This window comes from Nothobranchius furzeri, chromosome 17 (genome assembly GCF_043380555.1).
Source record: "Nothobranchius furzeri strain GRZ-AD chromosome 17, NfurGRZ-RIMD1, whole genome shotgun sequence".
NCBI lineage: Eukaryota > Metazoa > Chordata > Actinopteri > Cyprinodontiformes > Nothobranchiidae > Nothobranchius > Nothobranchius furzeri.
Genome location: NC_091757.1, coordinates 40,463,058 through 40,607,236, shown reverse-complemented (window position 1 = coordinate 40,607,236; position 144,179 = coordinate 40,463,058). Strand labels below are relative to the sequence as shown.

General features: G+C 41.6%; 4 protein-coding genes across 7 annotated transcripts; 3 read left to right on the top strand and 1 right to left on the bottom strand.

Moving 5' to 3' along the window:
• Nucleotides 1-22,854: 22,854 nt before the first annotated feature.
• On the bottom strand, nt 22,855-26,597 carry ido1 (indoleamine 2,3-dioxygenase 1). The gene is made up of 10 exons (XM_015972360.3): nt 26,407-26,597; nt 25,918-26,013; nt 25,724-25,843; nt 25,529-25,647; nt 25,398-25,412; nt 25,204-25,303; nt 24,967-25,084; nt 24,834-24,885; nt 24,248-24,396; nt 22,855-23,350 (listed from the first exon to the last, which is right to left on the bottom strand). Exons 1-10 carry the CDS (start codon nt 26,497-26,499, stop codon nt 22,953-22,955), a joined length of 1,260 nt encoding a protein of 419 aa, XP_015827846.1. The 5' UTR covers nt 26,500-26,597; the 3' UTR covers nt 22,855-22,952.
• Nucleotides 26,598-34,275: 7,678 nt separating this feature from the next.
• Nucleotides 34,276-43,546, top strand: LOC107393762 (rho-related BTB domain-containing protein 2). Of its 3 annotated transcripts, XM_015972359.3 has the most exons (11): nt 34,276-34,469; nt 35,861-36,062; nt 36,152-36,255; nt 36,326-36,511; nt 36,585-37,525; nt 37,620-37,738; nt 39,855-40,005; nt 40,086-40,174; nt 40,482-40,587; nt 42,955-43,026; nt 43,134-43,269. In XM_015972359.3, exons 1-10 carry the CDS (start codon nt 34,420-34,422, stop codon nt 42,984-42,986), a joined length of 1,980 nt encoding a protein of 659 aa, XP_015827845.1. In that variant the 5' UTR covers nt 34,276-34,419; the 3' UTR covers nt 42,987-43,026; nt 43,134-43,269. The 3 variants fall into 3 exon arrangements, with proteins under 3 accessions (XP_015827845.1, XP_015827842.1, XP_015827843.1); XM_015972356.3 differs by lacking the exon at nt 42,955-43,026 and having other exon boundaries at nt 43,134-43,546; XM_015972357.3 differs by lacking the exons at nt 34,276-34,469; nt 42,955-43,026 and adding an exon at nt 34,540-34,661 and having other exon boundaries at nt 43,134-43,546.
• A 3,310-nt stretch (nt 43,547-46,856) lies between these two features.
• Nucleotides 46,857-124,017, top strand: LOC107393761 (phosphatidylethanolamine-binding protein 4). Of its 2 annotated transcripts, XM_054731413.2 has the most exons (7): nt 46,857-46,962; nt 50,759-50,862; nt 51,048-51,174; nt 77,205-77,300; nt 112,031-112,076; nt 113,433-113,549; nt 123,810-124,017. In XM_054731413.2, exons 1-7 carry the CDS (start codon nt 46,960-46,962, stop codon nt 123,899-123,901), a joined length of 585 nt encoding a protein of 194 aa, XP_054587388.1. In that variant the 5' UTR covers nt 46,857-46,959; the 3' UTR covers nt 123,902-124,017. The 2 variants fall into 2 exon arrangements, with proteins under 2 accessions (XP_054587388.1, XP_054587389.1); XM_054731414.2 differs by lacking the exon at nt 77,205-77,300.
• A 9,247-nt stretch (nt 124,018-133,264) lies between these two features.
• Nucleotides 133,265-138,223, top strand: egr3 (early growth response 3). Its single transcript, XM_015972353.3, has 2 exons — nt 133,265-133,772; nt 136,032-138,223. The coding sequence occupies exons 1-2, from the start codon at nt 133,619-133,621 to the stop codon at nt 137,108-137,110; spliced, it is 1,233 nt and encodes a 410-aa protein (XP_015827839.1). The 5' UTR covers nt 133,265-133,618; the 3' UTR covers nt 137,111-138,223.
• Nucleotides 138,224-144,179: the final 5,956 nt, after the last annotated feature.

Below are 144,179 nucleotides of genomic sequence, written 5' to 3'. Positions count from 1 at the left end.
TTTGTCCTCTTATTTCGTCCAAAGGTCCCCCAGCTTGTCAGGCCATGAAACAGAGAAACATTTTCTCAGGTAGACAGGGCAGCAACCAAAACCCTGGTGTAGCCAGGACAAATGTGTGGCCCGAGGGTCATTTGTGGTCCTTGGAGTAATTTATTGTGGCCACTGATAGTGTTTCTATTGGGGAATCTTGTCTCTCCAGCAGGCTGTTGATCTAGTTGCAAGATTACTTATAACTAGAAGATTTTTGCCCTTCTCTTGAAAAGATTGGACACCACCAAAACCAGCTAGATTGTCCACTACCAGCCACGTCCCCCAGTGGGATCCCAAGGCTTTTAGTGTAATCCCTTCATCATGTTCTGGCTTGGCCTCGGGTTAATACACCATGTCCAGAGGGGGTTTCTAACCACATGACTGAACTACCTCAGTGGGCTTTGCTTCACGTGGAGGAGAATCAGCTCCTAATGTCCTCACTCCCCTCCCATAACATGTGAAGGAAACTCATTTCAGTCAGTTGCATTCTTACTCTTGTTCTTTTGGTCATTACCAAAGCTGAGGAGAGGTTTTGAAAGTAGATCGACCAGTAAATAATAAAAAGTTGGCCTTCTGGTTTGGCTCCTTCTTCACCACAACCGACCAGTTTAGCATCCACATCAGTGCAGATGACCCAGTCTACCTGTTGCTCTCTTGTACAGCTTCCCTTTTGAGCAAACCCGCGGTCTCAGATCAGGAGGGTGCTGATGCTCATTTCAGCTGCTTCACACTCAGCTGTATTTATATTCTGCCTTCTAGATGACCCCCCCAAGGCGCTTCAGTCACCCAAGCACACACACACACACACACACACACACACACACACACACACACACACACACACACACACACACACGCATGCACGCACGCATGCACACATTCACTTGTGGATGGTGATGAGCTACATTGTAGCTACAGCTGCCCTGGGGCCCAGTCACTCCGACCACAACCAGCAGACAAAGTGGCTTATTGCTATAACAGCATACTGTTCTGTTGTAGAATTAAAGGGTCTAGTTTCAGTTGTTGGAAAAGTTGATAAAACGAAGTTTTAGTCCACACCATAGTGTCCCATTTCATCTATAAGCTCAGCTTCTCACTCAAATTCTGAGCTATAATGGTGTTGAATTCAGAGGTGTGAACATCCCAGAGCAGATATTATCTCCATTTCCTGAGGCTACTGTTATTATCTTCGAACCCCTTTTGTGTAATCGTCCCATGAGCTTGTTTCCCTCTGTCTCATGCACTTCTCTCTGTGTATTATGGAACGCACATTAGTGTGTGTGTGTGTGTGTGTGTGTGTGTGTGTGTGTGTGTGTGTGTGTGTGTGACAGCAGAGAGATGGACATTTCTTTTCCATGTAGGAGACCCCCGGGAAACTTCCTGTATTTTCATAACTCAGATGAGAAGTTGTTGATAACACGAGTGTGTAGGCGCTTGCAGAGATGATGACATTAACGGCGACTCAGAGGAAAAGGAAGTCAATCAGCAGAGTTAGAGAGGGAGAGAAAGAGAGAGGAAAACAATAGAGTGGCACGAGAGGAGAGCCAAGTGGGAGTAAACACAAGGTATCTCTGTTTGCAGGTCAGGAAGAGAACAAGCCTGTTTCTGCACATGCCTGCAGGTGTGCACGTTCGGCGTGTGTCGACTCATTAAGTGTATTTGCATTTGTACGTATCTGCGTGCATTCACAATGTGGAAGTACGTGTGTGTGTGTGTGTGTGTGTGTGTGTGTGTGTGTGTGTGTGTGTGTGTGTGTGTGTGTGTGTGTGTGTGTGTGTGTGTGTGTGTGTGTGTGTGTGTGTGTGTGTGTGTGTGTGTGTGTGTGTGTGTGTGTGTGTGTGTGTGTGAGAGAGAGAGAGAGAGTTGTTTTACTGGCACCTGGCAGGCCCAGTAGTGAGTCAGCAGTGGTGTGTGATCAAGGTGAATTCCCCGTCACACAGCTCCAAGTTGTGTTAACCTTTAAGAGAAAAGGCTGTGACATGTTTGGGCTTCTGCTAATCTGGTGAAGACTACTTTTGAATGTCATGCATTCGTTAAGCGGACTCTGAAATCTGATTTAAATAGTGTGACTGAGCTGGCTCTGGAGACCATTCATCAAGTCTAATAAAAATAATTATTTCTGTCATTGCAGCTCTTCCTGCAAAGTGCTGCTCTCCACACTGTTGTCTAATAGCTTGTTTTACTGCCGTTTGATTAAACAACTTGCAACCAAATCTTCACTATCTTCAGATAAACACTCCTCTCTATTTTCATTTATTATTTTAGCAGGAACCTTGTTTAATAATTATTAATACTTTTGCAATGATGCTTTATTTCTTTATTTTTTATGTCAAGCTGTGTTAAGCCTCCAAACAAACATCCCCTACTAAGGAGTGATTTGTTTTCCATGATAGCTGTAAGGTTAGCCTATGTATTTATTTTGGGGTTTTAATCATGATCAATAAGATTTGATGATTCCATACAACTATAGAATATCAACCTGATTGATCCTTGAATAGTTAACCAGAAGAATCAGGAGTCTTTGTTTATTCAGGGACCGTAAGTAGACTTCGTATTACGTCAGACAAAGTCAAGTTTATTAAAAGTAAGAAATTTATTTTCTAAACAAATTATGAAACATGACAACCATGCAAGAATGATATGTGTTGGAGTGTGTGTTGTAGTATGCTGTGTGATGATGAAATGTGGTGTTTATCAGCAGGGCCGTTGCTAGCTATTTTGATGCCATAAGCACAAAGGCTTTGTGGTCTCCCCCCCCCCCCCCGCAGACAAAAACAACACAATAACGCTGTATGTGCATGCGCTTCGCCTTGAATTCTCTTTAATTCTCTTGTATGCACAAACTGCTTATTTCCTTTTCTTTCTTTTTTTTTACACCGTGTCCTGTCTGGCTGTGAAGGAAACAGAATTGATGTCTGAATGCTGGTAACAAGCCTTACAGATTTACTCTCAGGTGGAGCATCAAAGCGTCTGCTTTTAATGTCACGCCTGATACTTAAAACTTTATTGTTGTTGTTTTTGAATGCTTGTAATTCCGACAAGACACGGAGTCAGAGGTGAAAGAGAAAGGAAAAGACAAAAGGTGGGGAGATAGGGGGGAAGGGGGTGGTGGTGGGGGGGGGGTCGACAAAAATAAACAATAATTAACAAGAATCTGCTTCTAGACCTGCAGGAAGAGAAAAGACACACAACAATACATCAGGAGCAAGCTATCACTGCATTAACCTGATGATGAAATATAAAATCAACATTGTTTAACTGAGCAATCACACGATAATAAATCACAGTGCATGTAGTGGCAATGACAGCCTTAAGACATGTGTTGAACGTGCCCAAGCCCATACTTTTGAGAGCACCATGTGAGCACCTGTGTGTGTACACGTGCTTGTTTATGTAAGGTTTCTCTATAGTGGTGTCCAATAGAGAGTGTGAGGGACCACAGATCAGCCCCCCAAAGATGCGTTGGAGACGAGGGGAGCTCCAAGTCCCAGAGATCCAGGCGCTGCCCCAGAACACAGGAACCCCAAGGAGACTGCAACCAGAAAGGCCCCCGCCCCCCTCGAGAGGCACAGAGGATCGCCCCAGGGGGCCACAACCAGCAGCCGGCAGAGTCCCTGGAGATATCAGCGGCAAGCCCACAGGCCCGCCTGCAGCCTCCCACCCCCTAGCCGGCCGAGCCCGGGACCCAGCGACCCGGGACCCAGGGGTGACCACCTCCGCCAGGGACCCAGCAGAGCCCAGGGACCCAGACCCCACCAGGCAGCCACCGGGATCGACCAGGCAGGCGCCAAAGATCTTAAACCCCCTGACCCGGGAGCCACGAACACTCAGGCAGACCAAGGCACCACACCCCCACACCAGGTGTGGCAGGGGGAGGGGAGACGAAGATCTATATCATTAAAAGAAGTCCCAGGAGAAGAGAGGAGTCGAAGGCCCCACCTGACATATACAGCCATACACAAACACAGTCACACACTCCCTCCCTCATGCTCATACATGCACATACAACCAAAGACTTACAAAAGTGCACGCCGGACACCCACTCATGCTCCCCATACACACCTGGTCCCGGTACTGCTGCACATTGGGTACAACCATCACCGGTTACCAGAGTTTGACCCTTTCTGCTGGGGTGCTGATGAGCAGGCTCCCCCGCCCAACGCCGAGCACAGCAACCCACCACTTCAGACGGCCAGATCTCCCTCCTCCAGCCCCAGGAAGCCAAGCAACTACAGAGGTGTGCTAAGACCCCTAGTCTCCCTCCGCCTGCTCCAATATAGTGTTGTGTGTTGAGGTGTATTCAATGGCTGTGGTGAGCGGGCAGTGCGGGCATTGTCTGGCCTATGTCAGCTGATGCCACCGCACCACCCCACCCCACTTGCACCCACAGCCCTCGGTGTCTAAGTGCCGTTTAAAATTGGAAGTGGGCACCGGCACTCGGGAGGAGGCTGAGAAATCCCCTTGCCAAGTGCCGTTGAATGTACTCACTCTCAAAGCCCTAAGTGTGTGTTTGCGTGGAATGTCTTTGGTGGAAGTGTATGAGGTGCAAATAAAATTGGGGGGCAGGTTGCCACAGGAATGCGGAAATGGAGTCCATACCCGCACTCCCTGACTTGTCCACCCCCCAAGGTCCTACGTGCATGTTTGTGTGATGATGTGAGGGAGCAGGAGGGGGAAAATATGTGGGGATGGGGAGGAATGGCTGGTTGGGCTTAGCCCTACAGGGAGTCAGCTCCCCCACTGGCCCCAATAGGCACCCCTGTTTTCAAACTGCCACCCAGGGCATGGAGACCCCAGCCCATCCTGCCAGGGCCCAAAGCAGCAGCATCGCAGAGCCCCACGGAGCCCGAGGGCACCAACCCAGCCCCACCCCAGCAGAATATCTATGCCCATCCCTGCATTTGCACAACGTCCAGAATATATAAGACATAGGACATCCAGGTAAGGTTGGGTCCTCCCCTCCTGGGCCTCCCCCTCCCCTGTGATGAGACAGCAGAGGGGCCAAGGTCTACCGAGGCCCCCGAACCCGGGCCAGGCACTGCTGCATGTGCCTGCCTCCTTCCCGGCAGCATACATGTTCTGACCCGACCCCCAAGGCCCCGCCCAGATCCCCACACGGGGCTGGCCACCCCCACACCCCGAGAACTGCTTATTTCCAAAAAGTAGGATTGATATTTACATAATATAACTCAACACAGGAACTCCATATTGTTATTATTTAGAACTATGTAACAGATACACACACCACAAGCACCAGTTGTTGCACATGTGTTTCTCCAAAGTAATTTTCAGATGCTTTTTCAGATCCAGGACTCACTCTGTCTTCTGAAGTGCTGGCTGTGGGCTGTGCTTGGTCTGTATCCTGGTCAAGGCTGGGTGATGTTGTAGAAGGTTCAGACGTGATGGATGACAACTGATCTTGAGCTCTTGAACTGCTGGTGGATGGCTGATCTGAACTTTTGGCTTGAGCTCCTCCTTGAATGTACTTGTTCATTGAGCCTGCATTCAAACACAAAAAGATAATTTGTCATATTCATTCTATAATAAGATAAAAGTTTTAAACCATGGTAAAAAAATACTGCAATAGATTATTTATAAGTTTATATTGGCTCATAAATCACTGGCATGTGACATGACTAAATTCAAAACCATTTAACCTTTATTCAGGACTAGAGAGGCACAATATACACATTTTATACACAACTAGAAAATTCTGAATATGAAGGGAAGAGGTGCGACACGGTCCATCTCCTTTCCTTTTTGTATTGTTTTCTCTCTGTAAACATGCTGTTAACTTGCTTTGCACATCTTCTAATTGAAATCTGTCTTTATCATATATATATTATTTTTTCATAAGCTTGCATTTGGTGCGTTTTACCATTCATTTCTGGAAACATCCATCAAAATGTTGTTGAAAATTAAAGACATGAAATCCCAGTTGTTGAAAAATATTGGCAGCTTCATAAACAACGATAAAAATCAGGTCTAAAATACATGGGGTCTAAGAGTGTTTCTCAATGTCAAGGCGCCTGGCCTTGCAAGGCGATGTCTTGCAAGGCCGGGCGCCTTGCTTACGAGGACACTGTCCGTCATTGGTCAAAGAAAATGGTTAAATGGAACAGACTTGCATCACATGACCGTGGCTTCCACAGAGGTTACATAACGTCACGTGGCACGGGAGATGACATTTTATAAGTATTAGTGTAAATATAAATATATAACTGTCATGACTCGAGGTAAGTGCCTAACCCAAGACATGCAGAATCATCACACGTAGTCCAAAGCAGTAAAGTAAAACGTCTTTATTATAAAAACGGGAACTGAAACCGCACAGGGAAGTCCTGTGGGATGAGCAATACGGCTCGAGTCTCTGAAGTGCTCAGGTTGATGAGATTAGGAAGCCAGGAAGCACGCTGGGCAGAGGGTGAGAGGTCCAGGAGAGGCGAGGTAGCAGAGGGAAGCCAAATAGGAGCAGCGGAGGAGGATGGGACGTGATGTGTGTTATCCAGGGAACGAAGACAGCGAAGGTGAGTAGATGAGGAGAGGATCCTGAGTGGAACAAAAATCAGGAGTGAGGGATAATCCAAATCGTAATCCATAAACACAATCCGAGGTCATAAATCCAATGGTCAAACACGAGTCAAAACACGAACAAACTAGATCAAGGTCAAAGGCTGGTGCTGCCTAAACTGGTGCAATCATCCGGCAAAGTGATGTGTCTCCATCCTCCTTTTGAACCCGCGTCCCTGATTGGAAAATCTCCTGCAGCTGCCGCTCCTCCTGCTCCTCACCTGTGGAGAATTAGCTTAGAGTCTGGTGAGAGGAGATGGTGTGACTCACCTCTGCCCAGGAACATGACAATAACAAGCCTTTTACTATTAAAATTGTGTATACAGGTCCTTCTAAAAAAATTATCATATTGTGATAAAGTTCATTATTCTCTGTAATGTACTGATAAACATTAGACTTTCATATATATTAGATCCATTACACACAACTGAAGTAGTTCAAGCATTTTATTGTTTCTAATAGTGATGATTTTGGCATACAGCTCATGAAAACCCAAAATTCCTATCTCAAAAATTAGCATATTTCATCCAACCAATAAAAGAAAAGTGTTTTTAATACAAAATAAATCAACCTTCAAATAATTATGTTCAGTTATGCACTCAATACTTGGTCAGGAATCCTTTTGAAGAAATGACTGCTTCAGTGTGGTGTGGCATGGAGGCAATCAGCCTGTGGCCCTGCTGAGGTGTTATGGAAGCCCAGGATGCTTCAATAGCTGCCTTAAGCTCATCCAGAGTGTTGGGTCTTGCGTCTCTGAACTTTCTCTTCACAATATCCCACAGATTCTACGGGGTTCAGGTCAGAAGAGTTGGCAGGCCAATTGAGCACAGTAATACCATGGTCAGTAAACCATTTACCAGTGGTTTTGGCAGTGAGAGCAGGTGCCAGGTCGTGCTGATAAATGAAATTTTCATCTCCATAAAGCTTTTCAGCAGATGGAAGCATGAAGTACTCCAAAATCTTCTGATAGCTAGCTGCATTGACCCTGCCCTTGATAAAACACAGTGGACCAACACCAGCAGCTGACATGGCACCCCAGATCATCACTGACTGTGGGTACTTGACACTGGACTTCAGGCATTTTGGCATTTCCCTCTGCCCAGTCTTCTTTCAGACTCTGGCACCTTGATTTCCGAATGACATGCAACATTTGCTTCCATCCAAAAAAAGTACTTTGGACTACTGAGCAACAGTCCAGTGCTGCTTCTCTGTAGCCCAGGTCAGGCACTTCTACCGCTGATTCTGGTTCAAAAGTGGCTTGACCTGGGGAATGCGGCACCTGTAGCCCATTTCCTGCACACACCTGTACACGGTGGCTCTGGATGTTTCTACTCCAGACTCAGTCCGCTGCTTCCCCAGGTCCCCCAAGGTCTGGAATCGGTCCTTCTCCACAATCCTCCTCAGGGTACGGTCACCTCTTCTCTTTGTGCAGCGTTTTCTGCCACACTTTTTCCTTCCCACAGACTTCCCACTGAGGTGCTTTGATACAGCTCTCTGGGAACAGCATATTTGTTCAGAAATGTCTTCCTGTGTCTTACCCTCTTGCTTGAGGGTGTCAATGATGGCCTTCTGGACAGCAGTCAGGTCGGTAGTCTTACCCATGATTGCGGTTTTGAGTAATGAACCAGGCTGGGAGTTTTTAAAAGCCTCAGGAATCTTTTGCAGGTGTTTAAGAGTTAATTAGTTGATTCAGGTGATTAGGTTAATAGCTTATTTTAGAGAACCTTTTCATGATATGCAAATTTTTTTAGATGGGAATTTTGGATTTTCATTAGCTGTATGCCAAAATCATCAATATTAGAAACAATAAAAGGCTTGAACTACTTCAGTTGTGTGTAATGGATCTAATATATATGAAAGTTTAATGTTTATCAGTACATTACAGACAATAATGAACTTTATCACAAAATGTATATTTGTTAAATTAAATATGTAAGCGAGTTACTACCCGCTAGCCACCGAAGCTGCAACTACTAAACAACTAACCAACCATAGAAACTTCATTTGCTCTAAAAAAAACATTTTACATTAGTTGACTTACATTTAAACTTGAAATTTGCCCCCGAAGTAGCTGCCCTTGCTTCTCCACCTTGCCACATACTCTGGGAAATTTTTGACAGAGGCTAGGGTACAAGACACCTTTCGTGTATCCTTGCTCAACTAGCTAAATGGCTAACAAATGGAGAACACACACCTCGGTAGAACATGAAATTGGAACACGCTTTGGTGGTTCCTGATGATATCTCTCCTAGGCAACCAGGGCGGGACCAAGACATCAAGGCGAGGTTCCTTGGCATTGAGAAACACCCTAAGTCTCTGGGCGACGCCATATTAGACGCAGTGTTTCCTTCTACGGGAGCCCGTGAGGAAAAAACACATTTAGAAGAAAGAAAAAGAAGAAAATATCATTTCTATAGCGCCTCTCAAGATAAAAATCACGAGGCGCTTCACAAAAACAAAAAAATGTAAAAATATAAAAAAGCATTTAGAAAATGTTTAAAAATATATTTAAAATGAGCAAAAATAGGAAATTGGGATTTAAAAGAAAAAATGTTAAGAAAGAGAGAGTGTGAATAGGAAAGAGGGAAATCAGTGGATCCTGAGGAAGGTGGAATAGGTGGGGAGAGCAGAATAAAGAGAGAGGGGTTGAAGAAGGTCATCCAAAAGCCAGCTTGAACAAGTGAGTCTTCAGCTGCTTTTTGAAGGAGACCACTGAGTCCACTGATCTCAGGCTCAGGGAGAGAGAGTTCCAGAGTCTGGGGGCCACAGCAGCAAATGATCTGTCACCTTTTGTCTTTAGCCTGGTGCGTTGCACAACCAGTAGGCTTTGGTCACTGGACCTCTGGGACCTGCTGGGGGTGTAGGGACTAAGAAGATCACCAATGTAAGATGGTGCTTGTCCATGTAAGGCCCTATAGACCAGAACCAGGATCTTGAAATGAACTCTGAAGTTGACTGGCAGCCAGTGAAGCTGGAGGAGAAGCGGGGTGATGTGGGTGTGTTTGGAGGACTTGGTCAGAAGCCGAGCACAGGCATTCTGAACCACCTGTGGACGGTTCAGGGAGGTTCTGCTCAGACACGTGAAAAGAGAGTTACAGTAGTCTAAGCGTGAGGAGATGAAGGTGTGGAGAACTGTCTCAAGTTCAGAGCGAGACAGAATGGGACTCAGCTTAGCAATGTTCCTGAGATGGAAGAAGGAAGAGCGAACAAGAGAACCGTCATGAGAATCCAGGGTGAGAGCTGGGTCAAAGGTCACGCCAAGATTCCTGACGGAAGGTTTGGTGTGAGAAGAAAGCTGACCAAGAGAGTCTCTGACTTTGGGAACCAGCTTGTCTGGGGCACAGATGAGGATCTCAGTCTTATCTTCATTCAGCTATAGAAAGCTCCCAGCCATCCAGGTTTTGATAGAGTCTAAGCAGGTGTGTAACAGCTGCAGCTTAGGCATCTCATGGGGCTTAAAGGAGATGTACAGTTGGATGCCATCTGCATAAAGATGGTAGGAGATTCCTTTGAATGAGCTCAGGATGTGCTGAAGAGGATGCAGATAGAGGAGGTAGAGCAGAGGCCCCAGCACAGAACCTTGTGGGACACCATGGGTAAGAGAGGTGGTGGAGGACCTAAACTTGGAGACTGTCACAGAAAATGAGCGCTCAGAGAGATAAGAGGAGAACCACTCCAGAGCAGATCCTGATAGGCCTACCCAGTCTCTCAGCCTCTCCAGTAGCAGGTGATGGTCAACAGTGTCAAAGGCTGCAGTCAGGTCCAGTAGGACCAGAACAGAACAGTCCCCTGCATCACTGTGCATCAGAAGGTCATTAGAGACCCTAAGAAGAGCTGTTTCAGTAGAATGAGCTCTACGAAAACCTGACTGGAAGCTATCATAGATGTTATGTTCATCAAGAGCAGCTGTGAGTTGTTTAGCCACAGCCTTTTCCAAGATCTTGGAGATGAACGGAAGTTTAGAGATGGGTCTGAAGCTGCTATGGAGAGAGGGGTCGAGACTCGGTTTTTTAAAAAGCGGGCGGATTACAGCGTTCTTAAAGTAAGCAGGGACCTGACCAGAAACCAGAGAAGCATTAATAATGGAGAGCATGCTGGGTCCGATGGACTGAAAAGCACTTTTAAACCAAGATGAGGGTAAGATGTCGAGGGGGCATGCAGAGGTCTTCATAGAGTTACTGTAACTAGTTTGGTTAACTCAGGCAAAGAAACAGGAGCAAAGCTGTCTAGGATGATGGGCCTGGTTGGAGTCGGGAGAGGCAGCGATAAGGCTGAAGGAGAGTTGCTAGATCTAACCTTATTGACTTTGACCACAAAGAAAGACAGAAAGTTCTCACAGTCTGTAACACAGCGGATGGAGGCTGTAGGAGAGGCAGGAGAGACAATGCTGCTCATGGTGTTAAACAACACCTTGGGGTTCCCTTTGCTCTGGGACACCAGGTTGGAAAAATAGGAAACCCTAGCGTCTCTGACTGCAGAGTTAAAGGATGACAGAAGATCCTTTAGGTGCAGCAGATGGACATGGAGATGGGTTTTCTTCCACAAACGCTCAATTTTTCTGCATTGGCACTTCAGGCTGCGAAGGCTGTCAGTAAACCAGGGAGTAGGGTTCACTGCAGGAACTGATCTGGTTCTGACAGGACAGATGTTGTCCAGAATGGAGAGGCAGTGCTCGTTAAACTGAGAAGTTAAGGAATCTGGGTCGTTATCAGAAGAACATGGTGGATCAAAAGCAGCAGAAAAATTGCTAGCTGTGCTCTCATTAAGAAAATGAGAACTAACCATACAGCAAGCAGGAGGTGGGGACGCAGAAACTGACAAGGTAAAGAAAATGCAATGGTGATCTGAAATATAAACGTCCTCAGGACAACCACTGTCAGCGTTTAGACCCAGGGTAAAAACAAGGTCTAGAATGTGCCCCGTGGTGTGTGTAGGGCCAGAAACATGCTGGGTAAAGCCGAAGGAGTTCATAAGGCTGGAGAAATTCATGGCAAAGAGATCGGAGGAATCATCAATGTGGGTGTTAAAATCACCAACAATCACCAGTCTGGACAGCTTCACAGTGGAGGATAGAAAGTCACTAAACTCCTGAAGGAAAGAACTGTTTGGACCAGGTGGACGATACACCACAGCACAGTAGAACGGGTCCTTACGCCCAACTTTAATCAGCTGCAGTTCAAAGGAAGCAAAGTGACCAGAGGTTGTAGAGCTACATGGAAGATGGTCTCTGAAAACAACAGCTAGGCCTCCAACACGACCAGAAACCCGGGGCTGGCTAAGAAAAGAATAACCACTCGGGCAGAGTTCAATCAGACCAGAATAATCAGATGTTTGCTGCCAAACTTCAGTCAGAAACAGAAAATCCAGGTTTTTAGAGAGAATTAAATCATTGAGCAGGAAGGACTTATTGTTAACAGAGCGGGTATTTAATAGAGCCGTGCTGAGTGAGGTGCAGGAATCAGAAACTACTGAAACAGCTGGAGTTAGTGGACGTAAATTAGCAGGGTTAGATCCAAGGTGTTTATAAAAACCACTTATGGAGGGAACAGGAGGAGAATCCACTGAGGAATGAGGATAAACCGACCTTAAAAAACTTGCACGGATGAACCGCGTCGCAACGCAGCCTGGCAGGAATGCAGAAGTGGCGCTCAGGTCACCAAACATAGGACAAGAAGCTAGAAGATTGCGTCAATGTTTACTAGATAAACCACGCTTTAAGAGAAGTCTTATTCTCACCTGGATTTCTGCTCGTTTACCTCTTTTCCTCTGACGTTTTCCCGGGACCGGACAACCATAGCCGGAGGCGGAAAGCTCGGGACCGTCGATTGGTTCCGGGCCAGTGCGCCACTCAGGTAAACAAACAGGATGGTACGTCCTCGGTGCATCTTGGGCAATCGTGAATGAAAGGAAGGACAAAAGAGTCTGGCGATCATAGGAGATGGTAGCAGGGACACTACTGAAGAGGATTGCAGATGGGAGCAAGGTGGAAAAGAGGAGGTTAGTGGAGAAAAGTTTGAAAAAGTGGCCGGTGACTGCGGCTAAGCCAAGCACAGGCGCCATCTTGTTGCCGACCGGAGATTTACTGATCTGTAAAACGGTTACAAAACCTTAATCTTTCTGAAATGTTGTTTTACACATTTACCTCATTACTTGTAGCCAGTGATGAAAGGGAGTCTTATGTGCTTGTTATTTTGCTTAAGTTTGCACTCCCCGGGGCTTTTGACCCTAATGGGCATCCGTTTGTAAGGTCTTACTCCAACACAAAAATACTGCTTGCTTGCAAAGATTTAGGTATGTACTGCTCCTTATCGCCTGGAAAAATACACACTGTCACTTTAATGTACACACAGCACCCCATATTCACAGAAAACACAGAATATTAGAAATTCCTGCAGATTAATTAAAAAAGACAAACTGAAATTTAAATACAAATATAAATGAAATGACTGAAATATAAAAAACAAGCTAAAATGCCTACTTGATTCTTAGATATATACTAAGCATCAGATTTACCAAGATCGAAAATGTTTACAGCTGAATAGAGTCGTGCACATAAATATAAAACACATTTAACATTTATCATTTGCAAAGCCAGAGTTATCTCTGAGTCAGGAATTACAGCACTAAGTATCAACGAGACAGGAAGCCAAATAACCCCTATTTTCCCTGACTGCTGTTTCACTTCATGTTAGTGACTTCATCTAGCTTGGATCAACAGAAATTCAACACCTGAAAAGCAGCCTTTCATGCTAACTGTAAATCACTTTCCATCCATGTTTTGATCTTTTCTGTCTAGTCAGGCAGAGGAAGTGATAAAGTTCTTGCCTGATGACTACATCAAAGGCCTTTAACTTGTTCTAACAGACTGCTCAAATGATGCACAAAGAGATGCTTGTGCTAAGAAAAAAGTAACAAATGCCAGTTAGGTGAGGCATTCGCCTCGTTTAACTGTGACTAGCAGGATAACTGTGTTTGGAAACCCACAACAAAGACGTGTTTGGTTGATTTCTTTGCATCTGGACCTATGTGGAAGACTTCTACTGAAACCTACATCAGTTTGGAGGTTTGGGAATGGCTAAGACATCTGGAATTGACAGTTTTCCTGGGTGACTTCCTTCACATAAATTCATATTTGGATTTTCTGCCTTTAAACTGTGTATCTAACAGGGAAACTTCTGGACCATCATAAGGATTTCAGGTTTAAGAAGTTTAGATAACATCATGAATGAATTAATTTCACTTTCAGAAATGCCTGACTGTTTGAACTGATGTCCCATTCATTGACACAGAGTGGATGGGACTTAAAGCCTGTACTGCAACTAGCCACTAGATGGCGTTTGATTGTATTTTACTTTGTGATCCTACTGCAACCCCCAAGAACACTCCGCTTTGCATCGTCTACAGTTGGTCCAAGATGCAGCAGCACGTTTGTTAACAGGAACAAGGAAGTGTGATCATATCGCCCTGGTGCTTTCTTCCCTTCACTGGCTTCCTATTCATTACAGGATCTAATTTAAATTACTGCTCCTTGTTTTTAAATCTCTACATGGCCTTGCTCCACCCTACATGATCTACTCACTGTCTACACTCCTGTCAGAAACTTGAGGTCCTGTTCAGTCACTAATAGTGGTCGCAAAAACTTGTCTCAAGTCCCTAGGGGTTGGAGCGTTTTCAGTGGCTGGCTCTAGGTTCTGGATCAGCCTGCCTTCAGAAATGAGATCCTCTCAGAGCATGGAACATTTTAAGTCAAAACATACAACTTACTTATTTGCCCTGGCTTTAATTAATGGTTGATTTGTGCATCTAATCTTTTTTTTATCTACTTACTATGGTTTTATTGTTATATCTTGTGTAATGTATTCTCAACTTGCCATTTTAGTGTTTGTTCTCATCTTTTTACCCATGGTTTTATTTATATTTTTGCTTTTGACACCATAAATTTAATATGTCTTACTTGGATGTGTTTTATTCATGGCTTTGTTCTGTTCTTTGGGTTGTGCGGGCAACAGTAAGGTGCTATATACATAAAGTTGACCTTGACCTCTATGGTCATTGTTCCATGTGTGGTCCTGCTATTTATCCTTTGTGCAAGTTTTTGTTGTTACCTCGTCACTTTCTTTTTTTAAAATATAGTTGTGCTTTATTTGCTAATTGCTCCAAGACCAGATACCTTTGTTGCACCTGCTGGACATCTGAGCTTGGAATTTCTTTCTACAATTAATAGATAATATATGAAAATTGAAATATCCAGCTTTATTGAATAATATTTAACATTTAAAACTTCTGAATAAAATTTAATTCAATTATGTCTATTTTGAATAGAATAGAATAGAATTCATTTTATTGTCATATACGCAAGTAAAACAGAGATAAAAGCAACTACTTCAGTGAAGTCAAACACGAACAGTAAAGACAATAAATAAACACATGGTGCTAAGTTGCACTATATACATATTGAATATTGTAGTTATTGTCTTTTTATTGCAGTTATTGTCAATACCATACAGATATTGGTCATTGCACAGGTTGATGAGCAGAAGGGAGACCTGAGGTCGGTTAGTGTTAGTGCTTGTCGGAGTTTAAGGTAGCTGTGGCTCTCCGGTAAAAAAAAAACTGTTTTTGAACCTATTGACCTGATTTAGATGCACTTGTAGTGCCTCCTGGAGGGCAACAGGTCAAGCAGGTCACAGCCAGGGTGGGAGTAGTCCTTGATGATGTTTTTTGCTCTGCTAAGGCAGAGGAGGGAAGGGGGCAGCTGATGATCCTTTGTGCTGCCTTTACAACCCTCTGAAGCCTCTCTCTGTCTGCCATGGCGCAGCTGCTGAGCTATACTGTGATGCAGCAGGTCAGCAGGTTCTTGATGGGTGAGAGGTAGAAGGTTATTAGCAAGTTGGAGTCCAGGTTGTGCTTCCTGAGGGAACCTCAGCAAACGTAGCTGCTGCTGAGTCTTCTTGATAACAACTGGGATGTTGTCTGTCCAGGAGATGTCGGCGGAGATGAGCACATCAAGGAACCGGAATGTATTGACCCTATCCACACATTCCTCATTGATGAAAAGAAGGGCTAACTCGGTACTATGCCTCATGAAGTCAACGGTAATGTCATTAGTTGTTTTGGTATTCAAAGCCAGATTGCTCTGTGAACACCAGGCTGACAACTTCAGTACCTCCTCTCTGTTATTTGCCTCATCACCTTTTGAGATTAATCCAACTACCATGGTGTCATCATCAAACTTAACAACAAGGTTGCTGTTGGGGCTAGACTGCAGTTATGGGTGTAGAGACAGTAGAGGAGGGGGCTCAGCAAACAGCCTTGTGGGGAGCTAGTGTTCAGTGTGTGGGTGGAGGAGAGTTGGGGTCCGAGGCTCACAGTCTGGAGGCGGTTGGTGAGAAAGTCCTTTATCTGATCACGTGTGAGAGGGGGGAGTCCAATGGTGACCAGTTTGGCAATGATTCCAAAAATGTATATACCAGGCCTAGTGCAAGAGTCATCTTAAGGCACTTTTACTAAGTAAAAATTCCAATTGAACCTATTTACCAGTGCATGGAGTTAAGTTCATTATGCCAATCAGTTGCACAGATCTACGTCACACTGAAAATTAGCATTCATGGAGTCACCCATCTTGGTTCATTGTTGGGGAAGGCTGTGTTGCTTTTTGTAGCCAGGAGAGAGCAGAGCACGCCTCGGCAAGTAGAAGCTAACCGATAGCATTAGCAACTCCACAACATGAGTTGATACAAAGTATGACAGCTACTTCAATATAAAGGTGCATGATGTAAGAATGACACCCTGTGGTCAAATTGGGACACTGCAGTCCAGGTATCAAACAAAAAAGTATCCTCTTAATGACCTCCACTTCTTTCAACTACACTGCTGCTTGTTGCAGTGCCAATGTCCATTTACAATGAAAAAAAAAATACATTTTATTTACAACACATTTTACATTTCACACCAAATGTCAAAGTGCTAGGCTAAAACACAGAAAATAAAACAGGACTTAAAAACAAAAAAACTATTAAAATTCAGTTAAAATAAAATAAAATTAAATTAAATAAAATTAAATTAAAATAAAATAAATAAATAAAACAATAGCATTTTTAGCTATGGGCCAGAGAAAAGGTAGGTCTCTAACCCTTTTTTTAAAGCATCCACTGTCATTGGGGCCTTGAGGTGGTCTGGGAGGGCATTCCACAGACAGGGAAAAGCCATTGAGAATGCCCTGTCGCCCATGATCTTGAGCCGTGTCCGGTGTGCGGTGTGAACAGTTCTGTACAGTAAGTGGGAGCCTCACCGTGAAGACAGTGATGGGTGTACAGCAGGACTTTGTATTGAATACGAAAATGAATGGGGAGCCAATACAGGAAGTGGTGAATGGTGTGATGATGATGATACCTGATCGGGACCCTAGCAGCTCTGTTTTGAACATACTTGAGCATTGGACAACTCCTGCCAGAGATCCCAATGAGAAGTGAGTTACAGTAGTCCAGCCTGGAGGAGACAAAGGCATGGACGACCTTCTCTGCCACAGGGAGGGAAAGAGAAGAGTGAAGTTTGGAAATTCCTAACCTGCTGTCCTCCCCAGTTTTCCCGTTCTTGGCTACAACCAACTCTACAGCTCTACCATAATCTTCTTGGAACCATTTCGAGTCCACGCCTGCCAGCCACCAGCCGGCCCGCTCTCCCTCTGCTTAACTGCCTGGACACCGGACCTCACCTCAGACCTCAGCTCCCCCCTCGAGCCCCTTGTGCCTTTAAGATAGACCAGTATTGCAAAACGAACGAACATTTCTTAAAAACCATACCTCGAATCTGCTGCACTTTGATATTTTGAGTGAGAGGGAAAGTAGCTGAAGAGTAATGTGCGTGGCACCGTAAATCCTCTAATATTGGCCTGTATTCCATTACAGGCCGGGTCTCATACATAAGCCGGTCTCGCTGTCAGTGAGTGTAAATGAAGGCTGGTCTCTAATAGTGGCCAGCTTTACGGCACAAACCCAGCCACAGTTTTAATAACTTTAATGTACTATTGATCTTAAAATATTTTTATAATTAGCGTACTTACCTACTGTTAATGAATTAGTCTCACAAAGCACGATGGCAAGTCTGATCACGTATAAACAATAAAGTCACTTCCCACTTTCTGTTCTCAAGACCCGCGTGATGTTGGGACTATCGCATGATTTTCCGAGAAGTGCTCAGCGTAGCAGCGCGTGCTGTGTGACCACTTCACTTCTCAAAACCACGGGCGTGTCCTCCAGTGTGACGCAGGCTTTATTTCCAAATTCCGTGCAATCGGGACAAAAACAAGTGGGTTTTTTTTTCAAGTCCCAAAAGTAGTGCGCCACAAAGGACTTAATGAAACTTACTGAACAAAGCTGAAATAGGGGATCGTAAACTCTGGCTGCGAGATGAACAGAAACGGGACGGAAAATGTTGCAATTTTCAGTGATCACTTAATCACAGGTCAGGGTTTGCTACAGGTTTTTATGGCGTTTCATTGAACAGCTTAGAAAAGCAGCTACAAAAACAGCAGGTAAACAGTTTGATACTGTTTTCATGTGTTCTCACCACAAATAGCTTGTAGTGTGCTAATGTTTATAGCAGTTAGCTCAGTGTTGTAATGTGGAACTGCGGAGGATGAGGATGAAGATTAAACAGTTGGAGGATTTTTTTTTTCTTCAAACCAAATGAGACACGAGTGATTTAACTTTGGAGCGGTAAGGGGTCTGTTGCCTTTTGTTGTGAATAAACAACCTAATTATCACCAAGTGTTTACAATGCACTATCGTCATGTTTGCTATGTTTGTTACCATACTGGGATTTAGTCTGAAACAATGGTGTTTGTTGTAAATGTTCCTATATACTATGGAATGTCACATCTTATTGATTATTTAATATATATGTAGTCAACCCTTAATGCTACAATATGCATACGGCATGCATGTACAAGACTTTTATTGTTTATTTAACCAGGAAGATCCCATTGAGATTAAAAACCTCATTTTCAATGAGTCCTGGCCAAGAGGCAGAAAAAGTTACAGTTACAAATTTTTCTGTTACACAGACATGTTCTGCAGAAAATTACATTAGGGAGTTACAACACAGGGAATCCATCTCAAGGGTTCTTAGCAGGGGCGTAGCACCAAATTCTGGGCCCTAGGTACAAGTCTTCTAGGTGGGCCCCCATGCTCAATTACTTAATATCTCTCTTACACATTTTTTGTCATGCTATAAGACAAGAAAATAAATATGATCTTAGTTTAACCTCTATATTGAGCAAATACAAATGCCAACATAATATATATGTGAAATGCCCAGACTTCACATATAATTATTTTTATTTGCCAACAATGTGTTCAAACAAAAATCCTGGAATTTATTTTCCAGTAAATGCCCACTGACGGGTCTTCATGTTAGCAAAATCACTTATGAGATCTTTAAAGTCCAATCCTTTGGCTAATTGGCTTTCAATAGAAAGAAGAGCTAGGCTGTTCAGTCTATCCTGGGACATTGTTGATCTCAAATAATTTTTCACCAGTTTCAGTTTGCTAAAAGCCCGTTCACCCCAAGCAACAGTCACAGGTAGTGTGCAAAATATCCTCAGTCCAATACAAACTTCTCCAAAAATGCTCTGTAATTGCATCCTGTAGATGGCATTAAGCAGCTCAAGAGGAGACCGAATGTGTGGAAATGTGGCACCATATATTGTTCTCAGGTGTAGCATCTCATTCTCAAATTCAGCAGTGAGATCCTTGTAATATTTTCCCATCAGTGCCTGGCATGATATCTTCATCTGCTCTTCAGTCATGTCTGTCATGGTTCATGATGTTAAGCTTTGCTAATACTGATATATATTGATATATTAAATACATATGACATGAAATAAACCAGGTTCTCTCTGTGAATGTAATGTACTCTAAATTTTATAATCCCTGCATTATCAGCCAAATTATAAGATTGTCCGTTTTCAAGATCAAATATAAATAAATTTAAAATAGGCTTAAAATATCTAACCAAGTCAATAACAATCCTCTAACACCAGTGTCATCATGCTATATGAAAAACAGTGGCAGCTTCACATTCCTGAGATTACCACGAATCCATCGATACCAAGTTTGTCCTGGTCCATGACTGGGAAGGAGCTGAAATTTCCACACAGACTGAACCTTTTTTTACTGCGAGGTCCGCGAATTAATTGGCGGCAGCCGCCCGCGATAATAATTCTGATTAATATATATATTAATTAGTGTTTTCACTGATAACACTAATTAATTTATATTTGATCTTGATGGTGAAACTAAAGGCGTTTAACACTGAACACCTAACATGAATGCAGCTTCTGAGAGCTAGCTAATATCAGCTAAAACTGTGTTCTGCTGCTGCTCACCTTCCTTCTTGAAAACCCTAGTCAATACTTGCTTCTGTTCAATTAACTTTTTCTCCTTCTTTTCTTTTCTTTTCTTTTCTTTTCTTTTCTTTTCTGGAAGCCAGATTTCCCTTTCTTGGGAAAAGACATGACTGACTCTCCTGCCTCCGGCTCTGGCTGTCGGCATCTGCGATGTCTCATAGCTGTACATGCAGCCGTGCAGCCCCTGGCCGCTGGTGTGGACTAAACCACTTTGCACATTTTTAAGGGGTGATAGATGCCTCAGAGATTATTCAGTTATTATTTTTAAGGCGAAATTCTGTTTCTTAACCTCTTTATCCAGGTAAAGGGAAGTTTATTAAGACATTACGTAAGTTGGGGGAAAAAACAACGACAATAAAACATTTTTATTCAAAGCTGTCTCAGGGCCCCTCCCTGCAGTGGGTCCTGGGTAAACGGTACCCTTCCCCCCCCCCCAGTCCGACGCCCCTGGTTCTTAGTCTGGTTTTAAATGTATTCAAGGATCTAAACTCAGTTAATTTCCAGTTTTCCTGCAGCCTTTTTCATGCAGAAGGAGCAGAGTGAACTGTACATTTTCAATAAACAAACCTAGAGTTTTATAGGTTCAAATAGACACAAAGTCTTGTTTTTATTAATTTTACTGGTAGTTTATTTTGCTCAAATTAAAACTGAAGCCTGCCTCTAATTCTGGCCTCCTTCCAATAGGCCGGAACCAGGATGTGCTTGAGTAAATAAAGACCCGGGCCTGTATTAGAGGATTTACGGTATGTTAAATTGTGTAATTAAAAGAGGTAATGTCCGATTTTACATACAATATTGACAGATATAATCGGACATCCCTAAGAATATCTAACTTGTTGATTATGTAAAGACAGGAGACTTGCCCTAATAATTCTTTAATGGACTATACTTACATTACTGCAGACTTGGATTGAGTTAATTTGTAACCCAGTTCGTCCGGGGGGTGTGGCAAAAGATGAAGATGTATCTGATGGGTGTGTGGGCATGGATGTTTGACAAAGATAGGGAAGTCAAAATAATAAATGGAAAGTGTAAGAAACACCCAGTCATCTACTGTGCTGCATGTGCAGCCTTTTAACTCCCGGCTACACCCGCCATGTGTACGCCAAAAAGATCAACCACTCCTTGTTGCTGTTGAAGCTGCTCATTTCGTAGAGTGATAAAAAAAAAAGGTCTGAGCTTTGCTTGGCTTGATGCAAATGGCAGAATCTTAAATTCAGTTCTGAAATAACAGAATCCAGGATATCCTGTGGTTAACCACCAAGGAACAGATTTCTGATTGTCTTACCCCGAGGAAAACCTTCCACTGTAACCCTGTCAGCCCTGACAGATGGAAAATGGATGTTTGAGTAGATTTAAGGAAAACAAGAGTGACACCAGAGGCCCTTTGCAGGAGGAAATTTGTATATTTACTTTGTTGGATTCCTTCTTGTTAATGTTCATTAGTTGTTGGTTACATTAGTCAGGGGAAACCCTGCGGAACATTATGCTAAAACATTGACTTTAAACACATGGTGGCTTTAACTGGTTTGAAAACATCTCTCATCTGTATAAACGGTTAATGAAACAGGTGTGTACATGTATGTGCAAGTGTCACGTCTTAAACTGAAACCACCCACGTGATACGAGGTGAAACTTCAGAGGCCGTGCAGGCCCAGCCCCAACTACACAATGAAAACATCCTTGGAGATGGCTTGTGTTTACAGCTGGGTTGTCAGGGAGTCCTCCACATACATGACAATAAGGAAAGGGATTATTTTCTTTGGCTGTGGAAGAAGGCTCTAATCAGATCACTGTGACGTGAACTCGTTGTTTTTCCTCCCCGCCACCCATCTCTCTCCTTCCCTCCGCAGTTTCTGGTCACCTTTCACCTCTTCACCTCAGGACTTCATGTTCTTGCATGAAAAGAACATGAACAAAAGAACAAAACCACAAGGATAAAGGGGCTTAAATGTCTCCGTGCACGTTCCAGAAGCTTTAATGTTTAGCTACCATGACATAAGTAATTGTTTTTCTCTCACTTTGGCTCCTTAGCTCTTTCCTGTTTATATAAAAAAAGGAGAAAGTAGACCACTCAGATTAAGAGATGTAATGACACACCAGTAATTACACAACCATCCACGACACGGTCTATACTGGGATTTCCACATTCACAGCAGGACAAATGCGGGCTGGTGGAGTAAGGCAGGAGAGCTGAGGTAACCACCTCGATGGCTGATGCATCTCTCTGCATTGTTCGTTGTGCCTGGACATGACAACCCAATTGTAGAAAAGCACTGAAGAGTACAGACTCAACAAAGGATTATTATTTTCTGCACAGGTTGTGTTTCAGCCCTGCTGATGGTTCTGTGTGGAATTCAAGACAGATTTGAACACTTAGAGATAACGATGAAAATGGGATGACATCATTTTTCTTATTGTCTCTGGTGAACAGGCCAAGAAGTAAGCATAGCTTTAGTGCTACTAGCTCACACACCCTGTAGATTCAAGTTTACTAGCAAACTTTGTGAAGTCTTTCCTTTTATGTTGCCCTTTGGTGCCCCAACGTGACTTCATGGGGTATTGCAGTATGTTACACTTGCCTTGTTATGTGTGATTTCGATTTCATTTGCCTAAAAAAATTTTTTTCTACTGTAAGATGGCAGATTTTGATGAAGAAAGTCTCATCAGTGCCAAATGTCTAGTCACATCCTGTGTACCTTGGCACACAAGTCTGGATTATGGATTGTTAAAGTTTACAGATGGCATTAAAAATGTTTCACCTATGATTTGACTGAATAATTTAGATAATCTGCTAGTTAAGCTGAGGGCTGTTTTCTCAAAACAAGTAAACAGAGGCTTCACTCTTATTCTGTCAAAAGTAATCCTTTTATTTACATAAAAATATTTAGTCCAAAGCACTGACTTAGTTTAATCTGTGGTTCCCTTTGGATGAAAACTCACATCAACTGTGGTTTTTTATCTTTTTGCTTGTCTCAGGCAGAAGAGCATCTTTTGTTTTGTCCCTCACAGTTTTTAGGAAGACCATGATGCCAGAGCCACCGGTGCCCCTCTCCTCCAGGCATGTGGGGGCTTTGACGATCATCTCCCCGTCAGAGGCCTGGCTTTGGCTACGGAGCTGTCGAGCTCGGGCAGCGGGGACAGTGATGAAACGGCTGACTACGCTGATGTGGTAGCTGCGCAAAGCCAATAGTTTTGAGACGCAGAAGTCAAAGGCCTGGTTCAGCTGCTCATCGGTCTGCTGCTGGACAAAACTCCTCAGGGACGGTTGCAAAGAAATATCCTGGATCAGCTGCCTATGACTGGGCGGCATGTAGTTCCTCATGCGTGTTAGGAAGGAACCTGAAAGACAAGTTAGCATCAGTACTTCAAATTCATCTCCAATGCATTTGTGATTAAAGGCCAAGACAACCAGGGTATGTGGATGACTCTCTGCATCTCTAAACATTGGGTGAGCCTTAACAATTTTTGTGTTTTCTCAGCTTGATAAGCCGAGGTGACTTCATGCTTTAATTATTTGTTGATGTACATAATGGTTATTTTAAGAGTTCCATCTAAAATCCACCCAAATGTCACAGAAGAGCTTGGAAACAAGAGTTAGGTGTAACGTTTTTGGATCGATGACGGGAAACCGTGGTGTCCAGCATCTGTTGTAGTGCATCGTGTGCTAGGTTACATGTTCAGTTTAAGGTTCTATATAGAGCTCACTATTCGATTCTCGCCCGTTGAGAACTTATCCACATGTGGTGGATCAGTGTGTGAGAGGTGTGAAGCACGCCGTGTGACCTGAGTCACATGTTCTATTCATGTCAAGAACTCCACGGCTTCTGGAGCCGGTTTTCAGCTGTCCTTTCTGGGGCTCTTGAGATCTGTGTTCGCATGAAGCCCTTCCTGGTCATTTTTAGGCTCCCAGTTGATACTATCTTAACAAATCCCACTTTTTCTAAAATAGTGGCCTTTGCATGGCTTTTGGCCAGGCGCTGTATCTCCGGAGCTTCCCTCCATTTTCTTTTGGTTTCTATCTGTTGAGTCATTTGTTCAGCTGGAAAAGATAGCCCTCGCAGCAACGGGTGATTCTGAGATGTGTGGTTGCACATGGGGCCCCTTTGTAAATTATTGCAGGCTGCTGAACGCTGTGCCAATTTGATATGCCCCCCTTTTTTGAGGGTAGTGTTTTTGTTTTGTTGTTGTGGGGATAAAAACAGAAAATCGTTGTTTTGGACAAATCATTTTTCTTACTGCTTTTGTCTTCATGCTTGACTCCCAGGAGTTCATCAAAGCAATGCAGAATGCTGCTTTGTGCAGCGCTTCCTCCAGAAAACTCCATGGGCTCTGACTGAACACCTTCATAAACGAGCCCCTTTGGCATGCAAGGGTTGTCCTTCCACCTAAGCAAGCACATGTTTTATAGGTGAAACTCAAATTAGAATATGGTGCCAAAGTCCAATTATGTTACTCATTCATCTTAGACCGAGAGACTATCTAAAGGGTCAGGGACCCTTTGCAGGTGTTTGGGATTCATCAGCTGATTATAGTGAAAGACTTTGAGTATGGAATATTGAACCTTTTCACAATATTGTAATGGTCTGAGACTTTAAATTTGAGATTTTTCATAAGCTGTAAGCCATAGTTATCATTATAACAAATAAAGGCTTAACATATCTGGCTTTGATGTAATGAGTCTATCTCATAGATTAGATTCACATTTTAAGTCGAATTACTAAAATAAATTAACTTTGACACCATATTCTAATGTTTCAGGTTTCACCTGTACGTGTGAACATACAAGAAATGTTACAGTAAACATAAACTTTTGTTTATTTACCCTGACAGATAGATCCTCATGATGCCATAGAAGACAGAAGGTTCCACATACTCTAAAAGACAAAACATATCAAATAAACTGGGTTTTAACAGAGTGAATTGTTGTATTTTTCATTCTAAACCCATGCCATTACCTTGCATTAATTTAAGTGCATCGGTCATTTCCTGTATGGACTGGCTGATGTCCTCTAACGCTCTGACCACAGCCTCGGTGTCACCACTCCTGACTCCGTTGATGACATGGGGAATGCTCTGCACAACAGTCATGCAACAGCTTTTTCTGAAGCTTTTGCACTTATATTTGGTTTTAGGTGATGGTGCAACTTAGTGTTTTTCACGTAATACATGATGCGTGATGTGACCTATCTCACTCGTATTGCTGGAACTGCTGCAAGCTCGACCAGCAGAGTGACCAAGAAGAAGCCCCGCCCACTTTCTCCACCTGGGAGGCGGATCAGCAACTCCAGATTTCTGTGTGATGCAAATTAACCGAAACAGTTTATGTGGATCAAATATGACCGCCAGCATTACCAGAGGATTAAACTAAGAATTTTGACATACTCACTCCATATCAAGAGGCCTGGCACATGAAGTTTAATGGACATGAAAAAGAAAACAGTGAATTGTTTTCTAAACCTTTTATTTTCTGAATAACAACAATAGTTAAAAGCATCTATAGGACATAAATGGTTTTACCCCTCTGGATCTTTCTTCCTCCAGTTAGCCAGCGCTGCATCTGCATGAGTGAGGATTGGGGGAAGTCCTAAGCGCTGTGACACCTCCCACAAAGGGACTGCTAGGTTGCTGGGCAGAATCTTTGAAAAGTGTTTTTTTTTTATTAAAAAAATAATATGTTGTTGAACCAGGAAGAGACAAAGTTTGAAGAACAACCTCAACAGTGTTATTTTCTCCCTCCTGCCAGATGTAGCCCATGGTCACCATGCTGAGGGCCAGGTGGGCGAGTCGCAGCTCTTTGTGTTTCTGCAGAAACGTTGTGCTCAGCAGCGGCATCTGGACAGGGCCAACAACTCTGAGCAATATCACGGTAAAGACAGCAAAGACAGTCTGTTTGTGTTATTATTTACCTTGTCAACATGGGAGCGCAAGTCATGACTGCGTACAAACTCAGGGATGCGCAGAGCGATCTCCATCCACGGCTGGTAGTAGGACGGGAGCTCTTCCTGCAGATGTTTCAGTACGTGTCCCAATTAATAAACGTATCCAACAAATTAACATTTACAAATAAGTAACATTGCACAGAATAATTTATCCCTTTTAAATGATAAAGCAGTTGTTTTTTCTGTTCTTACTTCCACCACAGTGGCATTAGACCTAATAATTTAACATCCTGCTTGTTAAAATAAAGGTTCATTCCCAACAAAAGCCACAAGCAACATCATAGTCCAGCGTTTTCACAAGTATGAAAGTCATTCGAGTGTGTCCATGAAAGAAACCTGTGTTATCTAATTTGAAAGTCTTATTTTGAATTACACCCCGGCAATGCTGCCTGGAAGCTTTTCACAGACTGTTTAGATAATGATTAAAATACTTATCAGAAGAGCTTTGTCACATACCAGAGGGTCAGGAAGGATGAAGCCAAATTCTTCAGAAACGTGGTAGGAGTCCAGATCAAAAGGAGTTCTGGGGTCCTTCTCCGTAGAAGCCATGAGGAAACTAAGACAGGAACAGTCTTCTGACTGACTGAATGGTACAGGACACCCCGGCCGGACTGGACTGGACTCTGATATGAGCTGTTGTCATCCTATGGTTCCTGCTTACACAACATTTATCCCTGACTTTTACTATTGCACAACTCCTGGGAAAGTACAGAACAAATCAATAACTGGCTTCACTTTGTGAATAATTTCTGAAACATTTATAAGAACATCATTGCTCTGGTTCACTTTAACTGCAAAATATCAGTTAGAATAATAATGAGAAGAAAACAGAACATTTTCATTGTTTTTGTTTATCTAAAATCTTCTAAATGTAACTTCTTCTAACATTATTAGCAACATTCTGGACATAAATGCTTGACATATTCTTTTTAATATTGACTAATATGTGAAACTGAAGAGAAATGAACATAAAACACATTTTTACGCAGTATTTTATTACATCTAAAAACAGTTTTGCTGTGTTTTTATGTAATGATTTGACATTTTAAACATTGTGCTCTGCTCAGGTCAAGAAAATGTGCTTTAAAAATAAGATTTGGCTTGACTCGCTTCTACCATGTCAGTTTGTAAGGTAAGATTTTCATGAAATTATATTTTATTGTTCTTTTCTATTATATTTAAAGCGTAATTACAACATATGAAAACCTTTAATCAACCCAGGTAAAAGGGCAGCTGATCAAAAGTGGCCTGGTGAAGAAAAACATGGATAAATGATTAAAGATAAAACAAACATGGATTCCAAGGATAGAGGGAGGGGACAGGGAAGAATTTAGCACTGGTTCAATTTTTATACACACACACACACACACACACACACACACACACACACACACACACACACACACACACACACACACACATACCTTGGGCAATAAACTTAACCCATCTGGTCTGCTGGTGGTGGTCGGAGCGACCATTGGTGCAAGCGTATGGCAGGTTTCACCTCTGTTAATGCGCCCCAGGTCAACTCTGGCTACATCGTAGCTCATCCCCACCAGCGTGTGAATGTGTGTGTGAATGGGTGGATGGCTGATTGTGTTGTAAAGCACCTTGGGGGGTTGTAGAACCATAAAAAGGTGCTATACAAACACAGGCCATTTATGTTTATTTATGTTTATGTTTATTTATTTGGCAGATGCTTTTTATCCAAAGCGAGGTACAATTTTTTTTAACTTGTAGGGCATGTTGTGATCTGTGGGGGAAACCGGAGTACCTGGAGGAAACCCACGCATGCATGGGGAGAACAAGCAACTCCACGCAGAAAGGCCACAGCCGAGTTTCGAACCTGCAACCTTCTTGCTGCGAGGCAACAGTGCTAACAACTGTGCCACCATGCAGCCCATTTATACCTAAATCATATCATATCATACATTTGATATGATACATAAATCAAATCATAATATTACCTAAATTTATCATTTAGGTAATATTATATTTGATATTTTTAAGATATTCAACATTTCTGCTGTTTGCAGCTCATGATCTTCCTCTTTAGCTGACTGAGTCCACTTGCTGACTAAAGGCAGAACTCTAAAAACTAGAATATTTCCATTTGTTATAATTGTGATGATTCTGGCTTACAGCTGATGAAAACCCCACATTCACAATGTCAGACAACTAGAATATTACATGAAATCAATGAAACAAAGATTTTAAATAGAGAAATGTTGAACATCTGAATAATTATAATCATGTGTACTCAGTACTCGGTTTGGCCGCCCCGTTAGCTTTTACTGAAATAAATGAATTTTTGCACCACGCTCTAATTTTGGGAGTTTCTCCTGTAACTAATTTCTGTGGAAATAATAAATACAGCATCAAATAGACGTGGTGGAGAAAGTAACCAGAGCTTCACTTTAAAGGCAACGATTTATGATGTCACACCCGCAGTTTCACATTTCTATTAAGCTGTTGGCCAGAAAGATGAAATCATTACGTCACTTTAAATTTGACATTGACAGATTCTTTTTAATATTGACTAATATGTGAAACTGAAGAGAAACGAACATAAAACATTTTTACGCAGTATTTTATTACATCTAAAAACAGTTTTGCTGTGTTTTTATGTACTGATTTGACATTTTAAACAGTGTACTCTGCTCAGGTCAAGAAAATGTGCTTTAAAAATAAGATTGGGCTTGACTCGCTTCTACTATGTCAGTTTCTAAGGTAAGATTTTCATGAAATTATATTTTATTGTTCTTTTCTATTATGTTTAAAGCATAATTACAACATATGAAAACCTTTAATCAACCCAGGTAAAAGGGCAGCCGATCAAAAGTGGCCTGGTGAAGAAAAACATGGATAAATGATTAAAGATAAAACAAACATGGATTCCAAGGATAGAGGGAGGGGACAGGGAAGAATTTAGCACTGGCTCAATTTTCACACACACACACACACACACACACACACACACACACACACACACACACACACACACACACACACACACACACACACACACACACACACACACACACACACAGAGCGAACCTGTATTATGTCATATAAGGTTGAACACTACCATCTAGTGGAATATATTGATTACTGCATTATTAATTGCAGAATTAATATTTTTACTAAAGTTAAACTACAACAATGAATGAATTCTTCATGGTTTTGCAAACTGACGTATAGGTAATTTGAGAATTGTTCAAATGCATTAATATAAATACATTCATGTTATAAAACTGACCATTGTTCATGCAGGCCAAACTGAGACATTACAGGTGCTGGCCAGTAAATTAGAATATCATCAAAAGGTTGAAAATATTTCAGTAATTCCATTCAAAACGTGAAACTTGTACATTATATTCATGCAATGCACACAGACCAATGTATTTCCAATGTTCATTACATTTAAATTTGATATTCATAAGTGACAACTAATGAAAACTCCAAATTTGGTATCTCAAAAAATTAGAATATTCTGAAAAGGCTGAATATAGAAGACACCTGCTGCCACTCTAATCAGCTGATTTACTCAAAACACCTGCAAAGGCCTTTAAAAGGTCCCTCAGTCTTGTTTTGAAGGCACCACAATCATGGGGAAGACTTCTGACTTAACAGCTGTCCAAAAGACAATCATTGACACCTTGCACAAGGAGGGCAAGACACAAAAGGTGATTGCTAAAGAAGCTGGCTGTTCGCAGAGCTCTGTGTCCAAGCACATTAACAGACAGGCGAAGGGATGGAAAAAATGTGGTAGAAAAAAGTGTACAAGCTCTAGGGATAACCGCACCCTGCAGAGAATTGTGACGACAAACCCATTCAAAAATGTGGGGGAGATCCACAAAGAGTGGACTGCAGCTGGAGTCAGCGCTTCAAGAACCACCACGAGGAGACTCATGAAAGACATGGGATTCAGGTGTCGCATTCCGTGTGTCAAGCCACTCTTGAACATGAAACAGCGCAAGAAGCGTCTCGCCTGGGCCAAGGACAAAAAGGACTGGACTGATGCTGAGTGGTCCAAAGTTATGTTTTCTGATGAAAGCAAGTTCTGCATTTCCTTTGGAAATCAAGGACCCAGAGTCTGGAGGAAGAGCGGAGAAGCACAGAATCCACGTTGCATGAGGTCCAGTGTAAAGTTTCCACCGTCAGTGATGGTGTGGGGTGCCATGTCATCTGCCGGTGTTGGCCCACTCTGTTTCCTGAGGTCCAGGGTCAATGCAGCCATCTACCAGGAAGTTTTAGAGCACTTCATGCTTCCTGCTGCTGACCAACTTTATGGGGATGCAGACTTCACCTTTCAACAGGACTTGGCACCTGCACACAGTGCCAAAACCACCAGCACCTGGTTCAAGGACCATGGTATCCCTGTCCTTGATTGGCCAGCAAACTCGCCTGACCTTAACCCCATAGAAAATCTATGGGGTATTGTGAAGCGGAGGATGCAATACGCTAGACCCAACAATGCAGAGGAGCTGAAGACGACTATCAGAGCAACCTGGGCTCTCATAACACCTGAGCAGTGCCACAGACTGATCGAGTCCATGCCACGCCGCATTACTGCAGTTATTGAGGCAAAAGGAGCCCCGACTAAGTATTGAGTGCTATACATGCACATTCTTTTCATGTTCATTCTTTTCAGTTGGCCAACATTAGAGAAACAAACATTTTTTCATTGGCCTTTAGAATATTCTAATTTTCTGAGATACCAGATTTGATGTTTTCATTGGTTGTCACCTATAAATATCAAAATTAAACGTAATAAACATCGGAAATACATTGGTCTGTGTGCATTGCATGAATATAATGTACAAGTTTCACGTTTTGAATGGAATTACTGAAATATTTTCAACCTTTTGATGATATTCTAATTTACTGGCCAGCACCTGTAGTTTCACAGCAACCACAAATCAACTTTCAGAGTCATGTATTATAAACCTGTAAGAATAAAGGCCAAATACAACTTGATTCTTTTTGTGCTGAAACTGAGTTAAGTTGTACAAATACCAACTTTCAATGTTGGACTGCATCATTTGAACCCAGACTTGGGAAAAGAAAAGAAATAAATACATCTCAAGATTATGCTTTATTGTGAAACTTTTGACTCTTTTCAAACTGCTGGACATGAAAGTGTAGACGGGTGCCTTGATCTGGAGTGGAAACAGATTTGTTACCTACCGGGGGAGACATTTATCCTTCAATAACCTCCTGTCAATATCTCTCACGAGCTGTGAGTGGTAAGTTTATTATTGTCATGTTCCTGGGAATGTGTTTAACCCACGACATGAAGAATCATCACAAGACGGGGGGAAAGTTCAAAACAATGATTTATTTAAGGAATCTAACAAAAGGTGTCCCTGGAATAAACCCCGAGTAGTTGGAGCCTGAGAGAGTCCAAGTTCTGCAGGTGGAGGAGGTCGAGGAGGGCAGGTGGAGTGACGGGGTGAGTCCAGGAGAGGGAGCCAGGCAGGGTGGCAGAGGATTAAGAGGAGAGGCGAACCGTGAAGTCCAGGAAGGTATGGTTCTTTCCAGGTGAGTAATCCAGTAAGGTTCTGCTTCTTGGATGGAGGATAATATCCAACAAACCCAGAGCGTCAGGGAAGATTGTCCAGTGATCCTGGAGAGAGGATACAAAACTTGAGTCCAAAAAATCCAACACAAGAGTCCAAGAATAATCCAAGAGATTTTCCAAGTCAATCATCAACTTAGAAACCAAGCAACCTAGAACGAGTGGCCAAAATACTACCATGAGTAGTTAATCATCCAGCGCTGTGTAGTGGTTCCCTCTCCTCTTAAATAGAGCTCTGCTGCAGATGACCTGAGAAGCTGCAGCTGCCGCTGATTGCTAATACCCTGCAGCTGGTGAGCTCCCTCTCCTGAAATGAAGAGCTCAAAGATGTTATAGAGATGAAGAGTACTCACCCCACCACACAACAATTATATATGAAGTTATATTTTTCCAAATTATTAAAGAATAACCAAATTATTTACCTTTATGCAACATTGTGGTTACGTGGTAATGCTATGAGAATCAAAGTCTGACATATAAAATGTCTAAACTAATATGTGATTATGTTTTAATGCATGAATTAAAACACTTTATTTAATGGTGGTGAGAACAAATTATTTATCAGTGATTTATTGTGATGTCAAAAACCAGGACTCCGACCCTAACCCAAGCAGCAACTGCAACAAAATAACCTAATATATACTAATTTATAAGACTGTGAGACTCTCTATTGAATAAAACACTTCAAACAACAAAGTAAATAACACCATCTTGATTTGTTAGTCATTGAACAGCATATGGTTCTCTCTCAGAGCACCATCACTGCTGAGGTGGGCCACAGTAAGACAGTCATTTGGTAATTACTAAGTGATCTTGAGGGTTCCATCCATCCATCAATCCATTTTCAGTCGAGGGTTATGAAACAAAAAAGTCAAGTGGAAGACCCAATACAATTTAACCAGCACTGAGCCATCGGATCAATTTGGGTGTTTGTCAAGACACTGGGCTGTCCTTGATGCAACTTGTGGCCTTTACTGGTGTTCACTGCTGCCCCATTAGACAGTACCTTACACTGAAGGGCTTCAAAAACAAAAAATATCTTCAAATGCCTTGTTTTCTTGAACGCCACTTAACTGACCGTTTGGACTTTGCAAGAAAGTGCCAATAATGGAACATGAGAGGGATGAAAGGTGGAAGAAAGTTTTATTCTATGATGAGAAGAAATTAACGTTTGACTGTGTCCAACAGTAAGTTGATATTTTGTGCAAAGAAAAGTGTAAAAACAGAAAGAGATGACATATGTGGACACAGAAATAAATGGGCAGCCATGTTGGAGCATGCACTGTTTGAGCAGGTCTGGCACATTTGGGTCGCAGCGCTGCTTCAACAGTGTGATACCCTAATGATGGATGAGTAAAATACTGTGTGATCGAGAGCTGGTAATGAGGTAGTAAGCACTTTTCATTACTTTCTGTATACTACATGATGCAAAACTGGCCCTGATCTCAGATTCTCCCAAGAGAGGAGCATTGGCCAGAAATTGGCCCAGAATGGCACAGTGTATGCCTGGCTTACCACTCCAGATGTGAAAAAACCTAATCCATCTGTTTTCAGTCAGTGTTTTGTTTCAGGAATAATGTGGCTTAAACAAGCTGTTTCAATAAGTTCCTGTTTGTGACATCACAAACAGGGAAATTAGTATAGAACACCCCTCAGCAACTGCTGTACTCTGAGCCCCTACCCTTGGAGTTTCTCAGCGCAAATAACTTCATAAAGATGTTTTGTTTAGGGAACTATTTTAAGAAAGAAAAGTTATGTCTGCTTTAAAAGAAAGAGATATTAAGCTCTGTGGCGCCCCCAAGGGGTGGCCTTGGCTACCCCTAGAAAATTGCTCAAACCATAAATTCATCTTTTTTTCAAAACGTTTATGTAAAACCCAATAAAAAAATACAATTAATGAGTGAAAAAAATGATTTTTAAAAATAAAATGTTTATGCTGCTCAGCATTTCTGAAAAAAAAACACCTTTTATATCTCCATAGCTTTTTGTGAAGACAGCAACAGCTGAATTAAACTACAAATTAAAATTCTTAAATCAAATTTGAAATACAATTTTAGACATTTCAAATTCGTTTTCCAGAAATGTCTGAGTTAAATGTTTTGGATACATATTGTTTTAGAATAAATGAGAAATGAGGCTAAAGTTACCACAAGGAACAATTTGGTGTACCACCCCAAAAATTTCTCTGGCCACCCTTATCAAAAATTTCTGGGGGTGTCCCTGATTTTGTGCTGTGAAACAATTCTTGCACTTAAGCTGCACACAAACTCAGGTTTGCATTGAAATCTGACTCCTGTCCTCGTGCAAACAGCATGTTTGTTCAAAGACTTTATGTCCAAACTTGCACAAATGGCTCTCTCTGTCCCAATGAGCCCCAAATACCAATAAATAAATTGTTATTTATTTAAAAATGAAAAAAAAGGGGGGGGGGGGTAAATTGCGCATTAGTGCATACATTTATTGTATTTTCTGCATCATTTTTATTGTGCATGAATAAAGGTTTATTTTGTATGGCCATGTTACCTGTGCACGTCGAAGAGCTGCCTATAGGCTGCAGGAAGAGCTTTGTCTGACTTTAAAGTGGATCAGTGTTTTGTAATGAATGCCGTCGTCCCCTGAGTGCGCCTGCCTATTATTAGCCACGGAGCGAGGCCCTACTGTAAGAGGAGGGTGGCTGCATGACGGTCAGGGCTGCAGCTCTGCAACGCACCGGACACATTTTTGCAAACTACCAGCCTCTTCTTGCTTTCCTGTAGCGGCGCAGTGGCAATCTTTGCGCGGATCCACAGCGGTTTTCCTCCTCCTCATCATCACATCAGAGCTTTTTGGATCACATTGCCTTAAGATGACGCTAAAAACGAGATGCTGTCAGGTGCGAGCCGCATCCGATGGTGCCCAGCTCTTTCTCATCGATAATGCAGCACTTCCTCTTGTCGCGGTAAGGACGGCTCGGTCTGCATGCATGACTACGGTTTTTATGCTATAATCCTTTAACGCTGGCTCCGACATGGAGTCACTCGGAGCCCGATAATCAGGCTCAGGAGTCAGTGACGGGGTGTTACATAACCTGTAATGCAGCAAAGCCTCATGACTTGTGTCTCAGTGTTGGAGGGACAGTTCGGTCCTTCTGGTAGGAAATTCACTGTTTTATCGCTTAATTTGTGACAGATGAGGAGAAGGGGATGCAAACCAATTCATTTACTGTGATTATTGTCTCTCTCTAGATTTTTTTAGGATTTAAATATTTTAAAAGGGGTGGATATATTCGAAGGTTGCGCAGTGATCTCAGGGCTAACAGGAAGGGCATTTTTAGAAATGTTTCATTTTTAAAACAACTCAACTCTGTGGTCAGTGTTATTTATGGAGCGTGATGTGGGTGAAGGATGCAGCTTGTAGTCAATGAGGAGCCTGTTTTTGTGAATGACAAGTAAGTGGCTTTACAAATAGTGCAATTAAAGGATTAGGTATATGCAATATTACAAATACGAGTTTACAGAGGCAAGGATTTGTGCAGTGGACCAAAAGTCATGCTTTAGAGGTTGGTTCAGCATTTTAAGGTATTGCTGGAAGATGAGGGCTCCCAGATTTCATTCACAAGAACATATCAGAATGAAAACATTCATTATGAATGCACTTCAATGTGTATTTGCAAAGATTTTAGTGTGCATAGCTTTATAGTGTTCTTTGGTTAATCGTTTAGGCTGTTGATGTTTTTAACTGGTTTTAAACTTCTTATATGAGCTGATGTGACAGCATTGAATTTAAATAAGGCCTATTTACAACACTAGTGGTGTTTTTTGACGATTGCTAAAAACATTTCTTTAAAACATGACACCAGTACAAGAAATGATTTAAAAGGGTTTCGTATTCCAGGTTAATCCAAGGATGAATGTCTGATTATTTGTTTTCCTCTGGACTGAAGCTGTGCATTATGGTAACATGAGAATGCTTATTCAGTCTGCAGATGAATGATGAAATAACAAACAGCACAGGCACTGTGTCTGCATTTTCGGAGTCATAGAAGACACATAGGAACCAGAGTCTAAATATATTATTTTTAACAAAAGCTGATTGCAATTATAACACAAGTCTGCATTGAAAAACTGTGTTTGCTGTTTTTGCTTGCTGGTTACTTTAAGGAGCAGGGTTAGGGGAATAGTGAATGAGTGCAGAGGAGTCACGAGACCACCCATTGATATATCTGCAGGCAGACTGAGCAGTGCAGATTGGAGCTACAGCCAGAGCACAGAAGCATGTTTTTGCTTTGTTCGGGACGTTAGACCTCGGCTTTTGATTTCAGGTTTCTATAACTCTTTATGACTTTTGCAGGTCCCATTTGACAGAATCTGATATGGACTATGAGAGGCCAAACGTTGAAACTATCAAATGTGTTGTGGTTGGAGACAATGCCGTTGGAAAGACCCGCCTTATCTGCGCCAGGGCTTGTAATGCCACACTCACTCAATACCAGTTACTTGCTACACATGTGCCCACGGTCTGGGCAATCGACCAGTACAGAGTTTGTCAAGAGGTGAGCATGAAAGAGTTTAAATGAAATAGATCATCTTTGTATGTCTACTGTGATTGATGCAGTCTTTCAGCTGTTTTATGTGTGCTTAGGTATTAGAGCGCTCAAGAGATGTTGTGGATGATGTCAGCGTGTCCCTTCGACTATGGGATACTTTTGGAGACCATCACAAGGACCGGCGTTTTGCATATGGAAGGTAAATGCTAATATTAAAACATGTGCCGTTTTAATGTAAGTCAACATCATTTGACCTGTCTCCCTTTCAGGTCAGATGTCGTTGTGCTGTGCTTCTCAATCGCCAATCCCAACTCTTTGTACCACGTAAAGACCATGTGGTACCCCGAGATCAAGCACTTTTGCCCCCGTGCTCCTGTCATCTTAGTGGGTTGTCAGCTGGACTTGCGCTATGCAGATCTGGAGGCAGTGAACAGGGCACGCAGGCCCTTGGCCAGGTAATTTTGATCGTTGCATTTAGGCTTTTCGGTGTATTATGTCCTACATTTTGATGTGTCTTTTTGTTTTCAGACCAATCAAATCCAATGAGATTCTTCCTCCAGAGAGAGGCCGGGAGGTGGCCAAGGAGCTAGGAGTCCCGTATTATGAAACCAGTGTTGTTGCTCAATTTGGAGTCAAGGACGTCTTTGATAATGCTATCCGAGCTGCTCTCATCTCACGCCGCCATCTGCAATTCTGGAAATCTCACCTCAGAAATGTTCAGCGGCCCCTCCTTCAGGCTCCCTTCCTGCCACCAAAACCTCCCCCACCTATAATCACTGTGCCTCCTCCCCCATCCAACACAGAAGAGCGTCCGGTCGGTCTCCTGGAGGACCCACACTGTGCTGATGTCGTCCTGGTCTTGCAGGAGCGACAGAAAATCTTTGCACACAAGATATACTTGGCAACATCCTCCTCAAAGTTCTATGACCTCTTCATTATGGACACACAGAATGAGGAGACTGAAAAGCCCCCTCGAGGTCCTCTGTCTGGCAGAGAGCTGCTCATGCGTGCTGCTAGCTTTGACGTTTGCGAGAGCAGCGACGATGGAGATAGGGCCAACTTGAGAGCGTGCACAAGCGACGGCACCTTGAAAGACTTTGAGGGGGCTCGACGGAGCAGATTGCTTTCCTCGTGGAGTCGAGCCTTCGTCAGCATCCAGGAGGAGCTGGTGGATGACCCGGTCACATACAGCCCCAGACTTATGACCGTAGTGCACATGGACCAGTCAATCCAGCTCAGCCCTTTCCGAGCAGTGCTGCGCTACCTGTACACCGGTCAGCTAGATGAGAACGAGAAAGACCTGATGCAAGTCGCACACATCGCTGAACTACTGGAGGTCTTTGATCTACGAATGATGGTGGCAAACATTCTAAATAATGAAGCCTTCATGAACCAGGAAATCACCAAAGCCTTCCATGTACGCCGCACAAACAGAGTCAAGGAGTGCTTGGCTAAAGGGACCTTTTCTGGTGCGTCACAACCATTCCTTCTGCTTGCTTCTGGGCCCTGCAGGGTGAATCCAGCTGAAAACAAAGTCTCACTCATGATTTGCTGTTATTTCAGATGTAATATTCAAACTAGACGATGGGACGATCATGGCCCACAAGCCTTTGCTCATCTCCAGCTGTGACTGGATGGCAGCTATGTTTGGTGGGCCTTTTGTTGAAAGCTGCACCAAGGAGGTAAGTCCAGTCTATTCGAGACCAAATCAAACTCCAAGCAAGAATTAAATATTTCTGAAGCTTCTAGTGAGGTGACTTAGTTACAAAAAGCGCACACATATGTATGAACTCAATACATGCGCTGAATAGTGATGTGTCGGTCGCGAATGAACCGGCTCTAAGAGCCGGCTCTTTGAAGTGAACGACGGGAGCCGGCTCGTCATTGGGAGCCGTCCCCTCCCCATTCCCCTCTTGCTTTGGTGAAAGCTACAGGTCAACATGTGTAACTGCGTGTCCAGACTGTCCACACACAGAGCAGTAGGGGCGGGGAAGAGGGAGGATCAGACCCAGACACACAGCAGAGCACATGGGGGTGGAGGGAGATGAGAGGGAATGAGGAGGAGGAAAAAGGCGAGTGAGAGCAGTGTTGCCAGATGTACGATAATTATCGTATTTGTACCATAATTTTGGGCTCTGTACGATGTACGATCAATAGTTTCAAAAATCCTCAAATGTACGATAATTTCACATTGCATCTAGTAACACCGTCTTTTGCTGTGGCTTTCCCAAGTCAATTACATAATTTTATACTGTTCTGAAGTCAGATTTCACCTCAGTGCTTACAGGTTTATGCTATTGTGTCTATTACAAAAACTGACTCTGGAACTAGGTGGGTAGGCTGCTTTGTAATTTATTGGGTCAGTTTTTCCACTGGTGTGATGTTTTGTCGTGTGGTTTTAACCTATGTAGAAATGACATAAATAGGACTGCGCAAATGTGCATATTGTGTCAATGCGTGGAGGTCGGAGTGGTGCCGACACACTCTGCACGTTTATAGGCATTATATTACTGGTTTTAAAGATGTTTATTTAAACAGGGCAATATAAAACACCTTCTTTGTTATATTATATTGGAGTGAGAAGTCGTTTATAGAACATTATTATCAAATTTATAATGTACGATAATTTGTACTGAAAAACGATAATTTAGACCTCTCTGTACGATATTGTGGGATTTTGGATCTGGCAACACTGAGTGAGAGAGAGGAGAGTGCGACGAAGACGGTGAGAAAATGAGCGCCAGCTGTCGGAAAGTGGAGATTTCTTCAAGTGTTCAGTTATTAAATCCATAGAAATGATAAATATTTGATATATAGCATTTTTGTTACATTAGTAAATCATTTTACATATAGTTTAGCATTATTTTGGTTATAAATGTACTCTACGCAACAGAAAATCTGAGGAGCCACTTGGGAGCCGAAAGAGCCGGCTCTTTTTGGTGAGCTGAGCCAAAAGAACCGGCTCTCTAAAATCAGCCGGAATTCCCATCACTAGCGCTGAACTCAGCAGAACTCCAGTGACCAATGTGAGAATAATTAAATTAAGGGATTGCAAACCTGTTTTAGGACGAGGATAACTGGCATTGTGATCTAAACATACAGTAGATGTGTGTGCTGTTTTTTTCTACACTGGCAGGAAATAAAAGTACATAATAATGATTCTTCTAACATATTAAAGGTTTTAGATCATTCAGAGATATATTTATACGGTCATTTCAAAAGCTTGCTCTACAAAGCTATTTTTAGATGTACTGGCTGATTAACAGCTAGGCCAGTTTGGGTCTGTCTGTTTCTCTTTTATTCATTGCTGTTACAGCTAAATGAGATATACTTACATAATTTAGATTTTACTTATATCTTATTCTCATTCTAACCCATTTGCACACTTGCATTTCATGTTTGTTCTTTTATTCTACTCTTATTGTGTATTTCTGCTTGACTTTTATGTAGTTTTTCAGCTCTTGTCTGAAGTCTGTCTCCTAAAAAGTCCCAGTCAGCTCTGATTGGTTGGATAATTGATCTTAAATAGTAGAATCTGCTGATGTTTTGTTTGAGATGAGTTAATCTCCCTCAGGGATTACACAAACCAGTAAAAGGGCAGTTAAGATGAGCATTAAATGAAAATCCAAGAGTTTCAGGCAGTTCAGGATTCAGTTGAATGTGGACTTTGTTATTAAATGCACAAAAACAGCCCAGTACAAAGGTATCCCCACATAGCAAACGTTCTCTTAAAAACAAACCAGAGAAAACCTTTGATCCTATAGGTCAAGATTTCACCCTGCGTCCCTGTTTTGTTAGGTGCTGCTGCCCAACACGACACGCAGCTGCATGAGGGCTGTGCTGGAATATCTCTACATGGGAAGGTTTTGTTCTCGGCCTGACTTGGATTCCATGGAGCTAATTGTACTTGCTAATCGCCTTTGCCTCCCCCACCTTGTTGCTCTGACAGGTATTACATATTTTACAGAAACATTTCTTGCATGTTTTTATGTCAGCGACAACAGTTTCTAACTTTGTGTCGCTTTGCAGAGCTCTACACAGTAACAGTATTGACACAGGCAGCGATGATGGGAACAGACATTGATGGCGATGTGCTGATATACTTGGATATGGCTCAGGTAGCATGAACTGTCACTGTCTTCCCCTAAGAATTAGCATCAGAAATTTAAATTATGGTTTGGTAAATTGAATCTTTAATATTAAAACAAGTTTTTTCCAGAAAATTCAAGACAGCTTTTTATTGGACAGTATTATTGGAAATATTTTCAATGAGAATTCAACTACATTGTCTTTTCATTGATATGAAACACGAACGAGTGTTTTCCCTCTAATTGTAGAGTCAAGATCTTAAACAAAATAGTAACAATTGTTTTAACCAACAAGTCTTGCACAAAAATTCAAGCTTGTTGTTTTTTGTTGTGTTAGTTCCATGGTGCTCAACAGCTCACCGGATGGTGTCTGCACTACATCTGTACAAACTACAACAGTGTCTGCCGCAAGTTTCCTCGTGAAATGAAGGCAAAGTCACCAGGTAACTTTGATACAATCAGCTAGCTTGCTAATACTAATGCTAATCAGTGCACTTGTTAATACTAATTAAACTTTACTGTCCATGGTATGTAGATTTACTTAACGAGCTCATTCACTGAGAAACCGTTTTCAACATATTCAAAATATGTTTGAAACATGATCAGTCACTTTGAGTTGCCAATGCATGCTGGATGTAAACTTTTTCTTCACCACCTATCGCCTGCATTAGCTGTAGAAATGAATTAAATGGGAAATGATCTGGTCAGAGAGCTGCGCAGTGGCGCAGTGGTTAGAGCTGTTGCCTTGCAGCAAGAAGGTCCTGGGATCTTTCTGCATGGAGTTTGCATGTTCTCCCTGTGCATGTGTGGGTTCTCTCCGGGTACTCCGGCTTCCTCCCACAGTCCAAAAACATGACTGTTAGGTTAATTGGTCTGTCTAAATTGTCCTTAGGTGTGTGTGTGTGTGTGTGTGTGTGTGTGTGTGTGTGTGTGTGTGTGTGTGTGTGTGTGTGTGTGTGTGTGTGTGCGTGCATGATTGTTTGTCCTGTGTGTCTCTATGTTGCCCTGCGATGAACTGGCTCTCTGTCCAGGGTGTACCCCGCCTGATTGCTCATTGACCGCTGGAGATAGGCACCAGCCCCCCCACCCCCCCACACACACACCCCTGTGACCCTACGTGGACAAAGCGGGTTCAGACAATGGATGGATGGATGATCTAGTCAGAAAAAGCTTGTCCCTTTTACGACACAGGATGAATCAGCATTCATGGCTTTGCTCACCTTGACTTGGCACCTTGGCAACTGAAAGGCTGTGTTGATTTTGTAGCCAAGAGAGAGCAAAGTGCACATTGTCCATTGACTGTGTGTATAATGGACGAACTCTTCGTGCTGTCACCCGAAGGTTTTTGAAGAGCTGAAATGAAGCACAGTGGGCGGTTCTCACCACCGCTATCTTGGCCGTGTCACACGCCTCATCACTCCCGATAGAAAAAAATGGAGCTGAGAGTGGGGCTGTGAGGGTGGGGGCAGATGAGTGACACTCATTGAACTCTTAAGCCGATGTAGCTGAGAGCTAACTGAGCTAGCAGAAGTTAATGGAGGTTGGCAGGCATTTTAGCCAGGAAACCACAGTTGAGTAACTGTGTCACCCTCTGCTTTCTAGACAGAGGGTAAGGCTGAGGTCTTCCCTGGAACAAGCAGGAGGGGAAGCTGCGAGTGTTAGCTCTGACGGCACATCCGCTACCAGTCAATCAAATGGACATGTCCTTAATTATTCATAATTCCCAGCTTTAATTACATCTAAACAGATGAGTTGCAAAAATATCACCCTCTTAAAGAAAATGTTTGTTTTTTTTAACCAGACTTTATTCCTTTTGTGAATTTGGCATTTTTAACAAGGGGTTCAATGGGAATTTCTGATGCCGCCCGTGGATGAGGGGAAAACTCATTTCCATGATGGTTTCACTTTTGGCAGGTGGAGTTTGCTCCTCGGTCCTGGATAGTAAAAGCTAACCGTTAGCATTTGCAACTCCGTACCATGGTGGAACTTGATATTTAAGAAGATAAAATATCAATGATGCATTCTACCCAAGAAAGAAGCTCAAGGATGCAGCAGAAGAGTACTGAGCTGTTACCCAATCAGAGTTGAGATGTTCATATATAGGGAACCTAAGTCACTTCCGCATCATGGGTCCCTGGAAGAACGAAAAAAAGAATGCAAGTCAACGGGGCTAAAAATGCTATTTTCTAATCCCGCTTGTTTTGTGCCATGGATCTCTCATATGATGTCAGTGAATTTTGAAGACGCATTTTAATACCAAAAACGCACTTATTTTCGAACAAGGGGAAATGCTTTTTTTAAGTTTTGTGTGAAAATAAGTACAGGACTACAAATGGGCTTCACCAAAGTGACGTCATCGAACCAGACACAAGAAAACTGAGGGAAAATGGCTGTAAGGTCAGCAAACTTCCCACAGGAGGAAAGAATCACCATAAATCTGGCCATGTGGTAAGTAGCAGCTGCGTTAGGCGAGAGGAGATTATGTGATGACGTGCCGATTTCTAGTTTGTAGTCATGCTAATTACGAACTCTTACAAGCTAATAAACTTCAAAGTACGTGGCTGGCGTGGTTGAAACACCCATCATTAATTTTCATTTAAATTGCAGTACAGCATATGTGCGATCCAGGGCGTAAAGCAAAGCCGATTAGAAAATAGCGTTTTTAGCCCCGTTGACTTGCTTTCATTTTTTTCGTTCTTCCGGGGACCCGTGATGCTGAAGTGACTTAGGCTCCCTATTATGAATAATGAGTAAGACTCAAAATTCTGCTGCCCTCCACTCCTCATACAATCTTCTACCCCCTGAAACAGGAGCTCAAGAGCTTCCCTTCCACAGAGAATGACTCATAAGGCAATTCGTTCATACTCGAGACCACAGAAAATGTAATTAAAAAACGAAAGTACTTTTTCAAGTTGACATACTTTTAAAAATAGATCATAGAAAGTGAAGTGGCCTTTTTAAATTTCTGAAACTATCTTTTCTGATACAGAGAACCAAGAATACTTTGAGAAACATCGTTGGCCTCCTGTTTGGTACTTGAAAGAAGATGACCACTATCAGCGTGCACGCAAAGAGCGTGACAAGGAGGACTACCTGTACCAGAGACGACAGTGTAAACGCAAATGGCTCTTCTGGAACATTCCCTCATCCCCAAACTCAAACTCTTCATCTGGCTCCTCTGCTGTCATTTGACCATGGGTACGGTCCAGTCTGGAGCACATCATTGTGTGTGCAAGTTGTCAAACATAGAGCAAACAATAAGCTATTGTATACTTTGAGACTATTAAAGGAGACACTCTCTTCTCAAGCCTTTACAGGCAAACGACACTCCAGGTTTCACAAGGTCAGCTCTGTATTGGACTCATGATAAAGACTTTTGTTTAGTAGGAGTTAGAGCTTAACATGTAAAAGATTTAGCTTCAGAGATATGAACATTACCATCTTATGGCACAGTATAACTGGGGCAAATCTCAGATCTTATGGATTGTCATATTTTTCCCCGTTGGAGTTTTGAATTGAAAACTGGACTTTATTGGCACAAACCTTTCCACCTGTGGTCAAAATCATCATCGGTTCACCTGAACTGATAACCAAGTGCTGCTTACCAGCTGCAACAACCAGCAATTCAACACTGGACAGAAGTCTCAGAGATATAACACTTTGCCTCTAAGTGTTTTGTAGAATCTGCCGAACTTTGTGAATAATATCCCACCTACAGGACGTAACAACAGCCTCACTGGCAATCAGTGCAAACGTCATTCAGTATCAAGTTCTATCATACTGTTGGCATAGAAAGAAAAAGCATACAAGCAATTTCTATTTATTTTATTTTTCTACATCCATTTCAGTTTCTCAAAATGTGCAAAATGCTTGTTTAAAGTGGTATGAGTCGTTACATTCTCAACATTTAAATATTGTGATCTCGTGGTCTGTGGCTTCTGGTCGCAAAAGGGCTTCATTTCACAGGAATGCATCAAATAATTATAAATCAATCAATGGTTTTTCTGTTAAATGGAAGAGAAACAAACCAGACCACTCATATATATATATATATATATATATATATATATATATACACACACACACACACACACACACACACACACACTGTGCTGCTGTTACATAGCAGCACATAATATTGCAGTTTTTGCTAAGTCAGTGAATCAAATCATTCAGACCATTCTCATTTGGGAAATCATTTCTTTTCAGAACTCTGCAAGTGTCTCTGGTAGTAATTTGGACTTTACAGATTTAATGAACAGTGATTTGGCAGTTAGCTTGGTTTCTGAATCACAAATTTGGTGGGTTTCTGCACGGAGTCTCCATAGATACTCAAAAAAGTTCTCTCCAAAAACATGCATGCTTAGGTCGACATTCACTGTATGAGTGATTGAGTCCTGTCGTCTAGTATGTAGGGTGGGTGGTGTGTGAGGTATTTTTTTAGCTCAGTGATGGAGATCTGTCAAGGATGCACTTCAATAGATAGAGGCTGATAAAGTGTGCTGGCTGTCAGGTAGGAAAGATCATGCTGGGTATGTCAGATGATCGTTTCTAGGTGAAATCCTTCCTCTTCCATGCACCTTCAGTTGTTCTGGACTTCAGACATGTGCATATTAATATGAAACACTCATTATGATAAAAAAGAGACAACATCATACCTGTAAAAGACCTTCAAAGCTGTAAAGATGGAATAACCATTCTTTATTTTTTCATCTCAGGCTGCAAATATTCACATGAATGTCATCTAACTGATTGTAGGAGAGGCTGGAGAACCATTGGACATATAGACGTGTAGAAGGAAATACAGTCAAATGTAAAAAAAAAATCAAAGATAAGTACAAACACAACAATGACATCAACATGCTGCTACAACAATAGTGTGCACTGCAGGCAGTGAGCTGAATCTTAACAGTTTTAGACTTGTCATTGAATTTCTGTTCAGCTACTTTTCTCCAACGGTATTGTGCAGACTTACAGGTACAGCTGACATATACTTTAGTATAGATAAAACAAATAAAGGTCGACTAATTGTTAAATAGGGTATCCCATGCTAAGTAAAGTAAATATGCTATTATTAAACAACTTAATAAAGGTGTATGAAATAATCATACATTATGTTATTGTTACTAAAACTCAGATTTCTAATAAGAGCATTAGTGTCATATCTTTAAAAAATACTTTAATATTTTTACACCATTTTTAATAGAACAATATTTAAAGGGATGTTAAAAGGGAAAAATATATAAACACACAGTGAAAGAGCCAGTTTATTACAAATATAAAATGACTGTACAGGGAGCATCTAAATAGATAAATAGATCACTGATCTCTTAAGTAAAAGTAAAATATAAGGCGGTGCTGATGATTTAAACAGTCGCTTTAAATTATTCTATCACATTAAATCATTTATGCTAATTTCATACATTATTATTGAGCTTTTTGGCACAGAACTTCAGTCTTTAGAAGACACAAATCAGCTTTCATGAGCACTGCAGTGCCAGTTTTGTAATAATTCAGAATATTGACATAGTTTCAGTAAAACTAACTCAAACACACTCAGAACGATCTACTTTCATATCATTTGCCTTTACATAGTCCGATAAAGTTCATAGATGTACAATGCATTCCTCAGTGATTCTTCTGTTGATGTTTTGCATCAACATCACCTCATGCCTTAATGTACAGCGTACTGCAGTTTATGGTATTGAATGTGAAGTTGCGTTAATGTGGTCTCTAGCTTGTTTGCTATATCTAAAGGTGCCATGGTGCTCTGTAGGCTTTGTGTGTATCAATAACTGTGCACAATCCATCATTTGGATGTAAAGGAATCAGCTGGTGTTGGTCAACTGAGTGTGTTTTTGTTTGAAAACCGTTTAGAGTTTATACCATTTAAAGTTAGAAACACACAAAAAAAAGTTATCTAAACTTGGCCCGACACGGCTAGGCAAAAACGTTGACAGGTCATCAAATGAATTGATTGCAGGGATTTCTGATCAATTTCACTGTTTTAAAGTTTCCTTAATGAGCTCCAGCTTTTGATCCTAGTCAGAAAAATGCTTGCACAATGCATCTACTAATAAAAGAATAAGTCAAATATGTATTTACTGTATAATGACTTCTGAGGTTCAAACTCAACATAGTAACTGATATAAGCTATTGCATAGTTCACCACCTTTTTTCTTTTACTATGCATAATGAAATGCCAACTTGCGCTGCTTTGTATCACTGGTTCTCCTAAAATTGCACCAAATGCTTTTGCAAGTTCGTTAGGAATTAAAACCATCAGGTGGGAGAAAAATCTGATCATAAATTATAAAAAGGTTTTCACTGGGACCCTTTTCACGTGTCTGGGTGCTATTATCACAGCTGCAGAGAAGCACAAACCAAAGGGAGCTTTAGCAGCACCAGGACTAAAAGGTATATGCTGCACAGTCACTACTGAAGAGTTTATGAGGCCTTGTTAAAAAAATTAAAATTTAAAAAAGACAAGAGAAAAAATAACTTGAATGTTTTCTTAGTGTTTGGAGCCTGGTGGACATTTTTGTGACCTCCGGGTGATTTAGTTGTTTTAAAGAATCTGTTTTTATGGTTTAGGAGCTGTACGTTTAAAATTCTGTAGCATGTGTTATTGAAAATGTGTAAATAATGTTTAAATAAATGAATAAACACGTACATAATGAGTGCTGCGTCTGTCTTATTTACCCCGTTTTAGTTATGACACTTGATACTGTAGGGTGCGCAGTAGAGGTGCGCAGAATCAGCAGCAGCGAGAGCGCTTCACCCAGAGAAGGAAAGACAACAGGAGCATTTCAAACATGGTAACGATACATGAACAACACCGCTACCTTTATACTAGGTTAGAAAAAAATAATAGTGTGTGTGCAGCTTTATTTATGCTCTACTAGCTGTCTTGACTTCATTTAAAGTGTCGCGTCAACGTGTAAATAGTGACACGAACAAACAAGGGAACGCAGTCTTAAGCAGCAGGGGGTTAAAGACACGTTTTTAAATAAACAAGATGTAGTATTATGAAAAGTACCTGCGCCAAATTACCACTTGTTAACGTAATCATATTCAGCGCGTGACCGACTATTTGATGCAGATCAACGCGCGCGCGACACAAGTTTTATTACTGATGACACCTTAACTAAACAGCCCCCACCAGCCAGGACCCGGATGTAGGCTTTATTAGCGTTATTGCTTTGTTTTAAAGGACTCACTTGGGAGTGGTGGTTGTTAAATAACCTCTTAGATTCAATTAGACAAACAGTTAAATATAAACTGGATTCATATAGAGATAAATGAAGAATTGAGGGCTGTGTGGAAATAATCATTTCATATCTTGTCTGCTTCAGGTAACTATTTGTATGGCCTCCGTTTGGAGAAATGTATATTGTTTCTGACGGCACAGACGAGCCACAATTACACAAAGTGAAATCTAAAAGAAAATACTGCAGTTTTTTATGATATGTAATTAAAGGTGTGGTTCACTTGTTTAATAAATACAATTGCAGTGCGGTCTCTAGTTTGGACCGCTGGCTGTAATGCACATATCACACAAACTTGCAATATAAAATATAAAGCAGGACATCACCTGACCCCTCCAGCTCGGCTGTGTGACTGCACTAACCTGTCCTGTGGGACCCTCACCATGTGACCCTCATGTCCATGCTGTCTCTGGAGCAGCAGATATGAAACAAGATCGCCTGTAACTTAAAATGAACCAAAGCTTCCTCCCAGTTTCTCTTTAAGCTGAATTTAACATCAGTTTATCATCATGAAACAAAAGACAAATGTGGAACAAGAACGTCTATCTTCTATTTCTCTCTCCTTTTAACTTATCCGTGTCCCTAAATTAAAGAGACTTAAAGAGACTGATTTCGCTGCAGCCGCCGTCACTGACCCTGCTCCCTCCCCAAGACCAAATCCCCCGACATCACAGCACTCGGTCTGACTGAGCGCTTCGAGGAGAAATGATAATGAAATTGTGAAAATAATAATGCTTGTTTGGAGGAGCGCCCTCCGATCCTCTCTCTCTCTCTCTCTCTCTCTCTCTCTCTCTGTCTCTCCCTCTCTCTCTCTCTCTCAGTCGCTGATCGAGCGAGCGGAGCGAGGGCACGACAACCCGCTAAATTAACATAATTCACGGCCCAAATCCAACAGAATCAATCGGGCTGATTGGGTTCGGGTTTGGTCTCAGGTTAAAACTCCAGCGCTCAGCCCTGGAGTACCACATAAAGGCGGACCAAAGTTTCCTACCTGGTAAATGTGGAGAACACCCACTCTGACAGATGTGGATGCTACGCTGGTGCCGCCGTTAAAACCACATCCTACTATAATTGATTACTCTTCTGTTATGCAGAAACGTTTCTGCCCACATCTTATGCATTGATTATTTTCCCCAGCTCTATCCTACACCTCCCGGTCAGGGTTGGGGGTGCGCGCAGGGTTTGGGGGCAACAAAGAGAGGGCTCGTGGGCTGGTCGTGGCCCACGGGCTGCCATTTGCAGACCACTGTCCTAGAGTTTCCCTGTCAGTGGCAGCTGGTGAATTTTGTTTTTGGCAGGATGCATTTTAACAGATGACATATGTGCTGTTAAGAGCATGTCTGCTGAGAGATTTGCGTGCCCAATTGCGGGAAGTTGTGTAAGAGTCATGAGCCAACTTTTTAATATTGGCAGCTAACATGCCATGACGATAGGCAGAGCAGAATGCTAACAGCTGCTGCCCAGCAAAGGCAAGGACACTGGTCACTTTTTTACCGAACAGCACCGCGGTTCCATCCCTTGAAGTAGAACTACGGTACAAAAATATCACCTTCAGAAAATTAAACAAGAGACTAACAACAACCGACACATCCGTAGTAATAGAACCCAAACAAAACACCCGAAAATACACCATAATAGAACAAAACACCTGAAAACCGGCTACCCACAATGCACCTCACCAATGCAATGTAACAATGCAACTGCAGTGCCTTGCTCCAAAATCTGCGGCCGCCTTGATCTCACGAGGTTATCGTTGCCTACGTATGCATGACATCAGAGCGAGTCGGCATCAAGTCGGATACAAATCTAACCGGCATGCACTGAACGCCGATCACTGTTGATCTAATCTGCGCAGAACTGGCTCGTTTCAAACACGGCCTTTGTTAGCGGCTCCGCCCTCTCGGTCTGCTGGGCTACAGCCTTTGTTGCATTTTTCTAACAGGAAGTGGGAGTTGAGTAAGAATCTGGTAGGGGGTGACTTGCTCTTTTAATACAGATTATACACAGCACTTAGTCTGTTGTATAGATCATTTAGATTAATTTTTGTGTTGTTTTTTAATATTTTGTGATTCCTATCTTCTTCTTCCTGTGAGACTGGTAGGGCGGCGCCCTAGTGCCCCCTATGGATGAGCCGCCACTGCTCATCACCTATTTTCTATCAGAAGCTAAAACAGGAGATAGGTGTAGGATACAATTTTCACGTTGAGCCTGCATGAAAAACTCTGAGTGACTAATTATAATCAAAAAATAATAATACAAAATGTTTTTTGTGAACCACACCTTTAAAGCTAAACAGAAATCGTCTGGAATTCCTTCAACTCATTTCTACTGCAAATACCAATGTAATTCTATGTTATTCTATGAAATTGACATTATAATTAACTAAGTTGGTAGAAAAAATTGTAAGAGTGCATTCACTGGACTCAGTTTGCCTTGGAGGGAATTTCAAAAGTTTTCAAAACAGTATTTGGTTAGGTTCACATTCAAAGTGCTTTTAAAGCAACACTAAATGGTTTTTAACACTTGAAGCTGTTGCGTTCAAACTGGTTTTAGTGATTTTTGAGAAATTAATTTCGACAGCACTCTGCAGCTCTCTGCCAACTAGAAACTGTATGTATAAGTTTTGTGTTACTGGTAGGTTAACTAGTGGGTGGTCTCTGCTTCAGGGCAGTAGGTGTTTACTGTGCTGGAGCAGGGAAATAACTAAAACATGCTGGATAGGGGACCAGGGTAGGATACATTTTATCTAGTTTAACCATCTTTTCATCAACAAAATCAAACAATAATAGAAACAATCAACAGTGATAAATAATCCTCTGATCCGATATCATTAAGCACCTGTACCTCCCCCAGTACATGCCTGAGCTTTTTTAATATTACTTCTAATAATAATAATCTTTTGAGTTTGCTTTCTTTTATCCTAAAGTGCACAACATTCTACATTACTACTTCTTTGTTTCTCTTATCAGTGAGCTGAGACATGTTTTCAGAATATCCAGAATTTGCTTTCTTGATCTGCACCAAAGTTTAGATGAGCTTTCACACCTGACCAAATAACACCGCAAGGCTCTGATGTTAGAGCTCCAGTCAGACTCACCCAGTGGCCCTGCTGTCCAGAGAACTAATCCCTATTTCTCTAAACTCAGGTTGTTCTAAGAGCTCCCTACAACAGGTGATAATGACACTTTAATGCACACACACACACACACACACATATATATATATATATATATATATATATATATATATATATATATATATATATATATATATATATATATATATATATATATATATATATATATATATATATACATATATATTTACTTAGATTTGTCTTCTGCAGGTTGTTCCTGTACCTCTTTTGGTTTTATCTGCCTTCCTTTTGGAGCCTTACAGGGTGGAAACGACACAAAACACCCTAAACTCGATGGATGCTTCTTTCTGCCAGTAAGTAGCTCAAAAGGTCTCATAGATGTGATTCCAGAGTCATTTCAGTGATGCATTTTTACTAAAATGCTCTATAAATGTTGCTCATAAGTTAAACATTTTTATTTCCGTATGTATCTTTGTTTTCTTTGCCTCAATATAGGAATGATTTACAAAAATACTCTCTTGTTATGGTTTTACTTAAGTGGAGGACTGGAGGTAGTCTATCCAGAGCTGGACGTTGACAAATGCCTCAAAGTTCCAACAAAGCTCAGAGAGAAAATCACCATGACTTGGCAAGTGCCACGGGTGTACTTCACTGGAGCTCAGAAGGTGAGAGCACGATGTGTGTGTGTGTGTGTGTGTGTGTGTGTGTGTGTGTGTGTGTGTGTGTGTGTGTGTGTGTGTGTGTGTGTGTGTGTGTGTGTGTGTGTGTGTGTGTGTGTGTGTGTGCAGTAGCGGTTTTAGGCACGGGCAGACAGGGCAGTTGCCCGGGGCGCCATTTTTTCATGACACAAAAGGGGCGCACAAGCGCTGAGTAAAAAAAAAAAAAAAGGAAATCTGCGCCGCACCGAGGTTTTCTATTATCTGTCATATGACAGTGTCTGGATTGGAAACAGCAAGTTGGCTATGGCGTTTAAAGCGTGCCACAACCCGTGCACGCGCATTGGGTCCACAGCGCGCGTGTGAACGGGACTCGCGAGCGCAAATATACATGGCAGCGCGCGTGTGAACGGGACTCGCGAGCGGAAATATACATGGCGAGAGGTCATTTGTGCACTGAGAGGGAGCAAACTGTGTCTGTGAGCGCACAAGGATGTGCACAAGTGACAAACATTATTGATGACGTTGCATCAAGGTTAGGTTTTAATTTTAGTTTGTGTTTTCTGTTCTAAGTGCAATGCTGTAGTGATTATCTTTAGTTTGTTACGTGTGAAATATTTTTGCTATTTAGAATATTTATTATCTATTATGTTCATATATTCTTAATATTTAGTTATTGTTTGTTTTTGTATATTTGATTCTATATATTTTGATACAGTATATAATGTATAGTGCTTTACATTCTGACAACTTCATAGTAATTAATGTAAATATGTGCAACTTAGAAAAATGAATGTTCAATAGTCGTTCTAATAAAACATGCCTGTTTGTAGAAAACATGCATGTGTTCATGCAGGTGGGGTGGTGTGGTGGTGGTGGTGGTGGTGGGGGGGGGGGGGGCGGTTGTGGGGGGGGGGCGCTCAAAGGGGGCCTCGCCCGGGGAGTAATTCGATGTAGAACCGCCACTGTGTGTGTGTGTGTGTGTGTGTGTGTGTGTGTGTGTGTGTGTGTGTGTGTGTGTGTGTGTGTGTGTGTTTGTGTGCGTCAGAAAAGAAGGCCTTTACCAGTTTTAGCAGCCGGATGACAGAGGCTTTGGATGACAAAAATGTAGAACAATTTACTGTGAAATCAAGACTTTTAGAAAATAAGATAACTTCTAAATTCTGCAAGAAATTTAAAATTAAAGTGTGAACTTTTCTCCCTTAAGAAACAGCCAGTCAGAGGGTAAATTTTAATGCTAGTGGTAATTATTTCAGTTATTTACCAACACTTCACAATTAGTAACAGCAAGTCATTAGGGACAATTTCAGACTAATTGAGTTAAATTCCCAACAGTGAACACTAGAGGGCAGTGATGTAATTCACAGGAAAAGCCACGTGTTCACAATAGGAACCAATTTTCATTCTAATTTTTTAATTATAACCACATAATAACATATAAGTAAATATTTAAACTGAAAGATCTCTCCACGTTTTGACCACCTCATTTACACGTCACCTTTTATGCCTGTTGTTCTCTTTTTTGTTGACTGAACTAACTCCTGCCACCACAAGGTGGTGCTAGCACTTTTTCTCTTGCCAAACCTTAAATCAGCTGTTGAGTTACACATATGCACTTATAGTTTTTTTAGAGTCAGGAAGGTCATTTTACATAAAATATACAGTTAGTTTTAGTCAAAAATAAGTCTTAAACAAAAAAAATAATTTATTAAAGTGTCAGCTGCCTGCTAATATGAAGGTGCAGCAGATTAAAGAAGTCCCTTACACATATCATTTAAGGGTTAAGGAAGTATATGAATAAGTAGACTTTTACACAACAGCAGGATATATCAGTGTTTAATATTAATTATTATTCATATTGTTATTTTGAGCTTAGAGCAGCATCTTGAAATTATTTTCTAGCATTTTCAGAGGATGGTACATATAGTGAGCAAGATATTCATTCAGAATTTCTCTGCTGTGAATAATCTTAGTTATAGTGTTGGAGCAGTAGAAAGGACACCCCAGTGCTCTAAAAACACACAGAAAATCAAACATTTGTAAATCAAACACTTGAATTGAAAGCCAATGCGATTTAAGGGCTGGTCTATGAATTCCAGAGCTAAGCAGTCCAGCCTGAGCATGATCTATTGCCCTTCTCTTGTCCAAACGCCGTTTGATCTATGGCGGTATTATCTATAATGCTGTCGTACAGGATTCTTTTTCATTGCTGGAATGGGTGTCAGACAGCAAAACAGATTACATGTTAGATTAAATCAATACAAACTTTATTTACTGGTTTTTGAAATGTGATGCTCCATTTTTCCTGACACTTATGTAAAAGACACTATAGCGAAGGCTCAGGCTGTTGCCTGCCTGTGGTTCTGTGGTCATTATGCCAGTTTCTGCCACCCTGCCACTCTGCTGGCGCTTCTCTCTGCCACTCCGCCCTTGTAGCCAGTAGCAGGAGTACAGAATAGAGTGGCCGTTTAAATCCACCCACTGTAACACCCACTTCATTAGCTGGGACGGGATGCGTGCCTGCTGAGTAATTGTAATGAAACACAGTGGGCAGCCGTCCCATCAACCTGCCTCTTAATGTGTACACATGACCACAAACAAAAGCAAAAGGCCACGAAAACTGCAGATTTCTGTGTGCAACTGTCAGAGCAACAGAACTTGTGTGCTACAGAAACCTGCTGTGTGTGTTAGCGGAGCGTTTTCAGATGCTTCTAAATCATTTACAATGTGATGTTGGTGGGTGTTGTGTTCATGGTAAGGCAGGAGAATGTGCCTTGGTACCATCTTTACAAATAAACAAAGTTCTGGACTTTTTTATACTTTTATGATTTTTACTTTTTTATGATGGAGAAAATGTAAACACGCTGGATCAAGCTTTCTTATATAAAACTTTAGACAATGCATGTAAATTTATGTAAGAATTGGAGTTGTTAGGAGAATCCTGCAGAACCTGCAATATTTTAGAATCAAGACTTGCAGCATTTTAATCAACTTTACACAGTATATTGTGAACTATGAACACAGTTACCTGCCCATTCACCTTAGAAGACTTTATACAGGTGCTGGTCATAACATTAGAATATCATGACAAAGTTAATCCACTCAAAAAGTGCAACATGTATATTAGATGCATTCATTACACATGGATTGATATATTTCAAATATTTATGTCTTAAATGTTGATTATTATAACTGATTAACTAATAAAAATCCTAAATTCAGTATCTCAGAATATTAGAATATTGTGAAAAGTTCTATATTGAAAACCCCTGGTGGCACACTCTAATCAGCTAATTAAGTCAAAACACCCGCAAAAGCCTTTGAATGGCCTCTGAGTGTAGTTTATGTTTATGTATTTAGCAGACGCTTTTGTCGTAGTCCAGTATTCCCTCTTAGTCGTAGTCCAGTATCCCCTCTTAGTCGTAGTCCAGTGTCCCCTCTTAGTCGTAGTCCAGTGTCCCCTCTTAGTCTTAGCCCAGAGTCCCCTCAGTGTCTTAGTCCAGTGTCCCCTCAGTGTCTTAGTCCAGAGTCCCCTCTTAGTCCTCATCCTCCAGTGTCCTCTATCCCCCGACTTCCACAGTCCCGGCTCCTGGTTCCCCGTTGCTGGCCCCCCAGACTCCCACAGTCCCGGCTCCTGGTTCCCCGTCGCCGGCCCCCCAGACCTCTACAGTCCCGGTCCCTGGTTCCCCGCCGCCGGTCCCCCAGATTCTTCTGGCCCTCCTTCATGGTCCCCCTCCTCCCACCCTGCTCTGGCCCTCCCTCCTGGTCCTCCTCCCCCCGCCCTGCTCTGGTTTCCTGTGGGCGTCTTGAATCCGCCCTTGGGGTGGGGGGTTCTGTCATGACTCCCATCCTTCACCCTCCTCTGTCTCCTCATTTAACCTGCATTCTGGTCCCTTCACCAAGCTCCTGACAAGCCCTGTTTCCCCTGGCAACCACAATCTACTCCATTCTTCTCACCTGTTCCTGTCATCAGCTTCATCCACTTCACCTGCTCCTGACTCCTCAGCTCATCTCACACACCTGCTTCCCCTACTATTTAAGAACCATCCAGCTATCCAGTCTCTGCCAGATTATTGAAAGCCTTGCAAGTAAATCTTCCAGCCATCCACCCTGCCTGACCTCAGCCTCCGGACCTAGTTTTTCGCTCCTGACCCCTGCCTTGTATTCTGCCTGCCATTTCGACCTTCGCCTGTCTCCAGCCTCTCCCACCTTGGGTAACTTCACCAAGATTAAAAGATTTTTTTATCCATTTTTACTGTTTTTACCGTCTTCACGGGTCTTCTGAGTTCTGTTCGTGACAGTCTGGCCCCAAAACAATTTCTAATCGCAATCTGGCGCCCTTGAGCCTGCATGGCTCCAACGAAAACTCCCCCCTCAGAAGATATGTGGAATGTGCCGTCGCTATGGCAACTCAACTCTGCCTCCTTTCCCAGCCTGGGCAGGACTGTGGGAAGGCCGCTGAAACGTTCCAGGGTCACTGCAACACTCCAACACTCAATGCTCCTCCCCCTATCCACACTGAGTTGACATGCGCTGCTTATCGTGGCTGCAGGAACTGAAGTGGGGATAGTCCCAACCCACCACCCCACCTAGTGGACACTTATGTTGTGTGATGTCTGAAGTCTGTTGCATAACTGTCTGAGGTGTTTTTTTGCAGAGCAAAGCTGCCCTCCCAGTGGAGGGTAACTCTGAAGAGCCATTTTTTCCCCTCCACCTGAACCAGTCCTCATGTAACCCTCTTATCACTATTTAGGTAGCACGACTCAGGGTTGCGAATGACCACAGTCACCAATTCTTGTCATGTGTCTTGCCCATGTATGTCTGATCTCTGAATTGTGTGTACTGAAACTCTCATTTCCCTCTGGGATTAAAAAAGTATCTTTGATTTGATTTGATCCAGGCCAAAGGAGTCCCAACTAAATACTGAGTGCTGTTCATGCGCATACTTTTCATCTTCATAATTTTCAGTTGGCCAACTTCTCTGGCATTTCTTTTTTGCATTGGTCTTAATTGATATTCTAATAATCTGAGAGACTGAATTTGGGATTTTCATTAGTTGTCAGTTATAATCATCAACATTTAAATAAACAAACATATGAAATACACCAGTCTGTGTGTAATGAGTATACAATATTCAATATATGAATATACAAGTTTCACTTGAATGGAATTACTGAAATAAATCAACTTTGTCATGATATTAGAATTTTATGACCAGCACCTGTATAAACTTTGACAAACATTTCTAAATTTTTAAGATTTAAACTAATAACCTATTTGCAGTCATTTAGCATTAGCACCACGACGGCCGTTTCTCTTTGGTGTGTGCACCATGCGGGCTGCGGTGCTGCCTACTTTGCCACATACTCACTCCTGAATTGGAAACAGTTTTGGACGTTTAGTCTGTTTTAGTAGGGACCTTATAGCCAGGGGGCACATCCTTAGACACGGGGGATTTCAAAGCCTTGTTTTTTGGGTAGACATTTCTTGCATCTGGTGGATGGAATGAGGGTTTAAACCATTTCTGCGATTAGAGCTGCCTCACTATGATCTCTTGAGCTTGCTTGCTGACGTTAATAGCTGTTTCCTCTCTGTTTCCTTCGATCTTTTTCTTATTTTTGCTTTCTCTCTTTCTGTCTCGCTCTCTCTTCGTGAATGATTTTTATGCTTTGCTAAAACATGTGGGGGCGTTGAGAGAGGATTTAAATGCAACGATCCCCCTCCTCTCTTATTTATTTATTTATTTATTTTTTGGTGAATCTTAGTGTTCTTTTCTGCAAGCCTCTGATGACGACAGGGCAGCTTTAAGCCTGGCAGTGCCCACGGCAGGCTGCCGTCTCAGCGCTGCCCACTCTCCTCTGTGTTGGCATGCCGGAGAAAGCGAGGGTGGGGTTCCTCTCTAGCGGACCCTGTCATTCCTAGGGAAGCCTACATGTCCACCCATGCAGGTTTCCTGACATGTCCTCGTGTCAGTTAGTTAAAGATGTGTGATTTATCGCTGGGAGAACACGCTTTCACCTTGGTGTGACACAAGGGTCAGAAAGTGAAACATTTTCAGTAATATCCATCTAATTACATATTCAGTGTCACTGAGTGGGTGTGTTTTGGTTTGGGTGGATTAAAGTGGCATGTTTGGCAGGGGTTCAGGGAGTTTATTTCATTGGCTAATGTTCCCCTTTGTCATCATGCCGCTCCGTTAAGCTGACCTGTATCCTGCTCCATTCAGTCCCTGCCTATGATTCACGTGAAGCTTGTGAAGAGGAAAGAATCACATCTGTCTGCTTCTAGGAGAGCTGGATTGATTAAACATGTTCACTAAAGCAATAAAGCTACATGTTCTCACCCAGAAGAGCCTGTATGTAGTGTTCTGACTGCTACAGGTGCCCACAAAGGTAATCTCACAGACTGTCTAAAGAAAATATGTTCAAACGTCTTTTTTGCTGAACCAGGAGTTTCAAATTTTAAATCTTTTCCTTGGTGAATACAACAAAAATGTGCTATGATGATGATGTAAAATATTAGTAGGCACTATACAAATACAGGCCATTTAAAAATCATCAAGCTGCACCTCAAACAAAACAGCAGAGCCTGGATTACAAGATCATACTTTTTAAACCTTTTTCATGTGCTCCAACTACAACTAAAGCTATTATTAAATGATGGCCGCTCTTCATGAAGAAAAGATAAATCAACTTTTTACTGTTTTGTATTTGATAGAAAGCAGGCAGGCAGTAACTATATCCATATGAACTTTATTACAGCGAGAGGGACAAGCGCACACATGCAGCATTCATCTTGTAACTGTAACGTCACGAAATGGCCTGAAATGAGACCCACAGGTCAAGATCTACAGCCAGGTCAACTCAGCCTGGCTATGACTCCAACCTACATTATTTTCCCTCACAGGAGACTGAAAGTCTGTACGTAATCCCTTTAAATCAGAGCCTGCCTTCCTCACACCAGCTGGAGTCAGAGCCTGACAGAGATAATAAAAGAAAAACAATAACATTCTCTCCTTAAAGGTCCATTACAGAGGAACTCATGAAATAAACTCCTCAATTCACAGATCAGAAGAAAAGAAGATTTTTATAATTAAAGATAATCATTACATAAACATTTCTAGGGATGGGTACCTTTGACATTTGAATCGATTCGGTACTAATTCCCGGTACCTAGGAATCGATACCGGTACTTAACAGTACCAATTTTAGACACTTTTGAGTGTTTAATATTTTAATTCTCTTTTATAATTAAATATATATTTTTCTCAATTTATAACCATATTTGATAAATATCACGATAAATAACATACAACTGTTTGTATTTTAACATGGTCCTTGTAGTTTTATAAGTTGATAATTACACTGAAGCAAACATCTTTACTGTAAACTAAATTTACTGTGTATCTTCATTCCTTTTGCCGTCCTTTTTCATTTGATTTTTCCTACTGGGAAGTTAGAATTTCTGAGGAGAAAGCGAACGCACCATTAGCTGATAACAATGGTGGCAATGGAAGCTAATTTATCAAGCAAACGTTATCTTAAACAGTTTATTTAGCAGCTGGAGCAGATTAAAACGATGATGCCTCACACTTAGATCGTTGTTGCTGGTTTCATCTTGACTCAATCACCCATCGCATTTAGTAAAGTGAAGCCAAACTTTAGAGCATGTTCATGTTCTTTTATTCGGAAAATCGGAGTTCCGAGGAGAAAGCGAATGCACCATTAGCGGAACGGAAGCTAACATATCAAGCTAACGTTATCTTAAACATTTTATTTACCTACCGGAGCAGATTAAGATGAGGATGTCTCACTTAGATCGTTGTCGCTGGTTTCATCATCACCCAGTTACCCATCACATTTTGTGAAGAGTGTCATGTTCTGAGGTATGTGCTTAACCGAAGACATGCAGAATCAGAGACCGGAGGCAAGTATGATGGTAAAAAGTAAAAATAATTTTATTTTGACAGGAGAACTAAGGGCGCACTGAAGTCCAGCGGTTTGAGAAACAGGAAACGACATCTACAGGGAAACAGAGGTGAGTATGGGAGTTGTAGTTCTGGGAGATTTGTTTGTAGTCGGATTTACTATGCGGAAGAGGAGTTGGAACTTGGAGGGGGAGAGAGCCGGGGTGATATCCAAAGTGAGGTAGCGGTCCAAGATGATGAGTGAGACAGAGGATGGTTTGAGGAGGTTGATTCGAAGAGGGAGCGTGAGCGTGGTGGGGAGCGGGTCGGCTGGCGTAGGTGAAACAGGAAACGAACCAGTGATCTTCTTCGAGAGAGAGCGAGATATCCGAGGATCCAGGAACCTGAGGTGAGTACCAAAAACACATGAGCGAGTAATCCAAAAATCCAAAACACAACAAATCTTTGAGCAAAGTTTAAGCGAAATCTCGAAGGGCAAGCGACTACCAGTTAGTGGCAATCATCCGGCATCGTAGTCTGGTCACCCTCCTCCTTATAAAGCCGGCCTGCTGATGAGGAAAAGTTGTAGCTCCCTCTCCTGCAATCAGAGCTCAAAGGTTGTGAATGAAGTGACGAGTACTCACCCCGGCTCATGACAAAGAGGACCCAAGCTTTAGCGTGCGTTCTTTCTACCATGCTGCTCTGTTTACAACTGGCTCGCAGTGACTGACGACATAACGCTCTTGCGCAGCTGTCTAGGCAAGTTCTCGTTATGAAGGACGGGTACCGAAACGAGGCACCGTTTCAAATGACGTGAATCGGTGCTCAGTCGGTACTATGGAATTCGGTCGGTACCTTAAAAAGTACCGAATTCGGTACCCATCGCTAATTGCTACTTATAATAATTATAAAACAATGAAATGTTTAATTAATCTGTGCTTAATGATATATGAGGACATAACATTTGCACTCACACAAGTACAAGTAAAGTTAAGGTAACGCATGTCACATAGTTAACCTTTTGCCCAGATTCAGAGTCTCCAGATCAAAGAGGGTGTGTCTCTGAGATGCTTGGTAACATGCTCAAACTTGTCAACTCTTGGTTGGCCATTTATCCATAACGTCAATATATATTAAAACTAGATACTCTGGTTTTCCCTTCAGTTCTAAAGTGAGCTTCAGACTGGCCATCTTTAGCAAACCTCTAACCAGCAAGGATTTTGACATGTCGTCAAAACCTTTTTCGCACCTTTTTCGCACCTGCGAAGCTGATAACAACAAAACAGTTCCTGCAGAACAAAGCTCTGTTCAGACTCCTTAAGAGTCCCAGGCGCTCGGTTCCATCCGTCTGTGCTACCCGAGACAACTCTGGACTGAAGAAGTCGGTGCTTGCGGTCAATCTACCGGACCTGGGTGCCCCGAGGTCATCCGACCTCTCTGACCTCCGGATCCATGACGAGGGTCATCAAAGGGTGAGGCAGAACACAGTGAGATTGCGTCTGAATGTGGTTTTGCTAATAATCTATTTACATAGCTTAACTCAAACCAAATTCTTTTTCATCCGGAGCTCAGCTCTCTGAGATACGGAGATTCTGATTACTTTATATTTACACTTAAGTTCCAGACACCATCCTTTAGTTCGCATCCACTCACAGTAAATAATAGTTAAACAATTTGTCAAGTCTTAATTGTTTGTAAAATCAATTCTTATTTTGATAAACCTGACTGTTTCTTGAATCAAAACGAAGTGTGTACAATTCCCTAATGAATAAAAGAATCCTAGAATCTTCTGACTAAAACAAATAAAGACCAGGCAAGGTGATATTCTAGATTTAAACAGAGTATCACAGCTTATGGGTCACAAGTGGTGTTAATAATATAAATAGCTCTTAAAGCAATTTACATAACCCAACATACTATTTATTAACATTACCTAACCCTCAGCAGAACTTCCCCTGAACTCTACGCTACACCTCTATATAAATTAACAGTGCTCTGCTGCCACTATGTCCATTTACACGGTCATCAGTAACTCAAGTACTAATATTTACACATGACACACTCACGATTAGCTTTATAATGAGACAAAAGTAATCAAATAGACCTTGTGTTATGGAAATATACTCATTAAAGTGTGAGTCTGTCATCTGTGGCTCACTTATTTAAAATAAATTGCTCGAGCGCAAATTGATTAACAAGATTAATTAAGAGTAATTATTTACAAAGCCTCTAAATATTTGGATACATTTTTTTAATTGAATACCACCCCTAATTAATTCATTCTTTTAAAAACTTAACTTAAGAAATATCTAGGCACTTCCACAAACACACACCCTCACTCTGTGATTGACTTCTGTAGGTAAGCGAATGTCAAACACTATTGACTAATTCTGAGCCGGGCTCAATTGAAATTACATGGGGTTTTATGGTCTGGAGGAGGATGGACTTAGCAAAAAAATTCATGACATATTATCTACATTATATCACCAAACAGGGTAAGACAGTTTTATGAATTTCTAAAAGAAACACACCTAATTGCTGAAAAGGTGAAAACTCCGGATTGCTGCATTAAGGAAGATGTGGTCAGGTTGAAATTCAAGGAACAGGATTGGGGGCAGAACAAACTATCAAGCTATTTGATACAAGAATTGAAAATGGAGTCAGTTCATTTAGAGGAAAATACAAGACAACACAAGGCTGAAATTCATCAGTCAGATTACCTCAGTGAATTTTAACAAAAATAAAAGATAATAAAAACAAAGTTTTAGGAAGAAACAGCACGTGGAAATCATGAAATTCATCAATTAGATTCCAAATTTACTTTAGAGACGATTTATAGAGACGAGGGATCTTTAATAAAAATATCCTCCGATTATTATTCAGCCTTCTCGCTGAAGCTCTCCCTCTTGTCACTTCATATACATTGACTGCATGATCTGTTCAAACAGAGATTCATAATCTGCATGGGAAGTGCAACTACTGCTGTGGATACTTAGACAAACACACAAGATTAAATTTCTATTTATATGAGCCACAGAATTCAAACGTTTGGCAGAGATTCGCTGTGAGATCTGGAGATGACTTGGGTTGTACTTTGGCACAGAGCGAAGCCTGTACGTTTTCTTAATGTGATCTGTTCAGCCGGGAGAAGAGGAGAGAGGGAACAGAAATGAAACTGTGAATGTTTTTTTAGCTTCTCCAGGCGTAATTTGTCTTAAATATGAAAAGTGCGAACACAAACTCCGCACAGAACTTAACGGAGTTAGTGTGGTGTTTGTGCTTGATGCTGTAACAGCCTCTTTTGTTTTAATCACAAAGTTGTGAGCGATGAAATGAAGTTTGCTTAAGACGCAGATGACTGGCTTAGTGGCATTTAGCCTAAAATGTTTTGTGCTTCTCATCCATGGTCCGGCACGGGGTTTAGTTACAGTTTTGTCCCAATCCTCTGATTCACCTTCTCTAAGAACAGCTCCGGGGCTTCTCATACTGCTTAACTCGTCATAATGCCATCCCCTTCATCTCCTCAGTGGTCTTATTGTCTCTACTCTGGATGGAGAATCAGTGTTTAAAAGAAAAAGCAGGTTAATACATATTTGGCACAGGGAAAGTTAAGTTGATTTCTAACAGTTTCTTTAGTGTTTTCCATCCAGCTCCTCTGGGTTTTCGTTTATTTTATACAATTTTATTTTTTTATGTACTTTTCCATCAAGAAGCTGCTGGGATCAGGTCTATTGATGTGTTAATTGATAAAGCTGCCTCCTCTGTCAGTTTCCTGATCCCAAAAAATGTTATGCAAATTATTTTTTAATCCTTTTACAATATTTGTTTCATTTTTCTCTTTTTCATTTTCACACTCAATTTTTAGCACAGCAGGTTGACAGGCTGACACCCTCACGTTGCTAATTCTTCACACACTAAAGAAGTCTCCTTCATCCTTTTTGAATATTTCAGTTCAGTTGGTTTGAATTTATCGAACACTCCTTGTTGAACTTTAGACATCCCAAACTTTGAGGCTGTTTTTCTTCCTCTTTTGCGTGTTTTTCTCACAAGCTTTAAACAGATTAACACTCAAGAAAAACATTGACCTGTTCAATTAAAGCTATAAAATAAGCTAAAGCAGGATAAGACAGCTGAGCCTAAGCTGAGAGGAGACGATGAAACTGTGACCAGTGATATATTTTTTCTCTCTTCCCTAGTTCTGTTGTCTTAAAGGTTGGTGTTAAAATAATGAGAAAGAGGTGGGATGGTCTTAGATTCAAGAAGCTTAAAAAGCAAAATCTCAAATAAGCCCAATTTTTTCGAGCCAATCGCGTCGCTTTCTGGTGGGTTTGTGTTGATCGCCTCAACTGACTCAGACGCCGCCCCTCCCCAAAATAAAAAAACACTAGAGATTTGCGTAGTCCCCCCCCCCCCCCCCCCACCCCCCCCCCCCAAAAAAGTATCTAGACATTTATCCAGCTTAATCTTCTTAACATATTAAAGTGATTTGCTTCACCCCGAAGTGGCTGAAGTTGAGAGCTCACCGCCCCTCACAGCACTAAGACCTCTGAGGCATTGTGGACACCTTCTGCTCTTGAATAAGAAAAAGGTGGGCTGGAGTCAACCTGCTTCTTAGCTGTGAAGCTTTAGCCATCCCCACTGTGTGTCCATTTTACTTTTTTGTTCTGTTATTAGTCCAACTGTTGCACTCAGTCAGGGTTCTTGGGCACGCTGCTCTGCCAGCGCTGCCCACACTGTGGTGTGGAGGTTTGGAGCTCTCAGCTTCTGAGCTGAACTGAAAGAGCTCTCTCACAGAGTAGGTGTTGGCATGATGCTTTGTTTCTTTCTGTGAATGTCATAAAAGGTATGGATAATGAGAAAACTGAAGCACAGTGATAGCATGATTTATCCGGATGCCAACTTTATGCCCGACTTCAGGATTTGGCATTTTCAAACAGACGATGTGCTTAACCTTTTCCACAGACGCTGCACAAATGTACGAATCGGTAGTGACAGTTACAATGTGTTTTTCTTTAGAACATCACTTTGCTAAAAGGTCCTGGTCAAACACAAGTGCCGCTGATGTCCTTATTTGGTGCTGTGCTCTATGGATGTGCCTGGGGGCATTCGATTTGCCAGATCTCATCACTGGAACTGCAGTTTTACATGTGGAGACGGTCACTGTAGCCAAACTCTTTAGCCATTTGTTACCATTATGTTATTAGATGTAGCATCTGTCAAATTTAAATCCGACGTAATGATGTCAGAGTCAGTGTTGCTGCTGCTCAGGCACAATTTGTTTTATTTCACTGAAATGTACCGTTAACACTTTGATGGTGGCACAATATCAGTATCCCAGAGGATTGAAATGGATGGTGAGGGGTGGCACCCATCAGGGAGGCACAGATATCCCAGTAGGTTTAGAAAAAATACTGCTAGTTTTCTGGGGGAAGGGGGGGCTTGAAAGTTAATTATTTTCTGTATCTATAAGATTGTAATAAATCAGACACAAACTACCATATGTAGGGAGTAATGAGACGGGCTTTCATCAACCTAAATACCCTCTAATGCTAGCTGCAAACACACTGTTTTAAAAAAAACTAACTTAAGGTGGAATGTGTGAGCTTTTTCTTGCCATTCAAGCACCCTACGTTTGGAAAAAATAAAAAGCAACAAATAAAAAAGTTCAGCCCCCTTACTTCATGGTGCACCTTACCCCTACTTCACACTGGAAGTGTAAGCATCTTGGGACAGCATTGCTTCTAATTATAATCCTTTATAGTCTATGGGGGTGATTTAAACCAGCTATGATGCAGAAATGTTCTGGCGTGTCCCAGAGGAAGTTAGAGTTAAGCGAAGAGGACGGTGGAAATCTCAATGGATTTTGTGATTTTGTGAGTCCAGCGAGGAGCACAGCAAGAAAGACGTTCCTGACTAAGACTTATGTTTATGTATTTAGCGGACGCTTTTGTCCAAAGCGACTTACAAGTGATAATCGGCATATTGCCCTTGAGGCTAACAATAACAATAACAACTTGACATCACTCATGGAGAGTAGGGAACAAGGAGTGGACAGTAGAGAGGGGATACGGGTGCAGGCAGGGTGCTAGTTAAGAAGATGCTCTCTGAAGAGCAGGGTCTTCAGGAGTTTCTTGAAAATTGAAAACTTCTACGTCTGAAAAGACTTCTACAGTGTGCCTGCTCGTATTGGACAGATTGGTTTACTAGCTGCGTTCACAGACAACAGGTCCGTGACCTAAGCATTTCCAAATGGAACAGAACCAGACTCTAACAGAACATATGAAACAACTCCTTAAACGAGATTTGCAAACAGAGCAGAACATTCCTTCTATTAAACTCTGCAGCCTGGCTCTGGCTTCACCTCCTGTTCTGCTGCTCTAAGCTGAGACTGATTTGTGCACACAGAGGGTGAGAGACGTTCAGAGAAGCAGTTTGTTGGATGGGATGAGGTTTTACCAGGGTTGTATTTGTGAGATGATTAAAATGATCCGATTTTGACAAAACATTAAATTAATTGAGTGTTTCAAGCAAACATTCTCCAGAAGAAAATCACACACTCCACCTTCAAAAAGAGCAGAAATGTGAGTTTACTGGTGATGTTGTCATCACAATATTTAACCAAAACCTAGCATTTCATGAGGAGTTCTGCTGCCTTTTAGAGCTAAAGAGTAAGACTAAAACAAAAATCTTCTTTGAGTCCAATTCAATTCAAGTTTATTTATATAGCGCTAAATCACAACAAGAGTCGTCTCAAGGCACTTCCCACAGTAAACATTCTAATACAGGTCAGTTCATTAAACCAATCAGAAAAAAGTTTCCTATATAAGGAACCCAGCATTGAGTCACTGACTGGTTTCAGTGTCTTTACAGCAATCCTCATACTAAGCAAGCATGTAGCGACAGTGGAGAGGAAAACTCCTCTTCAATTCATTCACTGCCAATTATTTTTTTTACTGTGTCGGAACGAGCCCACATCCCAGCTATAAAGCTGATCTTTATCTGCATACGTCACAAGTCACGTAATCAGGAAGCAGAAAGTCTATGTGTTAGGAGATCGTTTTGGGCCGCTGCTGTAAAAAAAAAGTGAGGCGCGAGCCGGAAAAGCTTCTGCTGCGTACAATTTGAAAACGGATTACGAAAGAACGGATAACGCTCGAAATACGCAGATTCTCCCTGATGTAAGAGGTGTGTCTACTCTTTGTTTTGGTTGTTTTGGCGTTGACATCATCACAGAGCGCAACGTTCTGTGACTCTTCAAAAAACTGTGAAAATGCTGAAAAACACTGACAGCGAAGGGCTTTTCTGGTCAGGAAATGGCTGGCAGTGAATGAGTTAACAGGAAGAAACCTCTAACATGGCTCGGTTGTGTGTGCAACATGCTATACTAGATAAAAGTTATTCTGATGATCCTATGTTGTAAGTTAGAGTGATTCCTATCAGATCTTGACATTCTGATCTCAGGCAGTCAACCTGATCAGTCAAAACGCTGCTGTAAATGGCGAAGTTTTAGATTAACATGTGTAAAACTGATCGAGTTATAACAATTGGTTTTGGTTTTGAATCAGACTCCTAAATGAATTAGTTGTAAATGTACATCTAATAAAAAATGTGTGAGCTTTATTCAAATTGATTCAATCCATCAAGTTGCATATTTTAGAGTTTCCTCAATCAGCACAATATTCCTGTTAACCCTCCCACTATCCTAATGGGTGTGACCCCGCAAGGAAAGGTGACCATTGAGCAGGGTTGATGGTTTATCCCTTGAGTCCATGTGGCAGGGGTGAGGAGTGAGCACCACCTCACCCCTGCCACATGGACCTCAAGGGATACAGTAAACCATCAGTCCTGCTCAATGGTCAACTTTCCTTGCGGGGTCACACCCATTAGGAGAGAGGGAGGGTTAATCTGAATTGTGCATTGCCCTTAGCTTATTGGTTTTATTGTTTTAATTATGTTGAAATGAAGTTTTGTGTATGATCAGTAGCTCAGATGTGTCTATTAGCAAGTTTTCTGACTTTACCCACTTTCCTTTTACTTTTCCATTTCACTAATTTACATTTTCAGTATTGCATAAAGCTATATATAAGTGCACGGACTTGACACCGACGTTATTATTGTTGACAGTTGCTTGATAAAATTACTTTGGCAAGTTATTTGTGTTTATCAAATGGTTGCTGGTTTGCTGTCAACCCAATAAAACCAGTTAAGTGATTATTGGAATAATTAGTTCTTTTTTGTTTTTTTTAACACCATAAATTTATAACATTAATGAGACTCCGTAGATGAAGAAAACACACCAAACAGGCCTATTTTGTCTGCTGAGTGGCAGCTTTCATCGTGCAGTGCCTGCAGCCTTTTGTGTAGCTCTTCTGTGTTTTTGTGGATGTCAGGTTAGCTCATGAATTGCTATGCGAGTGTTTCTCCTGTACAAACTGGCAGCTACTTGACCCCTTATGCTCGGACAGAATTTCTGACAGGTGTGATAATCGTACTCTAAGGGGGTCGGTACAAATGTTTTTGAACCCAGCACTTCTCCGCGCGGACAGGTGCTTCAAACAAACTTCGAGTGGTTGCTTCTTTTCATACGGCTCGCAACAAATTACAAATAAAAAAAAAAAAATTAATTGGAACTAGAAAGCATAGCTCTGGATTTTCTCAAACCAAATATATTTTCTATAACAACTCCTGCTTAAATTTAGATGTTTTTTTAGGGCTTTGTTTATTTTTCCTTTCTTTGTCCAAATCCCATTGAGTGGTGCTCCAGGTTTTTCCTAGAGTAAAAAGTTGATACTGTTGTGAGGTTGGAGAAAATATTTTTTTCATGTGTGCAGGAATGTAGATTTCTTCCTCCCATGAAATCCTAATTGTGCCTTGGAGGGATGGTAGGGTATCTGTGCTCAGCTCAGCTCAACAGGATTTGTGTCTGTGTATGTTAGAGTATGTCTCTTAGCTTGAATACGGATATAACCCTTTCATTGCACAAGCTGCTGATTTTTCATATTTGCCAATAGGCTAATCCTGCATATGTGTATCTTGTTTGTAGATTTTTTTTCCTCTTAAATAATATTTAGTAGGAATTAGCGGAGATTTCTTTGTGTGGAGAATCCACGATTGACTCCTGAGACCAAACCGAGTCAATAAAAGGCGATCAGATTGAGATCACAGGTCAGAACGACATCCGTCCTTTTTGCTCCTTGAATTATTGCTGTGCATTTATCTATGCAAATCCAGGATCAGATCCTATCTGCCTGCAGCTACAAACCCCCCTGGATTTGGGTTACATGAATTAGGCAGGTGGTTGTCAGTTTAAAAGGAATTGCAACAACATATATGTGAAGATTATTGCTGTAGTCATTAATTGTTGCTTGATAGGGGATTAGGATTACTACTCCTGTAGAATGGTGCCACCCGTCCTTCCTCTTCTCAATATTACTTCAGTCTTTTTTCTTATTTCAGTATCAGTACAACTTGGCAAAATAAAAAAGGGCTGATTTATTCAAATGAATCATCAGCGCTGGAATTGATTCAATATGTGCTGCATTCAGATGGGTGATATATTATTCCCTTGGGGAGAGGCAGAGACGGAGCTGCGGAGCTGTTTTATTTGTGCCGTCTTGATCAGTGTGTCAGGCAGAGAGGCTGAGCTTGTTCTCTATGAATGGACGAGCCCTTGAACCATAAACCTGTACCTCCTCTGATAACAGTTTCTGCATTGTGATGTAAGTGCCATTCTCTGTGATGTCCTCTCTGACAGCACTAAAAATATCAACATGCACAAAATGACCTGTCAGACGCATCATTTTATTTCAACCTGGTCTCCAAACCAAGGATTTTCTGTGCTGTGTGTTTTTAAAGGAGCATTTTGTTCAGGCATCAAAGCAAAGCCCCTGCATTGTGTTTGCTTTTTTGCCAAGATTTTGGTGTACTTGCTACTAATGTTTTGCCTTTAGGTGAATCTTTCTACTGTACAAATGTCTTCCGTACGTCGTGTCGTAGATCGCCAAGTCTTGGGGGTTTTTGGGACTTCTGACGTCTGAAATTGGCGAATTGTCTAAAGAGTGCTCCTTGAATTACTCAGAACTCGTGATGACATGGCCTCGGTTGTCAGACGGGTGGGCTGGTGACACTGGAACACAGACGGTGCTTGTCTGTTTGAAATATTCTTTTCAAGCTTCCAAGCCATGGGCAGTTCTCTCTCCCAGTCTCTCAGCACCCAGCTTCGCCCACTGAAAAAACAAGACTTCCATACTGGAAAATCCGGCCCCGTCAACTGGCAGTCTGGACTCAGTTCAGCCCACACGACAAGGACCCACCACCGCCAACTCCACCCCTTAATAGAGTTTGCCACCCCATGTAGATGCCTTTTGGTCGCCGTCCATGGATGGCGTCAATAGCATCTTCCTACACAAAAGTGACTGAACGAAGGGCACAAGAAAATGTGGGAATAATTTACACTTTCTCACTGTACTACCATCAGAAACCATAATTAATCATGATAGAAAAAAGGTGGAAGCCATCTTGGCTGGTGAAACACGCTGTGCCTGTGAACAGCCCTGACACCTTTAACAGCTCCGATGGCCAAATACGAATGGGTGTCAGAGTGCTTACAACTGAGCTCCTTCAGTGGCAACATGTTTCCTCCCATCTTCAGAATTGTGTCTCCTTCACGAGGCTTCTCATGCGACAGCTTTGCAAAGTGTAACTGTCACCATCCTTTATATATTTTATCTACACCAAGTGAAATCGTAGACAGTCTGTCAGAATAGATGATCTGCAAGACCGATAATGTTTCTCAGTCTCAGCTGCCAAAATAAAATGTGATAAACTGGAGTAAATTAATTTTTATGACACAAGTAATTAGGATTTTTAAGTATTTAGTGCTTTGAAATCGCGTGTCACATGCTGTGTAAACTCGACGTTTCCTGCTGCACGTGCACCGGTCTGAACAGATATTTATTGCTTTGGCATGTTTCCCTGCAAATATCTTTTGAGGAGCTTGATTTGAACTCCCAGATGGAGGTGAAGTTGCTAGAATGTGCTCACCTTTAAACTTTTTCAGGCTTTCTGGTGGAAACGTAACAGAAAAATAGCAAACCGCTGACTCTCAGCGTGTGGCATACTTGACAGATTAATTATAGATACGAGTCCACGGGTGTAATTTGCCCTGTTTGACTTTGTTGTTTTCTCAGCAGCCAAACTTCATGACAAATATATTTCCCTCTTGCCTCATTTAGCACAGAGTGAGTCTGAGGCGCATACCCCGGCACCTGGCTGCATGTTGCTCTAGCATACCTGTTAGTGGTAGTTACCGCGGCTGAGCATGTGCATTTTGCAGAAGCGCTTTCATGATAGTGAGTAGGTGTATGTGTGTAAAGCCACCACTAGAAAGTGTTGAAAGCCTCAGCTAGCAAGATCGCATCCAGGGTGACTAATAAGCTTAACATGAGCACGGCTGTGTTCGCAAACACGGTGCGGTGAAAGAAGTCTTCACTGTTGAGAGGAATGCAGAAATGACTCCTTAGGCTGCTACTAATTCCTTCACCCCCCTCAAGCCTCAATCAGACTGTGAACCATCTTTCTGTTCGCTGAGGATTTATCGCACTTTCAAATTGCAGATCAGAAACACGGTGCTTCGTAAACAAAGTTCAGGACAGACTTGGGTAAAAGTTTTCCAGAGAGCTGTGGATTTGCAGGTTACAGGGGCTCACTATATGGCATCGACTCATCTCGCCTTCCGTCATGAGGTAATTTGATTAAAATATAGAGTATTAGCATATTTCTATAATGAAAAAGAAAACACGATTATGCCATTATGTAAACTTCTGTTTCATATTCGGCTCTGAATCCTCTTGATTCCACTTCATAGCTCACCCACTCTTCTGCTTGGCTACCCGGCAGAACCTAGTAGCTGTGTGTAGCCCTTGAATATGCAGTTGTAGCCACACGTGACTTTCCTTTGACCATGTGGCTCCTCAAAGTGTGGATTTATAAGCCACTTCACACTCCACTCCTGTGTGGAGGAGGCTGAGATAAAAATAGTTAGGTTTGGAGGTAGCGAGCAGCCTGCACTATCTCAGGCACTTTACACAGAACTGTTGGAACTCATTTTGCATATCATTTATTTGTGTTGCTCAACAATGTGAATGATAAGTTAGTGTCGGCCGTTTTCATTGGCTCTGGAGAAACTATCAGTGCTATAAACTTAAAATAACTCAAAATGTGTAAATATTATGTTCAGTCTAACACCTCCCTTGAGACAAAATAACAAATTACCAATCTAAATTCTGGTTTTATTTCATTTTCATATAAAGGGAGCATATTACTGAGTGTTGGTACCATCAGAAAATCCAGACATGGCAACATGTTTCACTTCCTGATGCTGTATTTATATATGTTTTTAAAGTTGTTCTTCCGAAAACCAAAGAGTAAAGTTGTTCCACGTGGTGGCACGAATGTGGACTGAAAGTAGACCCCCACCCTGTCTAGATCCCTGCTTTGGTCATTTGGACCAAAGATGTCAGAGAAAACCATGCAGGACCAAATTTGACCCAATTAGAAATAAACGTAGATGGCTTGATAAGTCGCCGAAGAGTTAAGTAATTAATGTGCCACAAAAGATTTTAAAAGATTTTTGCCATCATTTATTTGGCATAAAATCAAAACTGTCTGAAAACTCATTTATTATTTGCTGTTCTTTGTATTGTTTGTAGATTTCAAATCTTCATTATTTTTGCAAATTTATATATTTTACCTCATTTTGTTTTATATATTGTTTTATTTATTCATCATTGTCTTACTTTTTTATCTCCTTCCACAAGGCCAGCTGGAGGGTCAGACATGTAGTTTGCTGACATGTGCTGTCGGCCTGATCATGTAGATCTTTTGGACCTGAAAAGCATGTTTTCAGTCTTTGATGAAAAGGATTTGAAGTTGCAGTAATCAGGTAGGTATTAGTTTTATTTCCAGAACCCCCTCAGTCTGCTATGATGCTGATGATGAAGGTTTTATTATCTACTGCTCACAGAGGAGAGCTGAGGTTTCAGCCTCTGCAGATGAGCCGCGGGGAAGGGGCTGTTATTAATGACAATAAGGACCTTTACACCTGAAAGGTTGTTGACCTGTAGGTGAGCGCCACCGGCCCTCTGTGTTCCCCATCTAATCTCTGGTTCCTACTCTTTTCTCAGGATTCAATTACTGCTGCCAGGCTGACCTCTGACCTCCTCTCCAGCAAAATGAACCTCGTCTTCTGACCCTGACAGTGTTACTTACCTCTGTTAAACTTCCTCCATGACCACCACATGCTCTAGTTCTGTTCCCCCTGCTGTCCAGCTACTAAACCAACAACTCGTCGCTTTGTCCTAATTGGATAACTTGACACTAGTTACCTCTGAATTTAAATTTTCCTTTACATTAATAGTTTATTGTATTTTATTCTGAATGAGCTTCGCTTGCTGTTTCCCTGAGAAAATCTAGTTGTGTTATTCTGTATTTACAGGCTGATCTTTCACCTCGCTCTAAGCTGCAGTCGATGGTTGTTAAGCCGTGACCGTCTCTTAATCACACAGATACCTGTTAATTACCCAACCAGTTCAAGTATTTTTGCTACTTAAACAGGGATTTAGGATCAATGCATTGCTTTGCTCTGAGCTGAGCATTGAACATGACTGACCATTAAATTAACCATCATGCATCACCATGTGTAGAGGCGGGAGGACAGGAAAAACACACAGGATAGTGCAATATAGGAGGATTATTAGGCAGCTGCATGGATGACACAATTTGATAGGGGGCCACGGATAAAGCATGAACTTGTAAACTCACAGAGGGGCCTCTCCATCCTCCCTCCTTCTCACTAACTCAAGTGTCATCAGTTAGCAGAGCCGGGCTCGACAGCTCAGGCAGCTCTATGAGAGCAGCAATTAGCCATCTCTCTGATTCTCATCCCCAGCAGAGTTCACTTAAAGGTAATGCAGTGGTCTTCCACCCTCAGAGCCTTTCTTCTATTGTTTTCTATCAGGGCAAATACTGCATCTATTTAATGTAAGTGAGAAAATATTATTTCTGAAGTTTTATGTAATAAATAAAATAGTTAAAGAAGACATGCACTTGTTATTTCAATGAATCTGCTGTGGTCTGTAGTAGAGATGAATGCCTCCTGTTTCAGAAAGTTTAAGTTAACTTGGTGTGTGTATGTGTGTGTCTGTGTGTGTGTGGGGGGGGGGGGGTTGTTGGGGGGCAGAAAATGGCAGAATTTGGACTCTTACTCATTAATATTCATGATGTGTTTGATTGGCTAGCAGCAAAGTGACTCTTCTGCTGCCTCTGTTTGCTTTGTGACGTTGATGTTTTATCTCCACAATTAACACAAGCCAGAAGGAGCTCTGCCGTGTTGGGGAGTTGCTAATGCTAATGGTTAGCTTCTACTAGCTGAGACATGCTCTGCTTTTTCCTGGAGGCTAAACCAACAACAGCCTTCCCGGTTTGAGAACCAAGATGGATGAGTCCATGAATGCTAATCTGCAGTAGCTGCTTTCATAAGACATCGTAAAACTGTCAACATGGTGTGTTTAATGAAAGTGCCGTGGCAGCTCGGTGATGCGGAAATTTTGCGACATTCACGCCGCCACGCTTGGTAGTAATATTGCTACAATGCCAGGTTTGTGAATGAAGATTACACCTTTGCGCAACAGTCCATAGTTTTCTTTTATCTGATGGCACCGTCTACGCTAGCTCGTGTTTGCGGCACATTAGCAGCGTTGTTTTCTAAATGAGGCTAAAGTGATGTAAATCTGTGTGGCTTTTTCTGACCCGACTGTTTCTCCGTCTATTTTTTTCTCTGCATCTAATGCAGGAAAAAGGGGTAGAAGACAGTTTCCACATTCAACCTGTGTGTGAAACTCAGTGAAATTATCACATTTAAAAAATAGCAAGTATTATACATTTCTTAGTTACCCTCTCTTTTAAAGTTATCGTTTTCTTCTCTAAAATGCTCCACCTTCAGAGTGTCCTTGAAGCGATCATGCTGACTGACTGGTGGCTAAAGACTCCCAGTTGAGCGCCGGGTTTATTCCAGCTGCCTGCATCTGAGGTGCGGTCTTAGTGGGCCGTTTTGCTGTGATCACAGCAGGCAGTGAGAGGTTAATCCCAAGAGAATAAAGACTCAATCTCCACCCCGCCTCCAGCTTTTACCCCAGACCCTCACATCCCCTGCTGCATAATGGCCCGATGAAGTCCTGTTTAACTTCCACCTTAATTACTGTGACATTTAACTATTAAATGCACTCTACTATATTGACCTTTGACCTCTTTTAGAAATGTTTCACTCAAAGACATTTTAGACACAGACATGACAAATACTTTATTGTGGAATTTGGGATCTTTAGTGATGTGCAATAGTCAAAAGCATTTTGATTTAACACTGAAAAGAAATGATTAAATGTTTATTTTCCGTGAGACTCAGCCCTCTGAAACTGTGTCTTGATATACATTTAGTTTGTTCAAGCCCTGGTAAATGATTTCAGATGGCAGAGTATGCATCTGTTTTTCCCTGGAGTCTTTCGCACATATCTGTGTGTAATTAATGTGAATTTTGACAGATGGAGGGGAAAAAAATGTCCTCGTAATAGAGAAGGAAGGGTACATGCCACAATGTGTGAAGTGCAGACTTGATGGGAGCTTCTTGTATTATTCGCCATCCACGCCAGCTGGACTAGCGAGAAATATTACAGGTAGAAATTCAGGCTTTAAATACGGGCAGAATCATTGAAATTCAGCACTCGCCTTAAATAGGCCAGCTCATTCTCGTTACAGTTGGAAATGAATGTGAAACGTTCTTACTTTTGTTCTAATTTTAGCTTTAGAGAATTTAAACCCGTCCCGTGAAGTGTGCTTCCATCCATGCTAAGTTTCGTGAAATATCCAATGAAGTATTCAATAGTAAATGTGGCTGGAGGTCATTTTTTAAATTTATTTTTTTTTAAAAGCTTAAAGTGCCTTTGAGGCTGTGGGTGTGTTCATGTGTGTTTATGTGTGTGTGTGAGCGGTTTGAAAGCGTGTTATTTCTGAATGTATCGGGTTTTACTTAGATATTAGTATAACTACATTATCACACTTTCTTTGCCTGGTAGCAAACATGTACAAATGAGGATTACAACTCTGGAGAAGGCAACAGGTCATGGTTGGTAAGCTGCCCGGGGGGGTCACTGATATAGAGTCACTTTTGACAGGCTGTGGAGGAGGCTCTATTGTTACTGGTGTGTCTGGATGTTACCTGCAGGCGCTATCACCGAGACTACAGTATTATCCTATTATTAGGCTTAGTAGTGTTTGCTTATTACTGCTTGTCAGGTAGGCAGAGAATCCTTCTGAAAACGAGCATCTGCAGAAAAATACATGACTACCTCTTTATCTCATTCAAGTACATCGGCTTAGGATAATTTTCTGAAGCCTGTAAGAATGTCTTCATGGGACAGAAACAAACAAAAATTTAAGGTTTATGTTTACATGGAAGCGTTTGATCCCTCGTAAATGTTTCACCGCTTCACCAACAGCGTTGTTTGGTAGCCGGCGCTCCAACGTAAGAAACGCTGCATCTGTTTTTTGACGTTCTAAGCCCGATATCATTATGGTCTTGCTTTCAATTGAAAGTGCATTTACTGTAGAAGGACATTGTGTCTATGTTTGTAGAGGAAGTGATCAAAATTAAAAAAAGCCCATCATATGGTCTGGCAGATTTTGGGCACCGGACCAGGGATGACAAATGTGCTCTTGCAATAATTCAATCTGCTCTCATAATTCTCTAACTTTTAGGGACAGACAGAATGAAGGTTTTTTTTTCTTTCCGGCAATTAAGCCGCCAAATCATGGTCCAATAACTGTGATCAAGTGTTAGTAAAGATGCTTTTTCTCTCCATTGACAGATTGAGGGGTATAAAGATACTTGGTAAGTGGCAGAAAGTTACTGTGAATATGTTAATGAGACGATATGGTATCACGTCCAAAACGTTGTCATTTTGTTTATGTCACAGTAATGATATTAAGTTTAAGGAATACCAGAAGGGATGGAGCTTGTTTGTGGAAAGAATGAGTTCATGATTAGCAGAGCTACCATATTTTTATTCTCCTGTAATGTATTCCTCTTTTAAAACCATTTTCCTTTTTAAGTTGTAATGTTTCTGTCTCAGTGAATTTAGGCTTTGATGGAGTCTGATAAGTTAAGGAGTATGATGGAGTGAAGATAATAAAAATAAATCTCTGACATTTCAAGCAACAAGGCCAAAAACTGTTCATAAATAAAACAAACACACTTCAGTTAAATCACAATTTTTTTTAAAGAACAGTTTCACTGAAAACCCATTTTTTCATAGTTCTTTATGAAATACGATTGGTCACTCTGAGCGTCACATGGAGGCTGAACATGAAAATAGTCCCCTAACCCCATTTTCTGCTTTGGCTGCCAAAATAAAATAGATGGGGAATTGCTCACGTCAGAAAAAGCCACACTGATCTACGTCACACTGCAAATTAGCATTCATTGACTCACCCATGTTGGTTTGTGACGGGGAAGGTTGTTGGTGATTTTGCATCCAGGAGAGAATAGAGCACGTCTCAGCTAGTAGAAGTTAACCGTTAGCATTAGCAACTCCACAATATGGCAGAACTCCTTCAGACTTGTGTTTTTTGTAGAGATAAAACATCAACGTTGCAAAGCAAATGGAGTCAGTGGTAGAGTCAGGTTTTTGTTCGCCAATCAGAGGTGAGATGTCTGAATGTGATGAATATTAATGAGTGAGATTCCAAATATTGCTGTTTTCAGCCCTATTCTCTACCAGGCTAAGTTCTGCTTCCTGAAAAAGGAACGCCCAAGCTTCATTTCAGCGTAAAAAACTCAAAAGGTATTTATTTATATCCGAGACTAGAGCAAGTGTACTAAAAAAACAACAACAAAAAGTGGCTGAGAGCTTTAAAGCTAAAAAGTAAGAGCAAAGAGTAAAGTTTAAGTATTTAAGCAGAGATGTTTATAAAAAACGTAATACAAACAACACATCTTAAAATGCAAAAAACGATGAAGTTGTGCTGAAAGTGGAACTGCCTTTGGGTCTGTGCTGAATGTTATATTCATATTTTCATACAGGAAAAGAAATACATCCTGGTGATGGTTGATCCTGATGCTCCCAGTCGCACCAAAAGCTCTGGTTACTGGAGGCACTGGCTGGTTGTGAATGTAAAGGTACAGTCCCAACTTCTGCTCATATTTCGTTTGATACTGGTCATATGGACAGCTGTGCTTTTTATTGGATTATAAAGTCATACAGTATGGTAGAAATTCATAAACTGGTGTTGGGTTGCTTTTAAAAAGTGCATTTTCATAATCTCGTGGCCCCAGTTGGCATGTCTCGTGTTTACATCTGCACTAAGGCCGATCGTAAAGCTGAAAAATTATGAATGGTTTTTAAGCCTAACTTGGCTACAAAAAACGATGCCAAGTTTGAAAATGTTAATTTTTCATATCATGTATCTTGTGCAATAAATGCCTGTGACAAAAGTGTGGGAGTAAGTCTTTCTAAATGGCTGTGAAAGTTTGCAAGGCCCTGTCAGCAGCAATTTCCCTCTGCTGCAGAAGAGCCTGGGACGTGTCAATGCAAGCGTGTGAGACTGAGATTGAGGAGAGCAGCATGCGAGGTGCACACTTTTCCTCCCATAGTGCTCCAGTCCCTCAGTTCCCCCTTCAGTGGAGAGATCTTGGCAGAGTGTCCTCCCTTCATCTGTTCCCCCAGGCAGAGCAGCTCCCCCAATGATCCACACTTCTCCATATTTTACACCCCCGAAATGGGCACCGCTCCGATCCCCTTATTTCTCTTCATATTTCACTCCTTTTTATCCATTCGCTTGTGTGTTTTCACATTCTTGCATTCTAACGCCAAATGCATGTTGAGTTGTTGATTGCCTCAAATATTTTGAGGTTTGCAGACATTTTATAATCCCTTGAGAACTGGGAGATCAACCCAGTAGATTAAAACTAGTGGTCTACAAAACAAGCACACAAAAGTGCTTTAGAGACGTAGCTTTGCTTCCTTTTGATTTTGCTATCACATGCTGTTCCAAACAAGCACCAGAAAATATCAATATGGCAATAAATTGTGGCAATATCATATCGATTTGTAAAAGCTGTGTATTTTGTACAATTTGCACCCAAGTAATTTCTTTTAAATAAAAATTATGTCAGTGAGGCACAGATGACATACCCAAACATTAATGAGTTTATTTCTGTAACCACAAAGTTTATGCGATTACTTTGGTCTCATTATAAAGGTAAACTATATTGGTTAGTCTTATTTATTGGGATGTGAATTTATGAAGTGACATGGGACACAGTAAATGTTGTGTACTGAACTGAACACTAGGTGGCACCAGAGTACTGTTATTGTATATAGAGGTGTAGTGTAGAGCTCAGGCGAAGTTCTGCAGAGGGTTACAAGATGAATGCTGCATGTATGCTTGTCCCTGCTTTTATAATAAATTTCATATGGATAAAATTACTCCCTGCCTGCTTTCGACCAACTGGGAACATAACAGTAAAACAGAGGACTTTTTTTTCCTTTCCTTTCTTCATGAGGTGTAATTTGTCATAATTCATTTAGTTTTAGTTGTTTGGAGCACTTAAAAAAGGTTGATAACTCTACAGTCAGTACTCCAGCATAATACATCTGCTATATGTACTTTTGTACATGTGTGCTTACATGTTTTTGCCTGTATTTCAAGATGCTTGGACAGGAATATGTTGTAGCAGAACAGCTGATACTATTAATATATTATTACTTCCACAATGTTTCACAACCCTATCCATAATGCTTACTGTGTATGTGTCTACATAGGAACTACTGTTGTGTATAGTGTCTTTTTAATTTTTATTTTTGTGTTCTTGGTCGGTTTTGTACTCCTTTGCTATCCGTCTGAGCTGTGGCAACACAAAGATGTCCCCACTGTTGGATCAATTATTTAATCTTATCTTTTTTTCTAATTAACTAATCGTAATTAACACGTTAAATTCCCACTACATTTATACACTTTAATTTAATGTATAATCAAGTAGTTTATGAGAAACTATTCTCAAGAAAACATTCATGCAACCATATTCCTGTGTTCCGTCAAGCATTTATTGTCATGTTCTGTGTCCCTTTGTTCCCCAGCCCCTCCAGTTCCCACTCCAGGTTCTCCTTTTGTGTTTCATAGCGCCGCCATGTGTCCTTTGTCTGCATCTCATTTATGTTTCTCCTGTGTTCCTTTAGTCTTCTCCAGTCACCCCTCTGCAGCCAGTCATCCCTCTGCAGTGTTTATAGTTTCAGCTTTTCATTTTTTAGTCTCTTTAATATGTTTTTGTCCCACCGGTTTTTGTAGTACTTCTTCCCTTTAGAATTTTAGTTATATGGTTGCTTTTCTGTTTTTAGGTTCACTCTTTGGTCATGTTAGTTTCTTCCCTGATTAGTCATTGCTTTCACCTGGTCCTCCCCCCACACTCCTCACACCTGCAGCTCATCTGCCTTCCATTATGCCCCAGTGTATTTAAGCCCTGTCTTGTCGGTCCATTGTTGTTTGTGTCAGCGTTGCTTGTGCTCTGTGTGAGCTTTTGTTCTCCTGATACTCAGGACTCTGGTTTTTGGCTTCCTGCCTTTTTGGATTATTTTTTGCTCTCCTAAATAAAAGGATTTTTATTTTTAAACACTCCTGCCTCGTGTCATCTGGGATATCTGCATCTTGGGTCCTAACAACCTCCTCCTTGCTCTCAACGTGACATTTATTAATCTTCCCCTTCAAATCAAGAACACGCTACTTCAATAAAGAACATTTTCTTGGTTTCTTATTTTCAAACCTATAAAGTAGCTGCATGGCCAGTTGAGAATAAACAAATATTTATCAAGTGTTCAGATCTCTAGCAATTCAATTTCCTGTCACTTGTGTGGGTGTTGACCTGCGTTGCCCATTTGGGATCAGCCAATGTGACGGGATCTTTTTCTGATTGTAACTGGTGGTGGTCAGAAGGGTTAATGAGCCTTTTGAGTGATGCCAACTGTGGTGGGAGGTGTTTAATTGACCGAGGTGGATAGATGACAGCATTCAACCTTAGTTTGGATTGACGTGTCAGTCTGCATGTATTAGATTTTGTTTAGTGCAGTGGTTTTGTAGTGGTCACTTTATGAAGAATAATTGCGGACATTTAATTCAACCAACTAGCTGCACCTATGAAATAATTAGTTCAAACTATAATTAAAAGTAAAGGCAGGTTGTGAAAGTCTTGGGCATGTTCCAAACAAATGAATTAGATGTTCACCAGCCAAATAATACAAGCTTTAGCAGTCTTATTTATATTTATTCATCGATTCTGGGTCAAGCATCCTTGCAGTGGTTTGCAGCTGATTCTGAAATGAGTATTTATCTAAATTCAAAGTTATGAAGACGAAGAATATTCAGCTGAGGGCAAGGCAAGGTCAGACTAGACTGAACAGGGAGTCTCAGCAGATTAAAGCTGTTTCTGCTGTTAAAAACCTTGTTTGTTGATAAATTCATCGTTTCTGGTTTGACTTCCATCGAACACGTGGATCTCAACTTTAGAAACGTGCTGAGAATCTCCTTAATTGTATGCCAGAACCCTATTTAGAGGAGTGTTGGTGTGCAGAGCATTTGTTGCCAGGTACACCAAAAGGGGTGATGGTAGCTCAGGAGTTGGGAGTTTACCCGGGAACCAGTGGGTTGTCAGTTCAAACCCAGACATTTCATCCTGGTGGTGGTTGGAGGAATCAGTGGTGCCTGTGTACAGCACCCTCATCCCTGTCAGTGTGCCCCAGGGCAGCTGTGGCTACAATGTAGCTCATCATCAACAGTATGAATTGGTGACTGTAGCATAAAGAACTTCGGAGTCCTCAGACTTAGAAAAGCACCGTAAAATTGTGTACAGGATCTTGCGAGAGGCTGGGGGGATCATTTACATGTTTAGTAGAAAAAATAGCATTTAATTAATTAGTAGTCATGATACTTATTACTGATGCATTTGCAACTTTATGTTACAAATAGAATTTTATTATGGAATTATAATGTACCAAATCAGTTTACAATTCAGTACATAAAATTATGGAATATAAAAGTATTTTACCAACATGAAAGCAGAGATGTACATTTACTTCCATAACACCGGCTCCAGACCCACAGCGAGGCTTGCATCATGCATGAATTGGGTGAACTTCTGTGAGTGCGTGTGTGCTGTGCACGCGTGTGTGTGAACCTCTCTGCTGCTGTCCTGCTGCGCTGCAGCTACCGCCTGCACTATCTTCAAACACAGTGATACGTCTTTGTGTTTTTCATGATCATTATAACCGGCCATAACAGACTTTTGTTTGATGTGGTTCAAAGTGCAGTTGGCTAGTTGTGTTGTAAATGTGGCAAATCTGCTAAACAAGCTAGCTTAAAACATTTTTTTCATGCATCTTAACAACGTTCTAACATGGTATAGCTATAAATATTATGTGAAGATTTAAAAAATGAAAAAATTAAAGAAGTGGTTCTTGTCTAAAAACCTTCAACAATAACAGCCTGGGTCTGAAACCAACTGTTGGTCCATGTGGTTGTTTGTCTCACTGAACCACTGCATTTGCCTGCGTCCTCCATTCATTACGTGTTGCACATTTAGCAACAGAACACCACCAGTGTGAGAGGTTCTCAGCTCAAGGATGTCAGAGAAGGAGAAATATCTGGCCGCTAAACAACTTTAGGACAAGCTACCAGCATCCCAAAAGGAAAAACACTATTTTTCACGGACAACTAAAGATGTTTGGACCTAGAAAACAGGGACAGGGGTTTGCCACTATCTCGTTTACTGTGGCAACGCATGTTCCGGTATCAGGCGGACGTGGCCTAGGGATGACAACCTACAGGTGTGAGAATTCCATGACCATATTTGTGTTTAAAACCTAGCTTCTTTTGAAGATTTGCTATTATATCTTTAGCAGATAGGACATGTTTTAGGGCAGGGGTGTCAAACTCATTTTAGCTCAGGGGCCACATCGAGGGAAATCTAGTGCCAAGTGGGCCGGACCGGTAAATTAAAAACAACTTCAGATTGTTTCCTTTGTTTTAATACAATCAATATCAAACAAGGCTGGAGCCTGAGGACAGTGTATCCAAAATAGTACAAGTGCAACACCTGAAGTGTACTTGAAAATTTGAAAAAAATAAAAAATAAATAAAAAAAACATCCCTTAGTGATTCAAAGAGCTTACAGATCACGTGGCTAGATCAGTTTCATGCAGCACTTAAAGTATATTTGACTCATTTTACTTAACATCTTTTAGCTTTCACCAGCACATCGATATCAGAAGTCACATCCTGAGTGGCGGCCAACTTCAGGATGTGATTCAAGTTCTTGCGTGTGAGCCTTGAGCGCAGCTTTGTTTTATTTATACTCATTACAGAGAAAACTTGCTCACAAAGATACGTTTATTTTCACTCTACATTGTAAAGTGTGAAAATAAAGTTTACACAACCATCCCGCGGGCCGGATTTAACCCGTTTGCGGGCCGGATCTGGCCCGTGGGCCATATGTTTGACACCCCTGTTTTAGGGTTTGTGAACGTACAGAGAACAGAAGCTGATTTGAGGTCAGTGTTTTGTGAAAAGTAGACACTAGTTTAGACCTCTACTGCAGCATGGCTCAGAACCACAGCTCAGATTTGCATGACGAACAGCTAATTCAAAGACACACGCAAAAAAAAAAAGCCTAAGCCCACACCTTGGCTTAGCACAACATGTTCTGGTCATCAGCACCTCTTTCCTTGCAGACACGAGCTATAAGAACAATCCAAATGTTATTTTTTTACATCAGATATTTTATTTAACTGTATTACATCTTAAGTTTTGTCAGCCAAGAACAATTTCTTCTGGCAGTTATGTGTAAGCTGCGTAGCTGGATGTCTTGTCGTCTCTCACCAGCTGTCCACTTGCTTTTAGAATAACATTATGAGATGCTGCCTATGCATTTGCAGTGCAAACTGCCCATTATCATTGACCCTCTGGGCTGCAAAAAACAGTCATTTAGAATCTTCTACCACACGCACCGTGTTTTACATCAATTATGGACAATTACCAAAATAAGCGTACAACAGATTGTTGTCTCGCTCTCTTAAGTTGAATTCCAGATTGCGAGCAGCTCCCTCCTCCTCTCTGCTCTACTGGAGTCTAAATCAATACAGATGTTCCAGCATGGTGTTGCAGAAATAATGACTGTAACAAGCAAATCATTTGTATCTGAATAGAGTCAGTTTATATAAATACAACATTAGGTGTTCTGTATTTTCTTGTTAATACTCTTGTTAAATGTCTTTCCTTCTCAGAGGAAAAAAAAGATTGCTTTTAAATCCCATTTAGAACTGATTTATGGCTTTAGGTTTTTATGGATGTAATAATATAAGATGTTTCTCTCCTGGGAGTTAGTCGTTGTGAAAAAAATATTTTAAAAGGCAATTTTTGGAAGTTTTGGGTTGTGAATTTTTGTATCTTTTGGAAACAAAAGCATAAACGTTTTTGCTTCATTTTCTAGTGAGATGAGGTGTTTCAGCTCTGATGACTTGTCTCTGTGATTCTTTATTTTTAAATTCACCCCAGTTTGATCTATGAGCAGGAAGCAATCAAATGTTTCTGTGCTTCCTCTCTGTGACCTATTGAAAGCCATTTGGACTGAATGTTTTTACAGTGCATGAAGGACATGAGAGCTTTAACATCCACCTCTATTGTTGCATTTCCCAAAAGGGGAAAGAGCCTGTTGTACTGCTGCTCAGGCAAATGCAAACAGTGGAGCATTGTGACTGTATCAGACCAGCTGGCTTTGTGTTTGTGAGTTCTGTGGCCTGCAGAGATCATCTGCTCCACACCTCAACGTGTCCTTTAACAGCAAACTATTAGACGTGCAACCCCTTACAGCATTTTATTTAGTGTTAAATATTTTAAACGATAACGCGTTTGTTGTTTTGTTTGGTTTTTGTGATAAAACGTTCACTTTAATGGACCGTATCCCTCATCCAACCAAGATAAACATGTTTTAGGTGATAGATCTCCACTTGCAGAGACAATGCTTTAAAAACAAACTATTTTAGTTTGAGTCATTTACAATATTTTTCATTTTAAAAAAGAGAAATTTGTCATATTTATTACAGAATAAATGCAGTTATGACAGTTTGTCAACATATATTGTTAAAATGTGAAGGAGGGGGTAACTTAAGAAATGCGACAGTGGTTTAAAATGGGTTTAATTGCCATAAAAGTTTTTAAAACAAGCAAGCAAACAGTTGGAGAGCATTATAAAAATAATGCAAGACAAAAAATTCTCAAGAAAGTTAACAGTTAAAAGACAACTTATCAACATATAAAACAAACTTTGGTTCAAACTTTGTACAAAGTTTCACAGAACTGAAGGCATTTTAAAACCACAAGGAGGTTGATAAAAGTCTTAAAACCAAAACAGAGTCAACCTTAAAACTGAGTCAACCAAGTTGGCACCACCCAAAGATCCTTATGGATCACTAAGAGCTTTAACCTTTAAAACTCGTTACTCAGAGTTAAAACCTTTACATTTAAAACTCATCAATTCGAAGGGGTTTAAAACAAAACAAGGCCTGGAGGACATCAGAACCCCTGCACCGCTGCCTCCCAGACTGCTGAAGGCACAGCCTTTTATCCCAGGTGTTGGTCGTCAGAGAGATTCAGCTCAGCTGTGCCCCTCAGCAGCCTGGAGGAGAGGAGGAGGAGGCGCGGTGTCTGGCAGATCACCGGGGCTGGGTGATCCTGGCTCCTGCACCTGAAGAGGCCAGGCTGGTGACCATAACGCCCCCACAAATAAAAGAAAAAGGATAAAAGTTAGTAAAAACACACAATACCAACTTTTAAAACTTTTTAATTAAAAGCAAGGATCCCATATGAAAAGCAATGAGAGCCCCCGATATAAAAATAAAACAGGCTATCTGTATTCCTAGTCTTCATGCAGAATGTTGGAGGGGACATATTAAGCACAAAACCAGCAGAGCCTGGAAGAAGGCCTCTGACTAGCACATCCCCCAGACGCCCTGGGGTGCTCCCGAGATGGTGTCCAAAGGGACACCAACACTACCCTCCTCACCGCAACACTAGGTAAAAACAAACAGGTCTCTTCCTAAAGAGGGAGAGCCTCTGAGCCTGCCTGCGGGGGGACTTCCGCAAGCGGAGGTGTATTAGGTGGAATGGCCTGTTCCCGTTTCACACGTGTCTGCTTGAGCTTGAAGCGCTAATTGGTGGATGCGCACAGCCGTGTCTGCGTTGGTTTGGAGTTCCAACCGATGTATCTCAAGTTCCGTTTTCAGTTTCCTTTCTTGGGCCCGCTCATCGGCTTCAATCTGGAGTCGGGCCAGACAGATTTTTAGATGAAGTCCTTCAGTTGATTCCCCTCCAGGAGAGTGAGGAAAATGAAGGGGAGAAGGACGAGGCAAAGTCTTCTGTTCCTCATCAGATCCTTTCTCCTGCTTGCTGTCACTGGCAGAATCAGGATCAGCTGGAGCACCAGCATCAGAAGGGGGCATGAGCACCCCCTGATCTTCCAGGAACTCCGTGACAAATGTTCTTAGTTCCTCTTTCCGGAGCTGTTTGGGGACTTCTAAATCGAAGTGCGCGGCCACCTGCAGCAAGTCAGCTTTACGACAGCTCTCCCAACAGCCGGTGAGATGGGGCCTCCATAAATGCCTGCAAATCAAATGAGGCCATCAGGTTAAGGTCGCCTTTGTCTAAGAAAAATGAAAAAAAAAAAACACTGTTTCAAACACACACACACACACACACACACACACACACACACCAGGGGATCTTGTTAACCACAACTTAAAATGGTTGGGATATTTTTATCCCGGACGAGCCCCCATTTATGTTACAAACCCTAGATGGAAGTCAGTTGTGGTAGGAGAGGTAAATTACTTCAACAACAGTAAAAAAAATGTAAAAAAAAAAAAGCAGCCTCCATTGCTGATCATCGCTAACCTTCAAGCAATAAATGATAGGACAAAAATGTAGAACCTCTGCAAAAGCCTTCAAGTTTGTTTTAGCTAAATACCTTCTCAATATTGCAAAGAAACATTCCTAATTGCATTGTTCTTCATCCGGTAATTATCCCAACTGTGGCATGTTGTGATTCTAGCGTTTATTTTTTGACAGACAGCTGCCCCCATATGGAAGCCAAAAACAATCTCCCAAAGACCAAGCGAACCATAGCTCGCTTCATCGTGAGAACAAATAACCAATGATATTATTCATAATTAAACTCTTATTGTGTGCTCTGCTGAATATTTTCATTCTTCTGCCTTTCTTCTGCTCACTCTCGTCCCCCCCCCCCCCCCAAATACTTTGCACCTAGTGCTGGGAACATCTGTCTGGCGTCAGAGTGGAGCCTGGCTGTGCAGATTGGAGCAGGTAGAGGAGCACATTGTAGCCCGGCTAATGATGAGAGTGTCTGCCCTCTCTCTTGGAGGAGACGCAAGCTGCTGCTTCACGCTCGCTCATTCCACTCATACGCCCAGGGAAACAGATTTCCAAACATATGCAGTATGTTTTTAATCCAGTTGAGCACTTCAATCCCCAGCAAACACAAATAACCTTACGGGACATCCATATCTTATGACAAGGGGGTGGGCGCTAAGCAAGTGAACAATTTTTCTTTTTAATGTGATTTTTTTTTCCCTCCAAAGTTGCCCAACATGCTCGTAACCCAGGTTAACTGTTTGGTTGTTTATGGTTTCACAAAGTTTTACGCAGAACTGTCTCCTGGCTTCACGTCATGTGATGCAACTTCTAATTTAGGCTCAACTTGGTGCACCTGTTGTTCAAACCTAATTATTTGTTTTTGTGCAACAGATGCTGTCAGTTCTACACATGAACTAGAAAATCTTTTTGAAAATTCTGGTGTAAATCATTCTGGCCCTCACAGTGCAGTTAGCGTGCAGGTCCTTCACTTTTTTAAATAACAATCAGAACCTCCCTTGGTAAAAGCTAACAATAGCCCTTTACACTAGCAGCACAGCTGGACGCGCTTAACATTTAGAGCATGTGCTCATCCCTTCGACTAAAGCCAGATAAATGTTGGAGGTGCAGCTACACGCCACAGAGTTCAACTTCTGGAAGTCGCTCCCCTCTTTAACCATCTCAGGCTCAAAATAAGTTTTGATAAAAGGACGAACAACTAAGTCCTTCAGGGGTAAAAATGCTCATGAAATACGTATGTGGAGTAACCAGGTAGGTAGGTTTTAACTGTTGCAAATCTGCAACGCCTGCCTCCAGAGGGTTAAACCTCACCACATTTCCTCATCTGCTCAGCCAGACTCAAGTGCTGGAGTTTATTTAGTAGCGCAGTGAAAACAACTTTATTAGGTGTAGAAATGCCTCTTGTCTGCTTCCGTTGATTTGTGTGATTGCGAGACAGAGTTTGACCCGGGCCAACGCAGCAGAAACCGGTGCTTTTGATAACATAGTTCTCAGGTGTGCTGACTCTTGTTATCTGCGGGGCCTTTCCTGCATCCCTTTGCTCAAACACCTTGTAACGTTACTGAGCTTATTATCAAACAGGTTCTTCTTCGGTGTGGGCTGCTGCTCTCACTGTTCTCTGCCACCTAGGGAGAATTACATAAGAATCCTCCGCTCGGTTGTCAGCTCCATCCCCCGTCCATATACAACAAACGCACAGACACACACGCACACACACACACACATACACACACACATTAAACAGTAGCTGATAACCTGCCGAGCCCTCTGTAAAAACTGGCCTTCCTGCCTTGGTTGCTGTGGAGAAACGACTGAAGAGGTTTTACTGCACAAAGCACACGCGCTGATAGTTTAGGCAGCAATCTTCCATAAAACCTGATTTTACTCGAAGCCTATGAGGTGTGCTCTAGGAATCCAAATTCCCATTGATGTTGTATACATTTAGCTTTTCTTTCTCAAAGAGAGTAGGTATTTCATTTACTTTGTGTCATTGTGTAGCATCGGCTGGTTACACACATTCACGATTATGTTTCACATAAACAAGGACAACCTAGAAAGCCTTCTCTGATCCAGTCTGTCACACTACAGACTGGGGGGGGGGGGGGGGGGGCATATTGGACCTTATCCATGTAAATGCAGTTTAAAAATCTGAAGCTCGGCACACATAAAGGCACTCCTTTTAATATGTGCCCCCTTTCTTCACACCCACGGCCATTGTGTATAAAATCCTGTTTTTCCTGAAAAGATTTCTAGTCACAGCCGCAGACAATGTTCCCCCACACAAGCTGTCGTCTTTTGTCATACCCCCTCCCCCCTCCCCCATTCACTTCAGTCAGGAAAGCAGGATCTTTGGCAGTCGGCCGGGCCGCATGCGGGTACAGGTGTAGGGGCGGGAGAGAGGGCGAGATGGAGCCAGCCTACCTGACCCCCGTAAACTGGTCAACTTTGACAGATATGGAGATTGGGGGGTAGAAGGAGGTAAAAAGGGGTAGGAAAATGAACAAATGTCAGGGTTAGTGGGGGGCTGTCGGGGCTGCAGCTTTGGAAAAAGCTTCCTCTCAGGGGTGTCTCCTGATATGGCACGGTGAAGGGAGAGCCGAGGCATGCTGATAAAAACAACTCACTAACAATTATGCTCACCTAAAATAGCCATTACTTAAGTATATAGCATGCTTGGCAGTTAATTGTACACAAAAACAAAGACTTCACAAAAGACCTCCTGAAGCCAACATATTTTCTTGTATTTTGGCATGATAATTAAGCGTGACAGCTATGACTGCAAAGTTGGCAGATACTATGGTGGCCTGTCTAACTCCCAAGTACTGATTGTGATTTGCAATTTAAAAGTAAACTAAAAGTAACCAAAATCCAGCTAAAATCTCATTTTTCAAATGGCTCGAAGAGGTGAAATTAAAGCCTCTCTCGCACCGCGGCAGCCATGTTGATGTTGTCGACGTCCATTAATGTTACAATTGTGAGTACTTTATAGTAAGAGTAGCGTGCAATTGTTTACTGATATTAAATAAAGAGCCCATTCCCACCATTGCTTTGAGGGTGTGACAATTAATAACACTGAAAACGGATTAGGCCGTTTTGTGCAGATTGCAGCTTATATGTGCTTTTTGTAATGACGTTAAAAGCGTTATATTTCATCCACAAATACAATGAGAGTGATTGGAGCACTTCCTCTGAATTATTCTCTGAACTTGTTCAACTTCTGCTTATTGATATGCTGTCAGACTAACAACCAAAACAAAAATAAAGAAAGAGAAAGACCTCTGATCTGTGCTATTGACCATTATCATAGCCACGAGGTTTGTTACAACGCGGTATTTTTATGCTACACTTTGCGAGGAATCTGTTTACATTCCAGGGTTGCTGTATAGTTCACTTCTCGGCGCAGCTCAGTCCGATTCCAAAGCACTGTATAGATTTCTTTCAGCTGATGAAATTAAAAAGACAGCAGCGTGTGTGTGTGTGTGTGGTGTGCCTTCCAGCAACGCGATTTGCCTGCAAGTTCACGATACGGGTTGAGAGGGGAGTTCCTTTGGGGGGGATTAAATAGCTCCCTCTTTTCCTTCCCTCCTCCCCTGCCTTCCATACTCGCAGAGCACAAACAGCTTGCAGGGCTGTGCGGTATACTTGTACATGTTATTATTTATTAATTTTTTGCAACAGTGCTGCTCACAGGTAACAATAAGCCAAGGTCAAAGGTTAAGAGGGATTGTGGAGCTTGTATTCATGTGTGTTCCTGTGGCAAGCATTGTGCATGCAGGCAGGGAAAACAGTGCCCATAGTGTAGCTGGGAGAGAACCAGGGTGAGTTTACTTGCTAGAAAAGGGGTTTTGAAAGAACGCAGCTGTGGGTACACACAGATGTGTTAGAGTGGTCCAGATTACAATGTTAGTAATTCTCTTACTAGACCACACAAAACCAAAAGGCTTTTTAAGAAGCTGTCCTGTTTGTAGGTGTTGCATCTGCTAAATGATCACCCGTTCCTGGAAAAGATCTCACTGGTGTTCGAGCTCCTCAAAAAGAAATCATTGCTTGTGTAATCTACTTATGTGAAGAACAAAAATGAAGATTTGGCCCAAAACCTCAACTGGAGCAAAGATTTTTCTCACCTGCTGGTTTAACCTTCTCATAAGTGTCCTGATTCTCTTAAGTGGTGTGTGACTTTTCTTTCCTAAGTTATAATAGTTCTATGGTTGAGATCAAACATGTTCAGGAAGTTATTTTCAAAAAATCCCTCTCATGTAAAGCAGTTTAATCTGTTTTATTCTTGACAAGATCAAGCTGGCCACGCCCATGCAATCTCCCACTCAGGCTGCTATGCTAAGAAGCTCCTATTGACCCTTTGCACGTGACATCATGCCACTCATGTGACCGCCCCCTTCGCCATGATGGACGGCAAAAAGACCGTTTACACCCATTGAAACTCCAGTGAAGCTAGTCAAAACAAGCCAGTTTGTAGCCTATTATCGTTTTTATTTAGTTGATTTGACAGTAAAATGGTTTTAGCTTGCTGCGTGGTTGTCTGCACTAACAGACAAGGATGTAAACTCAACTCGTTTTGTTTTTTAATAACTTTTATGGAGACTGAGGATGGAGATGGACTGCAGCGATCAATCAATCAAGCGGACTAGCAGGCCTCAGATTTGCAGCGAACATGTTTTTACTGGGTAAGATTAACGTTCATTTATTTCACGAGGAAGACAGGAACAGGGATAAATGCGATGTGTTTATAGGGTTATTGATAATCCTCATGGATGGGTATTTCACCATGAAGGCTGCGTGCCGACCACTGTAGTGTAAAGCGAGATAATTATTAACAATATTAAAGCTCCAGTGTATGATTACATGTGTTAAAATTATGTTATTTATTTATATGAGCGTCGGCGTTCAGAGATCTTCTCATTCCGGTGTGAGAGCAGCGGCTGAAGCCGGTAACACCACCAGCAACAGAAGCTGGTAGGGATCCGGACTTTTTAAAAATCAGCTTTGGTGTAAATTGAAACGCTGTTTATAACATAAAGTTATAAATCCAGCGGGGTGAATTTAGGCAAAGACAGCAACATGTTTACATCGGTGAACAGCTGCAGAGAGAACGTAAGCTAACGTTGGTAAGCTAGTTAACATACCGCTCTCTATGAGCCCCGGCTAGATGTGCCACTTCTTCTGAAAACTGAACCGGGCATGGACTAGTTGAAGGAATGCTGGAGGAGTTTTGTTTTTGTTTTGATCGCAAAAACAATTTCAGGCTCTACTTTTCCCTTTGTCTAGTAATCATGTCGCTCACTGTTTACATGCTTTTGCCATCCACCATAGTTGACACACGTGATTAGGTGACGTCGGTGCAAAGGGTCAATACCTGGGAGGGGCTCAAAGTTGAGCTGCTGCTCCTCCAGCAGCATATTTTTCTTGCATGTGAGAGAGAGGTGGTTCTATGCTATTTTCCTCATTTGTGATGTCACAAATGAGGAGTTTTTGAAAAACCAAAAACTGGGTGGGTGTTTGGACTGTTTACAGAGACAGTAGAGATGCACATGGCAGCACAAAAGGATTTAAAAGGTTAATTTTACATAATATGTCCCCTTTAATTAAATGTTCTCTTTATGTTATACAATAGTGTTGTGATAGATGTAATTCTACCACTGGCTGCCATGTTTTTAAGGTCAACACACTGGTCAAGCAAAATCCTCTAACAGTCAACCCTTAGTTGCTATGAATGCGTTCTTGTGACAATAATATATTGATATGATCCATATTTATTATTATTATTATTAATATTATTATTATTATATAGACTCATTAAGCGCTTAGGCAACCTAGTAAAGCACACAAAATGTCTAATAAATAAAAGAATAGGCACCTGAGTAATTTCATTCATCATATTCATGTGATAACACCCTACCAATGTCACTTTAGTTTAGAAATGTACAGATTAGTTTGACTTATAGTGTGCTCCTAAATGTTTGGAGGTGTGGAAACAGAACTTTTTATGTCCAGATTGTTGCCTTTGTCAGATTCAGTGAACATTTCTTTTTCTGTAAGCACCTGAAACCACCATAAAGACATATAACAGTCATGTTTTACAACAGTTCCTTTTAATTCAGACTAATGTAGGAAATCAGTGACAAAGTTGCATGCTTTTCACTCCAGCTTCCAGTGCATTTATACCCTTGATGCCCTTACAAAATGAAATCCAGACCAATGGTGCATACAACTGAATGTGGAAATATGTAGATTTTAAAATACAGCTTTTAAAAATTATACATCCCCATTAATGTATTCCAAATAAAGGCATTTGTTTCATAACATGAAACAAGTTACTCCACATTTTTGCACAGTATATGTTCCCCAAAAGTAGGAATTAATAATGAAGATGCTTTTTTGGCCTGAAATTGCTATTCAAACAATTATGTACTTAGTTTCTTCCAACAAATGCATTCCACATTATTGTTTTGCCTCACAGCAAAGCACCTAAAAGACTAAAACCTTTCATTCCAGCAAAGGCCGCTATTGGTCACCGTCAATAAAAGCATAAAAGCATTTATTTCCCACGTTTGTCAAATTAACAGCATACTCCATCTCCCATAGGACTTGTAAGGTTCATTAACCTTTCTGTGAAGTGGGACAGGTTTCCAGCAGTTACCATAACCTCTGTCTCGCTGCTGCCTCAATTATAATAGAAGAATTAAACATCCAGTGATTCAAAACAGTAATGCTGCCTCTTAAATCCCTTTGTACCAGCTCTCAGTTGTTAATGACTAAAGACACTGAATGAACTGTAGTTATCAGCAGATGTAACTGGACAGAAGCAAATCAAACAGCCACACTAAACAGCAGGGTTGCTGACTGAGGGTGTGCACTGTTTTTGAAATAATTAGTTAAAGCTTTTGGGATTTGTTTTTAAGATGCTGCTTTTGTTCCGTGTAACTAATGTTCATATGTAGGACTGACTATTCGCTACAAGGTGAAAATTGAGGCTGTTTGTTATTATTTGTTGCGGATTGCAGGCTCTTGCATCAAAGTTTTCCTTCCCACTTTCACTTAAGCTCCCCATCCTTCCAAAGTCAAAAGAACAGACTCACCTAAAAATAATTAGGAGATCAATTACACGCCTGTTGAGCTCCTTTAATTTCTCAATGATTAGATTAACCGAGTAGACAAAGAGTTCGTTCTCTTGTCCACCTACTCCTCCTTCCTCTTCATTTTCCCTTTTACTGCTTTTTCTTCTTCTACTCATTTATTTAGTGTCACCGTTGCCTCCTCAACTTACTTTAATTCTGCGTAGTTGACAGTTTACCATACCTAACTGCTGCCCCCTCAGATTTTTGTTACACCTTTATTCAGAACATGTCATGTTCTTGGAGGTATTTGTTGGCACAGCTTTATCAACCATCTAGGTTTGTTTCTTTCTGGTTTTGCCAGCAGAACACCCCCCTAGGCTCGGAAGAGCAAGGCCTCGCGGCTGTGCATACATGTCTCCTGATGCTACTCATGTGCAAGCTCAGGCAGGGATTTTCCACTGCCGCCCCCGTTGGTGGGAAGCCCGGTATGGGGACATGTCAGCACCTTGTTTGCTTGTTGCGCTGATGAAACTGGGGGCGGGGCGAGTGGGCAGTGTTGTTCAGGTTCCAGGATTCCCTTTAAATGAGTCAGCCAGCCCCCACTCAAACAGCCTGTTACCTTGGGAACTCAGGCTTGGGTTTCCCTCAACAGTATTAAAGTACAGACTCATCAGCACCCATAACTCCCTTACACACTCACTGAAACTGAAAAGGAAGAATTTGGATCATATTACCTTAATAGATTGCTCTTAGTGTGGCCTCATCTCTGCCCTGCTGGGCCCAATCTGCTCTGTGAGAATGAAATGACCACCACGACCACTTGGTTAAGTTACAAATTAGACTGAATAGATGGGTGAGATAATGAGTCTGAGTGGCCGTTTCTTAAGTCAGTGGCTTGAGTAATAGTCCTGTCCTACTAATGAGCTTCCTAAATGAGTGTGGGTTTAGTGTATTACAGTGTGTCAGCTGATGCCAGAGATGTCTGAAGAGTTAATAACTGGACTGTTTGTGTTTCCAACCCAAGTTCATTACCAAATGAGTCTTTCTTAAGCCATTAGTCCAGGAGGCCATTGTTAAGTGGGTTAATTGGTTGACCCACTGAAGCAGATCATGGGTGACTCCCCCACTCATTTTCACCTTCCTACACTTGGATCATTTGATCCTGCCAAGCTAATCGCTGGTGGGATTTTCTTCAACCAGACTGTTATACCATACCTGTGTTATGTACGGTGTTTACGTCATGTTGGAATCTAACAATGGTTCAAAAGGAAAGAGGTGAGATTAGATAAACATTGGCAGAAATCTAAAACGATAAATTACTTGATGAAAATGTGCAAGTGTTCTCAAACTGTTTAGGTGGGCAAATATCCATGATCTTTCCCGTCAGTACATTCAATCAAAAGAGTGACAGAAAGGGTGAAGAAATGGTGAAGAGGCAACTAAGTCTACCAACCCTAATCTGTAGTTGTGAACTTTGGGCAGTGATCAAAACAATTATTGCAAATACAAGTTGCCCAAACGTCACAACCTTGGAGATCGGGAGAGGAGCTCATTTATCAATCTTTAGCAAACACATTATGGGACTTGGAGAAGAACCACTGCTTCTCCACATCAAAAGGAGCCAGCTGAGGTCCTATTGGCATTGGGTTAGGATGTCTTCAAGCACACGTCAACATAACCATCATATCTACAGTGATACATAAGCTGGCTCTTTGTCAGCATTTAATATAAAACTTCACCATGCTGCCATGGTAATGATTACATTACCATGGCAGCATGGTGAACAGAGTGACAAATGAATCTCCAGGGGCATCTCGGGACATAACATTGAGTGTCTTTTCAGTGCCAGACACAAAGATGCCTCAACAAACTCAGAGTGTGTTCTTCAACATAACAAGAAAGTAGAAACACTAGCAGTTAATTACGAGCTCAGGTCCATAGAGATGGAACTATGTTTGGTAGTATCGAACTGGCTATGATCATTTTGTGTGCAAATGTGTTGCTTAATTGGTTCAACAAAGCTTGTCGACTTCTTGAAAGATGATCACAACTTTGTGCAATCTAGATCAATTCTGTACATACGGTATTGGTAAGGGGGTAAGGCGGATCTCCACTGTATGAGTGAGGGGGTCATATGACCTCTGTTCAGTAATTTAGGAGATTTTGACTGATAAATGGCCACATAAACTACCAGTACGCTGACATGAAAAGTTTAAAAGTGCCAGTACTAGTTTGATTTGACAGCCTTGGTCATTATTTTTCCCCAACTTTCCCTCAACTTTTCAGTACCTGGTGTCCTAGCTTTCTGACCTAGTCCAGAAATGTGATGTCAGCACCTGCCAGACACTGATTGTTTCAGAGGTGCAGTTAAAGAAAGAAAAGAAAGAAAACTGTCTTTTATATAGTGCCTGTCAAGATAAAAATCATGAGGTGCTTCAAAAAAAATTTGAAGTATAAAAAAATTTTCAAATATGTTTTTTAAATATGTTTAAAATGAGAGAAACATTTTTCAGTTGTGATTAAATAAGTTGTAATGTAAGGAAAGAGAGAGAAAATGAATAGGAAAGAGGGAAATCAGATGATTGCTGGGACAGGTGGAATAAATAGAAAGAGCAGAATAAGGAGAGGGTGATGAAGGTCACACAAAAGCAGCTTGAACAGGTGAGTTTTCAACTGGTTTTTAAAGGAGACCACTGAGTCCACTGATCTCAGGCTCAGGGGGAGATAGTTCCAGAGTCTGCGGGCCACAGCAGCAAATGATGAAGTTCTGGTTGTTCCAGAGCTTTCTTAGCCCAGAAATCTAGACAGACCATAGCAGAAGCAAAAGGATTTTGCTTTTCAAGCTACCCATGTTCCATTGGAGCCTCAGCAGGCCCGAACAGTCTCAGGGGAGGATTCAGGTGTACATGGGCCCATAGGCTACACTTGTTCGGGACCAAAAATGCTTGGTCCAAGCGAAACATTCTCATCCATCTTGTTAGGTCTTATCTGCAGATATTGTGTGCAATTGAAGATATTATATAAAAAATAACTTTTTTTCCAGATATAGACAAGAGGGTTACTGATTTGTACAGGGAGTGCAGAATTATTAGGCAAATGAGTATTTTGTCCACATCATCCTCTTCATGCATGTTAACTTACTCCAAGCTGTATAGGCTCAAAAGCCAATTAAGCATATTAGGTGATGTGCATCTCTGTAATGAGAAGGGGTGTGGTCTAATGACATCAACACCCTATATCAGGTGTGCATAATTATTAGGCAACTTCCTTTCCTTTGGCAACATGGGTCAAAAGAAGGATTTGACAGGCTCAGGAAGGTCAAAAATAGTGAGATATCTTGCAGAGGGATGCAGCAGTCGTAAAATTGCAAAGCTTCTGAAGCGTGATCATCGAACAATCAAGTGTCTCATTCAAAATAGTCAACAGGGTCGCAAGAAGCGTGTGGACGAACCAAGGTGCTAAATAACTGCCCATGAACTGAGAAAAGTCAAGCGTACAGCTGCCAAGATGCCACTTGCCACCAGTTTGGCCATATTTCAGAGCTGCAACATCACTGGAGTGCCCAAAAGCACAAGGTGTGCAATACTCAGAGACATGGCCAAGGTAAGAAAGGCTGAAAGACGACCACCACTGAACAAGACACACAAGCTGAAATGTCAAGACTGGGCCAAGAAATATCTCAAGACTGATTTTTCTAAGGTTTTATGGACTGAAGAAATGAGAGTGAGTCTTGATGGGCCAGATGGATGGGCCCGTGGCTGGATTGGTAAAGGGCAGAGAGCTCCAGTACGACTCAGACGCCAGCAAGGTGGAGGTGGAGTACTGGTTTGGGCTGGTATCGTCAAAGATGAGCTTGTGGGGCCTTTTCGGGTTGAGGATGGAGTCAAGCTCAACTCCCAGTCCTACTGCCAGTTTCTGGAAGACACCTTCTTCAAGCAGTGGTACAGGAAGAAGTCTGCATCCTTCAAGAAAAACACGATTTTCATGCAGGACAATGCTACATCACACGCGTCCAAGTACTCCACAGCGTGGCTGGCAAGAAAGGGTATAAAAGAAGAAAAACTAATGACATGGCCTCCTTGTTCACCTGATCTGAACCCCATTGAGAACCTGTGGTCCATCATCACATGTGAGATTTACAAGGAAGGAAAACAGTACACCTCTCTGAACAGTGTCTGGGAGGCTGTGGTTGCTGCTGCACACAATGTTGATGGTGAACAGATCAAAACACTGACAGAATCCATGGATGGCAGGCTTTTGAGAGTCCTTGCAAAGAAAGGTGAATATATTGGTCGCTGGAGAACAACCTACAGAGGAACAATATCAGAGATGTCTAGTCAGGCATGAAGAAGATCACAGGCTTCAAGCGGAGGAAGGATTGCACAGATGGCAGCCTGGACACAGCCAATGAACTGAACAAGTTCTTCAATAGGTTCAGTTCAGGAACAAACCCGGCATCCTTCTCACCTGTCCCCAGCCAATCAGACATCCCATCTTCCTCTGATCCAACATTTTCCTGTCACACGCCAGCTCTTTTGTCCTCTAACGCAGTCATGGACTCTTCTGGTTCTATAAATCGGTCTTCAACCAAGTCAGGAGATGCTGCTGCCCCATTTACCTCCCCCTCACACCTATTTGTCTCTAGAAGTCAGGTGAAGAGGCAGCTGGAGAGACTGAACAGGAACAAGGCTGCAGGTCCGGATGGTGTCAGCCCCAGAGTACTGAAGGCTTGTGCAGAGCAGCTCTGTGGGATTTTGCAGCACCTCTTCAACCTCAGCCTGGCCCAGGAGAAGGTTCCAGTCCTGTGGAAGACATCCTGCCTTGTTCCAGTTCCAAAGAAAACTCGCCCATCAGTCAATGATGACTACAGACCGGTTGCTCTGACATCCCACATCATGAAGGTCCTGGAGAGACTCCTGTTGGTCCACCTGAATAAGCAAACTAGGACATAGCAGGACCCACTGCAGTTTGCTTATTGCCATGGGGTTGGAGTTGAAGATGCCATCATCCAGCTGCTTCAACCAATCCACTGTCATCTGGACAAAGCAGGCAGCACTGTGAGGGTCATGTTCTTTGATTTCTCCAGTGCATTTAACACAATCCAGCCTGATGTACTTTGCCAGAAACTCCAGAAGACACAGGTGGTGGCCTCAACTATCACCTGGATTAAAGACTACCTGACAAACCGACCACAGTTTGTGAGGCTGAAGAACTGCACAACAAACCAGGCGATCAGTAACATTGGAGCACCACAGGGGACTGTACTCTCACCATTCCTTTTCACCCTGTACACCTCAGACTTCCAGTACAAATCAGAGACCTGTCATCTACAGAAATACTCAGATGACTCTGCAGTTGTCGGGTGTATCAGAGATGGACAGGAAGCTGAGTACAGAGAGCTGGTGGAGCGCTTTGTGGCATGGTGTGGAAACAATCATCTGACCTTGAACGTGAACAAAACAAAGGAGATGATTTTAGACTTCAGAAGAAACAGGGTGGAGTCAAACACTGTTTCCATCATGGGAGAAGAAGAGGAGGTGGTTGTGGAATACAAATACCTTGGAGTTCACCTGGACAACAGACTGGACTGGAGAAAGAACAGTGAAGCTGTTTACAAGAAGGAACACAGCAGACTGCACTTCTTGAGGACGCTTAGGTCCTTCAATGTCTGTAGCAAGATGCTGCAGATCTTCTACAAGTCTGTTGTTGAGAGTGTAATCTCTTCAGCCATCGTTTGTTGGGGCAGCAGCATCAGAAGCAGGGACCTGAAAAGGCTCAACAGCCTAATAAAAAAGACTGGTTCTGTTCTGGGGATGACTGTGGAACCACTGGAGGAGATAATGCAAAGAAGGATTCTCCAGAGAATCAAGAAAATTATGGACAACCCTGAGCATTCTCTTCACAAGACTGTCTGACAACGGAAGAGTGTCTTCAGTCAGAGGCTTCTTCAGTTTCGCTGCAACACTGACCGCTACTGGAGATCCTTCCTGCCAACAGCCATTGTAATATACAACAACTCTTTGATGACTTGATTATTATTATTATCCTGAGCTACTACATCAATCAATTTCCCTCTGGGATTAATAAAGTATTTTTGAATTTGAATTGAACTGATTTGTTTTTGTATTGTTTTTGAATGTCAGAAATGTATATTTGGGAATGTGGAGATGTTATATTGGTTTCACTGGTAAAAATAAATAATTGAAATGGGTATATATTTGTTTTTTGTTAAGTTGCCTAATAATTATGCACAGTAATAGTCACCTGCACACACAGATATCCCCCTAAAATAGCTCAAACTAAAAACAAACTAAAAACTACTTCCCAAAACATTCAGCTTTGATATTAATGAGATGTTTGGGTTCATTGAGAACATGGTTGTTGTTCAATAATACAATTATTCCTCCAAAATACAACTTGCCTAATAATTCTGCACTCCCTGTATATGTACTGTAGTGATAATATATATTAACGTTGTTGTAATTGATGTTGATACTTTTTGAGTTGTTGTATTGTGATGTTGTGTTCAGAAGTTGTTGTATTGTGATATTTTAAATTTTTAAAGTATGAGTAAATTGATTTAGGGATAGGTGAAATAAGGTATGCTTCTTCCTATTCCTTTTCAAACAATTATGGTTGTGATAAGTTATCTAAGTTGGAAATTATTATATGTATTGTTTTATTTGTTTGAAATAAATAAATTTAAAACATTTATTTTAATTAGGACTGTCAAACAAATAAAAATGTTAATCAAATTAATCATAGGGTATTTGTGAATTAACCATGATTCATTCATGATTAATCAAATATGACTGAAAAAGTACAAATTTTGGTGTTAAAGGACAAAACTGTATGTCGCCCCAGGAAACCCCTAGGTCTCGGGTCTCAAGAACCGCTTTAGATTGTTCAAATCACTTGCATATAGTTGTAGTAGTAGAAGTAGTAGTAGAAGTAGTACTACCAATTATCATAATAAGTTTCTTTATTGAAAATATAAACAACAACAGCAACAACCGTTCACTAAATAGGCCCACACTCCACACAAATTAGCTAGCACTACAATAACCGTTAAGAAAAATACAAGGCAACTGTACACACAGCAGCTATTATACTATTAAGTAGTATAACACTACATATCTTGATACACACCTTAAACTAAATGATTGACTTTTGGATAGCAGGTCAGCCAACTCACTTGCTACACAAACTGTAGCTTACACAAAGCAACATCAACAACTAGACACCAAATAGACTCACTCCCATTAGGCCACATCACAGCATGTAAAATACACAAACAAGTACATTACTGTACTCTCACAAAACTCTTGATTCAGCTGAACACAAGCTTACATCAGCAATTAGACTAAAGCAATACACAGGCCTGTCATTTTGGAGGTAATAGTTTTGTCATAGGTCTACAGCAGACATTCATAGTCAACAGTAATGCAATACATGAACAAAATGTGTTCCTACCTTTAGAAGTTCGCCTTCCTTGCTTTTCTGGTAGAAAAGTCATCGATGAGGCTTGTAAAATCCAGTTTCTGCAGAATGTCACTTTCTAGAGACAGCAGCGTCAGGCTATTTAATCTGTTTTGACCCATTGTGGATCTCAGTCTGTTTTTAATCAGTCCCAGTTTTGAAAAAGAGCCTCACCGCCGGCATTGGTCACAGGCAGGGTCATAAAAAGTCGCAGTGCAATGTCAACATTAGGGAACACTGTAGTTTTTTTTCCCTCAAATCCTTCAGGAGTAACATTGCAGAGGTTTCCTTGTTGTGAGTTTCCTTACCATATTCTCTAAAATGTACAATTTCTTCTGCAAAATCTACTCCTAAATCACTTCTGTGTTTTTCCTGGAAAGTTGTAGCTTCACTACACAGATCTTCCAAGGCAATGGATGACAGTTTGTTCAGAAATCCAAACATTTGTTGGATGTTTTTGTAGGGATCATATCTCCGATCCAGTTCTGCAAGGAGTCAATCTATGATGGCTATGAATACTGTTGTCCCAAAGTTGTCTCGGCCTGGTCGCACACTGTAAGGTTCAGATGATTCATCTGAATGTTTTTTTCTTTTCCTTTGTTAAGCAGATGCTTTGTAAGTTTGTGAGACAGATGGAGACATGTTTTTTACAGCATTTTCAGATGATTCAAAATCATCCCGCAGGCTGACCACATAATCCCTTAGTGAACCAACTAAATCAACTGCATTGCTTAAATCCAGTTCCACTGCTAGCTGGCCAATGGGGGCCCCAAAACACATGAGGCCCCTAGGCTTACGCCATTTCAAGCCTGTGCATTAATCTGGGCCTGCTTGCAGTCTGTTCCTACAACTGAGCGAAACAACTAAAATGGTGGCGGCTCGTTTGAAACAGCTTTGGCATCAACTTTGGACTATTTAGACATAGGATTTTGCTTTAGTCAAGAGCAGATAGAGATACTTAAGTCATTTATTTAGAAAAAGGATGTGTTTGTGTCAGTGTATGAGGGACTGCATCATTGGCTGTCATTCGTAGCGGTGAGTACGCCCTGTGTTTGTTGTCCAATAAAATGCAGAGATCATTTGAATGACAACCGTAGATTGCCCACTCCTATTCACATATAGCCAGGCTGGAGCTCTCTGTGTGCTGCCTTGCTGCCTGCAGTCGTTTTCGGGTTTAGAGTCTGACAAAAAGCTGGAGACAAAACAGAATGCTCATGATTGCCTTCATTTTTATGCTGTGTTGTGTTTCTTTTTGGCATACAGATCACTTCACATTGTTTACTGTTCACCTTGTGCTATTTTTGTCCCCTTCACCACCCTTACCAGGGAAAACCAACTACACTGAAGTGATCAGTGGCCTAGTGGTAGAGTGTCCTCACTGAGACTGGGCAATCAGGGTTCGATTCCTGGTTGGGTCATACTAAAGACTTTGAAGAAAATGAGACCCAATGCCTTGGGGGCATTGGGGGGTTAAACCACTGTAACGGAATTGAAGTGATGTAACTATCTAGAGTTGTATTTTAATACACTGGAAGTAGTTCACTTTTTATAAACAGAAGAATAGGCTGTTTTTATCATCAGGAAGTTTAATTAAACACTCTGTATTGACTTTGAGATAAGAAAAGAGAGAGAGATGGGATCGTTTGAGAATCTTTAATTTCTGAATTATAAATTCTAAACAATCTACCAGGACTAACTCTGTGATGGATGAAAATGGATTCGGATGTTGTGTTGGTGCGTGTGTGTGTGTGTGTGTGTGTGTGTGTGTGTGTGTGTGTGTGTATGGTTCAGACTCTCTAGGCTGACGTCAATGAATCTGGTCGTCTTTGTTATGACTAGATATCACGAGGCTTACAAAGTGATGACATGAGCCGCTATTTTGCCATGTACGTACCCAGTGGGGGTCTCCCAGGTAGATCAGGAAATGCCAGGTCTGGAGACCTCGGATGTACGCTGGAGCTGTCGGTGCAGCGATCACAACGTTTCAAAGCCCGTCTGGAGGGTCGACCCCGGTACCGTTCGGCGGCGATGGCAGGTGCTCTTATTTTGAAAGGATGTCGTCTGGTTGTTAAACGACGAAAATCTCCCGCTTCATAGTTCTTAGTTTAAAGAAGAAAACACATCTGGCCAGGCTGTGCTTTTCTTTAGGATGACGGTGAATAGAACTGAAGTCAAAATGGAACTGACTTAAAATGGCGTTGCCTTGTTTTATATCTCTGAATTGTTGAAAGTTTTAGTAAAGCGGATTGGATACTTTAAGTCAACAAGCCAGATTCTCCTGCGGCAGCCGAAAGCTCTGATTGGTTGGAACAATGTGTCATGCGTTTCTATGGAGATGAGAATCAGTCTGTCTGTGTAATAGTCCTGTTTTCATTAAACATAACTCATGACATATTTATTTCACAGATCATTCACTTGATTATTATTGATCAACATCTGTTTTGCTTAATAATTTTAATCACAAATAAAGTACTTTGATTAAGTAAAGCTTCTTCTTCTCCTTCGGACTCTTCTCCTGGAATGTAAACAGTCTGAGGAACACCCGACCTTGGTTTTTCTACACGGGTGTTATTGTGCACAGGGGGCAGCTGTGTGGAGTTCAAAACAATGAACTTCATAACCTTACATATCCCCCCTTTTCAAGGTCAATGTGGTCCTTCAAGAGACCACTTGGTCGTTGAACAAACCCAAGTTATGAAGAATCTTGACAACAGAACTGGATGTGATCCCAAGGGAACAGCCATCTGTGGTGAGGCACGAACCCCACGCCGGAGAACAGTCTCGCATACTCCTCAGGAAGAACACAAGTCAGCAGGTTATTAATTATTCCCCATGGAAGCCATAAACGAAGCAACAGCAACTTCATATCCTCACGGGCAATAAAGCAAAGCAGGAGCAAATCTTGAACGTATCCACGAACAGGGTAGTATTCCAATTAAAAATCGATTGTTGTATCCGCTGGCAGGGTAATATGCCAAATAAAATTTGAACTTGGAAAGAGTTCTTATCGTAATCCACAAAAAGGGAAGAGCAGTTGACAGTAATCCCAACGAATGAGGTGTCCCAGCAGCCATGCCGGAACCACAGTCGACCAAGGCCAACGAGCCGGAGCACCACCCAGGAGTAGTCGATGCAGATGACGAGTCACGGATCCACCCCCAGGAAGCAGGATCCTCACAAGCTCAGCAGAGGAGAGAGAGCACAGTGTAGGCACTTCAATGTAGACACGACAAAAGTGCATTTCATGTCATCAAAGAAATAAAAAATAATAAAAACCTATGAGTGCCTTTTGTACTATGTGTTAGTTTTATGTGTAATTACCCATGAAGTGAAGAAATGGATGCAACCCTGTCTGTGTTAGATGCAAAAAGGGATGATGCGAGAAGCAGAAAAATGAAAGAAACCCTAACTGGTATCAGTGAATCCTCACTGTAAATACTTGTGTCAGGACAGGGGCAAAATTGGTTATAGCCCCGTAGGATAAATCAAAGAATTGATAATCACAAACATAATTTTCACTGTAAAAATCAACTGGTCAAAGGTACTATAAAAAAACAGAAATGTAAATCAGCACTAAAATGTAAATCAGTGGTTAGTAATCATGTTCATGTTAATGTACCCCTAAGGAATTGTGATTAGTAAAGATTAAAAAACAAAAGTTTGGACAACAGTACTATGTGGCCTAACCCACTCCCTGTTACCTGGCCTTTTACCTGACTCCAGGAGCCCACAGCACGTCCGTCTCAACACACCTTAAGTCTGCACGTGACGTATAACAGGAAAGACAACCATGTACACTCACAAACAAACAAATTTGTGTAACCAGAGACAGAAATCTGTGGAACCCACGGGACGTATTTATCACCCCCCTTTTGAAGTCGGTGGATTGTTGTTATTGGTATCGGCCAAATCTGTGGGACCCTTGTGCAGTTTGATATGGTCCCTGTGTACCCATTTGTAGACGGGCGCCTTGTTTTTGTCGGCGATCTTGATCTGATACACGACCGGAGAGATCTTATCTGTAATCAGGTAAGGACCCGACCATCTGGGCAAAAGTTTCTTAGCCAGCTTCCCCGAGGTCGCATTGTTGTTACCCGTTTTGGGAGCGAAAATGTAGTACCAGGCCTGGTCACCTACATCGAGTTCGGAATGTGAGGCTTTCTTATCGTAATAAGTTTTTCTGCCTTCAGCTGACTTTTCCAGAGATGCCTGTGCGAACGAGAATGCTGCAAGCAGGTGAGTTCGCAGGTTCTGGTCGTAGAAGTGATGGTTTAGAAAAGTCTGAGGGGGCCTGGCTGGCGGGACTGACGCGATGGCGTCGTCCGAGCAGTGTTGGCACGCAGCCAAACCCATGCCAAGAGGGCTACGTCGGTTCTGGGCGTAGCGCACCTCGATGTCGAAACTTTGAAGAGCCAGCAGCCACGAAGCGATTCGCGAATTGGTCACCACACCATCTCTGATGCGCTGACTGTTAAGGAAGGTAACCGGCTGGTGTTGTGTCTCAATGATGATTTTCTGTCCGCCAATGTAGTTCACAAAGTATTTAACTGCCCACATGGTGGAAAGCAAAGCCTTACACCACCAAATGGTTCTCGAGCGCAGCTGTGTCTACAGCTCACCGCTCCTCCAGCGGATGGGTCAAATGCGGAGAACAAATTTCGCACACACATCAGTGTGTGTGACAACAACTAATGGGACTTTAACTTTATCTATGTTAACCCAGGCTGTACTGAACCATTTTTAGTTGAGTGGTGCTGTTGGAAAAATAACTTTAATGTGCTGCAGAGAGCTGAGAAACGACGCTCTCATTCAGGTTTGTCAGTCTTTTGTGTTGGAGCAGGATGAAAACCAGAGTTTGAGACATCTGATTAAGATGTCAGGTTTGCACCAGTAGTGTGCGTCATTTTGTCTGACGGTGTATACAAACACTCTGAAGTGCTGAAAATTAACTTTTGTGGGGAAACTTCAGGACCACCACTTGACAATATGACACACGTGCATTGTCAAAAACACACAAAAGCTGTTCCAGCCAGATGTCAGTATGGCCTAACTTTAACCAGAGGTGACAAATGTCATAAATTTCACTGGTTAAAAACATCTGTGCAGATGTTAAGAATATCTCCATTTAAATGTGATTTCATACCATGAGGTACCAGTTTCAGCTTAAGGATTTGCTTCAGTGGTTATCAGCTGTGACAATATCTCTGGTAATGTTATCAACTTGTGTCTGCAGGTCTGTTTGTGTCATTGCAGGAAAATGTGGTCACGGAAACAACTTTTGAATCTGGACACCAAATAGGTTTTAAACGCTGATGTTTCCATGTCTGTCTGCCTGTGGGTGCACAGAAACTGCCACCAGCATCACAGCTGTACAAAGCACAATAAAAAACAGACGAGAACACATCAAAACGAAAGACGGGTATGGTGAAAAGCCTGGCTGTCTGTCTTTGGTCACATCAGAGAACCACAAGAATCATGACTAAGTAGGTGTTTTTAATTTATTGAAGTTGGGTCTTTAGTCGGTTAAGTCTGGCACACAGCAACATGAGAGCTAAAGTACAAATAAAAAAACCATGCCTTCTTCTCTTAATCAAGTCACACTGATTTCCCTCTTGTCACAGTGTGTGTTTGACCTGCAAGCCCTGAGGGTTCTTGCGATGAACACACTTTTAATTCTCAATAACCCTGCAAATGAATGGGCTGATTTACTGTGAGAACGATGAGGAGGTAGTCATAAGCACTTGGCTTGAGTGGAATATGCGGGGGGGGGGGGCTGTGGCGGTACAAGTCCAGCCTCAGAAATAGAGCTGTGAACACCATCTGTCATGCTCTCTCTCCCCGTCTGTTAGCCTGACTGCAAGGAAAAGGGAGAACGATGCTCTCAGAGCTGCACTAGAGGAACGTGGGTGCTGATTGTCGTAGGTGTGGGTTTACAGGGTAAGCAAGGAGTGGGGTGGTGGGGGGGTGGGGAGGTATTCAAGGAAGTGCATGAGTAACTCTTGCTGACAAAGGGAAGCACTCACCCACATGAGGAAGGAGAAGCGTTGTTGGGCAAGTGGGTATTCCTGCTGAAATCGCACCCCTGCACCCACCCACCACCTCTTTGTGGACTCCTACCTGGCTTGTGTCAGAGGATTCCTGGTGGAATTCATGTTTAGATGTTACACAAACACACGGCTCATCCTTTACTCTGAAGCTGAGGAGGCATTAAGTTTACGTTCACACGGTGAGCAACACCTGTCGTGAATCAGCTGGCTGTACGTCTGTCATCTGTTATTAAATAAAACAAATAATGTTTCTGATCATGTTTACAGAACGTTCAACTCTAATTCTGATTCATGTGACGTCTGACACCCGTCTGCCTTTGTCCAGATGCCTTACAGAAAACTGTTGCTTTGCTGTGTCAGGCTTCTACATGACCTACAGGAAAAGCTTCGCTGCACAGCTTTTTCTACATTAACAGTGTTGGGCAAGTTACTTCAAAACTGTGATGTGGTATCTGAGCTAGGATTGCTGTTAAAAACAGGCAGATATAATAACAGTGCTTTAAAATGATTGTTTATTAAATAAAAGCAACAACAATCTGTACTCTCAGCACGCTGCCATCTTATATTAACTGAGCAGGGAGTGAGGTGGTAGGGGCTCCAAGCCTATATTTGCCGTGGTCCTCAAATGCCTTGATACGGCCCTGGATGTGGGAGTGACTTCTGGGGTGATCTGATTCTATCACATGCATAAATATTAAATGCTTATATATTATTGATTTTCACTGGTAAAAATGTGTATTGGGGATAAATCTACCTACTTTTTTCTTATTTTCAAGCACTTTGTTTTGTTTTCTTGACTTTATTTAAATAATTTCCTGCCCTTTCTCTCTAACTTTCCTGCATGCTGCATGTTTTCTCCGTCTTCCAGAAAAACAGTTTTCTAGATTTCCTACTTTCTAACTAATCAGCCAAAGGGATCTACTGAACGCCAAAAAAAAAAAAAGCTTAATATGCGCTGCGCTCCAGCAGCAGTGAGCTGAAATCACCGGGGCGCAGATTATGAACTCAGCTGAAAAGTACATGAAGTACCAGAGAATATGGGCTGATATAAACGATTGCAAACAAATTACTTTGTCTTGGTGGAGCGATTTTGTGAATAAAACAGCGGCCGTGCGCAGGACGCAGCTGGAGTATTTGAGCCATTACTGCTGCGTTGTCATACTCTGTGTCCCTTTGTTCCCCAGCCCCTCCAGTTCCCACTCCAGGTTTTCCTCTTGTGTCCCATTATTATCCCCAGCCCTCTGTAGACTTCCCTCAGGTGTCTTTCTAATCATTCCCCATTCCTAATCAATCTTTATTTAGTCCTCCTTATCCGTCTAGTTATTAGTTGTTTATTTTTGGCCCTCAGTCTTTAGGTTTAGTTTTGTGTTTTATAGTTTTAGGTTTATCTGCCCTCCTCTGGTTCTGTTCCCCATTTAGATAATTGTATTCACCTGCTTTCCCTCCAGCCCTCACTCCACACACCTGCTGCCTGTTTCCCTTATTGCTCCTCTCTGTTTGTAAAAACCTTGTCTTGTCACTCTGTCTTGTCGGTCCATTGTCTATGTCAATGTTGTTTTGTCCCTCCGTACTAGTCTCTGGTTTTCTGCTTAGTGGGTGAGCTTTTTGTTAGTCTTGGTTTAGTGGTTAGGTTTTTGCCTCCCTTCCTTTGGATTTTGATTATTTTCTAAAATAAAGGATTTTATGTTTTTTCAACCACTCCTGCCTGTGTGTTCTGGATTTCTGCACTTCGGGTCCAAACCCCCTGCCCGCACCGTGACATGCGTTTTCTCTGCTCATGGACTGCCCGCAAAGCTGAGTCCATAAATGACGTAATATATGTGGATACTGGATCTTTTTTCAGGCTTCATGCAATTTGAATTTTTAGGAAACCCACATCTTGATTCTGGGTTTAATAATGCATTGTAATTATCGCGTTACTGACAATTGTACCAAGTAAATATTACCATTTTCTTTCCCTGTAATGCCTTACATTACCACATTAAAGCAAAAAGCAATGCATTACAGTAAATAATTACTTTTGTACCACGTTACTCCCAACACTGTACATTATATAGAAATTGTTCATATTGTGTAGGTTGTTTGGGATCCTTTCTGCCTTTGTTTGACCCAGAGTGTGAAATAGCCGGTGAAACATGAAAGCAAGCTTTGCTATGATGAACAACAAAGCGAGGACTGAAATAAAGCTGAAGAGGTTGAGCCAATGCGCTGAACAAAACTAAAGAAGAAAACTTTGAGGGTAAAATGATTTCTGGACCAAATGTGTTTTCTGTATTTGTTTTTCTGAGCTGAATCCATGACTTCATGTGTTTTCCATTGTTGCTTTTCTCAGGCTGCTCAGAGGTCCGGGTCAGCTGCACAACAGCTTGCTGGAGCTCTGTCTTTTTGAAGGCCATCTCCAAAAGCACATGCTTCCTGTCATAATGTCTCGATCATCGGTCCCATCTTTAACAAATAGCATCCCGATCCACTTTGTGTCCAAAGTATTAGTATTATGTACTGTTTAAACAACTTAGCTTTAGAGACAGTCTCATTTACGTAGAAATGCAGAGATCAGATTGATCATTTCAGGTTTTATCTCCATTTCTCTGATCAATGTGACCTCGTTGTCACAGCTAGAGGACAAGGGGCAATGACAAATTCTGCTTGATGAGATGATAAATATCAGTTTTGCTTTTTCATCCCTTCAGTTTTTATCTTTGCAGGAAGGTGAAACAGAACCCACTTACTCACATTAAACATCATCATCAGTAGGTAAATTAATAAATAAATTAAATAGAAACTGAAACCATTAGATTAAATGACGATATGGTAAAATAAAATTAAATACATTAAATGTCTTTGTTTTGCAGGTATAACAGAATTTTCAGTTTGAATTTTTGGTTTGTCATTCAGGTTTTTTTTCCATTAGGGAGTCTGAATCCACACAGAGGCTGCTCAGGACAGTGAATAAAGTGTTTGGTTGATTTCATATGCAAGGAAAATTAACTTAATCATTAAATTAGGTTTAAGGTGCACCCAATACTGAAAGAACCTTAAAGTTTAGTGCTTCTGACTTAATGTAATTATTGCAATTCCTCATGAGCATCTTCACACCTGAAACACAAAAACACTGAATACAATCAGATGCAATGAGGTGGTGGTTCACAACACTTCTGAAGAAACAGCAAAAAGGGAGAAAGACTAGTTGAGGCAAGGCATTTGCTTCATGATGCTTCAGATCCTTAAAAAAGCTAAATTAATGTATTTTCAAGGTTTTGAAAGTGCCACTGAAATTAGTTGTTCTTGTATAAATGAGAACCAAAGTAACGATTGAAATCTCGCCCTGAAAGTGCTGAAATTTCATTTAGGAAAGTTTAGACTAGAGATGATCTTGTTTCTTGATTTCCTGCATTTTCTTAGTTTTATCAGTGAAAATATCAGCATTGGGCTCCATCATTGATAATCTTATCAGCATTTTAACCTTCTGATTAGAAATAAATCATGTTAGGAGTGTAGATTTATTTTAAAACATAATCTTGATTGGAGATTTTTGTTGATTTTAAGCTGTGCGTAAATATTTGTGTCAGTGTTGCATCACAGTGTAATTAACATTTTAAACTGTGTCACTAAGTATATAAAATTATACACAAACTATTGAAAATTCAACAAAGATGTCACTCATAAAGTTGACAGAACTTCGTGTCGCCACCTCCACACGGTCCCTGAGGAAGACCACCCACCATGTCCGAGGGTCCTGCAGCTCAGTGCGAGTCCATCTCTCTCCAGTGAGCATGAAAAGTCTGCCACCTACTACGGCCCTGCTCTGTTAAAGAATAATGTGATAGCAGCTCTTCCGTGGAACAGATGATAAACTCCTGGCAGCAGTGTTTTTTCAGTGTTTTACTTCTTGTGATTATGTTAGAGCTGCATACTCCAGTCCTGTGCTTTTGAATTTGGCAGAATTTAATATTTTATTCCTCTACCGTTGTTTAAACTCTGTGTTCTATGCTGAAATTAAAAGGGCAAGGGGTGCCAAAGAAAATGAGTGAGAGCCGAGCATTAAGATGTGGGAAAACGTTGCATGCTCAAATGTTGACTACGTGTTGCTATGGCGATGGATTTGGATCCTGCAGGCTGCAGGACTCTTGCTATTTCTAAATAAAGCTATTTTTCACACTGATCTGTGGATGAAGATGCTCATAGCTGAAGCTAATCTTCTGAACTGTATCAGTCAGAGTAAACACTTAATACTTTCTGCTAAACATCCTTAACAGCAGTTATGGGATTAGAGATAAGAAGATGCACGACAAAGGACAGATGCTTCACTAAGCAACACATCCTGGGGGTGCATCCAAATCAATCTGCCTATGTGTTTATGATCATTAAACTGTAAAAATGTCATCAATGTGGATCGATATGGACAGTTATTGCTGAAGTTATTTCAAATATTGATTGTTGTGGTTCATTTTTCATGACTAATCTGTACACACAGTTAGAAATTGAGGTAAAAATAAATCAAAAGTCTTGTAGTCTTTTCTTCCACAATCTGAGTTTCTTAAATCTAAATCATAGGATTGATTAGTCTTAAAGTCTCTCTTTTCACATTCTGTGTGGTCTATTTTAACCAGTCCTCAGCAAAACTGAAAGTTTAGCCTAAAGATAACAAACAAGCAGGGGAAAACCCCCTTGCCCTCCCCTTCCTTTTGTCCCAGCTTGCTGTCTAGTAACACAGTCCCTCTGTCGTCCTGTAGGGGGAGCCTGTGGGCAGAGAAATCAGGACACAAATAGGTGCTGAGCCCACATCCTTACTCCTCCTTAGTGATGGGGACTTCCATTCTTACTTCAAGTGGGTTTTGGGCCATTTCACAGACAACAAATTTAGTCATTTTCCTCCCACTCAATGATGCAGCCATCTTGTAAATAGCCAAGTTTATTAAAGACACATGTCGGTGTGTCATTTTCAGTGACTGTGTGCTTCCTGAGGATGAGGGAGTTCAACATAACAAATATAAGCTATTTTTTTAAAAAAAGGAAAAGTACCTGCTCTTCATAATCAGCTTGATGTCTGTTTCCAAGCAACAGACAGTTAATAAACAATTAATAATATGGGAAATTGGAAATTCTCTCGGTGCTTTAATTAACTTGTGAACTGATTCTGTGTTTTTTCTTTATTAAGATATTAATATGCCAACTTTATTTCATGCACTTAACCTGAGCTAATAGTGAAGCATCCTGTATGAGTTTATGTTTTGATCACTAACAAGTGTGAGTCATTAAGGTTTTTTTATATATATATTTATATAATGTGTTTGACTGATGATGTGTTGAATTTCCAGGGCAATGCTCTGAGGAAAGGAGAGATTCAAGGGACAACTCTCACTGGTAACAACCACAGCTTCAATATTTACCTGGAACAATAACACCCTATTTTCCTCTTGTCATTATTGTTGCATTTTTCATTTGATTGTGAATTTAATCCCCATTCACTGTTATTTTTATATGTCTTTTGGGTGCTGTAACCACATAATTTCCCCATGGGGGGTTTGGGGCAGAGGGAGGGTTAATAAGATGTATCAGAATCTGAATCTACCAACCCTCGTAGAATTCAGCTGCATTTATTTGCATTTCAATTGTTTATTTTCACAATAAAATTGGACAAATCACCTCTTATTTAAAGGCGTGGAACACTGAAAATACATTTTTTGTGATTATTTCTGATCATAATTGGTCACTCAGGATTTTTCATGCAGGCTGGCTGTGAAAAAAAGTCTCCTACACCTATCTGCTGTGTTAGTTTTTGATAGATAATAGACGGCAAAACTCTAGGATTAGAAAAGCCTGACAGATCTACATCACACTGTCAATTAAAATTCATGGACTCATCCATTTTGACTCACGACGGGGAAGGCTGTTGTTGGTTTAACGTCTGGGAGACCACAGAGAACGTCCCGGCTGGTAGAAGCTAACCGTTAGCATTAGCAACTCCACCGCACAGCAGAACTCCTTCAGGCTTGTGCCATTTGTAGAGATAAAATGTCAACATTGTAGTGAAAAAAAGAGTCAGTGGTAGAGTCACATTGATGTCTACCAATCAGAGGTGAAATGTCCCAAAATCAGGAAATGAGACTCCAAACCCACAGTGTTCAGCTCTCCTCTGATGTGGCTCACTTCTAGTTCCTGAAACAGGTGCATCCCAGCTTTTTTACCCCGAGTATGACTTACAAACATGCAGATCATTACATTAAAGTAGCTCAAGAGGTAGATTGGGTTGTCCACTAATCAGAAGGTTGCAGGTTCCATCCTGGCTCTGACCAGAGAATGCTGCTGTTGTGTCATTGGGCAAGACACTTAACCCTCCTTGCCTACTAGTGGTGGTCAGATGGACCGGTGGCGTGCTCGCCAGGCCTCACATCTGTCAGTGCGCCCAGGGCAGCTGTGGCTACATACAAGCTCATCCCCACCAGCATGTGAATGTGTGTGTGAATGAGTGAATGACTGATTGTGTTGTGAAGTGTCTTAGGGGTTATAGAACCCTAAGAAGGTGCTATACAAATACAGGCCATTTACCATTTAAGATTATTAAAGCACGTATAAAAAAATTAAATTTTTTAATTATTTTAATTAATTGCACACAATACCTGGTTATTTCTCTCCTGTTGCTGTTGGTGTAAACCCAGATCCCTACCAAGAGTTGTATTGACTAACATTTGATTTTGTTTATTTTCTGTTTGTCTGCAGATTACCATCAGCCAACACCACCTCAGAACTCTGGTTTCCACCGCTACCAGTTCATGTTGTTTAAGCAGCCTCCTGACACTCTGGTGTCGCTCACCGATCAGGAGAAATCCTCCCGTGGTAAGGTTTAGTTTAGTTTTTTTTAGTTTAGTTTAGTTTAGTTTAGTTTAGTTTAGCTTAGCTTAGCTTAGCTTAGTTTAATTTAATTTAGTTTAGTTTGAAATATTCAATTCAATTCAAGTTTATTTATATAGTGCCAAATCACGACAAGAGTCGTCTCAGGGCACTTCACATAATAAACATTCCAATACAGGTCAATTCATTAAGCCAATCAGAAAACGGTTTCCTATATAAGGAACCCAGCAAATAGCATCAAGTCACTGACTGGTGTCATTGACTTTACAGCAATCCTCATACTAAGCAAGCATTTAGCGACAGTGGAGAGGAAAACTCCCTTTTAACAGGAAGAAACCTCCAGAGGATCCTGGCTCAGTATAAAGAGCCATCCACCACGACTCACTGGGGATCGAGAAGACAGAGCAGACTCACACACACACACACACACACACACACACACACACACACACACACACACACACACACGCACACACGCACACACACACACACATACAACATATATACCAAGTAACGTTTCTATGGTTACATTGTGATTTCTTAGTAAATATTCTATTTGTTGAGAGATAAACTTCATTGTATTTATCCTAGTGAATCTATAATTAAACGGGTAAACTAGCAGTAGCACATTCAAAGTCAAGGAAAGTTAAATGTTATTATCAGGAGAGTGAGAATGATTAAATGGTTAGCAACAGTGTTCAAGACGATGGCCCCCTCCATGAGGCCACCACAGCTCAGCAGAACATCATTGTAACTTCTTCTGGGGAGAAAAATACTTAGAGAAAAAATAAAGTTAACAGCTGAAATTGCAGGAAATAATACAGTTAAAGAGCAGAGAAAGTAGTAGAGTGTGAAAAGTGGTCAGTGGGTCCTCCAGTAGTCTAAGCCTATAGCAGCATAACTACAGAGATAACTCTGGATAACCTAGCCTTTTAGATGGAGGCATGTTGGAGGCAGGGCAAGGGAGAGCCGTCTTTACCGACTGTACACTCCACCTCCCTCTACTCCCCCACTTGTCCAGATCTAGGCTAACATCAGATTTTAACCATAGGCCCTATCAAATAAAAATGTTTTAAGTCTAGTCTTAAAAGTCGACAAGGTGTCTGCCTCATGGACTAAAGCTGGGAGCTGGTTCCACAAGAGAGGAGCCTGATAACTAAAAGATCAGCCTCCCATCCTATTTTTAGATATTCTGGAAACACCAGTAAACCTGCAGTCTGAGAGCGAAGTGCTCGGTTAGGAACGTATGGAACAATCAGGTCAATGATTTATGATGGAGCTTGATAATTAAAGAGCTTTATATGTGAGAAGGAGGATATTAAAATCTATTCTGAATTTAACAGGCATTTCAGACTTTGACTGTGTCTAGTTTTACTATTCTAAGGTTTTATTTTAGTATCTGAAGACGATTATGAGAAAATAAAGGCCGCATTCATGAGGTCGGTGAGGGTTCAGTGATACTGGTTCCCACACACACCTCCACGAGTCTGACCTGACCATTTGCTGTTAGCTTCTATCACACCTGAAATCCAGTCAGCCGTCCCTGTCTATGTGATTAACGTCCAGCCACTAACGTTAATTGTTGCTGAAACCATTATCAAATAGTTGTTTTCCGATTCTCAGAAGTCTGCCTTGTTTGTCTTGCAGACTTATTGTTTTGTTTACAGTTAAAATTTGCTTTATTTTTCGTTTTTCCTTGTCTGAAGTCTGTGGGAAGGTGCGAAACGGCGCTCCGCACCTCACGGGAGGCGTGTCTCCCTGTCGGTTCTACTCGGGTCACAGCCGATGATTTGAGGGGAGATCGGGGCGGTGTGAGACTTCAAGCTCGGCGGCGATGAATGAGTGGTGCTGCCAGTCTCTGCTGTTTGAAGTTCTGACAGCTCTGTCAGCAAACAGTCCAGTCACATTAGACTGAAGTCTGTTTGATGTTAAAAGTTTTGGGAAAAGAAGTGTCAAAGGAGGTGTTTTTTTGTTTTTAATTATTATTTTTCTATTTTTGTTTAATCCCACACACGTTCATCACAGACCTAAGAGTTTCTACAACTGAAGAAATAATATCATGAAAAATAGTTTGTTATTTAGAATATTTTAACATCATTTTTAGAAAAAAGAATGTCAGATTATTATTATTATATTTTGCCTTTAATACATTAGTTCATCCTGATAATAAAGCCAGTGAGATGAGTGGATCCACCCATCCTCAATCTGCAGCTCCCGCTGTAGCACACTTCCTCTCTCCTGCTAACTGTCTGCTCTGTTCAAAGGAAATTACATTAAGTATTTCACTCTCGGATAATCAAATGTTTCACTTTGTGGGAATAACTGTCCTAATGAAGAGCATGGAGGAAAATGATGCCGTGTGAGCACTGAGAATAAAAGTCCTGCGATGTTCTTTATGTTTATTTAATATAGTGATGTACCTGCTGCATTAACACTCGCCTCCACAGGACCGTGTAGATACACACTCAGAGGGAATCCCATGTCTCCCCACCTCCTCCGTTAAGTATGTTCACTTATTAGCATCTGTCCTCCCTCCATGTGGTGTGACACAGAGAGGATTTTTCATAACCGTTGACATTAATTGACATGATTTGAGAAGGGAGCACATTTAGTCGTGGGTGGAGGGCTCCTAATGATCATTTTCCACTTCCAGCAGTGGAGTCGTTGACTCAATTTTATTTCAGATTTGTTGTCTTTTTTTCTTTTCATCTCTGACCATCACTTAAGTAATAAGTGATGGCCAGAGGGGCCGAACAATTAGAGGTGGAGCAGAGCTGCTGCGAGGAACCGTGGGAGTCTGCTGTGCCTCCTGGGTTAAGGTTATGAATGTGGGTCAGTGAACTGGTGCAGACAGCTGGTTCGTTACATAAGGATCTACAGGGGGGCTGAGCTCCTGGCACTGGGCACAGGGGCGTTATCGGAGGGAATCCCCATTGCTCTGGCTCAGGAAGACTGTCCCTGACTGGAAGCTGCCCCTTTGGCAGTGTGTGTGTGTGTGTGTTGAGGGGGTGCACGCTCAGACCCTCCTGATAGTTGTCAGCCACTTGGCAAGCCTTTCATATGTCCTGTTACTGTTTGGTGCCGACAAGTCAATTTGTCAAGGGAAACAGTGTTGCAATGCTGGGAGGGAAGCCCCGAGGCCTTGGGGGAAGCTGTCTGGTGTTGTTTCAGTTTGCACGAATCGCCACGCATTCGCAGTCGTCCCCCCACCCCCCGTCTCCTGACCCCAGCCCCTAAATTCAGCAGAATCAGAAGATTAAGAGCTGAATAGGTTCAGAATTACTGGCTGGGGGAGAAGAAGAAAAAAAAAACAGGGAAACATTGAAAATGCAGTATTGATCGCTCATTCTTTGGCCAACTTCTTTGTTCCTCATTTATTTGTGGTGGACCGATAGGAGAGGATGCGCACGGTGATCATGTGTGAAATGAACGGATCACAGTGGCTTTAGCTGCTGGATCGTACACGTTGCTCATCTCGCCTCCCGGAGCCCCGTACTGCCAGCTCAGCACACTCTGCAGTAATTGAAGCCATTTGCAATGTTGCAGTGTGGTAATGGGCAGATCCATGTCTACCACCCACCCACAGCCTCTACCATTAATCAGAGCTGCGTAGAGTCAAGAGAGCCAGGATTTGTTTGCTACAGCAGGTCTGATTTTCAGCCAAAAGTCAGATGGATTAAAGAAACAGGGTAACATCCTGAGGGTTTTTATTTGTTTAGTTTGTTTTATAAATATTTTTACATTATTTTCAATATTTAGGTAAAGGTTTTGTGTCTTCACTTTTTACTTTCCTCATAAAATAATATTTTTTTAATGTCTTTAATTCAGCTAAAGTTTGTTTTTTTAGATAGAAAAAACATAAAAGTTAAAATTTGCTGTTGCTCAATTTGTCAGCAGTCAAGAAAGTAATCACAATACTAATCTTCGTATTGATGCATTTGTGTGAAAATCTAACTTTAAGTAAACTAATTCATCCAAACTCTTCTTATTTAATAAGGGAACATCATAGAGGTGGCAGGTCCAGGAGGGAAGCCCAGACTCCCCTCTCCCTAGTGACAGTCTGTTCTAGGGCGTCCCAAAGTGTTCCAGGCAAGAGAGAACAGTCCCTCCAGTGAGTTTTGGGTTTGTCCCTGGGATCTCATCCCTGAAGGATGTGCCTTGATACCCTCCAGAGAGAGATCTCTCTCTGGAGGTTCAAACTCCTCCTGGATGATGAAGTTCTTCATCTATTCCTACAACTAAGCCTGGTCGCCCATGGAAGAAGCTCATCTCTTTCTTTTTAGTCAGTTTGTCTGTTTTCACCTGCTTATCTGAGTTCAGGTCGCAGGTAGCAGCTCCAGCAGAGAGGCCCAAACCTCCCTCTCCTCAACAACCCCCACCATCTCCACCGGCAGGACCGGTGTTCTCAGGCCAACATGGGTCGTCTCACTCCAACGTGTCCTGGGTCAACCCGGGATCTCCTGCTGACTGGACATGTCTGAAACACAATGTGGGGAATCTTATGTTAGAAAAATAATTAGTTATTGTTACAAATTACTTGTTCTAAAACAAGTACCATATTGTAAAAGTAATTAGTAAACTAGCAATGTAACTGTGATGTTATTTTAATGTTCTGTAACGCGGTTACATTCTGTAATATCTAAGATTTTTTATGACTGGATGATTCTTACTATCTAGAACGAACATTTCAGATACATCTGGAACGTTCATTCAGTAAAAATGTCCTTTTGGATATCTGGAATGTTTTTAGGGATTCTGAGATATCTTAGACTTAATTCCTACTGGTGCAGATGTTATTATGGTTGTTCTTAATTATAATTTCAACCATTAACAGCATAGCTGTTGATGTCGTCATTTGCAATTTTGACATAGAAATATAATTAGCACTAGGATAAATAAAATTATTGTCATAGACAATTGGGATTACAGAGAGGTCTGATTGCTGATTAAATGTTAACAGGTCTTGCCATAAACTTGGTATCCACTTGCCTGTTCTCTCCTCGCCATTCTGAATTGCTGTTTATTCTTCTTTCCTCATCTTTACAGATTTACCCCGACCAACATTTACATATCCATAATGTTAATGTAATATTTGTCTCAGACATTTTGCGCGCGCCACCTACGCCCCTGCTTTCATAGCAAATGAGTGTGTGCAGCGCTGCACACACTCATCTCTGATGAGCAAACAAACACCCTGATGTGTTCGGCGATGTGCGCTCATTTTTGCCGTTTGTAACACCGGCTCGGGGTGGCATGGCGGGTGCAGCTGCAGCTGGCTCCGGTCGGCTCAAGGGTTGTTTGTGCACGACCAACACTTCACTGGTGTGGCTCTCAGACAGCCTGACAGTGCTGCGATTCATTCAATCACAATATAGTAATGGAGTAAAGCAGCGTTTTACATGCCCAGTAATGGTAATGGGGTTGCAACGATGGAATATGTAACTAATTAGATTACTCTGTTACCTGAAAAATAACGTTGTTACTCTCAATGCTGCAGAAACATCTCCCCTGGGAGGCGCTAGCGAGCTTTCCCATCGAACGCTCAAACCACCTCAGCTAGCTCCTCTCAACACAAAGGAGCAGTGGCTCTATTCTGAGGCTCTCCCGAATGTCTGAGCTCCTCACCCCATGTCTAAGGCTGAACTTGGCCACTCGACAGAGGAAACTCATTTTGATGGCTTGTATTCGTGATCTTGTGCTTTCCGTCATCGCATCACCCCCAGTTCATGACCATAAGTGAAGATAGAGATGAAGTTCGCCTGGTAAATTGAGAGCTTTGCTTTGTGGCTTAGCTCCTCATCACCACAACAGACTGGTTTAGTATCCGCGTCACTGCAGAGACTGCCCCTACCTCCTTCCCTCACTCGTGAGCAAGACCCCAAGATACACTCCCCCACTTGAGGTAGGACCTCTGACCCGAACCAGAGTCGGTTATCCACCCTTTTCTGGTTAAGAACCATGTCTGTAGCTCCCAGTCTTGTGACCACAGGTGAGGGTTAAATGAAGACCATGACCATTTGGCTCAACTCCTTCTTCACCATGAACTCCCTCATTACTGACGATGAAGACCCGATCTGTTGGTTCATAACACCCAGATACTTGAACTCCTCGTCTTAAAGAAAAACTTTGTCGACAGACTCAGAAGAAAAGTTGCATAAAAACTAAATATTTGCCATATTTTAGTTTTTATTTCATTCCTCTGTGTTTTGGCCTAAGTGCCTATTGGCTCTCCATTTGTTAGCTTAGTCATATCGTTCTCTTTTTCTTCCTTCCAAGCTTCAGCTGTAGATTCTCCCTCAAATAAGATCAATCTTTTTAATTATATTTTATCTCATCACATCCTGAGATACCCTTCCCAATCATACATTTTCTAATGCAGAATGACACCCTGCCCCAAAACCATGACATACGAGAACGAAGGAGTTTGTTGTCACATGTGGTAAACGACCAGCATTTGCCAGAAAGTCCTGCTGCTCCTTCGGTGTTGCCATAGGCCACTTGGCATTCTCTCTGAACAGTTTTGTCCTTGTGTTCTTGTCAGAGGAGCACCGCGCCTCACTGCTGAGCCACACTTGTTGACAATTCTCAAAACTCTGATGCTCTTACCACCTAACAGTGAATGACAGCTTTCAGTTCCCATCATGGATATTTCTGAACACTTTATAAATTGTGTTGGGAAAGTTCTTAAAGTTCTAGGACCCGTATATGATGACATCACATATTTTAAACCAAAGGCCTTTCATGTTAGTTTCGTTTTCTTTAGTGTGACAAATTGTAAAGTTTCTCGTTTTTACTATAAAAGGAAATTCAACGATGGCAGAGTTCATCTAAGAACATTTTGATGAGTGTATGTTTTTCACACAGCAAATTCAAAAGTGTTAATTTTCTGGTGTTGGTCCATTTAACACCAACAATAGTTAATTTAACACTAAAAATTGTTATATAGTTGATATGTAACACTGACATGAGAGTTAAAACCCAGTGTTAAAAGGCAGTGTTTCCTAATCGACTGTAGGTGTCCTTTTGGACAAAATAACTCCTAAAAATCTAACTCTGAACTCCCACAGCAGCTGTAACACCTGCAGAGTTAATTTGTAGACTCCACCCTTTTATTGTAAAAGTTGGACTGGTAGCGACCGATTGGCTGCAGAGAGTTGCAGGAGCTGCAGTGGGCGAGGTGCATTGTGGGTAGTCATGTTTTTAGTTAATCTGTTCTATTTTAGGGTGTTTATGAATGTTTATTTGGGGGAGTTGTATTGTTCTTAGTACTTTGTTCACTGTTGCAAATGTGGTTTTGCTTGTTATGTCATGTTGGTACCGTGAGTGAGGAGGCCGGTCAAAAGAATGGGACTGCTGTGTGTTCCACTAGCACAATCAAAATGTGGTGCATTGGTCGTGCTCAGGACTCAATACCTTGCGATCCTCTTCCACTGACTGATTGTAGTCATGAGGTGTACATATAAATGACCAACAAATGATATACAACAATCTATTTCCAGACCTGCAGAGAAAGATAGAGAAAAGGGGGACACACAAAAATACAACAAAACAAAAAAATCACTGCTCCAACAACATGAGGATATCTAACAGTAACATTTTTGCTAAGAGCATGCTGTAATGATTTATAGTGCATTTAGTGCCAACCACAGCCCTAGGTTATGTGTCAAAAACGCCTGAGTCCACACATGAGAGCCCCATGTGAGCACCTACAAACGCGTGCTTGTGCGTGGACGGTTTCTCTATAGGAGTGGTCAATAGTGAGTATGAGAGGCCACAGACCTGCCAGAGGCCCAGGAGATAATAATGCCAACCCCCAAGCCCACTCTGAGCCGCCCACTCGAGGGAAGGCCGAGCTTGGAACTCAGTGGCCCGGGACCCAGGGGCGCCCAACTTCAGTGGAGACCCAGCAGAGGCCAGGGGCTTGGACTCCACCAGGCACCCACAGGGAGCGAGCCGGTATGCTAGAAACTTCTAGCCCAAGGCACGAGAGAGTTTTCAAATGCTTCTAAAGGCTCAATGATCTGCTGCAACATATCCTGTTGTATGATGAGTGCTAGCCACATTTGACGCAAGTCATCACTCTAAGATACAGGTGTCATGGTATTGTGTTTGGACCGGACCGATCTAAGGGACCTCTGAGCCACTCTAGTCTGTTACAGAGACATTGTTAAATGGCTGAACCCTGATGATTTTATTTCCGTTAAAATGAAGAAATTCAGTAAGGGTTTACTCTGATATGGCTCCTTTAACTGTACTGCAAGAAAAAAATGAAGATCCTCGTTTTTTTGAGTATTTCTGAGACACTGTAAGAGGTTTAACAGGGACACCGCCCACACCACTAAATGTAGCAGTTCTGTCACCTCGCAGCAGTCCTGATCTCCCTACCATACCCAGACAGAGACGCAAGGTGGAAACAAAAGGAGAGGCAGGAAGACTCTAACATCGCCCTCAGGTCCCACACTATCTGTCCTTTCCATGAGCGTGCAGATGGGAGAGGCGGAAACGTGTCTCTGCACTACAAACAAGCACCAGACTATTTTAAGGTCACTTGTAAGTCGAGGCATTCGCAGTGTACCAGCCAGTATGATAGCACCAGAGATGGTGAATTTGTCTTGTTTTGGACTGAGCCCAATGATTGCACAGCTTTAGACAGGATTATGTGTGAAGCTTTACAAGCATTGGCTTATTTTGACTCCCTGTTTGATACTTATTAGAGGAAATAGTGCCTAACACTGCTGTGAGGCATGTTCTCTGCAAAAATCAGGGAAGGAGAACATCTTTACGCGTCACTTTCATACATTTCAAATCTGTCACATGGTTTTTTAGCTGCGTCTCAGTAAAGTTGGTGTCTCAACCACCTCACCTGTCAGCTTTCTTTAAACTATAACCCCTGAGGGGTGAGTAACCTTGTTATGGACATGCAGAGGAGTTTAGGGATCTGCAGAGGCGGTGCACTATCTGAGGCTGAACGAAAGGATAGAAGGGGCTGCTGGGGCTGTGCCCTATCATACAGACAGGTCACTTGACTCTATTGCCCTCACATGATTATCGGCGACCCCTCTGCAGGCAGTCCTCATTCCCAGAGATGACCTGGGGAGATTCAGGTACTCATCTGCTCATCTATCAGTTATTATTCGTCATGTTCTGCAGCTGAGCTCGGAACACGACCTGCCCTCACGGCAAACCCAGACACACGGAGGTGTCTTAGGTTAAAGATGGGAGGAAGATCAGAAATAAAATTTTAAGTACTTCAATGTTTAAAGCTTCAAGCAGGAAGATAGGCCAACAGATGATAGGCTAAGCCAGTGCAATCAAACGTGTAAAAATGTGCAGCATTGAGTGAGAAATTTAATTTTAAATGAGTTTTTCTAGATTGGTGAGCACCTTTGATGTACTGGGAATGTATATTTCCTCTGGATTAAACATTTGGTTCTCTGACGATAAAACCAGGGAGAGCAAAGTCCTCTAAAACAGCTGCAGCATAAGGTCAGGAGCAGAGATTTTACCATGCAGACACAGGAAGATCTGACCCTGACTGCGAGTCCATCCTCTCGATAGACTTGGACTGTTTCACTACTTGGCTCTAGTTTTCCAGTGCGATCCTTCGACAGCCTTTAATGTGATCACTTCCCGCAGGAAAAATCCCAGAATGTCACAGGTTCGCTGGATTACAGTGCAAAAGTCTTATGAACATGCAAACATATGAAGATACAGACAGTCGGTTTTTCTTTGTAGAATCTGTTTGCAAGTTTAAAGCACACAGGGTTTTCTTAGCCTGGAATGATAGTTGTGAATTTGTCTTTTTTTTTTTTTTTTTGTAAAAAGGAGGGGAAACTGCAGGGAATCAGTGCTTGTCAAAAATCTAAGAAGCGATATTGTCATACCAGCCGGATGGCCGTCTGGTGTTTGTTTAAAAGGGGAGGGAAGAAAAAAACAGCCCAGGCGATTGAATCATTTCTTCTTGCCAATACGTCCTTGCGTTCCCACCTCCATCATTACAGCAACATGTTTTATTTTCAGCAGTGCTGTTCTCAGTGACTCACATCCCAGAGCCATGTGCTGCTCAGTTAGACCTCAGATCCCTAAACACAGACCGAGCGGTCATAAGAAATGCTCTCACAGTGCACTCAGAATATGGCTTTTTTTAATTAATATATATATTTCTTTGTCTTGCAGCAAACTGAACACAAACCTTGAGCTCCTCTCCTTCAAAATATTTGCATATATTTTTGTCACTTTTTTTAGGTAAATGGGACTTGCAGGCCTTCATCACAAGGTTTGGTTTGGGAGAGCCCGTCGCCTCTGTGCAGTTTCTCACCCAGAACTTCAAAGACTGAAGAATGTTCAGATGCCTCAAAAGGAAAAAAGAAGAAAAACATCACCTTTATGACACAAAATACTTCCCCTTTTTGCATCATTTTTCTGCAATAAACTAAGTCAACGCTTGCACAAATCCGCCTCCTTTTCTTCTGCCTTATTGCTGAGTTAGAGACACATTTCCTCTTTGTGTTGCACCAGTTGATGGGTTTTGATGTCACCCCTCATCTCTGTCACGTGTTCCGGTGGATCGGGAGATCGATTTCGACTTTGCTGGAGATTTCTTAATAGTTTCCGAACGGCGTCGATGAGAGAAGGAAGCCGACCTGATATCACCGCTCTGTGTGGAAAGAGTCAATTCTAATTCTGGGCCGGAAACACGTCAGGACCATAAAAAGGAAGTGGGAGGTGAAACCGTGACCGCAGCTCAGCCCGATGCTGCAGTGGAACTTGAACCAAAATACTCTATAGTGTGACAGGACGGGGGGGGGAGGGGCAGCAGGGCCTGTCGAGCACCCAGGGAAGGGAACTTGCTGTTTGTGTAATTGTTTATCATATTTCCATTGACCACTCTCACCCCAATGGAAACAATGAGCAACTTTCAGGCTCTCGATGTGTCTGAAGTGAAAGCTGCTCTGTTTGTGTGTCCTTCAGGGTAACTTTGGGATGTGAACCAGTTTTGAACTTTAAAAGAGTTGCACTAGGGTCTCACCTGGCAGGTCTGCGGAGGATGGTGTGGGTAAACTTTTCAACCCGCTCACGATAAAATGCTTTTCAGACTTTACAGGTCTTTGTAGCTGGTGGGTCAGAGTGCCCCCACCATGAGGAATATTGGTTTTTAACCAGTAGCTCTCCTCCGGGAATAGGTTGTATCAATACCCCAGATGTCTGAAAAAGGCTGGATTTACATGAGTGACTTTGATGTTCTGATGATCAATCTTTAGTTGGTGGTTTGATTGACCCTGGTTTGGTGTCTCATCAGTGGGGCTCGGCAGGAGTAGGTACCAGAGGTTTCTGTTCCTTTGGTGGTTAAGCCAGCCTTGGTAAACCCCTATGCACCCTCTCCGTGAACTCTGGGAGATCATTGATCAAACTGCCCTGCGTTTGCTTTGTTTGCCTCCCAGACTTCAGCACTCAAAAGTCCACAAACAACAACCAAAACAATGCACATGACCAGAGAGAGCCGGCTGCATTTGAGAAAATGTTAGACATCCGTCGGTTTGAGTGTTGCTCTTGACCTTGATTTGCTCATCTTATTTGACTTATGAAATCGCATTTCTAACAACTGGCAAGACGAGGATAATTCCACACTCATTGTTAAGCATGCCAAGTGGGAGAAGATTCTTCCAAAAACCACCTACTTGAATCCATCAGCACAAGATTGAAATGCCAAGATCTGCTGCACTTCCAAACACACTGTGCATTTTTCCCTCTCTCTCTTTATGTCTTGGAGACATCCTGCCAAAACAGCTGGGTTTTGCCACTCGATTTTCCATGAATGTGTTTATTTATACTCCGAATGTCAAGAGAGTTGAAATATTATGATCAAGAAAAACTGACAGCTGTAGTTAAATGCTGTGCAGTATGTAAGCTTTTCTCTCTTTAATTTTTTAAAATAAAATATGCCTTTTAATACCCCTGATGATATGAGAAATGCATTTAATATTTTTTATTAATATATTCAGACTTACCTTAATTAAAAAAAATGTTAATCAGTTCAGTTGCCTAACCTGCAATCAGTGATCGAATATGCATGATGACGAGAGATTTGTTTCACTGGAGACTTTCCAGCATTCTTAATGCTATAAGCTGAATTTAAGAGTGGCATCTGTTCAGTGATTGTCAATAATTTAGTCTTCTTCATAAATGTATTCATAATGTTTTTTATTTCAGCCTCCACAGACTGGTAATTGTCCTGCAAATCTCTCTGCAGAGAATAGGTGCAGCTTAAACCACCTGGAGATTTGAGTCCAGCTCAGAATAAGGTTTAGATGAATATGTACATTTTTAGACACGACTGATTCCTTTTTTTCACCAGCAGAAATGTTAAAATGGACCTTTTGACCTCTGTAAAGATTTTTGTTATTTGTGCTGGCCTTGTAACCTAAATGCATGTTCTAATCCAGCCTAGCAATACAAAACAAAACACTGCATTACAGACAGCAGACTGAGGTCAAGTCTAATGAACTTCAACTGAAACTACACTCAAAAGGAAACTAAATGGAAGGAGTTCATGGTGCAGTGCTTAAAGAAAGGGGCATTAAGTTTAATGTATTTCTCTGCTTTTGCACATTTTTCTTTTTACAGGTTGTTGAGTCAAATTCAAGTTTCTGATGCTGGACATTAACAATGGTTTCCAAGTTGAAGTCAGGACCCTGCTGTGGGTCATAAAACCACTCTTCAGATAATCTCCAGAAATTAAATTCAACAGAAAAATAATTCTCAGAAGAACATTTTCACTAAAATTGATGTAAATGCTGAATAAAATATAAACAAAGGGATATAAGTGCCAAATTAATTAAAGGTACAATAAATAAGAATTTTACATGGTGGAAGGAAGGTTACATTGAAACAGATTTCCTCCTCAGCCGGCTGGGAGGTTCAGTTTGTTTTCTTTCTAAAAGGCCAAAGAAGGACGTAGCCTTTGTTTACAATCTGTCTCGGCTAACACTACTGCGTCTGCATTTTTAATTTGACACCAGCCGGTAAAAAGCTCCAGAGTTGTGGACAGTATGCTGACCTGCAAAAGGAGCAGCCCAGAAGTTATTTCTTGTACCCCCAAGAAGCCACAACAAACGTTTGTTTTGCTCTAACACAAAAGTGTTAGATGATAAACTTGGGCTGCCAAATTTCCTGTGTGTGTGTGTGTGTGGGGGGGGGGGGGGTCTCAATATTACAGTGAACAGTATGTATCTTCTTATCACCTTCCCGTGTATGACTGGTCTTCACTCATCTAGAATCTTCTGGTGCTGAGCTGTAAATGGCAACAGCCAGGAAACTCACAGGACAGCAGTGAGAAAGTCGCTTGTTTGTTTTGAAAATAGACTGCAGTACTCACATTTGACCACAGGATGTCACTCTTACTTTCCTCACACATTGTGTTTTCATTCTGGATTTGTCTGTTAGCCTTTTATAACCTTTATAACCTTCTCTGCGTCTAGCGGTAGAGTATCCGCCCTGAGACTGGGAAATCAGGGTTCAGACCCCAATGGGGTCATACCAAAGACCTTAACAATGGGACCTAATGCCTCTCTGCTTGACACTCAGCTGTGAGGGGTTGGATTGGGGGGTTAAACCACCAAATAGTTCCTGAGCGCAGCCATAGCTGCATAGCTTTCCACGAGGAAGGGTCAAATGCGTAGATGAATTTCACCAGTGTGTGATGATGACAAATGAGACTTTAGGGTGAGGGTGTGTGTTCATCCCTACCTCTGCATCCCACTCAGATACAAGGTTTGCTCTGCTAAATGAAGCAACTGTTGGACTGTAAGTCACTCCATATTCTGTATTGTTCATTAGTTCTGCCATATCTCACTTACTGTATAGAACTTTGGGGAAACAATTATAAAAATGCACTGCACCCCCTATCACTATTGCAAAAGAGGGTAATGTGTGTCATTCATAAAGTTGGGTTTCTGGATCATACAAATTCTTTGTTTTTACAGTCAAAATACATTAAACTTCAAGACCTGGTTCATTATCAAACAGCTCAAATCATGTTTAAAGCTAGTAAGCACTTATTGCCACCTAATATTCAAAAGCTCTTCAACCAGAGTGATGAGGGATGTCATTTACGAAGGACTAAAAATTTAAAAATGACTGTAAGAACCACTAAAAGGAGCTTCTGTGTATCAGTATGTGGTGTGAAACTGTGGAATGGGCTGCAGGAAATACACAAACAGTGTCCAAATATAAACAAATTTAAATCACTGTATTAAAAAAATAATAATTAATGGATATGAAAATGAGGTTCTCTGAGGTTATGGAAACTATGATATTGTCATTATTATTTTTGCTGTTGTTTAAGTTATTATTATTATTATTATTATTATTATTATTATTAGTACCATAAAATGTTGATGCACAATGCTCTCATTAGTAGCTGCATATATATATTAATATGTATGTATGTATGTATGTATGTATGTATGTGTATGTGTGTGTGTGTGTGTGTGTGTGTGTGTGTGTGTGTGTGTGTGTGTGTGTGTGTGTGTGTGTGTGTGTGTGTGTGTGTGTGTGTGTGTGTGTGTGTGTGTGTGTGTGTGTAGGTATGGATGGTAACTTGTAAAGTATGTTAGTAATGTGAGACAAGGGGGTGGGATTGAATAAGCACGTGCTTCTTCTCACTCCCTTTGGACAAAGACTTCTTTTTTATTGGTATATCTTTTCTTTTCTACTATGTTCATTGATTTTTTTTAAATATTTTGTCTTATGTTCAATTAAACGTTTTAATCAATCAATCAGTCCCTACACACAAAAGGTCTCAGTCTAGATTGTTTTCTTTTGTTATTCTATGATGGAAGAAGAAGCCTTGAAAACATTTATCACTCTCTAATAAGACAATTCAGTGAAAACCTTCTCATCTACCTTCTCCAAAGTGCCTGACCTGCACTCCTGTTCCATCTGTGTCCTTATTATCTCACGCCATCATGCCGCAGGCAATAATTTTTGTGCCATGGCTAAACGTCTCATGAACCACTGGATGGATTTGATTGAAGCTCACAGAAAGAGATTTATGGAGTTAACCCAAGTCCAGATACTAATCAACCTTAGCTGACAGAAATAGTTATAACTCAGTCTTCTTTCTCTTTGGGCTTTTCACCTAGGTGAATCATCAGTCTCCATAGTTCTCTCTTCTTCTACCCTCACACCAGCTACCTTCATGTCCTCGTTCACCACATACATAAATCTCCATATTTGCTCTTCCTCTCAGCCTTCTGCCTAGTGGCTCCAACCTCAGTGTCCTATGTAATCATTGTCTCCTCCATCGATCACCAGTGGTCCAAATTGCTATAACTCAGTCAGCTTTGTAAATGCTGAGCTACACTTTCAGATCATAGTAGCTGAGAGTCAGTCACAACACATAGTCTGAGAGCCAAGAGCAAGAGAGCCAGAAAAACTTCTTGATGTGATCACATCTGTTATTTTCCCATCTTTCCTAAACACAAGTAGCCTGACAAGCCATCGTATACATGTAAATACACTGTCCAGCCAAAAAGGAGCCACCACCTGGATTAAACCAAGCAAATAGGTATAAGCCTCCGACTGGATAATTACTGCATGGGCGATTATCTTTCAGCTGGCAACAAGTTATTTAACCCTAACTGGTGCAACGAGTTGCTTCTCATTTCTTCAACAACCAATTTGAAAGACACACCTGGTGGTCGTGGAAAAGATGTTAGTCTGTGTGAGAAGGGTCAGATCAGTGGCATGCATCAAGCAGAGAAAACATCTAAGGAGATTGCAGAAAAGGCTAAAACTGGGTTAAGAACTGTCCAACGCATTATTAAAAACTGGTCTGATGAATCCAGATGGACCCTGTTCCAGAGTGATGGTGCATCAGGGTAAGAAGAGAGGCAGATGAATTGATGCACCCATCATGTCTAGTGCCTACTGTACAAGCTTGTGGGGGCAGTGCTGTGATCTGGGGTTGCTGCAGTTGGTCAGGTCTAGGTTCAGCAACAGGATGTGCTCCAAGAATGAGGTCAGCTGACTATCTGCATTTTCTGAATGACCAGGTTATTCTGTCCTCCCTGATGGAACAGGCATATTACAAGATGACAATGCCAGGATACATTGAACTCAAATAGCTTGATTTGGGCTTTAGTGAGCCAGTAATTAGAGTGATAATAAATACTAGTCTGATCATCATAACAGTAGAAGTGCTTTAATGAATAAAAGATTATAGTTTCATAACTCTGAAGGTTTGATGTTATAGCTCCAACACTAACAGCAAGAGACCTTTGTAACCTTCCTGATCAGATGTGGAAAAACATAACTAATTTGACTATACATTCATACTGCCCGAGAGCTTTTCCCCAGCCCTTTCAAATGAGCCTCTGCCTCCATGGAATTACCGTATGCAAAAGAGCCGGGCGCTGCAGTCAGAGATCTCATGGCACTGCAGGCCTTCCCCATGGTGAGCACATCTCACAGTTGAGGAAACATGCCTGCTACAGGTAGGTGTTCCAGCTGGGGTGGCCAGCTTTCCAACCACAGAAGTTCATAACACCCCCTCCCTGAGGAAAGACTCTATTGTACCATGAATCCTGATCCACACCAGTCGGTTTGCATCCAGATGCACAACAACAGAGGAACACTCTTTCCACCAATCAGCATCACGGGTCAAAGTTTGCTTATTATTAGAATGGACAATAATAACAGGACAAGCCTGCAGTTAGATGCAAAACCCAAATACATGTTTGACAGTGCTGAAAACTGAAGGTTTGAAACTAAAATAGACTAGGTCAAAAGTCATGCCAACATTTAGCATCCGCTTGATTTCATTTGGCTTAAAGTGGGTGAACTGTATCGTGTTTCATTTTCTTTTATTACACACAATTCTGCAAGTTTCAGCATCAAAATCTCTAAATATTTTACAAAAACAAAATCTTGAAAGTAGACAAGTGAAGAATTGTCTTTGACTGCTCACACATGTTCTGTGATGCTGCTGTGGACCATGACTAAATGGGCTGGGGTCTCCATACCCCAGGTGAGTTTTGGAAACGGGGGTGCCTATGGGGGCCAGCGGGGCAGCTGGTTCCCAGAGAGGGCTTGGGCCACCCAGTCTTTCCTCCCCATCCTCATATTCCCCTCCTCCTGCTCTATCACATCACCAAACACAAACGCACAGAAGGCCTTGAGGTGTGGGTAAGTTCAGGGGGTATATGTATGGTTCTCTACACTGCAATCCAGTGGCGGCCTACACCCCAGTTGTAATTTACATATTAAACACTCCCACCAACGTCATTCCACACAAATGCATAATTTGGGCCTTGGGGGTGAGAACACTTGACGGCACCTGGAGGGTAGGATCTGTTCACTCAGCCTCACCTCGGGTGCTGGTGCCCACTTCCAATTTTAAGCTGCACCTAGACACTGAGGGTTCTGGGGGTAATTAGGGTTGTGTGCTGACACCAACTGGTGTAGACCGGATGACTTGCTCCTAGTGGCTGCTTGGTGGGGTCTGAACCCCCAGCCTCTGTCAGGTCTCTGCCATGGTTGGGTGCCTTTGAGTCCCGGACCGCTGGGTTTCGAGCTCAGCCTGCCTAGGAGTGGGCGGTTGCAGGCTTGCCATTACAGGTGCTCACATGGGGCTCTCACAAGTATGGACTTGGGCATTTTTGACACAAAACCTAAGTCTGTGGTTGGCTCAAAATGCACTGTAAATTATTACCATGTGCTTTTTAGCAAAAAGTGTTACTGGTATTTATCCTCATGTTGTTGGTGCAGTGATATTTTGGTTCTGTTGTACTTTTTGTGTGTGCCCCATTTTTTTTCTCTCTCTCTCTCTCTTTCTGCAAGTAGAAGCAGATTCCATGCTTTCGTTCTTTTTTAAACACAGAAACAGTTTTGTTTACCTGTTTTGTAGCTACAGTTTTGCCGTAGAAGCAGATTCTTTTACATCCTTTATTGTTTAATTAGTGAACTTTTCCCCCACCTTTTTTTTCCTTTCCCCCTACATTTTTCACTTCTGTGTCCGTTGAAATGTAAAACAAACACTTTTCTAATAAAGTTTTGATATCAGGCAGGGCATCATAGCTAAGTCTATAACCCTCCACTTGTCTTTGGCACTCAGACATCCATTCTGATTGTTTCACAACCGACATGGAAAGAAAAGAATGGACTATAATAACAGGACTAACCTGCACTTAGATGCAAACCCCAAAAACAATGTTTGACAGAGCTAAAAGCTGAAGGTTTGAAACTATAAAATAGACAAGGTCAAAAGTCATGCTAACATTTTGCATCTACTTTATTTCATTTGGTTTTAAGTGGGTTTATCTTGTATTTTCTTTGATTACACAAAATTCTGCCAACTTTAGCATCAAAATCTCAAAATAGTTTATAAACTATATAAAAAAGGTCATCTTGAAAGTCCGAAAAGCCAACTTTCAGTTTCCCATGTGGGGACAGACCTGCAAGTCGAGGTGAAAGGAGCGGACTGACCCCCATAAGGACAAACAAACAGAGGTGTCTTTAGTGAGGATGCAGGAGCCTGTTCGGATGGGATGAAACAGTGACTGGATGAAACCCAACACACACACACACACATAGTCACTCTCTGTTTACACTCTTTAAGGTACTATCAATTTATCATGTATGCACACTGACATGGTATTCCATGTTTTCAGAAAATAAACCAAAATTCTTAAATAAAATATCTAGAAATGTCGTTAAGTTATTTTTATTTAGGCAAATCGTCCAAAAATACTAATGAGTTCATTACTATATGATAAAATTAGCCCCAGGGCTATTTTTGAACTTCTGTGTATCAAAATAAACTCTGGGGGTATTTTTATAAGATTACAAACCAGCATTACCTTGTTTTTTCACAGGTTGGTTAACTGATTTAAAAAAATCGAGCCATGACGCTTTTGTCCACTGTCGCGCGAGCGCGCGCGCGCGCGCGCGTGTGATGTTTTTTTACGTCTGTGGCTTCCGATCACTTTTCCACTACCACTTCACCCGGAACTCGCATGTCCAAATAGAGAGGCGAAGGGGCGGGGCCGGACACTGCCTTATTTGGAGCTTCCACTCCATGGGCCACTCTGGGCTCCAAGTCAAAGCAAGCCTGTGCAGAGCTTTGCAATATTTACAAACGATTAACTCCGTCAATTACGGCCTTTGTGTGACAGTGATGCGGATTGAAAGGAGGGCTTTGAAGCACAGTTCTGCAATCCAGGACCGCACAAAGTGTGTGCAAGTTCACCAGGAGGAAAATGGGAATGCTGAAGTTTTGTCCTGCAGAACTTTTATGTAGATGAAGAAACCCGCTCCTGAAATTAACACACTGTTTATCCACACAGTTTCAAATGAGCCGTTGTTCTAACTTGTGACAAATTATTTTTTACTAGAGACAAAACACGCTCTTGTTTTGGCCGCGCGCACAGAGAGGCTTAAGATAATCAGAGAATAATAAAGATAAGACCGTTAGTCAGTGTTTGTGTCTGTTACAAGGACGGGGAAAAGCTGGTCCCGAAGAAGGACGCAGCTGGATGTGACATCTGGATTTTGTAAAGTTTATCTCTCTGTCGGAGCCCTTTGCCTCCACTGTAGTTTCCACCGACTGACGCTCGGAGAACCTGAACCTGATCGCCCATGTCCATATATGGTCATCTACGTCACGCAAATGTTCCATCCCCCTCTTTAATACAGACAGACAGGAGTCCCCTATCCAGCTCCAATAGAACAAGAAGAGAGCGGCTCTCGTTCAACCAACGCCACCATCTCCACCTCCATTGATTAACAGACTTCAAATCCCCCCACAAGCAGCCCTACGCGTCCGCTGCGATCAGATTAATAACAAAATCTCGTGAGCGCACAGGGGGAGATAACCAGCGCTGCTCGTCCTCCGCGGGATACTTGGATAGCTACAGCAACAGGATCCCAACCTGCGCCTCTCCTGTCTCCAGCACCTGTGCGCACCTCTCGTGAACACCCGGTGTTCTGCGTGGCCACCTGGATACCTGCGCGCCGCGCTTTTGTTTTAAATGTCGGACTGAATCTTATCTGCTATGACAGGGAAACTGGCAGACAAGATCCCTCTTACCATGAGCAGTTTAATAAACACGATCCCTGACAGTCTGTACCCGGAGGAGGACATCCCCACGTCTATGAATATTTTCACCAGTACGGAATCTATTAACCACTATTCGCAGATGAATACAGGTGAGTTTCATTGTTCTTATTTTATTTTATTTTTTGTCCACTTTTTTATTTAACTGATTCAAACTGCGAGGTGCGAGGAGCGGCAACAGTTGTCTCCGGGCTCGAAGCACCTGTTTGCGCTCTGATTCTGCTGCGCGTAAAAGCGCACTCCTGCAACAGCCTCTTACGTTTTAGGAGCCTGGTGTGAATTAGAATCAAATTTAAAACACTATATAAATCTTGGAAATGTGCTTGTTTTCCTTTTGAGTTCAAAATTATAATTTGATTAGAATTTTAGTGACACGTTCCTGAAAAGTGAGAGCACGCACTCTTTTCAAAACTCAGATGAGGTGTCAGATTTAAAGATGCGTGATTTTATCCCCTCGAGGAAACGTCCCGATATGAAATATACAGCTTTGAGCCTTTTAAGCGTTTTGACAGGAATCTGAGAATTTGGCACAAGATGTGGTCAAACCGCGGTGCTTCAGATTTCATATCCACTCGTCAAAGAGGGTCATGGACTTAAACAATGACTTTCATTCACAACTGTTAACATGCTTATAGTAGGCGTGTGTGGGTGCGTTCTCCTATGTGAAACGCTTTTATGCGCTTTGCCCCATGCACCGGCTTCTATTTAATAAACTGCAGCAGCGCTAATATTGATCAAACTATAAAAAAAGCTTATTTTACATTATTATCATCCTTTAATTGATGGGAGAAGCCCTGCGCGTAAAGACGGGTCACAGAGACGTTTTGGCATTAAATAAATCAGAACAGCTTGGAAAGGTGATGGAGGGAATGAAGTTGTAAAGTTGATATTAGAATTAAGATTAAATATTTTATTCTAAATATACCGTCATTGCATTTAATGCTCAAATTAAAATAACTGAACGAGTTTGAGTGTTTATCTAAAAATAAAAAAGCGTTTTCTTATTCATCACATAATGTGTGCGTTTGGATTTCATGCGCTCTGTGTGGCAAATTAAAGGCTCCTTCTTATCTGCCAAAAAATACGAGTCTAAGTTCATAAAATACACACGTTTTTTTCATACAGGCAATTGTACATATTTTATATTTTATTAATAAAAAAGAAACACTCACATGGATTTACTTCAAATTTTTTGAGTCTATTATCTGATATTTCCACATAAACTATTCAGTTCAAGACATTTGTGTGTTTTTATTTTTTTATTTTATTTGGAGCAAAAGGAAATAGCAATTGGCATGGTGTGACTGAACAGGTGTGCCAGTGATGAGAAACGGAAAGAGCCCAAAACTTTCAATTTCAAATCTCATCCCTCAAAATTTAAAAGGCTGAGAAAAAAATATATTAAAATCCATAAAACATATATTTTTCATATGCATTAAAATGAAAGGCCACAGATGTTCCTAACATCCACATGTGGTAAAGGATATTTGGTTAAAAATGCCAATTGTTTTTTCAGCATTTAAACTGGCAGCACTGGCTCTGTCCTGCACCTTGTTAAAGGAAATAAAACATTTGTTAATTTTTTTTTACAAATATCCTTATTTAAAAAATATTTATCTTTTTTGAGAATGACAACTACATAAATAGTATATTAAATATGTCTAAATATTAGGTCTGGATTAGGCTTTTTTACATTTGGATCAAGCCAAAAGTGTGTGTGTGTGTGTGTGTGTGTGTGTGTGTGTGTGTGTGTGTGTGTGTGTGTGTGTTTGATAAATCGCATGATACGTGCAAATAAAACCTCACAAAAACAGAAGAGGACACACTTAAACTTATTTTCAGATGTCCTTTGTTGTGAATGCGTCTTGAATTCTTGAGTGTTATAGAATGTGGCGTCTGCCTTGTAATCCTCCCTGCCGTTAAGACATCAGATCTCCGTTTGGCTGTCCTCCTGAGGGACACAATGACTGGATCAAAGGGGGTGTTTTAGGTCTTGATTTATGAGGGCTTGTGGGATCTGAGAGAGTGAGAGACTCACACACACCACTCTTTCAGGCGCAGCTCTCTGTCACTTAACTTCCAGGTCTGACAGAGTTCACGTTTCTTCATGAACTGTAGGAGAGTTTTCCCTTTTTTCTCCTCTTTTTTCATCTTTATCAGAATTTTCGATGAAAAGTTTGATTTATTAAGTAATTGCTGTGATTTAACTTCATTACGATAAAGTTACATTTCTTCTTTATTTAATTTCTTTTTATTTAATTCTGCCTCATCACTTTAGCAACATTTTTCTCAGATTTTTTCAGAAATTAGAGGATGTCTAATGTTTTGTCTTTGGATTTGCTTTTGTCTAGATAACATCATGGACCTGGGCATGGGGAGTGAGAAGGCAAACTCAGAGATTCAGTATGGATCCAGCTTCCAGTCCAACCGCAGCGGGCAGACCGTCACGTACCTGGGGAAGTTCGCCTTCGACACCCCTCCTTCAGGTGGAATTAGTGGCTCGGGCTGGTGCCCCGACAACAACATCATCAGTCTAGTGAGTGCAGGGATCTTAGGCGTCTCTCCATCGCCCGGCACGGTAACGACGCAGACATCGTCCTCCGCAGCCAGCATGGGTGGACAGACGTCAGACATGGAGCAGGTGTATGGTCCGCCGCTGCCTGCCTATTCCACCTGCAGCGACCTATACCAGGATCAGGTGTCTTTTCACCACAGCCCTGCCACCAGCACAGCTCTAGCCTACCCTGGCAATGACTATCACTCCACATCCAAAGCCCCCATGGATGGCAGCCTGTTTTCCATGATCCCTGACTACAACCTTTTTCACCATCAGGGAGATGTTGGCGTGATGGAGCACAAGCCCTTCCAGACCATGGACCCCATCAGAGTCAACCCTCCACCCATCACACCCCTGGAGACCATCAGAGCATTCAAAGACAAGCAGCAAATCCACCCAGGTTTCATTGGCGGGCAGCAGCACCCGCCTCAGCACCACCCCCCACCTCAGACTCTCACTCTCAAACCCATCCGGCCTCGGAAGTACCCCAACCGTCCCAGCAAAACGCCTGTCCACGAGCGGCCGCACGCCTGTCCAGCAGAGAACTGTGACAGACGCTTCTCACGCTCAGATGAGCTCACGCGTCACCTCCGCATCCACACAGGTCACAAACCCTTCCAGTGCCGAATATGCATGCGTTCCTTCAGCCGGAGCGACCATCTGACCACACACATTCGCACACACACTGGGGAGAAGCCCTTCTCGTGCGAATTCTGCGGTCGCAAGTTTGCCAGAAGCGATGAGAGAAAGAGACATGCAAAAGTTCACCTGAAACAGAAGGACAAGAAGCAGGCGGACAAGAGCAGCGGGGCAGCCGGGAGCCACAGCTCACCGCCCAGCTCCTGTGGAGGGCCGTCGGTGGGAACGTCATGACCATCGCTACGTGCACATGGACTAAAGCCCAGCGCATAAAGAGACTCAAGAGGAAAGGATCAGGTCCACTCTGAGATATCCTCTTGCCGTTTACACACCTGCTCTTTCCAGGTCCTTCTGTTTTGAGATGGATGCCTTCAGTTTAAGTAAGAGGGGAAGGGCTGCTTTCCTTTTCATGTTTTAAGCAATTCAAAGCCTCAGCCACTGTAACACAGCATCAACACAAAGAAGGGTGCTTTAGCACGTTCTGTCAGACCGGCCTCGGTGTGTCAGTGGGCTCTGAGGATACACTCGTGTAAATTTTACAGAAACGTTCCGTAATAGGAGTGGAAACAGACAAAACAATAACAAAGCTCAGTGAAAGGGTGTGTTGTCTGGGATGTATGCATTAATTCTATTAGGCTGTTTAAAAGTGCAATTGGTTATATTTGTGTGCCGTCATGACTACCTTATTAGTGGCGCGTGGCTGTCTCTTTGTTGTTTTTGTTGAGGTGTAGTGTTTTTTTTTCTATTTGAATGTTTTTGTTTGTTTTTTTAAAGAATGTGCCAAATGTTTTGTGTGTGTGTGTGTGTGTGTGTGTGTGTGTGTGTGTGTGTGTGGTGATAAAGCCAACCTTGTTCTTATATTTGTGCCTGACATTTGCCAAACCCAACAGTGGAATCAGCTTAGCACAGTTGTTGAAATAATAAAAAGAAAAATAATCTAATTTATTCACCAAAAAAAACCAGATTTAGACAAACCTGCACCATTTTAAGACTGACTGGGTCACACAGAGTTTTGTCCTGTTACGTGTACTAACATGCCTGCAGTACCGGATGCTTTTGCCAATACTTATTTATTTTCAGTCACTATGAAACACTGTGTGTTACTCTTTTTTACGGTGGCTTTACGTTGTGTTGCCAAATGTAATTTCTGTCGTGCTTTTTTAAAAATCCCACCTATTCTGTTCATTTCTCATGAGTTCTGCAATATGCAATTGAAAAACAACATTTACCAATAACTCGTATTGAATTAACTGAGAACATGGATATACTGCACTATTTAATAAAAAGAAATAAACATACACTGGCTTGCAAACAAGCAGTGCAGAAAAGATGAGTTTGGAAAACAAATGAGGTCTTTTCTTTGTGCTTCTAAGTGTGAAAAGGTTGAACTATTTATAAAAGATGAGAGGTAAATGGTAAAACTAATAAAAAGAAAAGCAAAATCCCTCCAATCCCATGTTTACATCTTTTCTAAGACAGAGACTGGGCTGTAAACTGAGATGTTTTTTTGTACAGTATACAAATGCGTAGCCTCAGTGAAAACTCCCTATTTGTACTCCAGTGTCAAATACACCATAAGTCAGTATTAGATTGTGCATAAATGTGCATTCATTCATGCACACTATGTATATACAAATGACTTGCATAAACGGAGACTTTCAATTCACTGAATGCTTATGCAGGTTGTATCTTAAAATATTTTAGTAATATAGTTATATTACAAATTATTTTGTTGTTTTAGGTGAAGGCAAAAAAAAAACATTTTGGATCAATGCAGGAGTGCAAACAATGGTGTTCTATCTCCACATTTAAGGAAAAAAATATTCGGCACGCTGCGATGGACTGGCTCTCTGTCCAGGGTGTACCCCGCCTGATTGCCCATTGACCGCTGGAGATAGGTACCAGACCCGACCCCCCGCGACCCTACTTGGACAAAGCGGGTTCAGACAATGGATGGATGGATTCAGCACCATCTGCATGCTTTCAAGTGGAAACCGGTTAAAGGAAGCGCTATGTGGTCTCTGAATTTAAATTTATTTATTTATTTGTAATTTTGTCCTCTCTATATAAAACACTAATATTGAAGACATTCTCCCAAATAACTGAAACAAAATATGTGCACATTATCTTTTCCTAAGGATTCACTGACCTTTGCTATCTTTTTTGATAAAAGAAGATAAAACTTGATTTTTTTATAATTTCGTGAAACATTTTATTGGACTTCTCACTGGTTTCACATGCATTTTATCTGTGTTGGCAAATATAATTTCAAAAGCACAATTTCATTTTTCCTCCTCTGTGCCTGCATGTAGGTCTGCAGTTACTAACTTTAACAGGTATTGTAGCAGTGCATAGCTAAAAAAAAATTGGTAAAAAAAAAGAAAGAAAAAAAGAATAAGAATCAAATAAGAGACGACATTATAAAACAACACTCTGGCACTAGATTGTTTTTGTGAGTTTTCTCTTCTTTTCTTGTTGAAGGAAACTTTTGGATTTGTTCCAAATTCTCACGTTTTCTCTCCAACACAAAAATAATTTCCATTTGCTCTCTTTTAAACCATTTTTCTCATGCATTTCTATCACCCCATTAGCTGAGATCCTTAACTGCAAAATAAAATGTCCATAAACATTGTTAAATCCTGCTGATATTAAAATAAAAACACTGTACCGGTCAGCCAATATGGCAGTCAGGCTCAAACAGGATGTGAGCTGACAAAGGCAAAGGCCAAAGGAAAGATTCAGGCAAGTGGTGCCACAGAGAACACGGTGCATGCAGAAATGAGCTTCACAGGCCACACTGTTTGTCCTGGAACGGTTTTCACTGCTGAGCCTTCTGGCAAGGATCCATTCATTTTCCAATTAATTTAGCCTCAGAGAGTCTTTTCTGCACTCATCTACGTCACGAAATGAACAGACCTCCTTGCACTTGTTTAAAAAAAGTTTAAAAGTTCATGCAGCCTGCAACGTTTAACCTGATACAAATCATTTAGTTCGCAATATGAAACACAAAATCTCCTGCATTAATCGTTCAACTTAAAATTTATTTTTGTTCCAACACAAAACATTACAGTAAAATGCTCTTGAAGCAACATTTTTATTTTGGAGTTGGGTGTTACATTAACTTTCTAATTCATAATCTGTAATAATTAATTTATCTTTGCACATTTGATAGCAACGATCCAGCTCATAAGCAGCAGCTGCTGTGAATCAGCAGAAGACTAGAAAACCAAAAATGTGTAGTTATTGTTTGAAAGGTTTGATTCGTCACAAAAGATTTTGGGTCACCAAAAGACAAAATAGTTTAAAAGATTGGGTCACACTTTACAATAATGATACCTTTATTAACATTATTTGGTGCTTTATTAAGGATTAATAAACTGTTAAATAAAGTAATAGCAACTGTTTAACCATGTTAAGTAATGCATTACTAAGCAGACACCCCCTTGGCCCTTTGTCCTAACATTAAGGACACTTAATAGTTAATAATAATAGTAACGTTGATAAAGGGATCCTTTGTTTGTTAATGCTTAATAATGCACTAACGTTAATAAAATAAACCTTACTGTAAAGTGTTGTGATACATTTTCTTTGTATTGCAGAATGATGCAAAGTGAGGCAGACGCCACAATGTCCACATGAGATCCCCATTCTGTGTGATATTTTTGTACATTTTGTAAAAAAACTTTTTACAATCCGCCTCCATTCATTCCTCCATTAGGCTCTTAAAATACAACATGGGCTTCCTGGTGATCTTACTGTATTGTGTGGATGCCCTAGAGAGACACAAACCACCAATTTAAACAAAAATAAAAGCTCAGCTTAAACATTTATCCAGTAATAGCTTCTGCGCTTTATGCTCGGTTGGACAAAAGTAGGCGGCTGACGGTTCTGAAGTTGGGATGTGCCCATCCACGTTCTCGTCCCTGTGTTGGATCTGTGCCAACATCAGCATGCCATCTTTGCCCCAAACTGGGTTGCAGGGTTGGCTGATCAAAAACAATACATGAGCTGAACTCCACAGGAGCAACAAATCATAAATGTGACCTCTGTCTGCTTGTAGCTGAAAGCAGCTCATGTTTGTGTGTGACTGTTTCAGTTTTTTTTTTTATTGGCCTCTGGAAAGGCTGTGGGCTTCACTTATGACAATGATGAATAATTCTAATTAAATATCTTGAAAACTAAACTAAAAAACATTTTTGTGACTTCAATATCATGTAGATAATCTAGGCTACTCATGTCTTATACAAACAAGAAAGTGGCTTCAGGGGATTGGCGGGCTTCAACACTGGTGTTGAGATGGAGTCGATACTGTTTTCTGTTGTGTCGTGTTTCCTTTCACAAACAGAATACCCTCATTTTTGCATGTGCACGGACATGTTTCAAAGTGCTACCCACAGATGCAGTGGGTGGTGCTCGTTTCTTTATTATGCATGAAAAAAAAGTCACACTGAGTGAAACGGGAGAAACTTAATACGCAAGACCGACAATTGGAAACACACCATGGCTGTTCTGTTGGCTTTTTCATTTCTTTTCTTTTCGTTGAAAAAAACAAGGAGTTTTGTTAAAAGTGTTGTGGATGTCTTTTGCCTATTTCTTGTTTTTAATTACCTTATAATAAGGTCCTTTTATGACGAGCTGAATATTTAAACGAATTTGACTATATCCTTGTGATGGGGAGATGTGTTCCTCTGTTTACCTTCAGTTAGTTGTAATGCAACTGTTTGGTTATTTCAATGTAAGTACTTGAATAAAGAAAAATATAACTTACCTTCACTTTGCTTGGTTTGTCTTTGATTGGCATCTGATTCCCAGCTTTTTTTCCTGCAGATTAGGAAAAGGTTTCGCAAATTTTGTGGGCATTTGAATCTTATTGGTAATCGGCTAATTTTAGTTAAATACTATATACCAAATGTAAATAATTTCAAACGGATGTGCTGTGAACCATTTTATTTTCTTATTTTGAAATGATGATTTCCTTGCTTGTTTGACCTCTGGACCAACGGTTAAATCAGGTCAAGGTCAAAACCTACAATTATATCCAATCAGGTTTGGTTTATCCTACACAGACCATAGATCCCAGAAAGCTCAGGTTTTCATCTGTGACGTGTTTATTATAGGCTGGGGGAGTCCAAATTAGAAATTGACATCTATGGGTTTTTCTATTGCCGATTCCAATTTGTAAATGTCATTGTCAGCTAAAATGTGCTGCTGATTTTTGGGCAAAATTTCATGACTGATATCTAGATTTTTTCCACCTTATTTGCAATCAAAAATATCACTGATAAAAACAGTGGAGGCACAATAGTTCTGATCTTGAATCCGTTTTTAACTCAGAACTTAACCAATTCTTGAATCTTGGGTTTAGGTTGTAAAAAATTTCCTTTTTATTATATTATATATTTGCACTGTTTAAAAATAGGTTTCCCATTAGTAGAAAATCTGAACATTACATTTGTTAAAAGTGTTAAGCTACATCAACAGCCTGCTAGCCTGGCAAGTTATCCTATTTATATCTGAATAAACTGTCTGGCCACGACCCATGGGGAAAGTTCCGTTGATGAGCGGAATCTACAGTCGTCTTTCAAACTGTCTCCACATGCTATTGGACAATGAACAATGTGACATACTCAGCGCTACTGATGCTAGTCCACGGGACAGTCCACCATTCACTGTCAAAGGACTTAGTTACCTCTATCTGTGCTTGACTCAAAGAAAAGCACAAGTCTAAATAGTCCACTTTTGATGCCAAAGTTGTTCCGCTTTGTCACATCATCACCAATCCGACAAAGCGTAGTGATTGGCCCACCAAACGTTAGGTTATGCATATAACCACTGTTCCCTGAAGAAGAAGAACGAGGTACAACAAAGGTACTATGGGACATCACACCTTCGTGTGGCCTGGCTGAAGACACATTTAATCACGCCTGTAAGGCAAATGAAAGTGACGCTGCGTGGAGGCCCCGCCCTCCACTTATAAGCAACTCCATTGTCGTTCCTCAGTTCGATAGCCGCTCTTCACCATGTTGGGCTGTGAATGGGACAGCCCTGCGTTGTACCTCATTCCATTCCTCTCCTTCAGGGAACAGTAGTTATATGCATAACCTAACGTTCCCTTTCAGTCGATTCACTCGGTACAACGAAGGCACTATGGGACTTATCGAAATGCCCCATGAGCAGCTATCAAACCTGACCTGAGATTGCAACCTAAGATGGCAAGTCAGATCCAGCAGAGAGAACCGCATGGGCCACCGAAGGGGCCAAAACATCCAAGCGGTAAAACCTCACAAAGGTGTGGGGTGTAGCCCAGCTTGCAGCTGAGCAAATGTCACCAACTGAAACACCTTTAAACAGCGCCCAAGAAGCAGCCACACCTCTAGTAGAGTGTTCCCTGACCCCTAGGGGCAGCAGGGAGCCAGTGACGCTGTAACACAGGGAAATGGCCTCCACAATCCAATGACAAAGTCTTTGCTTCGACAAAGCTTTCCCCATGGAGGGTTTGGCAAAACACACAAACAGTTGGTCTGTTTTTCTGATACTCCGAGTGCGATCTATATAAGCCTGCAGAGCACGAACCGGGCACAGACAATGCAGTCTCCTCTGCTCCTCAGAGGCAAAAGGGGGACTACTGAAGCTCGAAAGCTCTATGGTCATGGAACTGTAGTTGAGCCGGATGACCTTAGGCAAATACGCAGCATTCGGATGCAGTGACCCTAGCTCCATCTGATGACATTTTCAGACAGGAAGGGTGAACTGAAAGAGCATGAAGGTCTCCCACCCTTTTAGCCGATACAAGGGCTAAGAGCAGAGCTGTCTTATAAGACAGAAGCTTCATCCTGATCTATTCAATAGGCTCAAATGGGGGACCACACAGGGCCTCCAGCACCAAAGCGAGGTCCCAAGAAGGGACAGATGATCTAATAACAGGTCTTAGTCTGCGAACCCCTTTCATGAACCGAACAGCTAAAGGGTGAGCGCCAGGAGAAACTCCATTAAAATATTCGTGGGAAGCCGAAATGGCTGCCTTTAAAGTGGAGAATGACAAGCCCTTGTCCAGCAGATCCTGTAGAAACGACAGAATGTCCACAATGGAGCTCTGTGAGGGAACTACTGACCTGCTCAGACACACCACACTTCAAAAGCCTTCCACTTATAGGCATATAAACCCCTAGTGGAGCATGCTCTTGAGCTCTGAATAGTATTCACCACTGCCGGGGGAAGACCTTTAGCTAACAGGTTGGACCTTTCAGTAGGTAGGCCTGCAGCTTCCACAGATGTGGGTGAGGGTGCAGCACTTCCCTTTGTG

What these genes read in the sequence shown, in the direction of transcription:
- ido1 (XM_015972360.3), bottom strand. Translation starts at nt 26,499, where the DNA reads ATGGCTTCTACGGAGAAGGACCCCAGAACTCCTTTTGATCTGGACTCC. An exon ending in TGCGCTCCCATGTTGACAAG is followed by an intron (nt 25,844 to 25,917) that starts GTAAATAATAAC and finishes GGCCCTGTCCAG; the next exon opens with ATGCCGCTGCTGAGCACAAC. An exon ending in CAAGCATGAAGACAAAAGCA is followed by an intron (nt 23,351 to 24,247) that starts GTAAGAAAAATG and finishes CTTGTCTTTCAG; the next exon opens with GTTCCTTCCTAACACGCATG.
- LOC107393762 (XM_015972356.3), top strand. Translation starts at nt 34,420, where the DNA reads ATGGTGCCCAGCTCTTTCTCATCGATAATGCAGCACTTCCTCTTGTCG. An exon ending in GCACGCAGGCCCTTGGCCAG is followed by an intron (nt 36,512 to 36,584) that starts GTAATTTTGATC and finishes TTTTGTTTTCAG; the next exon opens with ACCAATCAAATCCAATGAGA. An exon ending in AATGAAGGCAAAGTCACCAG is followed by an intron (nt 40,588 to 43,133) that starts GTAACTTTGATA and finishes TTTCTGATACAG; the next exon opens with AGAACCAAGAATACTTTGAG.
- LOC107393761 (XM_054731413.2), top strand. An exon ending in ACTTCACTGGAGCTCAGAAG is followed by an intron (nt 51,175 to 77,204) that starts GTGAGAGCACGA and finishes ATTTTCATACAG; the next exon opens with GAAAAGAAATACATCCTGGT. An exon ending in GGCTGGTTGTGAATGTAAAG is followed by an intron (nt 77,301 to 112,030) that starts GTACAGTCCCAA and finishes TTGAATTTCCAG; the next exon opens with GGCAATGCTCTGAGGAAAGG.
- egr3 (XM_015972353.3), top strand. Translation starts at nt 133,619, where the DNA reads ATGACAGGGAAACTGGCAGACAAGATCCCTCTTACCATGAGCAGTTTA. An exon ending in CTATTCGCAGATGAATACAG is followed by an intron (nt 133,773 to 136,031) that starts GTGAGTTTCATT and finishes GCTTTTGTCTAG; the next exon opens with ATAACATCATGGACCTGGGC.